Source organism: Peromyscus leucopus, chromosome 1 (assembly GCF_004664715.2).
Source record: "Peromyscus leucopus breed LL Stock chromosome 1, UCI_PerLeu_2.1, whole genome shotgun sequence".
Lineage (NCBI taxonomy): Eukaryota > Metazoa > Chordata > Mammalia > Rodentia > Cricetidae > Peromyscus > Peromyscus leucopus.
The window spans coordinates 99150787-99292300 of record NC_051063.1 but is presented as its reverse complement, the minus strand read 5'-3'; the positions used below and the strand labels follow the sequence as shown (position 1 = coordinate 99292300).

The 141514-nt window shown below is 45.4% G+C and overlaps 6 protein-coding genes across 7 annotated transcripts in view; 2 read left to right on the top strand and 4 right to left on the bottom strand.

Moving 5' to 3' along the window:
* Dnhd1 (dynein heavy chain domain 1) overlaps positions 1-56410 on the top strand; it is a 75801-nt gene extending 19391 nt beyond the window's left edge. Inside the window, 35 exon segments of the mRNA XM_037211850.1 lie at positions 1-94; positions 5251-5408; positions 6346-6523; positions 6526-6828; positions 8410-8537; positions 8624-8822; positions 9204-9298; positions 9872-10079; positions 20025-20150; positions 20495-20592; positions 20702-23591; positions 23792-23957; positions 24115-24307; positions 24673-24958; positions 29714-30376; positions 30379-31318; positions 31501-31709; positions 31906-32110; positions 32186-32288; positions 45026-45175; positions 45408-45590; positions 45719-46150; positions 46349-46814; positions 48990-49280; positions 49503-49655; positions 49843-50021; positions 50144-51109; positions 51303-51345; positions 51348-51488; positions 51703-51816; positions 51904-52102; positions 52911-53002; positions 53168-53317; positions 53503-54311; positions 54447-56410. The exon segment at positions 1-94 is cut by the window's left edge and continues 150 nt beyond it. Of these exon segments, the coding sequence (XP_037067745.1) occupies positions 1-94; positions 5251-5408; positions 6346-6523; positions 6526-6828; positions 8410-8537; positions 8624-8822; positions 9204-9298; positions 9872-10079; positions 20025-20150; positions 20495-20592; positions 20702-23591; positions 23792-23957; positions 24115-24307; positions 24673-24958; positions 29714-30376; positions 30379-31318; positions 31501-31709; positions 31906-32110; positions 32186-32288; positions 45026-45175; positions 45408-45590; positions 45719-46150; positions 46349-46814; positions 48990-49280; positions 49503-49655; positions 49843-50021; positions 50144-51109; positions 51303-51345; positions 51348-51488; positions 51703-51816; positions 51904-52102; positions 52911-53002; positions 53168-53317; positions 53503-54311; positions 54447-54797 (11961 nt within the window). The 3' untranslated portion in view covers positions 54798-56410.
* A 7728-nt stretch (positions 56411-64138) lies between these two features.
* Positions 64139-73074, bottom strand: Rrp8 (ribosomal RNA processing 8). The gene is given in 8 exon segments (XM_028858196.2): positions 64139-69678; positions 69881-69977; positions 70056-70162; positions 70304-70433; positions 70538-70781; positions 70784-70990; positions 71254-71608; positions 72823-73074. Coding segments are annotated over 8 exon segments (1512 nt in total). The 3' UTR covers positions 64139-69558.
* Positions 73075-73116: 42 nt separating this feature from the next.
* Positions 73117-79435, top strand: Ilk (integrin linked kinase). Of its 2 annotated transcripts, XM_028858199.2 has the most exons (13): positions 73117-73226; positions 73615-73751; positions 76694-76859; positions 77025-77120; positions 77296-77392; positions 77486-77569; positions 77669-77754; positions 77896-78005; positions 78104-78231; positions 78309-78430; positions 78513-78612; positions 78724-78854; positions 79026-79435. In XM_028858199.2, the coding sequence occupies exons 2-13, from the start codon at positions 73663-73665 to the stop codon at positions 79173-79175; spliced, it is 1359 nt and encodes a 452-aa protein (XP_028714032.1). In that variant the 5' UTR covers positions 73117-73226; positions 73615-73662; the 3' UTR covers positions 79176-79435. The 2 variants fall into 2 exon arrangements, with proteins under 2 accessions (XP_028714032.1, XP_037067765.1); XM_037211870.1 differs by lacking the exon at positions 73117-73226 and having other exon boundaries at positions 73708-73770; positions 79026-79433.
* Positions 79404-80704, bottom strand: Taf10 (TATA-box binding protein associated factor 10). Its single transcript, XM_028858200.2, has 5 exons — positions 80439-80704; positions 80187-80341; positions 79949-80013; positions 79741-79855; positions 79404-79574 (listed from the first exon to the last, which is right to left on the bottom strand). The coding sequence occupies exons 1-5, from the start codon at positions 80668-80670 to the stop codon at positions 79485-79487; spliced, it is 657 nt and encodes a 218-aa protein (XP_028714033.1). The 5' UTR covers positions 80671-80704; the 3' UTR covers positions 79404-79484.
* Positions 80705-81160: 456 nt separating this feature from the next.
* On the bottom strand, positions 81161-88167 carry Tpp1 (tripeptidyl peptidase 1). Its single transcript, XM_028858157.2, has 13 exons — positions 88067-88167; positions 87881-87952; positions 87472-87611; positions 85993-86143; positions 85678-85805; positions 85356-85534; positions 85044-85242; positions 84699-84887; positions 84396-84465; positions 83881-84001; positions 83601-83759; positions 83298-83423; positions 81161-83123 (listed from the first exon to the last, which is right to left on the bottom strand). Exons 1-13 carry the CDS (start codon positions 88147-88149, stop codon positions 82983-82985), a joined length of 1758 nt encoding a protein of 585 aa, XP_028713990.1. The 5' UTR covers positions 88150-88167; the 3' UTR covers positions 81161-82982.
* On the bottom strand, positions 85422-122354 carry Dchs1 (dachsous cadherin-related 1). The gene is given in 29 exon segments (XM_028858156.2): positions 85422-85534; positions 85678-85805; positions 85993-86143; positions 87472-87611; positions 87881-87952; positions 88067-91973; positions 92317-92455; positions 92807-93090; positions 93174-93304; positions 93500-93654; positions 93743-93940; positions 93942-93955; positions 94111-94224; positions 94344-95222; positions 96244-96453; positions 96941-97066; positions 97189-97428; positions 97519-98380; positions 98563-98720; positions 98824-98920; positions 99140-99333; positions 99538-99984; positions 99987-100562; positions 101028-101264; positions 101399-101630; positions 101723-101911; positions 106671-107824; positions 107827-108568; positions 122086-122354. Coding segments are annotated over 23 exon segments (9876 nt in total). The 5' UTR covers positions 108455-108568; positions 122086-122354; the 3' UTR covers positions 85422-85534; positions 85678-85805; positions 85993-86143; positions 87472-87611; positions 87881-87952; positions 88067-89361.
* Between the last annotated feature and the right edge of the window lie 19160 nt (positions 122355-141514).

Here is a 141514-nt window from a genome sequence, read left to right as displayed (position 1 = left end):
GTTTGGCAGAAACGTGTCTCCAATATGCCTGTCCAGTTGCTGACGAAAGGCAAGTTGCTGCTCCTGAGTGGCCACAACGTTCAAGCAGAGTTGGGTGAGTGCTTCTTGTCTTCCCTACATCTTCCTTACATCCATGCACACAGGTTACCTTGGGACTAGAATGTCCTCCAGGGACCTTTGGTTTCGGCCCTTCTTTGGACCTTTGGAGCCTTCCGAAACTCTAGCTCTCAGCCCCTTCTCTTTGCCATCAAAGGTATGGTCACAGAGGTCAGCCTCTGTTTGGATTCATTCATTCCCTGTATTCATTAGGAATCACATTCCTGTTGATGAAAACTTTTCTATTCTTGTTTTTAAAAAAGATCAAACCAAATATGATTAAGAAGCTTAGCCTGTACTTGGTTTTCTTCATAGAGATTCTTGGGAAGCTAGGGTGCACCTTTCTTGAATGGAATAGTGCTAAATTTCTACCACTATTTGCATGTGTGAAAAGTTACTCTTTTCTTGCCTCACTCTGAAGTCCTAACCCCTGTGGACAGTGGCAAAAGAACACACTCTTCCCAGTTGATGAGGGCTCTTCTCATCTAAAGCAGCCACTCTGGTCCAGTAAGGTCTATTCTGAATACTTGGTTAGCTCAGAATTCTTAACACCACTGATTTTTATGTTCAAGTATTCTCTGCTCCATTTTGCTTCCACAGTACACTGGCACTGGGAAAGCCCACTGGGTTGGACATTGTCTGCAGAGAGTGTAATACCCCCTTACCTGGTCCTACCCTTCTTGATATTGATGATTCTGGTGCTCCTGTATCCCAGGCTGGTATAGCTGGGGCGTGGCCTGTGCCCATTTTTCCTTTTCTATTTAAATGTATTTTAATTGTGTGTGTGTGTGTGTGTGTGTGTGTGTGTGTGTGTGTGTGTGTGTCTGCATGTGCATGTGGAACAGGTGCCAGTGGAGGCTAGAAGAGGGCATGGGATCCCCTGGAGCTAGAGTCATACCCAATATGGGTGCTGGGAACCAAACTTCCATCCTCTACAAGAACAAGTTCCCTTAACCTTTGAGCCATCTCTTCAGCCTTCACCTTTTCTGAGTCAGCACTACCATGACTCTTATTGCTGTGGCAGACCTTTAGGAGTTTAATGAGTTCCTCTTCTTGTTTCTTAGGCTTACTACTTGTCTTAGGCTGACCACTCCCATGTTATTTACCTTAGGACTCCTTACTTCCAACTCAAAAACTGCATCCAGGTCCAGTGGGATCAATGTCCTGCTATCTTTGGTATTTCCTCCATTTGGGACCAGAGGGACTTGTAAATATTGCCTTTGGCTCCTTTCTGCCACAACACAGCACACTGCAATATTTACTATACAGTGACTGTTCACTATCAGCACAAGGAACCATTTAAGAAGGCCTTTTCCCAAAGTTCCATATAAAAAGTAGGACATAAGAGCACACTACTACCGGCTGCAGGAATATATTATAAGAACTCAGCTGATTTTGGCAAAGCCACTACCTAAAGGGATCAAGGAATTACATCAGAGGAAGCTAAATCTCAGGGAGTATTTAGTGCTATTTGGCTTGTTATATTTAAGCTGTCTTCTTCTATGAATATCATGTGTGCCTTCGTAGTTTTCCCAATTGATTTTTCCCTAGGAATTGCTAACAGTGTGGACTGATCACTCTTTGGACATATATTTGAGATATTTTGAGAAGAGCCTCAGGAAAAGCTTCATTCTGCCAGACCCACCTGTTTCCCCCTTTTAGCACTGGAATCAGATATCTCCCCTAGCCACATTCAAGGACTAACAGAAATAACAGTCCAGACCACCACATAATAGTCTCCCGAATTAATGTAAATTTCACACGGAGACACCACCTAGGTCAGATAGGCCTTAAGTAATAGCTTTGCACAATTTATGCTCAGACCCTTGCTGTGGGATGGTCTATATGTCAAATTGCTCTGATTGGTCAATAAATAAAACACTGATTGGCCAGTGGCTAGGCAGGAAGTATAGGTGGTACTAACAGAGAGGAGAAAAGAAAGAACAGGAAGGCAGAAGGAGTCACTGCCAGCCACCGCCAGGACAAGCAGCATGTGAAGATGCCAGTAAGCCACGAGCCACGTGGCAGGGTATAGATTTATGGAAATGGATTAATTTAAGCTATAAGAACAGTTAGCAAGAAGCCTGCCACAGCCATACAGTTTGTAACCAATATAAGCCTCTGTGTTTACTTGGTTGGGTCTGAGCGGCTGTGGGACTGGCGGGTGACAGAGATTTGTCCTGACTGTGGGCAAGGCAGGAAAACTCTAGCTACAGACCCTTCTTTCTTATACAGCCTTACTAACATTATAGACTCTTAACCTCTTACTTAACCACTTCTAGGAATATAGGCTGAGCATATAAATTCCCTTTTCTTGCTATACTAACTGATCATTAGCTCTCAGTTGACCTCCTCCTTTACTACTCCCTTTTTGGGTTGTAAAAGAAAACCTGATGGTCACTCCCTGAGGAAAATTCTTACCTGCCTTTATGACTCTGTAGGAATTCAAGCCTGGTAACCTGGCTGAAGGAAGAGGATTGCTATTGCTTGGGTTTATAACTGAATACCCTAGAGAACTTGAGGATGGAGAACTGAGAGGGAGAAGGAAGATTTTGACTAGAGAACCTGAGGACAAGGTGGAAGATGAGGAACAGCCAGATGGGGAAGTACTAGATGGGTAAGAACAAGATGAGAAGAACCTAGATGAGGCAGAATTAAGATGACAGAATTAAGATAGAACTTAAAGAGGATAGCAGATAAAGGTAGAGAGAAATCAGGTAAGAAAGGAGTTGGGCATGAAAACAGAACTGAAGTTGTGAAGATAGGATTTTATCCCAGAGGAATAAAGTAGATGGATAAAGAGCTTGGTGTGCTTAGATTCTTTTCCCGAAAATTCATTCTCACCATTCATAGCTTCTCTTCTGGGCCCCTGGGAAGAATATTATTAAGGTTGGTCCTTTAATAACACTATTCTGTTTCCTCTTCAGCCCATCTTATTTTCTTCCTCTTGTCACTTTTTTTTGGGGGGGAGACAGGGTTTCTCTGTGTAGCCCTGGCTGTCCTGAAACTTGTTCTGTAGACCAGGCTGGCCCCAAACTCAGAGATCTGCCTGCCTCTGCTGGCCAGTTCTGGGATTAAAGATGTGAGCCACCACCCAGCCTTCTTATCATTTCTTACCCTACAACCTCTTTTTTGTCATCTCCCCTTTTCTCTCTCTTCCTTCCTGTGGGAAGAATGGCTCATGCTATCATGTACTAGCTAAGTGCCTGGACTATGAGCTGGCCTTAGAAAGGCTTATGGTAGGATAGATTAGGAAGCCATTGGTTTCTTTTCTTAGGAGAAATGGAAGTTGTTTTGATTCTCACACAGTCCCAACCATAGTACCTATTGCTATTGCTAAGACTGAATATTAGACTCATCACACACACACACACACACACACACACACACACACACACACACACACACACACCCCACAGGCCTGCTTTCTTTATGAAGGTAAGAGCCTTGACTCTGGGGACTAGAGAGAGATTGCTTTGTTTGAAAGCACCCTGCCTGCCTCAGCTTTGGGCTTTTGCTCCTCACCAGGTTTCTTATAGGCCACTGAAGCTTCCAGCTCTTGGGCAGGGGTTCATTCTGGCAAGGCAGGAACAAGATGACGTGATTGGTTTGCTTTCTTTGTGATCTTGTTTTGGGCAGGTCTTTCCCTGGCTGTGCCCCAGGAGTCTGTTTTCTTTCTAGTTTGTAAAATCCAGGATCCACTGGTCTCTTCAGTTCAGAGGTAGTGTCCTATCTCTGTTCCTCACTTGCTTTGTGATGTAAGACCACATGGTTTCAGTTTCTTTGTAACTTAGATATGCTAAAATGTGTCACTCAAGGTTATAGGAAGGAAAACAAAATAAGTTTGGTTTCGGGTTTGGGGTTTTTTTGTTTGTTTGTTTGGTTGGTTGGTTCGTTGGTTTTTTTTTTTTTTGGCTTTATTTTTGAATTACTTGTAGAAATGGCTGACGTAGGCAATGATGTTTTTCATTTCCTCTTGTTTTCTCCGTCTGCTTCAGTCTTCTTGCTGATCATATTTTATTACTTTATTTGCTAACTCTGCTTCTTTTCTTTCCAAACTCCTTTGAACAGAGAAGGGCATTAAATATACCACACCCAACCCATCGCCAAGACTTTTCCTTTCTTCTCCCTTTTACTGTCTCTCAAATCAGTTTCTCAATCCATCTCCATCCAGCTCATGGTCCCAAGGAGCCCTAATACTTATGACATCACTGCTTCTTCACACCATGGGGTGTCACTGTTGCACTCCTGCCTAATCCTCCTGGTCCCAAAGCAGCACCATTCAGTGGCCTAGCCATCATCACCAAGAGAGATGCTCTGTTCAGCATAGGTGTCCTTCAGTAGATTTTATCAGTTTCGTCTTTTGGTGCCTAATTCTCTGGAATACTCTTTCCAAGTCTCTGAAAGTGCCATATGCAGTGGATCTCAATTGTTTTGCCTCCAAACTCACTATTCTACCTACCACTTGCATAGTCACTAATAGGGGTTAGGTGTGTTTACTTTTATATAATATTATGCAGTATATAAAATAAAATATAACTATAATATTATTTTTGATATATGTGTATATCACAGACTACATTTATACATGTCTAACTCTATATTATGTTTGTAATCTGATTACATGAATTGCTTTTCTTTAATCTGCAAAAGCAAAAGGCGAGCTGGGCTTGGTGGCACATGCTAGTAAGACCCTGCATCCAAACAAAACAAAACAACCTCCCCCAAAAACAAACAAAAACCCAAAAAGATAAAAAACAAACAAACAAAAACAAAACAGATAAAGGCAGCTTTACCCCTCTTCTTGGTATCTCTTCTGAAAGAAGAAAGACTCTGAAACACAAAGACCTGCTATTCATGAGTGTGTACTCCATGTTCATGCTTGGAGCATTGTACTACTCATACATTCATTTCAATGTCCAACTCTGCAGAGACCTCCTTAAGCCTTCTCAGGGTCCCCTTCCCTTCACTATGCTGGACTAGGGGCTCCAGGCAACTCAGTGATTTATCATACTGTGAGAACCTCTTGTGACTGTCCCTTTATTCTCATGTGTTCTCTGTTGTCATATTATGAGGAAACTTCCTTTTTGCCCATTTGCTCTTGTATACTAATTCTTATATACTTATTTTTCATGCATCCCCTCTTGTTTCAAGAATCCAAGTTAGACAACTTGAGGAAGAACATTCTTGCACAGGTACAAAGTGAATGCTGGAGCCGTAATCAGCAGCTGATGACAGAGTTGACAGATTTCTTGCGGGTCTTCCAAACTATCAACTCAGACATCCATGCCATTGCACAATGCTCCCAAAAGGTGAGGTCTCCTCATCCTTTCTTCCTTGTATATCCAGGGCCCTGCCTGCTTCAGGGCTCAGCACACTCTCTTTAGATTTCTGTTGAGCTTTATGGGGTTTGATGATCTTAAACTATGCATGTATATATGCTTATATATGTTATCTGTTCTTACTGATTCTTGCCCTGTTTGTGTAGTGTTCTGCTTACTCATGTCAGGACCAGACCCTGAAGAAACAAGATAGAGTCTTGCTTTAAGACAATGTTCTCAACCTGTGGGGTGAGACCACTTTGAGCATCCAACAACCCTTTCATGGGGGTTGCCTAAGATCATTAGAAAAGGGGGCTGGAGAGATGGGTCAGTGGTTAGGAGCACTGACTGTTCTTCAAGAAGACCCAGGTCCAGTTCCTAGCAACCACATGGCAGCTCACACCTGTTTATAATTCCAGTTCCAGGGGACCTAACACCCATGGCAAAAGACTGATGTACATAAAATAAAAATAAATAATTTTTTAAAAAAAAAGATCATTAGAAAACACAGACATTTACATTGTGATTCATAACAGTAGCAAAATTACAGTTATGAAGTAGCAATGAAATAAGTTTATGGTTGGGGTCACCACCACATGAGGAACTGTATTTAAGAGTCTCAGCATTAGGAAGGCTGAGAACCACTGCTTTAAAGAGGTATGGTTCTGTTTCTTGTGACAGTAGGTAATTTAGAGATATGTTGTCCTGTCATCAGGTCTGGGAGATTAAAAACTAGACCAGTTTTAAGACCTGAGTCAAAAAGGAATCTGATCCTAGGTAACTCCTCTATCTCAAATGGTTTAAATGCTGAAGCTGGCTCTGGAGCCTCCAGATGCCCACTCTGGAAGATGGGATTGCCTCTTGAGGGTGAGTTCAAAGAGGTAGGCAGGTTTTTCGGGGTACTGGTCTCATGCTGTAATCTCTGCAGTTGAATGAAGCCAATGAGCAATACAGCCAGCTGGAGGAGCGAGTGGAATATGTCCGATCACTCCATGACCTCATCCGCAACCACTGTTTCATTGCTGAGAATGAGACTCTAGACATATCGGTGAGAGAACAATTCAAGGAATCATTCATCCCTTTTGGTCTCCCTTCTCTATAACCACATCTCACTGTCTTCTGCTTGCCCCACAGCTTCTGGATATATGGGAGGCATTTCAGTTTGAGAGAAGCCAGGCTTCAGAATTCCTGCTTAGTAAGCGACATGCCATTGTGCCCAAGCTGCAGCAGCTGATGGCAGCAGCATTGGCAGAGTTGGAAGGCCTGTTGGCAAAGGCACTGTCTGGCCCCTTCATGGATCCTTCACAAGACCAGAGGAGCACTGAGCACCAGCTTACTGCCTTGGAGCACCAGTTCTTGAACACATACAACAACTTCAATGAACTACGCTATGCTTACACCACCTTCACTGGTACTGGTCTTCACCTTCTCCTCTTTCACCCTATGATGAACCCTCCAACTAAGATAAGGGTTGGGACTCCAGGTCTTGTGCCCTCTGTGATCCTAAGCAAGCCTTGGGAATCAATACCTCCACTAGTCTCTTATAAACAAACATGCAGGACAAAAGCCTCATTTGTTGTAGGACTCAGGTATTAGTGGATACAGGAAGTTCACAGTCTGGTAGAGAAAACAAACAGCTGAATGTTTCATTAGATTTTGATGGGGCCCAGGGTAAATGCTGATTAGGGAGAAATGTATACACTCATTATAAAACTTAGCACTGGTCAGTGTTGTCATATTCCAAGCAGCAGGTCATAGAAAAGAATAGCCAAGATCTTGATGTGGTAAGCACTGCCTCCAGCCAATGTATCAAGAAAAAAGACTGGTGAGGGCCTCACTATCCCACAGGAGCCAACCAGGACAGAGCTACTTGTCTGAGATCAGTCTTCCTCTGCAGGAGTGCAGCTAGGCTACCTCCCTTCTGCTTGTAACTACATGGGCTCTTTTCTCATACACAGTCACTTAACTCTTGGAAGGGCACAGTGTGAGTTGCTCCTTGGTAAGCTACCAACTGGGCCTTACCAAGTTGGCCAGGTGAAATGAGAAATGCTTTAGAACCATCCTTCATCAGGAATTTCTCTGTCTCTTTTTTAAGTACTGGGAAGCCTGCAGCCCATATCCTAACATGTCAACCGTAGACTTGACCCTTCCTGTTAGGAGTTTGAATTATTGACAAAAAATCAGGGCAGAGGAGTCAGGCCAAGTGGTGCTAGGCCCAGAGAACTGCATAGCAGTGTGTTTACTTCCTTCTTCTGTCCCAGCTTTTGTAAAAATAATCTAGTCCTTTAGATCTTCTTGATTTAATAATCATCCTCAGTTTCTGAGAGTTCATTCACTTACTCATTCATTCAACACTTACTTGCCATGTACTGGACTCAAAGTACATCAATGAACAAATGGCGAATCATCTTCTGTAATGGACCCAATATTGTGGTTGGAGAAGAAAGACGATAAATAATAATTATAAAACATTACTAAATTATGTAGCATATTAGAAAATGATAGGTAATGTAGAGAAAACATAGCAGAACAAGAGTGTCAGGAAATGCCAATGAGTGGAGAACAATGCTTTATGGGATAGATACTATTTGAACAAGGACTTGGGGTTGGAGGTGGTGAAGGTGTGAATGGTAGTTCTCCATGGCAAGAGGTTTCTCATAAAGAATGAACTGCAGGTCAAAGGCCCTGGGCAGAAGGCGGTGTGCCTGGGATATCTGAGCTACAGTCAAGTCCACTGTGACTGGAATTGAGTGGGTGAGCTAGAGACTAATAGAAGAGAAGCTCTTTTATTTTGCCACTATGGTATTTGCCCAGGAATCCTCTCTTTGAAATAATTGCTCTTTGCATGGCCCTACCTCCACTGCTGAACTGAGAGATTTACATAGGCACCACACCATCTTTTTTTTTTTACTTTTACTTTTGTTCATTAAGGGCTCTTCACTGGCCCATTATTCCCTCAATAACCCAAGTCTCAGCCAGCCTTATTCCACAGGGGATGAGAGTTCTATGTCCCCACCCGCTTCTGGGAACCGGCCTATTATACAGCAGCAGCGCATCTGGAGGCTCTACCGAATGATCTCTGAAAACTTCAGTGAGTGGAAGTGCATGGCTTTTACCAAGGTACTTCCAGGAGCTCTCACCTGGGGCAGAAGTCTACCAGGTGGAGGTGGGTGGGTCAGTTTGACCGTGAACTCTTCTCTGTGCAGTTCAGCCTTCTTATGGCCTGGGAGAAGACAGAAGCCTGGCTGACAGAGGCTGCACGGCTCAGCGCCACCCTGGGGATGCACAATCCAGTGCTACAACGCTGCATGCGCATGCTAGAGGAGTTTCGAAGCTACCTGCCCTTGCTCACTAAGCTGGGAAGCCTCCAGTTTCAGAACTTTAATTGCCAATCCCTCTTGAGAGGTGTGTTTGGTTAGAAACAGGGGAGAAGGATGGGAAAGACACAGTGTTTAGAGCAATTCCCCTGCTGCTCCTGCTGGAAACCTTGTGTCCCCTTTCCCACATAAGCTAAACTCACTTCACTCAGGAGGAACACATTTTTATGCTCCCTCATTACAAGACAGGGTCCTCTCAACTGATGGGATTGGACTCAGGCTGGAGTCTCAGATCTGGGGGTTGAGTTGTGTCTGGACCTTGGGTTCTGGGTTCTTGGCTTTGTGTTGTACTCTTGATCTTGCACTGCAGTCCAAGCTGGTCTGGGATCAGGGTAGAAGTGAGCTGTAGGATATGAGCTCCATTCAGCCATATGCTAGATGTTATTCTGACTTACCTGTTCTATTTCAGTGTTAGGGCTGGGCAGTCTCCAAAGCTTGGACCTTCTCACACTGGGCCAGCTGCTCAACTGTCCACTGCTGGAATTTTCAGACCGAATCAATCAGGTGGGGCCCACAGGAGGAGGGGCCTGGTTGCAGCCACTATTTGTAATAAAGCCAGTCAAGGCCTAGCAGTCCCTTGGACTATGGGGACAGTAGTGGTTGGCATGTAGGTAGAGGGAAGTTGGGACTGATGACCTTCCTGGAGGGTAGGAAGAGTCTCCATCTACAGATGAGGATCTGATAGGCAGTTGTAGACTTTTATCTGACCAAATGCTTACCTTAGTGGAAGGAAGTGAATGGTAGCCTCAAAGCTGTGGAGACATAGACGAACAGATATCTGCCAACATTTACTTTATCCCTAAAGGACATATTGGCTCTAGGATATTGCCTACTCAGTGGGATCCATCCAGGAGCTTGCTCAGTGGAGGCAGCAGTCCTGGGTCAAGCATTAATAGTTTGATGCTGCTGCAGCCAGCACATCCCTGAAGCCTGATGGTTCTACTCCTCCTTCATATCTGAGACTGCCACAGGCCAGGCCCTTGAGTTTTGCCTCAGACCCAAACTCAAGTCCTAGTTTCAAGGCTATCTTTCCTGAGCCACTAGCTAGTTCTGGTTTCTGAGACATACCTTTTCCAGGTCTGGCAGTATGATAAAGAACGAATTCATGCCCAAGAGAGCCTACAGCAGATGCAGCAGTACTGGGAGGGGCGCCAGCTGCGCCTGCTCAACTTCATCCTGCATGTGCCCTACAAGCCTCCAACCTCAGAGCGGTCCAAAAGGCAGGCATTCCGAAACCCCCGGTGGGAGTTAGTGGGCAAGGATAGTGGCACCTTCCTCCTCTCAGGTGAGTCTCAGCCTTTGTGATCCAGCAAATGTCTCCAGCTAAAGGCTCTTCTCATTTACCAATTTTGTCAAATATGGCTCCTGTAGTCAGGCCCCAATTCTTAAGGATAACTTAAGGCATCCATGTGCTGAGACAGTATCTTCCATGCTCTCTTAATGTCTTAATCTTTCCAGGAACTCTTTTTTTAATTAATTAATTTTTTTCCAGCCAGATCAGTTTCCTCTCCCTCCCTCCTCTCCTTTCAGTCCCTCCCCTAGTCCCACCCCACTCACTCCTCTTCCTTTCTCTTCAGAAAAAGGCAGGCCTCCCATGTATATAAGTCAGCCATGGCATATCAAGTTGTGGTAAGACTAGGTACCTCCTTTCCTATTGAGGCTGAACAAGGCAACCCAGTAGAAGGAAAGGGTCCCCAAAGCATGTAACAGAGTCAGAAACAGCCCCTGCTCCCACGGTTAGGAGTTCCACAAGAAGACGAAGTCGCACAACTGGAGCATATATGCAGAGGGCCTAGGTCAGTCCCATGCAGGCTCTCTGGTTGGTGGTTCAGTCTCTGTGAGCCCCTAGGAGCCCAGGTTAGAAGATTCTGTGGAGGGTTTTTTTTTGTTTTGTTTTGTTTTGTTTTTTGTTTTTTGTTTTTGTTTTTGTTTTGTGATGTCCTTGGTTCCTCTAACTCCCATAATCCTTCCTCTCCCCTTCCACAAGATTCCCCCAAGCTCCATGTAATGTTTGGCTGTGGGTATCTGTATCTGTTTCCATCAGTTGCTGCATGAAGCCTCTCTGATGATAACTGGGCTACAATTTATTAGTATAGCAAAATATCATTAGAAATCACTTCACTGACTTTTTTTTCTTTCTTTCTTTTTTTTTTTTGCCAGTCACATTTGGTTCTATCCTAGGTCTCTGGGCTGTCCAGCCTCTGGGTCCTGGCCCTCCAGACAGTGTCAGAGGTGGGCTTTCTCTTAAGGTATGGGTCTCAAGCTGGACCAGTCATTGGTTGGCCACTCTTATAATTTATGTGCCACCTTTACCCCAGCACATCTTGAAGTCAGGGCAAATTGTAGGTCAAAGGTTATGTGGCTGGGTTCAGGTCCCAATTCCTCCACTGGAAGTCTTGCTTGGTTACAGGAGATGTCCAGTTCAGGCTCTGTATCCCCCATTGCTAGCAATCTTAGCTAGGGTCACCCTCATAGATTCCTGGGAGTTTCCAATGCACTGGGTTTCTAGCTCATCCAAGAGATGCCCCTGATTTCAGTTGTCTCATCCAATGATCTCTTCCTCCATCCTCCCTGTGGGGGATCTACCCATTTCTCTGTGGGAGACCCACTCCCACATTTTCCCCAGGGTACTCTTGAGGAGAGAGTAGTGAGACATAGATAGAAGGATAGAGGGGAGAGAAATAGGTAGAAACACAGGATAGCCTCGGGAGGGCCTGGATAATTATACACCGGCCCCTTCTGTCCCTTCTAAAGGGCTTTTTATAGGAATGCCAAGGGGTGGAGCAAAAGACCTCCCCTTAGCACAGCCAAGTGCAGACCCTTTCCAATCACCTGGTAGCCATACACATGGTCAAGCAATTTTCTAATGCAGCCCTGCTGGTTAAAGCAAGCTCAGATCTTACTAGGAAACTTTGTGGGCCCCCACACCTCCCCACACCTGATCCCTCCTGTTCCCATCCTCCCCATCTAGACCCCTCTTCTATCCACCATGATGTCTATTCTATTTCCCCTTCACAGTGAGATTTATGTGTCTCCTCCCCATCCCCCAGAACTGTCCTTGTTACCTAGTCTCTTTGGGTCTATGGATTGTAGCATGGTTATCCTTTACTTTACAGCTAATATCCACTTATAAGTGAGTACATACCATGTTTGTCTTTCTGAGTTTGGGTTACCTCACTCAGGATGATCTTTTCTAGTTCTATTCATTTACCTGCAAATTTCATGATGTCATTGTTTTTTAACAGTTGAGTAGTACTCCATTGTGTAAATGTACCACATTTTCTTTATCCATTCTTCAGTTGTGGGGCATCTAGGTTGTTTTCAGTTTCTGACTATTATAAATAGAGCAGCAATGAACATGGATAAAGTTGAATGAATAGAGCTTCTATGAACATAGTTGAGCAACTGCTCCTGTCATATGGTAGACATCCTGGTATATACCCAGAAGTGCTATAACTGGGTCCTGAGGTAGACCCATTCCCAATTTTTCTGAGAAACCACCATATTGATTTCCAGAGTGACTGTACAAGTTTTCACTCAAACCAGCAATGGAGAAGTGGTCCCCTTTGCTCCACATCCTCACCAGAATAAGCTGGTATTTTTGTTCTTAGACATTCTGACAGATGTAAGATGGAATATCAGAGTTGTTTTGATTTGCAGTACCCTGATGGCTAAGGATGCTGAATATTTCCTTACATGTTTTTCAGCCATTTGAGATTCCTCTGTTGAGAATTCTCTGTTTAGATCTGTAGCCCATTTTTAAATTGTATTATTTGGTCTATTGATAATCTAGTTTCTTGAGTTCTTTATATATTTTGGTAGTCAGCTCTCTGTCAGATGTAGGGTTAGTGAAGATCTTTTCTCATTCTGTAGGCTGCTATTTTGTCCATTTGACAGTGTCCTTCACCTTAAAGCAGCTTTTCAGTTTCAAGAGGTTCTGTTTATTGTCGATTTCAGTGTCTGTGATATTGGTGTTATATTCAGGAAGTAGTATCCTGTACCATTGTGTTCAAGGCTAGTTTCCACTTTCTCTTCTTTTAGGTTCAGTGTTTTATGTTGAAGTCTTTGATCTACTTGGACTTGAGTTTTGTGCAGGGTGATAGATATGGATCTATTTGCAATCTTCTACCTGCTGACATCCAGTTAGACCAGCACCATTTGTTGAAGATGCTTTCTCTTATCCATTGTATTTCTGGCTTCTTTATCATAAATCAGGTGTCCATATTATGTTGATTTATGTCTGGGTTTTCAATTCAGTTCCATTGATCACCCTGTCTGTTTTTATGCCAATATCATGTTTTTTTTTTTAATTACTATGACTCTATAGTACAGCTTGAAATCAGGGATGGTGATACCTCCAGAAGTTCTTTTACTGTACAGGATTGTTTTAGCTATCCTGGGTTTTTGTTTTTCTATATGAGGTTGAGTATTGTCCTATCAAAGTCTGTAAAGAATTTTGTTGAAAGTTTGATGGGAATTGTGTTGAATCTGTAGATTGCTTTTGGTAAGATGGCCATTTTTACAATGTTAATCCTACCAATCCATGAGCTTGGAAAATTTTTCTATCTTCTGATGTTTTCTTCAAAAACTTGAAGTTCTTCCCATACATGTCTTTTACTTGTTTGGTTAGAGTTACACCAAGATATTTTATATATTTGTGGCTATTGTGAAAGGTGTTGTTTCCCTAAATTCATTCTCAGACCATTTGTCATTTGTATATAGGAGGGCTACTGATTTTTTTTTTTTTAGCTTATTTCGTATCCAGCCACTTAGCTGAAAGTGTTTATCAGCTGTAGGAGTTCCCTGGTGGAATTTTTAGGCTCACTAATGTATACTATCATATCGTCTGCAAATAGTGATACTTCAACTTCTTCTTTTCCAATCTGTATTCCCTTGATCTCCTTTAGTTGTCATATTGCTCTACTTAAGGCTTCAAGTACTATATTGGGTAGATATGGAGAGAGTGGACAACATGTCTTGTCCCTGATTTTAGTGGAATTGCTTTAAGTTTCTCTCTATTTAATTTGATGTTGGCTATTGGCTTGCTGTATTTTGCCTTTATTATGTTTAGGTATGTCCCTTGTATCCCTGTTCTCTCCAAGACTTTTATCATGAAGGGGTGTTGGATTTATATATATATATATATATATATATATATATATATATATATATATATATAATTTTACAATACCATTCAGTTCTACATATCAGCCATGGGTTCCCCTATTCTCCCCCCTCCCACCCCCTCCCCCTACCCCCAGCCTACCCCCCATTCCCACCTCCTCCAGGACAAGTCCTCCCCGAGGACTGCGATCAACCTGGTAGACTCAGTCCAGGCAGGTCCAGTCCCTTCCTCCCAGACTGAGCCAAATGTCCCTGTATAAGCTCCAGGTTTCAAACAGCCAACTCATGCAATGAGCACAGGACTTGGTCCCACTGCCTAGTTGCCTCCCAAACTGATCAAGCCAATCAACTGTCTCACCTATTCAGAGGGCCTGATCCAGCTGGGGGCCCCTCAGCCTTTGGTTCATAGTTCATGTGTTTCCTTTCATTTGGCTATTTTTTTCAATAATTGAGTAAAACTGAAATTTATTATAAGCCACAGTCGTCCTAGGGACCTCCATGCTATATATATAGCCTCTATGGTTCTATGTGTTGTGGTCTGATTGTTCTTTATTTTATATCTAGAATCCACCTATGAGTAGTACATACCATGACTGTCTTTCTGGGTTTGGGTTACCTCACTCAGGATGATTTTTTTCTAGTTCCATCCATTTGCCTGCAAATTTCATGCTTTCATTGTTTTTCTCTGCTGAGTAGTACTCCATTGTGTATATGTACCACATTTTTTTCATCCATTCTTCCGTTGATGGGCATCTTTGTCAAAGGCTTTTTGGGCATCTAATGAGATGATCATGTCATTTTTGTTTGTTTGTTTCAGTTTGTTTATATGGTGGGTTACATTGAGAGATTTTTGTATGTTGAACTTCACCCCTGCATTTCTGGGATGAAGACTACTTGATCATGGTGATTATATGTTCTTGGATTCTGTTTTTGAGCATTTTTGCATCTATGTTTATGTGGGAAATTGGTCTGTAATTCTCTTTCTTTTTTTCTTGAGTCTTTGTGTGGTTTGGGTATCACTGTGGCCTCATAAAGTGAATTTGGTAATGTTCCTTCTGTTTCTATTTTGTGGAATAATTTGAGGAGTATGTAAAAGAAAAAACAACCAGGCAGTGGTAGCACATGCCTTTAATCCCAGCATAAGCAGGCAAATCTCTGTGAGTTTGAGGCCAGGCTGGTCTACAGATCAAGTTCCAGGACAGCCAGAGCTACACAGAGAAACCCTGTCTTGGGGAAAAAAAAAAGAAAAAAAAAAGAAAAAAAAAAAGAAAAACACAGATTCTTTGTGGATATTTCTCTCTACTTGTCAATGCTCTGTCCTCTGGATTTTACCCTGCTGATGTTATGTTTTATCTACTCATCCATTCATTCTTTCCCCCACTAGTTGACAGAAGAGGACTCTGTTTGGTCCCTGAGCCTTGGGCCAAGCATGACTTCAGCTTTATTTGCCCTTCTTGGGGCACAGGTTGTTAATATGGCTATGCTTCTCTTGATAGTTGACTGCACAGGGGTGCAGACATGCATAACCCTTGTGGCAGTTGACTGCACAGGGGTGCAGACATGCATAGCACTTGTGGCAGTTGTACTTCTCGGTGAACTCAACAAGAGCATACCTCAATAATGCCACCACGTAAGCACAGCACCAGGTGCAGGATGTACTCTTTCTGGATGGTGTGGTCAGGCAAGGTGTGGCCATCCTCCATCTACTTGTCAGTGACATCAGCCACTGCTGGTGGGATGCCTTCCTTGTCTTCGATATTGGCCTTGACATTCTCCATGGTGTCATTGGGCTCAATCTTGAGGGTGATAGTCTTGCCCATCAGGGTTTTCACGAAGATATGTATGTCTGTTGGTTGGCCACCTCATTGAAAGACAAAGAGCCATTCTTTCTTTTATTCTTTTGTTAAATTCATGGACCTCTTTTGTGCCAAACACAAGGCACTCTGAGATTGATATAGCCCTATATCCCTCAAACTTACAGCCTAATGAGAAACTGACAGTACCATTTACTTACTTATTTATTTATTTATTTATTTATTTATTTATTTATTTATTTATTGAGACAGGATTTCTTTATGTAGCTTTGGCTGTCCTAGAACTAGCTCTCTATGTAGACCTGGTCTCAAACTCACAGAGATTTGCTGGCCTCTGCCTCCCTAATGCTGGGATTAAAGATGTGTGCCACCACTGGCCAGCCAATAACATACATTTAAATGTATGGTAGACTACCATATTGAGGACAGTAGGTAAGTGAAGACTAGCTCAGAGAACTAGGGTTATTAAGAGAACTACCACTTTAGACAGTGGACCCAGGCTAACCTTTGAAGAAGTAAGTTTGTCAGACTTGCAAGGTAAGAAAAATATTCTACATAGGGAACAGCACTTTTACAACCTAGAGGAGGAAAGGGTTTATTTGGCTTATAGGTAACAGTCCACCATCGTGGGAAGCCAAGGCTGAAATTCAAGGCAGGCATCTGGAGACAGGAACTGAAGCAAAGACCACAGAGGAATGATTGCTACTAGGTTGCTTCCTCTGGCTTACTCACAGTTACCTCTCTTATATAGCCAAGGCCCACCTGCCTAGGTATGGTTCAGCTTACAGTGGGCTGGGCCCTCCTACATCAATTGATAATCAAGAAAATGTTCACAGATGTACCCACAGATGAAGTTAGTTTCTCTCTCTCTCTCTCTCTCTCTCTCTCTCTCTCTCTCTCTCTCTCTCTCTTTTTTATTATATATGCAGTGTTCTGCCTGCATGTGTCCCTGCAGGCCAGAAGAGGGCACCAGATCTCATTACAGATGGTTGTGAGCCACCATGTGGTTGCTGGGAATTGAACTCCGGACCTCTGGAAGAGCAGTCAGTACTCTTAATCACTGAGCCATCTCTCCAGCCCATGAAGTTAGTTTCTTAATTAAAGTTCCTTCTTCCCAGATGTGTCTAGTTGAGATCTAACTTGAAGCTAACTATGACAAAAAGCATCTAAGAGAATGTGTTGGGAATTACTGGTAGATGAGAAATTCTCTTATCCAACATAACTGGTGTCAGTGAATCAAAGAGATTAGTTAAATATGTAGTCATGATAGGTGGGTAAGTAGGTAGCTAGGACTTCAGATTTTTTATTTTAGCCAAAATATTTGCTAACATTTTATTCTAAGAACAAGAGCTTTTTATTTCTTTTTTTAAGATTTATTTTTTATGTATCCAGTATTCTGCCTGCATGTATGCCTGCACGCCAGAAGAGGGTGCCAGATCTCATTACAGATGGTTGTGAGCCACCATGTGGTTGCTGGGAATTGAATGCAGGACTTCTGGAAGATCAGCCAGTGTTCTTAACCTCTGAGCCATCTCTCCAGCCCAACAAGAGCTTTTTATAAGCTCACCTTTACCTTCTATAGTTTCCATAAAAACGGCAACTCTTTTCTCACACATATTCCAGTAGTTACTGCTCTTTTAGATTAGATTATATAATTAAAATTGTGACATAACTCATACAAATAGGTTTTCAAGCATACTTGCATTTAATCAGGTAAACAATTTAACTTGGATCAAAAATGTTGGAATATTCTAAATAATAGCTTGATGTTTATGTGATTCTGTTGAATTTTGATCATTAGACAGTACCATTGTAGTGGTTTGATTTGCAATGTCTCCCATATACTAATGTATTGAGGGTTTGATTGACAGTTGATGGGCTTTGGGGAAGTGATTCTAAGGCTTTACTCTTGATGGGATTCATAGTGCAATTGAATTGTTGGGTGGAAGAAAGTAGGAGATAAGGCCTAATTGGAGAAAATAGTTCACTAGGGATATGTCCTTGAGAGCTGTATCTAGGTTTGGCGCTTACCATTTTCCCTTTTCTCTGCTTCTTGGTATGATGTAAACTGCTGTGTTTATCCTCCCCACCATGATTGGCAAAACCTCTGAGACTATGCACTAAATTAAGTCTCTCCCTCCTTAGTTGTGTGTGCCAGGCAACTAATCATAGCAACAAAACTTCTGATTAATACAGTCCATATATCTATGATAGAAACTAGGAACATCCACTAGAGGACCTTCCAACTCACTGAGACTAGAACCCAAAGACTTCTTGGAACAGGAAATAGGCATGTGAAGTTAGAGAGATCAGATCATGCAAAAGAATTTATTCAGCAATATTTAAATCATGGAGAATGTTTTGTTGTAGGGAAGTGATGAGGTCACATTTTAGTTCAACAAAGATAATTGGGTAGCAAAGAATAGAGACTGGAAGATCAGTTAAGAGACAACTGGTGTAACTCAAGTGAAAAATAATAATGGCCTATACTAGAATGTTAGCAACAGAGAATGAGGAAAGTAGGTGCATTTGGGCTACTTATGAGTCTGTCTAGGCAAAATGTATATCTAGTGCAAATTTGTTGTAGAAGAGAAGATATGTCTCTTCTATTATAACAGGAATCTTTATCCTTACACATATCCATGTGAAGTATTTGGTTTGGAATACCTTTCCTATCTATTTTTACATGGAATTCTTATTCACACTTCTCTTATTTTGGACTAATCATTTTCAGTGTTGACTGAAACATATTAAGATCAGACATCTGTAGTTAATACTCACACCATGATTCAAAGGACATTCTCTTCCTACTTTTGACACGAGCACATTTTATGCTGATCTTTTTGTCTGTGTTTGACCCTGGTTCCACACTTTGTCAATCTGCTTCTTTGTTCTATTCTACCTTCCTGTATCATTCTTAGATTCCTCTGCTACTAAAATAATATTAAAAACTAGTGGAATACAAACTATGGATTTGTTTGTGAAGTTTGGTTCACCACCTCTAAGTATAACTTCAGGTACCAAGTGAACTCTTCCAATCTTCACTTGCGTTCACAGTTTTTATCTTATCCTTATCCTACTTTCTGTCCAACTTTCCCTCTGGCTCTAATTCAGGGGATTGTGTAGTTGACATTTCTTCCTACAGGTTTTCTCCTTTCTCTGTACTAGACATCTGCATCAGCTCTGGGTATCTTAATTTTTATGGTGGCCATACACCATGAAACTAGTGACTTCACTCACCTGAGTGAGCCCAAGATGACAAAAACTTATGTATTTAATTTATACCCCAGGAAGACATGTTTTTGTAGGGTTAGTGACACTACTAATCATTCATTCTCCCTTTTAAGTTCTTAGCAAAATTAAGAAGGATATATATGAAAAGGATAGTTCAACACCCAAAATATCCCCAAGAAAGTGTTCCTTTTAAATATATAATATGTTGGCAGACATAGCTAGATTAAGACTTCACACAACCTCTTTAAACCTTCCCAAGATCAGATGAGAATCTGAGGTCTTTGTGGGTATATAAAGAAAATGTGGCATCCAAGCTCTCAGGTAACTATAAGGATTTGTAGTCTGCTCCATGTTCCTTAGACAAGCACAACAGATGGGCCTTTATGCCTCCCTACCATTCAGTGGTCTTTTAAAGGAGGATAAAATAGAGGACCCAAACTATTCCAATATAGTTTTCTGTAGAGACACTCTGAGATGAAAGTATTGTGTATTTTCTTTCAAACATGGGTATTTAGAGAGTCCTACATCTATCCAAACCAATTTCTCTCAATTCTGTTGTTAACCTAGTTATCTATGCTGTAGCCAGGCCTGTCTCACAAATTATGGGACAACTCTTTAAGTGGCCCCAAGTAGCTAAGTGAAAGAAAATTTTGGTCTCAACTTTTCTACCAGGATCTATCCCAGTCATCTCAGAATGGGCATTCTTCCTGCATACATACTATGTAGGAACTTGGAGCCAAGAGGCCTTTTTCTAGGATGAAGCTCTGATGCATTAAAGAATGTCTGTAGGACTAGATAAGAATGACAATGTCTAACAGGAGAAGTCAGATGGTTTGGAGTCTACCCATAGTGCCTGTTTTAAGATCTCAGTTCTCTGCCATACCAACTCTATAGGCTGATGCAATATCTGAAGATTAAAAAAAAAAAAGGGTATTGAGGTAATTGCCTCCCCTGGAAGATCAAGATGTGCTCTTTCTTGCCCCAGCCCCTGGCCTTTGACTTACATAGAATAATACCAGCTTAGCTGAACTTTGACAGTGCATCTTTTTCTTCTTAAGACTTCAGCAGTCTGCAAGATGCCATCCAGAACAGTCTCCAAGCACTATTCAAGATCCTAGCCATCCAAAAATCAGGAGAGTTGCATAAAATAGCTTTAGAGTGGGTGACCATCATGTATGGCCTGGGTGAGTATAGGGCTCTAGTTGGATGGATGGATGGATGGATGGATGGATGGATGGATGGAACCTGATGTAGACTGAACCAGAGGTATGGGGGTGACATGTGGACATTGGATAGAAGATACAAAGGACAGAGTAAGGACTTCCCAGGCTCCTTCTTGGTTTGATGTGACAAAGTCTTTATTTCTAGTGAATGTTTTACTTCCTTTAATCAGGTCCCTGAGATCTGCTGAGCAGTATGTTTCTGTTGGGCTAGTGGGTCACTGGAGAGGTCAGGTGTATGCTGAACCCCCTTGGAGGTGTTAGAACTCTAGAATCTTCCTCATGTATTTTTCTAACTGCTTACACAGGTGCCCTACTGGAGGTATGGGTGGCTTTCCAACAGAAGTGGATTTTTCTAAATAAAGTTCTACATGAGATGAAGATCCAATTTCCTGGTGCTGAGCTGGTAGGGAAGGGTGTTAAAGAAGGTGGGCAAGAGCTCCTGAGTATCAGGGCTCTGAGTGGAAGAGTAGAGCTGTAACATTACCCCTCACTTATCACCTTTCTTACCACAGAATGCCCGTTTCAAGGTCATGGATGATCAGTATCGGACCCTAATGCGAATCTCTGTAGCTGACCCAATGGTTCTGTCACTTATAGTACCCAATGCCAAGAGGAGCCCTTACTTCCAAGGTCAGCATCTACAACAACTACTGAAGGCAGGATCTGTAGAGCTGGAGACCATTATCGTAGCTCTGGAGGATGTCCTCTATGGGGTATGTGCCCACTTCCCCCGCCTTTTCTTCCTCAGTGACAGTGAACTGGTGGCCCTCCTTGCTGCCCCTCTAGAGACCTGTGAGGCCCAGTCATGGGCACAGCGCTGCTTTCCTCACATTAAAGCTGTGAACTTCAGGTCCAACCCAACTGATGAGAAAAGCAAGAATAACAAGGAGTCAAGCTCAACTGCACAGATTCCAGAGGAGACGATTGCTGTGCTAGGGGCATATGGAGAGAAAGTGAAGCTTCAGGGTCCTCTTCCTCTGCATCCAGATCTTCCTAAGTGGCTGGCCTCTTTGGAGAAGTGTCTGCGTTTTGTAATAGTGAACCTGCTGCAGAACTGTGTGGCCACCCGCCTTGCTCAAGGCCCATCCCTAGTTAATGCATTGAAGGCACTGCCTCAACAAAGACAGGTGCCCATGCAACTACATGTCCAGCACTGGCTAGATGCGGTCCAGGTTTTTCCGTGGCAGTGCATACTGGTGGCAGAGGAGGTAGTGTGGTGTGCTGAGATGGAGGAGGCTCTGTTTGATAGGGGGACCATGCGCACGACTCGCATACATGTACACAAGCTGGAGGTACTGGTGCAATTTATACGTGCTCAGAGGAGCTCCCAGGGTGAGCAACCTCTGCCTTCTGTTCTCCAGACTAGCCTGTTCAGTATCCTGCTGGTCATGGCAGTGACTCATCGAGATATAGCACAACTCCTGGAGAAGCACCATGTCAGTGATCTCACAGACTTCCACTGGGTCCGCCAACTTAAGTATCGCCTGGGTTCATCTCACTTGAAGCCCAAAAGCCCCCTCCAGTGTCTTAAGACTATTGCATCTGCTGATCCCTCTCTGTCACCAGCTGTATGCTGGATAGATGTGCTTGGCCGGTCCTTCATATACAATTATGAGTACCTGGGGCCCAAACTGGGGCCTCTACCCAGCCTGATTCATGAGCGGCAAGTGTTACTTCTCTTATTGGCTCTGGAGGAGGTGGCCTGTGGGACCCTACTGGGCCGGAATGGTTTGGGCAAGACAGAAATGGTGAATAGCCTGGCATGGACCCTGGGCCGCCAGCTGGTAATGATGCCCTGCTTGCCCCAGATAGAGTTCCGATGTCTGAGCAATTACCTGAATGGTGCCCTTCAGGGTGGGGCCTGGCTGCTGTTGGAGAATGCTCATCAACTACCTCCTAGCTTGCTCTCTGCCTTGGGACAGCGTCTGGATGAACTACACCATCTTTATGCCCCACTGTACCAGAAAGCTTCCAAAAACATCAGTACCATAAACCCTACCAGGCCCCTATTCCTTGGTTCTGGATTCTTTGAGAAGCATCATGTATTCATGCGCCTTGGCTATGGCTGTTTCCTGACATTTCGTTCCCTGAGCCTTGATGTGCCTGCCAATCTGCACCTGCTCCTACGTCCTGTGGCATTGGCATTGCCTGACCTGCAGCGAGTGGCAGAACTTAACCTGCTGGGAGCAGGGGTGCGGGATGCCTCCCGAATGGCTGCTCGCCTATCCAAATTATTCTCCCTAGAGCGTGATCTAGTGTCTGGGACTTTGCCCTGCCGCTTGCCACTGCTCAAGCAGGTACTAGAAGACACAATACAGACACTAAATACAACTGAGGAGGAAAATGATTCCCAGCAGCCCGACAACTTAGCTGCCCCTGAGGAGGCTGCCCTACTGCATGCCCTGTTGCATTCACCACTGTTCAGCATCCTTGATGGGCTCCGCCTACAAAAGCTCCGAGAGCTGCTCTGTGGGATTTTCCCTAATGCTAGCCATGTGTTGGCAGAACCTGTGGCCCATAGACTGACAAGGTCAGTAGTGGTGGAAGAACTCCAGCAGGTAGGCCTGCTTCCCACTCCTAACACATTGATGTCACTGGAGCAGCTCAGTCAGGCCCTGAGCCGGGCTTCTGGTATTCTGCTCCTGGGCCCTGCGGGCAGTGGCAAGAGTACTTGTTGGAAGAGCTTACTTAAGATTCAGAATCGGCTGGCAGCTATGGAACAAACCTCAACCCAAGGTTTCCAGCCTGTGGAAATTGCCCACCTATATCCTAGTGTGCTCAGCTCCCAAGAATTCCTAGGGTGGTCAGAGGGTCCCTCCTGGCACTATGGCATCTTCCCCAAGCTTCTTCATGCTGCCTCTCACGGTAAGAGTGTGGACTCAGAAAAGCAGCCAGAGCAATTCACAGGGATTCAGCTATGGATAGTATGTGATGGGGCCCCTAATTCTACATGGTTAGACTCCATCACTTGCCTCCTAAGTGACCCTCCCCAGCTGAGTCTCCCTAATGGTCAACAGATAGCACGACCCCTGAGTACCTTTTTCTTGATAGAGGTGGCAGAGGCAGCAGGCATTTCTCCTACAGTGGTAGGCCGGTGTGCTCTAGTCTGGTGTTGTGGAGATCAGACTTGGCAACACATGCTTAATGTCTTGATGGCATCCCTGCCAAATGAATACCACCTGCAGCAAGAGACAATCATTGAGCTCAACCACATCGCTGAAGTACTGGTGCCTGCAGTGCTCCGATTCCTTACCCGCATAGGTGCCAGTTCTCTGCTACAGGTACATGGGCATCAGGCTGTTTGCCCAGGTGTGGCAGAAGTCACCAGCCTGGCTCTCATCTTGCGTGCTCTACTTGACCCCCATCTACGCTTATATGAAGACGAGAAGCCACATGACCAAGGTAGGGAGGTAGAAAGGTTGGCTTTTGAGAGAGCTGGGATCTTAAGGGTAACTGGGTTATACCTGAGCCAGAAGCATAGTTTCCTTGGTGAAGTTGGTTCAGGGAGCTAAAAGTGACAAGAAGTAATATAGCCAATCTCTGTTTTCCCCTCTGTCTTCTTTTTCTGTGGATTCCTATTCTGACCATGGTGACCATTGCAGAGGACTTTAGTGGCAGCGATCTTGCAACCCAAAGCTTCAAATCTTCAAAAAGCAGGAGCCAGTCTGACAGTGACAATGTGAATAAAAAGCAGAGGAGGCATTTGCTGGCTATCAGCAGCTTTCTTTTTGCCACAATCTGGGGCTTTGGAGCCCACCTTCCCTCCAGGTACCACAAGAATGGGAAGTATAGTGTACAAAAGAGCACAGGTAGACTGGTAATTAAAGTTCATGGGGCATTACAGTGGGGATATGGTGGAATATATGAATGTCATAGATGGAATTTTTATTATTATCTGACTCTTGCCTGTGTATCCTCTGAGTAGACACTGGCCTCTCTTTGATAACTTCATGAAGAATTCTATTAGTTCCTTGTCCAACTACCCTGAGCCACCTCCTTCAGCCTTGGTGTTTGATCTACATGTAAACCTTGAAGATGGAACACTGGTCCCCTTTACTGGCCATTACCTGAGCAGCTGTATCAAAGGAAATCTGGGTACTTTCCAGCCCTCTTCCCAGGTATGAAGACAGTGAGGAAATAGTTTGGGTTGAGACTTAAGGAGCTATGCTAGAGGGTAGCCCATCTTTGAGGTCCTCCTGAGGCCCACCTGTTCCCATACTCAGGTGTTTTCACAACTACAAGAATACATGCCGGGCGGTGGTGGCGCACGCCTTTAATCCCAGCACTCAGGCAGAGGCAGGTGGATCTCTGTGAGTTCGAGGCCAGCCTGGTCTACAGAGCGAGCTCCAGGAAAGGCACAGAGCTATACAGAGAAACCCTATCTCGAAAAACAAACAACAACAACAAAATACACAACACAATTTTCGGCTTGATTGCTGTCCTATCTGGAGCCAGCACAGTAAGTCCTGTTCCTATCCTGCAGACTGAACGGCTTTTGTATACGGTGGACCTGCTTCTATCAAATGGACATCCAGTGCTGCTTGCTGGAGAGATCGCCACAGGGAAGTCAGCTTTTGTGGAGGTGCTAGTGGAGCCAAATCACCCTTCCATTCACAGCCCCATTCACCCTGCTTTAAGTTCTGTGCACCTTCGTCACCTGCTGAGCAGAGGGGTCCATGGCCAAACACAAGCCGGCTTTTTTGGGTTTTACCAGGAATCCAAAGGCTCACTCCTTTTCCTGATGGAAGATCTGCATCTGGCTGCTTCTGGTGAGGAGATGGGAGGAGGAAATGAAGGGAAAGCTACTGTTACCTTACACTAAAATCCATGGCAATTTTCATTGATTCAAACATCTGCCTACAGATCAAACTTCAGTATTTTCTTTTAGTATTGTTGTCTAATTGTACATGTTCTCTTTGCTTTGACTTGTAATTTCTATCTCCAAATCAGACACCTTTCTTAAACATAAACCTATTTATCTAACTATCTGCTATACATTTCTAGCTGGATACCACCAGATCTAGCCCTGGTCTCACCATGCCCTTCCAAATTGCTTCTGTGTCTCTGAGTATCAGATACCACCATCCAACCAGTTGCTTAAGCTATAACTCTTTAAAAAAATTAACATTTAGTATGTGTGTGCATGCATGACACAGAGAATGTCAATGCCACACATATGGAGGTCAGAAGAGAAACTTGAGTCCTCTCCTACCATGTAGGGGCCAGGGATCGAACTCAGGTCACCAGGTTCAGTTGCAAGTGCCCTTACCCACTAATCCATCTCACTGGCCCCCAAAACAGTACTCATGTTGAAGTCTCTTTATCCTTGACTAATGTCTACTTCAATGTTTATCAATTCTGTCTCTTAAATATCATGGGAATCTTTGCACACACTTCTTAGTCTATACAATCATTACTTGGAATGTTGACAGCTCCACTGTGAAGCCTTTTTGTGACTAGGCATTCTCTGGCTTCTATAGTCTACTCTCATTGACTCAACAAGTAGCCCCTTGGAATGCTGTCCTTTCCTCCCTTGCCTTGGCTTATTTGGCAAAAATCCTATTTATTCTTTCCAAGTCATCAAAGACTGTAGAATCTCCAAGAAGCCTGAGCCCCCAGGCTGGGTTAGATATCCATCCTAAACTGTATACAGGTTAACAATTCATTTTATGATTGCATACACATTTGTCTTTTTGTCACATTCAGAGCTACATGACAGCATGAATCTGTCTCATTCATTTTAGTAGGCAGAATAGGAGCTAAATGCCCGATAAGCATTTATAGAAGAAGAGATAATAAAAGAAAAGGGAGGAAAATTGACTGAAAGTTTGAGATATTGAAATTTAAATTTCCAAAATGTGCTACCTCCAGATGGCAGGTTCTACATGTGGCATGAGAAAAAGCATGATTAAAGTTTAAATAGAAGTTGTTGGAGTCAAGGAAGTCAGTAGGCTGAAGTACTGGGTAGCTTGTTCAATCAGATATTGAAGTCTGTTATGGTATGTAGAAAACTTGTGCCAGTGTATTAATACTATTAAAAACTGAGAGGTAAAATGTATTGAATACTATGTCTTACATGCTTAATGTTTTTTTGTTTTGTTTGTTTGTTTATTTGTTATTTTTCTGTGTATGATTGTTTGCTTGCATGCATGTATGTATATGGACCACATGCATGCTTGGTGCCTGTAAAAGCTAGAAAGGAGCATCAGAGCCCCTGGAATTAGAGTTGCAGACTGTTGTGAGCTGCCATGTGAATGTCAGAAATAGAAACTGGGTCCTCTGGAAGAGCAGCCAGTACTCTTAAACATTGAGTCATCTCTCCAGCCCCAGGTGGGGATTTTTGTAAAATGATGATTTTTAAAGAGGAATAAGTTCAGAGTGGGGAGAGTGTTAGGGAGCTAGAGAGATAGCTCAGTGTTTAAGAGCTCCTGCTGCTCTTGCAGAGGACCCGAGTTCAGTCTCGGCACCCACACTGAGCAGCTCACAACCACCTCTAACTACAACTCCAGGAGAACTGATACTCTGTTCTGGCCTTTGGGGTGCTCATATTCACAGACACAGACACAGACAGACAAGTGCACATATGCACGCATGCACAAAACTTCAAAAAAAAAAGAAACAGATAAATTTTTATAACTTGCTTGAGACACCCTAGCTATTAAGTACCAAGATTAAAATTAAAATCCAATTCTATTTTGCTCGAAACCTGATAATTCTTTTCAACTATGTTTTGTCCGTTATGAATTTAAATAGTAATTAAGGTGTCAGTAGATAATAAAAGGAATAAAAGAAGATCTAGTAAGATAGATGAATACATAGATGATACATTTCAGCTAAGAAAACAAAAGTAGGAGGACCAAAAACATTGCAAAGAATATGAAAAGTGACAACTATTAGAGCTGCTAGTGTGAAAAAGTGTCTTTGGGCGACAGCCACCAATACATTTCCTACAAAATTTAAAGAATGACTACACGTTAAAAAAGAAAGATAGAAAAAAATGTGTCCCACTATCAAGAAGAAGCAAAGAGCTGGGCATGGTGGCACATGCCTGTAATTGCAGCCTTCAGGAAGCTGCAGCAGAAAGATAGGAATAACATGAGGTCATCCTGAGCTACACAGTAGCTACACCCTCAGAAAGAGGAGGGAGAAGGTAGATGGGAAGAGGAATTTAATAGAAACTGACCCTGGCATGACATACATGTTAGATTTAGCAGGAAAATACTTTAAAGCAACTATTAAAGTATTTAAGGGGCTGGAGAGATGGTTCAGCAGTTAAGATCACTTGCTGCTTTTCTAGAGGACTCAGGTTTAATTCCCAGCATCCATGTGGCAGCTCACAACTATCTGTAACTTCAGCTCCAGAGGGTCTGACAACCTCTTCTCACCTCTGAGTACCAAGCATGTATATGGTACACATATATATGCAGACAAAACATTCATACATGTAATATAAATAAATCTAAAATTGTATTCAAGGGTGCTTGAGAGATGACTCTATGGTTAAGAGCATTAGTTGCTCTTTCAGAGGACCTGAGTTAATTCCCAGCATTCACATGGCAGCTCACAACCACTTGTAACTCCAGTTCCAGGGAATCTGATGCCCTTTTCTGGCCTCTGTTAGAACCTGCACATACATGGCATATGTTCACACAAATATACACATAGACATAAATACATAAAATCTTAATAAGAAATGCTAAATGACTTTGTTCAGCAGAGTGGCCGTGGTAACAAGCGTTAAGAGCATCAAAAATAATGATTGTGGTTGCATATAAACAACTGTTGTTTTCTTTTTGTACTTTCCTAAAAAGATAGCTGGTAGTCAAAACAAATACAATGATGTTGTTAGTGTGGTTGAACGTGGGTAGAAGTAAAAGTGGGGAGAAATAAAAAATCCTATTACAATATTGTTGTTTTCTTGTATTTTCCTGAGGCAAAAATCAAACACCTGTCCCTAAATAAAGTACATGGATAAACACTGTTTGGAAAAGCCAAAGCCTAGGACTAACCTAAATGCCCCCTCCATGTGTTGTTGATGGATCTACAAATTGTGGCATTTTCATAATGGAATATTTTACTGATATATAAAAACATATGAATGTCAAATGCAGGCAAAGTGAAAGAAAACAGATATGATTAAGTAGCTACTATATGATTCTATTTATACAAACTTCTAGAAGAAGTATAGTTGACAGTGATAGAAATCAGTTCAGAGAGCAATGTATGCATGGTGGGAGAACGGAGTAACTGTAGAGGAACACACAGGAGCTTTCAGGGCTGATGAAATCTATAGCTTTAAAATGATGGTTTACAGAGGTGTCTACATTGTCAGAACTCCATGATACATACATTTAGACCTATTTTGTGTAAATCACTGTTTTTTCTTTTTGCTTTTAGATTAAGACATAAAATAATGGGTTTCACTATGGTATTTTCATGCATATGTGTCTTTATACTTCGTTCTCAACTCCCTTCCCACCTCCTTCCTCATTCTCCTTTTCTTTCTCTTGTAAATCACATCTTAAAGTCCTTTAAGATTTTATTTATTCACGCGTATGTATGTAGAGGTCAAAGAACAACTTTTAGGAACTGGGTCTCTTTTACCTTCTGAAGCAGCAGGATCTCTCTTGCTCCACTGCTGTGCGGTGTATTCTAGGCTAACTGGCCCACAGCTTCCCTGCAATTCTCCTGGCCCTACCTCCCATCTCTCAGTAGGTGTGCTGGGATTAAAAATATACCTGGCTGTTTTACATGGGTTCCAGGGATTGAATTCTAGTTGTCAGGCTTGTTTGGCTAGTACTCATACTCACTGAGTCATCTCCCTAGTCTTTTATTTATTTATTTTGTGGGGGGTGGGGTGGGGTGGGGAATGGGGTGGGTTCTCATGTAGTCCAGGTTGGTCCTGAAGCCACTATGTAGCCATTGGTGGCCTTGAACTCTTGATCCATCTGTCTGTATCTCCCAAGTGCTGGGATAATAGGTATGTACTACCATGACTGGATCAAAGCATAGGTATGATATAACTGGGCATTCTCTAATGGAGATGATTTGCACTTTCTTTTCTTTTTTCGTTTTCTTTTTGTTTTGTTTTGTTTTGTTTTTTCAAGACAGGGTTTCTCTGTGTAGTTTTGGTGTCTGTCCTGGATCTCGCTCTGTAGTTCAGGCTGGCCTTGAACTCACAGATCCACCTGGTTTTGCCTCCCGAGTGCTGGGATTAAAGGTGTGCGCCACCACCGCCTGGCTGATTTACACTTTCTAATTGAGATATGACTCATTTTCCAACCATCTCAGCGTACAAATCTTATCACAATATTCAATCCCTTCAGGCAATGAATAGGTAGGATCTAGGGGAGGAGAGAGAAGACATCACTTCATTTAGGAATGTGTGGAGAGAGAGCAACTTGCTCAGTGCCAAAACGTCAGATACCCAGAATTCCTTTAGAACTCTGTGTGCTGGAAAAAGAGGAAGCAGGGATTCATGTGAACTTGCACATGCTCTCAATGCTGGTCTTAATGTTTTACAGACCCAGAGAAGAGCTGCCAGCCAGTGCTAGAGACCCTGCGCCAGGCAATGGAAGGCACCATCTATGCCCGAAACACCTTAGAATTACAGACACTGCAGCACACAGTCAACTTCCTTGCCACTGCTACAGTACCAGGCTACTCTGAGCGCCCACTCTGTCCGCGTCTCTTCCGACTCTTCACAGTGCTAGCCCTGGACAACATGACCCAGGACACCCTTTTGAGCAGGCACGTACCTAGTATCCAAGCCTGGCTTGAGCGCTTCCCTTCTGTGGAGCGGGAGCAAACTCTGGCAAGAGCCCTTGTCAGGGCTTCAGTGGAGGCATGGGAGGCTGTGTGCAACTGCTTCATGCCTTCACCTCTCCGCCCACATTACCGATTTTCCCTGCATTCTGTGAGCCACATTCTGGGAAGCCTGCAGCTGCTGCCTACTAGAATGGGCTCACGAAGTTTTATAGATGTTTTTCATCACCAGGAGCACCTGCGCCGGGTGTCTGGCCTGCGTGGCACTCGTCTGACTATCATGATGTCTATGCGCATCATGGTGCGTCTTTGGTTACATGAGGCACAAAGAACATTTTGTGACCGGCTGGACAGTGAAAAGGAACGTTCCCATTGTGCTAAGCTGCTTCTAGAAGTAGCTCAGAGTGTCTTCTGTTGTGGGTCAGAGCTCAGCCCTTGGTCAAGGACTATGAGGAGGAGGTGGAGGAGGAGAAAGTACCTGAAGTAGAATCTGAAGGAGAAATAGCCCAGTGGGAGGACTTAAGCAACAGTGACAGTGAATCAGAGGACGAAGAAGATGCGTATGGCATTCAGGCCACCACAGGCTCATTACTCAGTGATAGCAGTGTAGCACCATTCTCCATAAGGTCAGTAAACAAGGAGAACACGGAAAGTGTAAGTCAGATGGCTGAGCAAGAGGAAGATATAAGGGATCCTAGTGGTAAGCTCCAGTCAGGAACACTCAAGAGTGAGTGGCAGACGGTATCCCAGATGGACTTAATTTTACCCTTGTTGATGCCTGTGCTGCTGCTCTATCCCCATGAGAAGCCCTCAGACCTGGTGTTCAGTCTGGAACTTACACTGGGATCTAACTTTGAGAGTACCAACTTGTACTTGGAACGGCAGTGGGAAAACCTGGAAAAGCAGCTGGCTGCCTCAGCTGTTCGATTGAAGCTGAACCCCCACCTTGCTCAATGCCACATGATGACCCAGCATGTGGCTCGCCTGGTCCGAGTTCTGGCTAGGCCGAGGCAGCATGGCCTACTGCTCTCAATGGCTCGGGGTACTGGGCGCCATACAGCCGTCAGCCTGGCTTCTAGCATTTGTCAGGCTCACTTCTTTCATTTGCCATCTGAGTCCGAAGAAGCTATCTTCCAATGTCTCCGAGATGCCAGCTGGTGTGCTGGAATATTAAACCAGCCAGTGGCTCTTCTGGTGCCTGAGAGTGTGAATGTTGCTATCCTTCACCGACTGGTGGCCCTGGCAACCTCAGGTAGCTTCCCTGATCAATACACAGAGGCAGATCTGGATAACATTGAAGAACATCTCCCCAAGGAGAACCTTGTGGTCAAACTTATCATTAAGAAGGATACAATATTGCATAGGTAAGGCCCAAAACCTGTCTATGTCAGCTCTGCTTTTACTCTTTCCTGGCCAAAAAGATGAGAAAAAGCAATAGGCTGCCATGAGAACTCTGAAGATGTGGGCTAAAGGGTCAGGGTTGAACAAGGGTCTGGATGTGTAAATAGGTCTAAAGGAAGATCACAGCTGAGTCCCTGACTTACAGGTTCTATCAGCAAGTGTGTAGCAACTTGCATATGTTCTTCTTGATGGGAGATGACCAAGCCCAAAAGCAGCTGCCCTCCACCCTTCTCCTGAGGCTCCTTCAACTGGCCACTGCCTGTGTTGACCGCTATGAACCCTGGGACCAAGCTTCCTTGGTCCGGATTGCCCAGTCCCACCTAGAGAATGTTCAGAATCTACCTCTTGATGATGGTGAGCCACTTTTCATTTGTTCCTTCCACTCATCTCAACCAGCTAGTGAGAGTTACTGCCCAGGGTGGTCTCTCTCATCCTCTTGATCTGATATCTCACTCTTCTCCCTCTCCTTGCTTTCTGACTAATATTTTCTGGTTCCCTTACTCTCTCATTCCCCTCCAATCCTACAAGGCCAAAACTATATCCATTGCAGGCTCCTTGAAGTGCCCAGATATCAAGACCTTAATTCCCAATGTGGCCAAAATCATGGCTCTCATCCATCTTTCATCTGCCTATTACCATCAGCACCTGTGCCCTGCATTGCCACTTGTCACCCCCAAGACATTCCTAGACTTCTTGGATATGTTCCTATTGCTCCAGCAGCAGATGATCCTGAAGATGAGAATGAGGGCCCGGCGGTAAGCATCCCATCCCTGCAGTTTGCTTCTGTCTGCTCTCTCTTGAGTCCACTCACTGGTATATTGTGTTTCTAGTATCCACTCTGCTCTGAAGACTCTAAGGCTGCTGGTTGAGAGGCAAAGCACCCAAACTAACCTGGTAACCGACCTGGAAAAGGAGCTAAAGGGCTCCTACAAGGTAAAGAGGGAGAAGACTGTGAGATTTACATGGTTGTGTCAAAACAAGAGAACAAAAAGGGAGGGACAGGGCAGAACCAGCCTAAGTGAATCTTGGTTCTTGTTTCTTTTAGTCTTCTTTTCCCTGGAGGATCTCTCTAATCCCTGATGTCTCTTCCATTAGAGCCCAGGGCCCAAAGTTTCCCAAGATACATACAGCTCAGACTAGATTGACATTTCTAATACAGAAATCTCAAGTGTCTGCCCCTGGGTGCCTTCAATGCCTTGATTCAGTACAGTTTGGTATGCCCCTGAGATCTCCACATTCCTTATCCTCTTCAGTAGAATTCATGACAGTCATCTGCTTTCCCCCTCCATATCACTTTGTTTGTACCTTTCTTCCAAAAAAGCACCAAATGTATAAGGCTATGGTGAACAATGGGAAAATGTGGATGAGTAATGGAAACGGGGAAATATACATTATAGCAAAGAAACAGAATCATATTTATTTATTTATTATTTATTCAAAATTTTTCATTTTACATACCAACCACAGCTCCCCCTCTGTTGCACAAAATCTAATAGGTCTTATAATTAAAAAAAAAAACCCAGAGTCAGATATTGGGGTAAATGCTGAAAAAACAGAGATACAAAGGAACAAGCCACTGCCACATCTCACCTCGCCAACTCCACGAATCATCTGATGTAATGCTCCTATCCCCCCTCCCCCGTGCCCATCTACTCCTCATAGGGGATAAGGCCTCCCTTGGGGAGTAAACACAGGCTGGCATACCAAGTTGGGGCAAGACCAAGTCCCTCCCCACTGCATCAAGGCTGAAAGGTATCCCATCATAGGAGATGGGCTCCAAAAAGCCAGTTCATGTAACCAAGATAAGTCCTGGTCCCATGGCCAGGGGCCCCACAAACAGATCAAGCCACACAACTGTCACCCACATTCAGGGGGCCTTGTTCAGTCCCATGCTGGTTCCCCAGCTGTGAGTCCAGAGTCCCTGAGCTCCCACTAGCTCAAGTCAGCTGTCTCTGTGTTATCCCCATCACAATCTTGATGCCGTCTTGCTCCTATAATCCATCCTCCCTCTCTTCAGCTGAACTCCAGGAGCTCAGCTCAGTGCTTGGCTATGGGTCTCTACATCTGCTTCCATTAGTTACTGGATGTAGGTTCTATAATGACAATTACAGTAGTCACCAATCTGATTACAGGGGAATACTAGTTCAGGCACCCTCTCTGCTGTTGCTAGGAGTCTTAGCTAGGGTCATCCTTGTGGGTTCCTGGGGATTTCCCTAGCACGGGTTTCTCCCTAAGCCCATAATGCTCTTCCATATCTCAGCTCGTTTCCACCCTTTCCACTCACAGCACTCTGTGAGTTCAGCCTCTCCTCTCCAAAGCCAAGCTACACAGAACCTGTCTCGCAGAATGATGACTGCTCTTCCACTATCCAGCATCAGCTCTCTTTTCAGCCTCTACATGCTCCCCCTCCCCTCTCCATCCTTCCCCCAACTCAGCCATCTCAATCCCTCATGATCCCATTCCTCCATCCCCTCCCCTCTATCCCCTCCTATTTTACCCAGGAGATCTTATTTCCCCTTTCTGGATGATCCATGTATGTTCCTCTCAGGGTCCTCCTTTTTACCTAGCTTCTCTGGGGTTGTGGATTGTAGTCTGGTTATCCTTTGCTTTGTGTCTAATATCCACTTGTGAATGAGTACAAACCATGTTTATCTTTCTGGATCTGGGTTACCTCACTCAGGATGATTTTTTTCTAGTTCCATGCATTTGCCTACAAATTTCATGATGACATTGTTTTTTTGCTGTTCAGTAATACTCCATTTTGTAAATGTACCAAATTTTCTTTATCCATTCTTCGGTTGAGGGACATCTAGGTTGTTTCCAGGTTCTGGCTATTATGAATAATGCTGCTATGAACATGGTTGTGCAAGTGTCCTTGTGGTATGGTTGAGCATCCTTTCGGTATATGCTTAAGAGTGGTATTGCTGGATCATGAGGTTGGTTGATTCCCAATTTTCTGAGAAACTACCAGCAGTGAGGAAGTATTCCCCTTACTCCACTTCCTCTCCAACATAAGCTATCATCAGTGTTTTTTATCTTAGCCATTCGGACAGGTATAAGATGGTATCTCAGAGTCGTTTTGATTTCTATTTCCCTAATGGCTAAGGATATTGAGCAGCTCCTTAAATGTCATTTGGCCATTTGAGATTCTTCTGTTGATAATTCTCTGTTTAGATCTGTACCCCATTTCTTAATTGTATTATTTGGTTTGTTGATGTCTAGTTTCTTCAGTTCTTTATATATATTGGAGATCACCCCTCTGTCAGATGTGGGGTTGGCAAAGATCTTTTCCCATTCTGTAGGCTGCTGTTTTGTCTTATTGACCATGTCCTTTGCCTTACAGAAACTTTTCAGGTTTCAAGAGGTCCCATTTATTAATTGTTGCTCTCAGTGTCTGTGCTACTGATGTTATATTTAGGAAGTGGTTTCCTGTGCCAATGTGTTCAAGGCTACTTCCCACTTTCTCTTCTATCAGGTATATGTTGATGTTTTTGACCTATTTGGACTTGAGTTTTGTGCATGGCGATAGATATGGATCTATTTACATTCTTCTACATGCCGCCATGCAGTTATGCCAGCACCATTTGTTGAAGATGCTTTCTTTTTTCCATTGTACAATTTTGGCTTCTTTGTCAAAAATTGGGTATTCACAGGTGTGTGGATTAATGCCAGGGTCTTCAATTAGATTCCCTTGATCCACATGTCTGTTCTTAGGCCAATATCAAACTGTTTTTATTACTATAGCTCTATAGTAGAGCTTGAAGTCAGGGATGGTGATGCCGCCGGAAGTTCCTTTATTGTACAGGATTGTTTTGGCTATTCTGTTTTTTGTTTTGTTTTGTTTTGTTTTTTTGTTTTTCCATATGAAGTTGAGTATTATTCTTTCCAGGTCTGTGAAGAATTGTGTTGGGATTTATTTATTTATTTATTTTTGGTTTTTCATCTTTGTTTTTGTTTATTTTTATAAAATCCCAACATAATAATATTATGTAGAACTGAATAGTATTGTGTTGGGATTTTGATGGGGATTGCATTGAATCTGGAGATTGCTTTTGGTAAGCTTGCCATTTTTTTTTTTTTTTTTTTTTTTTTACAATGTTGATCCTACCTATCTAAGAGCATGGGAGATCTTTTTCCATTTTCTGATATCCTCTTCAAAGACTTAAAGTTCTTGTCATACAGGTCTTTAACTTGATTGGTTAGAGTTACCCCAAGATATTTTATGTCATTTGTGGCTATTGTAAAGGGTGGTGTTTCTCTGATTTGTTTTTTATCATTTATCATTTGTATATAGGAGGGCTACTGATTTTTTTGAGTTAATCTTGTATCCTGCCACATTACTGAAGGAGTTTATCAGCTGTAGGAGTTCCCTGGTAGAATTTTGGGGGTCACTAATGTATACTATCATATCATCTGCAAATAGTGAAAGTTTGACTTCTTCCTTTCCAATTTGTATCCCCTTGATCTCCTTTTGTTGTCTTATTGCTATAGCTAGGACTTGGAGTACTATATCGAATAGATAGAGGGTATACAGCCTTGTCTTGTTCCTGATTTTAGTGTAATTGCTTTGAGTTTCTCTCCATTTAGTTTGATGTTGGCTGTTGGTTTGCTGTATATTACCTTTATTATGTTTATGTATGCTCCTTGTATCCCTGATCTCTCCAAGACCTATATCATGAAGGGGTGTTGGATTTTGTTGAAGGCTTTTTCAGCATCTAATGAGATGATCATGTGTTTTTTTCTTTCAGTTTGTTTATATGGTGGATTACATTGACAGATTTTCATATGTTGAACTATTACTGCATCTCTGGGATGAAGCCTGCTTAATTTGATCATGGTGGATGATTTTTTTTTTTTTGATGTGTTCTTGAGTTTGGTTTGCCAGTATTTTATTAAGTATTTTTGCATCAATGTTCATGAGGAAGATTGGTCTGTACTTCTCTTTCCTAGTTGCATCTTTGTGTGGTTTGGGTATCAGGGTAACTGTAGCTTCATAAAAAGAGTTTGGCAATGTTCCTTCTGTTTCTATTGTGTAGAACAATTTGAAGAGTATTGATGTTAGCTCTTCTTTGAAATTCTGGTAGAATTCTTCACTAAAACCATCTGGCCCTGGACTTTTTTTTTTTTTTTTTTTTTGGTTAGGAGACTTTTGATGACTGCTTCTATTTTCATAGGTGTTATGGATCTGTTTAAATTGTTTATCTGGTCTTGATTTAATTTGAGTATGTGATACCTATCCAGAAAACTGGCCGTTTCTGTTAAATTTTCCAACTTTGTGAAGTACAGATTTTCAAAGTATGCCCTGATGATTCTCTGGACTTCCTCAGTGTCTCTTTGTCTCCCCGCTTCATTTCTGATTTTGCTAATTTGGATATTCTTTCTCTGCCATTTGGTTAGTTTAGACAAGGGTTTGTCTATCTTGTTGATTTTCTCAAAGAACCAACCCTTTGTTTCATTGATTCTTTGTTTCTATTTTATTGATTTCAGCCCTCAATTTGATTATTTCCTGTTGTCTAATCCTCCTGGGTGAGTTTGCTTCTTTTTGTTCTAGAGCTCTCAGGTGTGCCGTTAATTCACTAGTATGAGATTTCTCCACTTTCTTTATGTAAGCACTTAGTGCTATGTACTTTCCTCTTAGCACTGCTTTCATAGTGTCCCATAAGTTTGGATATGTTGTTCACTCATTTTCAATGAATTATATGAAGTCTTTAATTTCTTTATTTCTTCCTTGATCCAGTGATGATTCAGTTGAACGTTGTTCAGTTTCCATGAGATTGTAGGCTTTCTGTGATTTGTGGTGTTGCTGAATTCTAACTTTAAGCCATGGTGATCCAATAAGGGACACATAGTTACTCCAATTTTTTTGCATCTGTTGATGTTTGCTTTGTCACCGATTAGGTGGTCAACTTTAGAGATGGTTCCATTGGGTGCTAAGAAGAAGGTATATTCTTTGGTGTTTGGGTGAAATGTTCTATAGATGTCTATTAAGTCCATTTGAGTCATAACAGCTGCTAGTTCCCTTATTTCCTTGTTAAGTTTCTGTCTGGCAGACCTCTCCAGTGCTGAGAGTGGGATGTTGAAGTCTCCACTATTAGTGTGTGGGATTTGATGTGCAATTTAAGCTTTAGTAATGTTTCTTTTACAAATGTAGGTGCCCTTGTATTTGGGGCATAGATGTTCAGAATTGAGACTTCATCTTGATGGATTTTTCCTGTGATGAATATGAAATGTCTGTCTCTGTTTCTTTTGACTAATTTTGGTTTGAAATCTACTTTGTTAGATATTAGAATAGCTACACCAGCTTGTTTCTTAGGTCCATTTGATTGGATAGTCTTTTCCCAACCCTTTACTTTAAGGTAATGTCTATCTTTGATGTCAAGGTGTGTTTCTTGTGTGCAGGAGCGGGATAGATCCTGTTTTTGTACCCATTCTGTTAGCCTATGTTTTTTTTAGGCAAATTGAGTCCATTGATATTAAGAGATATTAATGACCAGTAATTGTTAATTCCTGTTATTTTTGGGTTTATGTTTGTTGGTGGTAGTATGTGTGTGTTTCTCTTCTTTGGGATTTGCTGGTGTAAGGTTATCTATTGCCTGTGGTTTTGGGGGTGCAGCTAACTTCCTTGGGTGGGAATTTTCCTTCTAATACTGTAGATGAATTTCTAAATGGTCTTAATAAATAAAAAATACAGAGTCAAATACAGGGGTGAAAGCCTTAGCGATATCAGGGAAATAGGGAAAGCCACCAGCAAACCTTACCTCACCAACTCTGCAGCTTCCAAAGAGAGCTACTTGCTGTTTCCTTAGGCATATATGCTTTGCTGTTCTGCCATCTGATTTGCTCTCTGTCTAGCTACATCACTTCTTCTTCCTGACCAATTCTGTCACTTCCTGTCTGTACAGGCCTCCAGAACTCTATAGTTGGTATTGGGATTACAGGCCTGTGTCACCACGCTTGGCTCTGTTCCCCAGTGTGGCCTTGAACACACAGAGGTCCTGCCTGCTAAGTGATAGGATTAAGGTCGTGTGCTACCACTGTCCAACTTCTTTGTTTACTTAAAATAGCTTGATGTTTCCTCTGATCTCCAGGCAAACTTTATTTATTAAAGTACAAATAAAATATCACCACATTTCCATTTTTTTGTCTAATAAAAATTTTAAAAATAAAAAAGTTATAACTAATATAAGAAAAACTACATACAATAAGTACAATAACTATATACAATATATATAAGCAATAAATACATCAACAATGTCTAGTCCATTTGCATTTGACAAATTCAGAGAAAATATTCCATTTTCCATCCTATTTTGGTAAGTCAAAAAATGTACCTAATTCACTTTCTATCCTATCTTGTATTACCAACAGAAAATCATCTTATAATGTCTTTCAAACTTATATACTTAATACCTCTTAGTGAGTTTCTTTTCTGAATTTCTTAACAAGGAAAACTGTAACTATAACTGTCTAATCTTCAACTCCTTCAGAGACCCGAGAAGGAAATAATATTACCTAGTAAAATAGGAAGTACAAACAAGTGACTTCTAAAAAATAAGTTATGACAGAAACAGCCAGCTGCCTGGACAGTCACCTGAGATTTCTCTGCAACGTTGGGGCATCATCTTCAGCTTACAGGCTTAGCATATCTGACAGACTCATTTGTGAAGCAGGATGTATGCAAGGCCTACAGCTCGACCCCACATTTAGTGTGTGTATTCCATGTACCAGATAAAATTGAATTCTGCCAGTGTCATGTCATGATTCAGGATTTTAAATTCTGGAAATTGCTGGTGTTTTTGGAACTCAGCTGCCCATTCTTCTTAGCCTGTGGGTGGCTTCATCTTGGCATCCCATTCTCTGCATCCCATTCTTCTCCGTCTGTGGGTGGCTTCATCTCGGCATCCCCATTCTCTTCATCCCATTCTTCTCGGCTTGTGGGTGGCTTCATCTCCTTTATTAAATACCAGTCTACCATTGAGAAGCCAGACTCTGTCAGCCTAGTTACTCCTCCAAGAATTACTGTTCCACTGCACACCAGGAGCCATCCATCCACTGCTTGCTCAGCTGCCTTTGAAGAAAGGGGCACTGTACCTTTCTGGTTTGTAAAGCCACTTCAGCGATGGTACCATATTGTCCTGGCCTTAGAAAATGCCTATTGCCAAAGCTACAACCACACTTGTCTTGGCAAGGATCGGTTGGTAGTCCTTCGTTTTGTGTCCTATTTGTCCATTTTGTGCAGTTAGTGCTCTTAACCTCTGAGCCATCTCTCCAGCCCACTATTTGTCCATTTTGGATAACATACTGTCAGCAGTTGATGCAAGGGCAGTTTCTTGCCCAGTGGCTAACTTTTGCCACAGTGAAAGTTAACTCCATATGCAGTTTCTTCAATGCCCATATCTTCTCTGAAATAGATTGGTGCTGCCAGGAGCAGATGTGTCTCATAGTCATAAACAAAGAAAAAAATCTGTTAATAAAACATTGTAAATGCCATATTCTGTAGATCTCTGAAGGGTTTGAAGATGACCTGTCTATCTAAAATATATCTCATTGTAATGTCTAACTACTAACTTTCATTTCTTTATAACCTAATAGTTGGTAAATATAACATTCAAGGATTAGCAAATTGCATTACATTGTTAAATGAACTGTATAGGTTAGAAATATACATACAGTATTTGCTAACAAAATCAATCTCAAATTTGCATCAATATATATAATTTGTATACAATATACAAAAATCCAATCCAATGTAAAATATTCAAAACTAGTAGTTGTCTTTTAAAAGTAAATTCAATAATCTACATTTTTATCTGTATCATATCTATATCCTCTCTTTTTCCTTTTCAGAGTAGATTCAATAATCTACCCTTTATTCTATCATTTCTATTTTTTTTTCAGAGTAGATTCAATAATCTACCTCTTATCTCTAATACTTTTTGTCGGGCTGGATTGTGGGTAGGTATTGTTTAAATCTCTTTTTGTCATGGAATATCTTGTTTTCTCCATCTATGGTGATTGAAAGCTTTGCTGGGTATAGTAGTCTGGGCTGGCATCTGTGGTCTCTTAGTGTCTGCACAATGTCTGTCCAGGACCTTCTGGCTTTCAGAGTTCCTATTGAGAAGTCAGGTGTGATTCTGATAGGTCTGCCTTTATATGTTACTTGGCCTTATTCCTTTGCTGCTCTTAATATTCTTCCTTTATTCTGTCTGTTTAGTGTTTTGATTATTATGTGGCAAGGGGACTGCTGGGGGATGTCTTTCTATGTACTATGAATATATGTCATCCCCATTGGTTAATAAATAAGCTGCTTTGGCCTATGGCAAGGCAGCTTAGAGGCAGGCAGAAAATTTGAGAGAGACAGGAAGGAGAAAGGTGGAGTCTAGAGAGACGCCAGCCACAGCTGAAGGAACAACATGCCAGCAGACTGGTAAAGCCATGGAATACATGGCAAAACATAGATTAATAGAAATGGGTTAATTGAAGATATAATAGCTAGCTAGCAAGAGGCCTGCCATAGGCCATATAATTTGTAAATAACATAAGCCTCTGTGTGTTTACTGGGAACCACGTGGCTAAGGGATGTGGGCAGGAGACATTCATCCTGACTGTAGGGCCCGGCAGGACCAGAGAAACCTTCTGGCTACAAGGGGACTTTTTTTTTTTTTTTTTGTCAAGTCGATTTGGTGTTCTGTAAGCTTCTTGTACCTTCATAGGCATGTCCTTCTTTAGGTTGGGAAAGTTTTCATCTATGTTTTTGTTGAATATATTTTCTATGCCTTTGAGCTGGAATTCTCCTTCTTCTATCCCTATCATTCTTAAGTTTGGTCTTTTCATAATGTCCCAGATTTCCAAGATTTTTTTGTGTTATGAGTTTGTTGAATTTAACATACTTTGACCAGTGAATCTATTTCCTTTATTGTATCTTCGATGCCTGAGATTCTCTCTTCCATCTCTTGTATTCTGTTGGTCATGCTTGCATCTGTAGTACCTGTTCATTTACTCAGCTTTTTCTTTTCCAGAGTTCCCTCAGTTTGTGTTTTCTCATTGCCTCTATTTCAATTTTCAAGTCTTGAACTGTTTCCTTCACCTGTTTGTTTTTCCCCCCCCTTAACTTTCTTGGTCCATTTGATTGGATAAGGGATTTATTGATTTCTTCCATTTTTTTGTTTGTCTTTTCCTCCACATCTTTAAGGAAATTTTTCATTTCCTCTTTAAGGGCTTCTATTATCTTCAAAAAGTTCTTTTTAAGGTTATTTCCTTCTGCTTCCTCTGTGTTGGGATATTCAGGTCTTGCTGTTATAGAACCACAAGTTTCTGGTGGTGCCATACTGTTCTTTATGTTGTTGAGTGTATTCTTACACTGCCATCTACTCATCTCTTTCTCCAATCAGTACAGGTAGAGCCTATGCCTCTGGGAGTCCCTCTTCTTCCAAATGGTGCAGGTGGGGCCTGTGGGTCCACTGGTCGCTGGTGCCAAGGGGGATAGTTGGCAAGGGGGAGGTAGGATGCTGGTGTCTGGTCTCTGGGGCTGCAATGGGTGGGGGAGGGGCACGGTATGTGACCTGGAGTCTAGGGACTAGAGAACTGAGCTGTCCAGCCAGGAGCTCAGGGACTCACCTCTTCTTCCAATCCCAGAATCATATTAAAATCATATACTAGACATTGGTGTCCTGAATTTCTTTAGTTAGCCTCTGCTGCTGTATATTTCCCAGAACCATCTCCTTCCCTCCAGTTCTTTCAATATTTGTTCCACTTGCTCATCAGCCCTTTTCTTTCCACTTGAATGTTACCCCAAATGCAGTTCCTTTCTGGTCCAAACTCTAATCTTTTTTCATTGCTATGCAGAGCCAATCATTTTGAATAAATAAACCTCTCATATCTTGCTAAAACTAGTGGGGTGGGAGTTGTTACTCCTTCCCCAGCCAAATACTACATTTGAGGTGTTTTTACAAACTAGCCGGAAGTTTTGTTTTTAATACAATGGCTTTTGAAATAGCACTTTGTTTTAGTGTCTGTCATATAAGTCTTTGAAAAAGGTTCAGGACTGGCTTCTGAGAAGTGAATTAGTGTCCCATTCTCAATTAGATGATCTGCTAAACTTTCTAGTAAGCTTTCAGGCCTTGCAACTTCTCTTCATACCAGTGTGAGCAGGGCTATTTACCTATGTTACATAATTTCCACAGTGTTCTGTGTAAATTGTAGCCCTGGAGTTCTCAAGGTGCTGGTGCCCTCTTCCTATCCTGGTCAACCTATGATGACCAGGTTCAACCTCAAGACTCAGATGAGTTTCAAAATGGGGAATGGCTGTGGTAGAAAGTTCAAAGTAAATAGGAGTCTCCTTTCTTACCTTTCCTAAGTTCTAGTGTCTTGCCTTGGGTCCTATATTTTCTCAAGATAATTAATACCATGAATTATTTATCTGATCAAGGAGTCCTGCTATTCCTTGGTTCCTTATAAGGTGTGAACCTTATATAATATAGGAAGCTCCAAATATAGCTAAGAGATTTTCATACATCTCAGGGGTCCTTCAATTAGATCCCTTGGTCATTCACTAAATGGTCCTAATAAAGCATCCATCTAGTGTTTCCCATCCCCAAGAAATGTCACTACTATTCCCTTAATCATCTAAGCCAAATCCCCAGAATCATTCTGGTCTCCTCCAGTTTTTCCCTTTCTCATACTCAATTAGTCCATTTATTCATTGGTATTACCAACAAAATTAATTGAACTCTATAACTTTTGCCCAGGCCCTCAAAATTTATGTCTGTATTTGTGTTTATATCTACATCTAAATAGATGGATAGATTGGTGGGTAGATAAAAAGATAATACATTATTTGCACAGGAAGCAACTGTCCCTTTCTAATTTACTAATGAGAAAACAGAAATCCAAAGAGGCTAATGGACATAGTTTAGACTTGTCTAGGCAATTTTAAAGTTATTCATATTAAGACAGAGAAAGTCCAGAGTGTCCTAAGATATACCAAGAAGAGTTTTCCAGAGGGAAGGGAAGGAAGAACAGGAGAAGAAAGAGGATGAAGTCTCAGTATATAGCACAACATGTATAGAATGAGGTGGATGTTAAAAAACATTCCCTTAAAATGTAAACAACAGCCAGGCAGTGGTGGCACATGCCTTTAATCTCAGCACTTGGGAGGCAGAGGCAGGCAGATCTCTGTGAGTTTGAGGCCAGCCTGGGCTACAGAGTGAGTTCCAGGAAAGGCTCCAAAACTACACAGAGAAACCCTGTCTTGAAAAACAAACAAACAAAAAGTAAACAACAATGAAGTACAAAAAGGTATTTTCTGAGGTAATATTTGGACAGGTATAAAGTGAAGTGGAGAAGAAGAACATCTGGATTGAAGCATCAGTGTGAGTGAAGACACATAGACTAGAGAACATTCACTACACTAGAGGAACTCAAAGTCAGGAATGGCTGGAGAGTATGGTGCTCAGGGAAATAAAACAATGAACCTAGAAATATGAGTAGCCAAGAAGGTGAATGTTAAGACATAAAGACAATGAGATTCAGTTAAAGAAAACCAATTAGGATGCAGTGTGGTGAATGATTGGAGGAAGGGAATAAGGGCAGAACCAAGGTACCCCGTTAGAAAAGTAGTGTGCAGCTCAGGAGAGACTCTGAGTGTCAATGGGCATTGGGAATGGGGATAGAAATAAGAAACATTCAAGAGGTATAATGGGAAGATCTACAAAGAATGAGCTAGGTTTGAGGAAATAAAAGAGATGGAGCCAAGAGTAGCAAACAAGATATCCTCTGTGAGTAATATGAGTATATTCTGTCAAAGTTCTTTGAAAAAAGGACACAGAGGAGTAAGATTGCAAGACAACTAAGGAGTCATGAACACATTCATTTTAGGGACATTTAGAGTTGGAGAAGCCTATGAGAGGCTTAAGTAGATGGATACATAGTGCAAAGCTGGGGAAGGAATGTGGCTCTAGAGATATTTGTGGGTTTTTTTTTTAAAGATTTATTTATTTATTATGTATACAGTGTTCTGCCTACATGCATGCTTGCAGGCCAGAAGAGGGCACCAGATCTCATTACAGATGGTTGTGAGCCACCATGTAATTGTTGGGAATTGAACTCAGGACTTCTGGAAGAACAACCATTGCTCTTAACTGCTGAGCCACCTCTCCAGCCCCCGAGATTTGAGTTTTTAGAGTAATGCTATGGTATAGGAAAACACTATCCCACACAGTACAATCGATCAAGACCATGATATTAGAGGATGTGCAGAAGTGTAAGATGAGAAGAAATGGGGGCCTGAAAGCTTTTATTAAGGAAATAGTTTAGGGATCACTAAAGAGACAGAGAGATCCAGTGTCATGAAGGCCAGGGGAGGAGAAAGATTCCAGAGGCAGGGGCAGTACTCTCTGACAACTGTTGCTAAGAAGTCAGGAAGAGAAGATTTGTAGCAGAACAATTACACAAGCTTTGGAGTTACTTCTTTGGCAATAAGATGGCAGGAAAAGCAATCCCCTCACACATACACTTAAGGTTTCTGCTACTGGATGTATAAGTCACAGACCAGAGCAGAAGCTCTGTCTATGGCCTACTGGGAGTTTGACTAGGTCATGCTCATGATATCTCTGTGGGGGTGATCTAAAGCCCAGGGAATGGAGCTGCAAGGTCTGGACCTCTGTTCACAGAACATTGGTATGTATCAAAGCCAGCTCGATCAAGTCAAGCAGCTATACAAGCAGAAGATGGCAGAATGTCAACACCAGGAGAGCCTCATTGAGAATCTGGTCAGGCAGCAATGTACCCTACAGGCTCAACAGGAGGCTTTCCTGGAACAGGTAGGTTCTTCTTGCTACCAGCTCTGCTGGGGAGAGGACAACCACTCATAGGATACTCAGTGGACAGAATGGGGTGACTAATAGGGCTCTTGGCATGGAAGTCAAGGTTACAGGGTGGCTTGGGAATGGACCCTCATGAGGAACCTTAAGAGAGATGAATCCTCTTGGAAGCATCTCGAAGAATGAGCAGAACATCGCAGGATCTCTGCAGCATGCATCTGTCTTCATTTAGATGGGCAAGGCATTTCTAGGTCCTTTGAGCAAGCTGCAGGTGGCTGACTTTGAGGAGTTAAGAAGCTATCGAGCCCCACCAGAATCTGTAGTCCAGGTGACGGATGCATTGTGTGACCTGTTCCACCATGAGACAGGCTGGGCCAATGCCAAGCAGCTGTTATGTACCGAGGATTTTTATCAGGTAGGAAAAATAAGGTACCATAAAAGGAGAGTGGTCACATAAAGGGAGAATTGGGCAAGATTAGCCTATTGAGTCAAGGTAAAGAGCACCTATGTCTTCTCTTCTCCCCTTAACACGTGTCCTCCCAGGAGCTGGTATTCTTCCCCAAGGAGAAGCTGACTGACTCAGAGTTGATAAAGTTAAACCAAGCTCTGAAAGCTCCAGGTATGCGTGATGCAGCCTTGAGGTCAGTAAGCATCCCTGCAGCAAACCTGGCAGTCTGGCTCTTGGCTGTTCTGCGCTATGGGATAGCACAGCGCCGAGGATTGCCCACTGGCCTGCTACTGCGGCAGGTGGAGGCAACATTGGCTCGGGAGCAGGCCCGTCTAGGCCAGTTCCAGTTTCAGGCCCATGATCTGCTACAGCAAACTTTGTCTCTGACTAAGAAGCTAGAAGATGCCCACGCCTTTTATAGCCTCATCATGGAGAACCTCAATCAGGCACAATGTGGAAAGTATCACAAATGGCCCATGAAATCTGCACTGCTCACACCCATGCACATGTGGACCCAACAGCTCCAGGTAACAAGCCCCTCCCAGATGTCTCTCTCCCAGTTCATTTTACATCCCACCATGTGCCTTGCTTCCTGTCCTTCCATGCCCTTCTCCATATTTTCCTCTACATATTGCCTTGTTCCCCTTGGGTAACCTTCTGTCCACCCTTCCACATACCTCTCTACCTCACTGACTATTCATGCTTTGGTTCCCTCTCCACACCAGAAGTTGAAGGATCATTGCAAGACTGTGTTTGGAGATGCCCTCTTGTGTTCAGCTGCCATTGTCTACCTGGGTCCCTTCCCACCAGAGCGGCGCCACGAACTGTTGGAAAAGTGGCTGTCTCTGTGTCAGGGCTTTGAGGAAGCGCTGGAGCCAGATGATGTGGCACAGGCACTGAAGCAGAAACCTGCTAGGGAGCCACCAAAGGATCCTCCTGTGCCCACATGTACTCCCTTCAGAATTATGAAATTGCTGAGCTGTGAATCTGAACAACACCAGTGGGATCGAGACCGGAAGCCCCAAGCAAAGTCAGCCCGCTTCTTAGGCCTGCTACTACAAAGCCACATCTACTACAACAGCTGCCGTTGGCCTCTGCTGCTTGACCCCAGCAACCAGGCCCTCATCTGGTTGAATCCGCTACCCTTGAAACAGAACAAGTGGTTGGCACCACCTTCCAAAGAGAGCAGAGGTAGGCATGGATTAATGGCATGGGATAAAAGCTCCCCAACACTCTCAGCTTCCTATGGTCTGCCTTTTCATGGTGGAGATACTGAGTTTTTGTGGCTAACACATACCCTATTTAACCAGCCTGAACTATATTAATAAATTCATTCTCATTTACTGTTTTTGTCTGATTGGTTTTAGCTCATGTTACAATGGCCCTGATTTCCCACTTTTGTACTCAACAACATGGGAAATCTTGCTAACAAATAAAGTTTACAATTTTGGGTAATATTTATTACCCAAATTCATGAAACATTGAGAAATTCTTGGAAAATATTTTTATTGGCTATGTTTGAATCAGGGATCCATCTGAATAGAGTTCCTAGGAGAAGGAAATGAATCCATTTGTAAAAGAAAGATTTGGGGAGTTGAATAGATGAGAGGAAAACTGTTGCCTTATATGAACAGAGGTCTTTATAGAAATAATGAACTTCAGGACCTTGAAATGAGATCATTCTGCTCCTTAAATGAGTGAGGCCTAAGTCCTGTGACAGTCATCTTTTAAGAGACAGAGGACACATATACAGTCGGGAAGACCATATGAAGGAGGCAGTTATGGAGCCACAGCTGAGGAATACCTAAAATTGTACTCACCAGAGGATGGAAAGGGCAAAGACAGATCCCCTCTTGAGCGTTTGGAGGGGATAAAGCTTTGCTGGCACTTTGATTTCAGACATCTGGCCTCCACAACGGAGAGAACAGTAGTTTAAGCCACTAAGTTTGTGGGAACTTGCTATGGTCATCCTAGAAACTAATCCATACATCATAGTTGCAAGATGTCTACCACTCAGGTATCATGTCAAAGTTACTGCTGGCAATCTATGTCTCCTCTGTCAGGAGTGCTGGGCAGAATTTTGGTCCCCATGATTTTCTTTTTTCAAATGCTAGGAAAGCATTGTACTACCAGGCTACTTCTTCAGCCCTGACCTTTGTCTTCTGGTATGACTCCTATAATATTCAGGATAAGAAAATTTCAGATGCACCAAGGTTACTAATCAATGTGCCTTAAGAGAGCTATCATTCTGAATTATCTTGGTGAAGCTCAAGCTAATCATGAGCCCTTCAGAGCAGAAAAGAGAAAAGAATACAGAGATTAGAAGGTCAGGGACATTCACCAGACAGTTGCTGGCTTGGAGATGCATGGGGCTTACAGATCAGCTGTAGGAAGGAAATAATAGATCCTGTGAACACCCAGTCAGAGCCAGGCTCAGTGGTAGACACCTATAGGCTCAGGTACTCAACAAGCCACAGCATGAGGATGGCTTGAGCCCAACAGTTTGGGGACAGTTTGGGAAACACAATGAGATCCTATCTTTAAAAAAACCAACCAAACAACAAATAATCCACTAAACACGAAGGGCCTCCAGCCCTAGATGAGAAGAACTTTATCTAAGCCCAGTGTGTGGCTGAGCAGAGAATCTAGACAAGCTGTGCTGGACCACTAGCCTTCAGTACTTAGGGATAATAAATGGTGGCTTAAACTGCTGAATTTGCAGTAATTTGTTATAATGAATGCAACAAACTGTAGGCCTGGGCAGCATCCACTTGTAAGAGAACCTAGAGAGAAAACAAGTGCTTATCTCTTCTTGCAGGAGAAAAGGGATTGGGATGGCTGTACCCACACCACCTTTTGTAGTTTCCAGTACCCCAGCCATGACTTTTCTAGTGCAATAGTTTATAGCCCTTCACTTGTAAGCCACCTCTTCAGGCACCAATTTCCCTATCAGGGAGGACATTTCTTTTAGTTGTTACTGCCAGAATAACTTATGTTTAAAAAAAAGATGGGGGTGAGTATTGACTCTTCTACTCAATTCACAGAAAGGGAAGAAATGGAGTCAATTTCAGAGATGACTAGCTCCTTTCTTGGAATTTTAAAGTAATAATGAAAACCAGCATTTATTGTTTGCCGTGTGCTGGTCCATACTGTACATCATCACAATTAATATCCAGAGCAACCCTATGGGTTGTCACTAATATCAACTCAATTTTTTCAGATGGGAAAACTGAATCATAGACCTTAAGCAGCTTTTCTAAACTGTCTTGCTCTAGACCTCCACTCATGATCCCTCTCCTGGGTAACTAGAACTTAGAAAACAAGCTTCTCCTCTAAGAAACACTCGTTTTTATCTTTTCATCCCAGCAAAGCACCGTGTGACAAACCAAGACAGTGAGGATGAAACGGAAGATGAAGGTGATGATGACGATGATGCAGATAGAAATGAGGCCAATAACCAAACAAAAGAACAGAAAACAGAGGAAAACAAGAGCGAGGAGAAAGAGAAGGAGGAGCAAGAAACAGAGAAAGAAAAAAGTGAAACAGAGAGTTCTAACTCAAGTCCATCATCTGAGACTCAGTCTCCTCTTCTCCTTACTGTGCTCTCAGGTGCTGACCCAGAGTTGGGGCCTCAGCTATTGCAGGCAGCTGCCAATGGTGAGAACCACAACCCTCATTTTCTTCCCTAATTCTGTGGCCCCCACAATCTTTTCATACCCCAATCTGACCTTAGCTTTGATCCTACATCCTACCACATTGAAGAATCTAGATTGAGCTCTCTTATCAGCCAAGAGAGAGCTGCTGAGAAGCACATCTTGTGCAGGGACTGGGTGGCATGGGTGCTGGCAGTGTGGATAGTTGTTCTTACTTCCCTCATAGGCTTGCCTGTGCTCTTGACTAATATGGAGCTGAGCCTAGGGTGCCAAGAACTTCATGGGCTGCTATTGAGGGAGAATCTGAGTCCACCCCATGTGCAACCTGGCTTCTGTCTCTATCTGAGCACCACCCTTCCTATCCATGCTTTGGAACGAGGTGAGACCAGAGGGTAGGTTACTAGCATAGCTTTGTGGACATACTAGGCCCCCAGAATCATCCCTAAGAGGTCTTCATTCAACTAAGCCCAGAGCAGGCTCAGAACTGCAATGGAGAGCCAAATTCTCTGTCTACTCTACCCTTGACTCTGACATGGGTGAGTTTACATTTTCCATGTGACCCCAAGTACTAGGTCGTAAACTGCTGAAAGGGTTGAATGTTCTGGATCTGGGTCTGAACATGGAAATACTAGAAGAACAGATGCTGCATGAAATCTTGTGCAGAGAGCGTCCAGAGCTTGAGACCCGCTGGCAAGACCTCAAATTCAGAGCAGTGGATACCTATGAAGCTGTGGAGGCTGCTGAGGTACTTGGGGGCCCAGTCTGTGGGGTGGGATAAACATTGGAAGGGTTTAAGTATAGAGCTAGAGATGATGTTTGGGGACCATCACAAAGGTCCAGATCCATCAAACAGATTACCATATGCAGGAACGGTTGCTGATGATATTGCAACTTCAGAACCCAAAGCGTAAGAAACCGTCCAAGTTTATGAGAGAAATGGTGAGGACGCAGGCAAAGATATGTCAACTGAATGCTCAAAGGGAAGAGATAGAAGAGCAGAAGTTGGAGGAGATGGTACTCTGGGCACCTTACCGGCAGGTAGCTTGTCATGGAATGGCTGTGATAAAGGCCCTAAGTCCACTAGAGAACCTGCTGCCATTTTTCTTTATGAATTTAGAGAAGTGGTTGGCAGTCACCAGGCGGGCTCTAGACAGCATGAAACCACATGATAGCTATCATGGAGAGGACTTGGCCAGCCATATGCTGCAGTTGAAAATACATCTGACCCGCCAGTTGCTGAGCAGCACCTTGGCTGCCCTAGGCTTGACCCAAGCACCTTTGGTGGGTGCCTTGGGTGCTTTGGCCCTGCTGCAAGTGACAAAGAAGACACCAAAGCTAGAGAGGTTGGCACTGTGGCCTGGACTGTCAGCTTCTCCCAGCAGAGGCCATAACACACAGATTCCTGGTGTGGTTAGGCCAGCCTGGCTAGGCTTAAGAGCATGGCAAGAATGTGGGGCATTGGAGCTGCTGTCCCCATTTGCTGGGCTTCGTGCATCCCTGGCAGGCCACTCCATTGTGTGGCAGGATTACTTGTCACTATCATCCACCGTGCTGGGTCCTGCACCTGGTCCTAATTCTGAGCCACTTAGCCTCCTCCAGAAGCTGATTCTGTGGCGTGTACTGCGACCAGATTGCCTGGCAGGTGTCCTAGCAGACCTCACCACCAGCCTACTAGGTCGGCCCCTAGATGAAGACCTGGGTGCCCCTACCATGATCTTTGAACACTGTCAAGCTACTCAGCCCATCCTGATCGTCCTGCCACCACCTGGTCACCCTACAGCCACCTTGCATCCTGTGACTGTCATCCGGAAACTAGCTGCCAACCATGAAAAGGTTTGAATCTAGTCACTTGACACAGAGTGAACGGGCTTTTATGGGCTTGGATGGAGTGTGGGGGCCCTGTCTCTGCATCCTCATGGGTCTTTTTAACACAGGTACATTAGGGTTATTGTGACATAACTCTGAATCTATCAAGTCACCCCAAGAACACTTTGACTTACTCTGTCACCTTTCTAATGGTTCCTAGACACAGAAGCACCTGCATGTGATAGCACTAGGTTCTGAAGACTGGATCCTGTCTCAACTATAGTTAACACTCTACGCCAGGCTATGCTCCAGGGGCACTGGCTGGTGCTGGATAATTGTCATTTGATGCCCCATTGGCCAAGAGAACTGCTACAGCCCTTGTTGGGACTGCTAGATGGAGCCAAGGGTAAGTGTACTACTTCAGGATGGCTTTGAGGATCCTCCCCTACACTTTGTCCTGAGCTTGAATTCTAAGGCTTCATGGCTGATCTCCAAGTGTAAGAGATCCATTTGGCCTTGTGTCTGATTCCTGTTGTTCCAGTCTTGAAGATGATCTGTGGACTTGTGGGTCAGTCTATTTATTACCTGAGGATTTATTCCAGGCCCTTATCTAAACTTAGTGGCCTCAGACTCGGAACTGTTAGCTGAACAAGAAAGCAAGAATGTGTCTACTGTCCACAGAGATTTCCGTCTTTGGCTGATTGTATCTACTGAGGCCAGTGCTTCCTTGCCAGGTGAGGAGCATCCCTTTATGAGCTATTAAGTTCTAAGGACGGAGAGTGATTGTACTGTACTGACTCAGGACTCTGCTTCCTCCACAGGGGTGCTGACCCATCACTCCATGACTGTCTTCTGGGACCAGTCCTTAGAACTGGGCCGTATCTTGATCGACAGTGTGGATTCCCAGCAAGGACTCTGCAGGCAACCCCTCACCCAGACACTACCTTTGTTCCTCCTGCATGGTCTCCTACTACACAGACAGCTCTACGGGATAAAGCTGCAAGCACACAGGGGGCGCTGGTGAGGGATCCACCAGTCCTATTCAGTCACCCAGCAAACACTGAGTACCTTCTCCATATGCTTGGATGAGAAAACTGATCTTTGGAACCTCCAAAGAGTGAAGGCAAGGGGAAGGCAAGGAAGTCTTCTCCAAGGACTTTGTTTGCAATCTCACTTTGAACTGAACCTTAAAAGCAAAAGCTAGTTAGTTAGAAACAGGGCTTTTTGAAGCAGAGGGAAAGACTTCAGTGCAGCTGAGGTGGACATGATGGGGATGGAGTAGAGAAAAGTGAAGTTCATCACAAAGGGCTTTTAGGGCCATGGCAAGGGGCCTCGGGTCATTCTGCAGACATCAGGAAGCCGGGGGCGGGGGGGGGGACGTTAAATAGGAGAAGAAACTTGATTCTATCTGTCAAAAGCATCACCCAGGCTGCAATGTGAAGAATAGACAGAGGGGGTGGGCCTGGAGAAAAGAACACCTTTTAAGGAGGCTCTAAGGAAAAGATCATGATATGGGTGGTAAGGACTAGGGTGGTAGTCAGAATAGAGGTCAAGAATAAATATATGGTGAAGAATAAGGATGACTCCTAGACTTCTTCTTAGACAACTGGGTGGCTGGCAATACCTCTTAATAGGCTAAGAGGTGGAATAGGTTTTATAGGGGAAATGATTATTGCAATAGAAAGCAAGTTGTATTGGGGTGTAAAGTAGTAATGTCTAGTGAGTCCCCATAAGTGTAGAGCTCAGGAGAGAGGTTTGCACTGAAGAAAAGATGTAAGAGTCCTCAGTATATTGTTATTAAAACTGTGCTCTCTGTACCCCTACCCAGGAGTCAAATAACCTTGACCAACATTCTTCAGATCCAAGAGTATCTGAGGGCCAGTCTCAGTAACCCCAGTGCTGCCTTGCTAGACCTGGCTGGTGAGGTTCTCCTCCTGTCCTCCATATGGTGATTGGCCCCCAGAAGACCTGGAAAAGGGTGGTATGGAAGTCTGAAGGCCAGGACACATGTGATAGATAAACACACAATTTTGTTTTGAGGGGTGGTGGAAACTGGAAGAACTGAAGTTCTGATTTCATCTACAGCTTCAGTTTTCTATGGAGGTTCTTTGGAGGACCCAGAGGACAGAGAGGCCCTGATTAGCCTGACACGAGCCTGTCTGAATCCCAGGAGCATGAGCTGGGTCCAGCCACACACACCTCAGCATCTGCTGGCCACTCTGATGCCTAGCCCAGGTAAGCTTCAGGCAAATGTCCACCCTAGGATGGGGAAAAGTGCATTGTACTGCAGTCCTCACAGGAGTGTGGATAATATCCGTACCAATGAGAGGGCAATGTTGGTAATTATTGGGTCAGAGGAAGGCCTACTTCCTTGGCTCTGGTGGGGACAATCTGTTTTGTTTCTCATCTCCAATTCCAAGAGCTAGGGAAGCTAGATGCCATGACAGAGTGCAAGGCCCGGATGCGTCTACTGCCCACACCAGCTGAGCCTCGTGTTTGTGGACTGAATGAAGGGCCCAAGTCCTGGCTGTTGAGACGCCAGAGTCGTGCTCTCCTGAATGCGCTGCAGCAGTGTTCACCCACATGGGTTCCTTCAGCTGGCGGAGGAAGCGCCCTGCGCAAAGAAAGGCGACTTCGGCAACGCTTGGTGCAAGCCAAGAAGAGGCTGGTGGCACTTCAGGCTTTGCTAACCAACCGTACTCGATCAGGCCAGGGAGTCACCCCCTGGGCGGTGCTGGGGCCCACTGCCCACCGGCCTCTGGAGGGCTTCTTAGAGACGGAGGTGCTGGAACTGAGGCAGCTGGTGAGCATACTGCAGCGCGACCTTGACTGCTTATTGCAGCAGCTGAAGGGTGAGACCCCATGCACCTCCAGCCGCTGTGCAGCAGTGGCCCATGCTCTTTGGGCTGGACGCCTACCTCGGCCTTGGAGACCTCATGCACCTGCTGGGCCACAGCTACCCTGGCAATGGCTGCGACAACTGTCCCGCCGTGGGCACCTGTTGATTCGCTACCTGGACAGTGACACGAGCGAAAATGCCAATGAACCAGAGCGCATATTTCACCTGTCAGCTTTTCGCCACCCTCGTCGTCTATTGCTGGCACTGCGTTGGGAAGCTGTCCTGGAGTCCTCGGTGCCCAGTCCCAATCTTCCTGGTAACCAAGGCTCTGGCTCTGGCAGTCTCCCACCTAAACGTCAGGAGCTGAACAACCACCCTCTGCATATCCGGGTATCTTGACATCACCCTTTCTGCTCCCCATTCCACCTCCTCTAAGTATCTGATTATACCCCATCCTGTTGACCCTGACTCTGATCTGACTCTCATCTTCATAGCTTTGCCTAACTGTTTTCTGGCACCCCCCAGGTCGAGAATGGCCCAAATCCCAAAGTTCCTGAGATGGGACTGCTGCTGATCGGGTTACAGCTCCAGCATGCAGAGTGGGACCAGATGGATGGGGCCTTGCAGGACAGCTTTTCCAGTCAACCCAGCCCTCTGCCTCCTGTCAGCGTCAGCACACAAGCCCTTGGGGCCAAGGCTGCACCAGTCTCAGGTGGCCTGGGTGTGTACTCCTGTCCTGTATACATGACCGGACCCCTTGGCACCACTAAGCTGCACAGCAAGAACATCCTGATGCACCTGCCACTACCCACGAAGCTCAGCCCTGACACCTGTATCCAACGGAGAGTCCATGTGTGCAGCCCAACCTTATCCTGAGCCCCCACCAAAATAAAGCTATAGTGGTGTCAGGAATGACTTCTGGGATTTGGAAGAAGATTGCAGTATGCAGAGTACACAATGTGGCACATGGAGGGAAAAGGATGCTATTGATAGAGGAAGAAGGAGGACATGTACAAAATGAGGGGCAAAGGCTATGGGTACTCTGGGTACAGGGGCCTGCTTTTAGTGGTGTTTACAAGGGGATAGGGAAACCTAGCAGTAGCTAACACGGAATTCTGATTCCTTGCTCAGCTTTCTACTGTGGTCTCAGCACTTGCATTAATTATCTAGTGGGTAGTTTTAAATGAAGAACATTTAAATGTTATTATTTGAAAGTTGCTTAAGGCATTTAGTAGCATTATTGGAATGTCCCACTTCTGCCTTACCACATTCTCCAAATGAATCATATACCCAAAACAAAGGCCAATTCACGACCCCTCACTCGTTCAACAATAACCAACTGAGCAAGCACTTCTCCATAAGAAGTGTTCTTTCAGGCACCGATGAGGCTATTCAGGGTAAAACTCCTGCTTTCCTTGGGATCTATTTCCTGTCCCATGGAAGTTCTAGGAACATGTTATACCCTTCGAAAGCACCCTCCCCAAGGGCCTCCTTCTAGGCCATTCTTTTTAATGGTCCATTTATCCATTGTTGAAATTAGCACCTTCGTTATCCAGTCAGCTTTTCATAGTGCCACCAGGATTGGACTAAGCCTTCTGTGCATACACCCGTTTGGGGGACACATCATATCTAAACTTCACCATCCACAACGAGATCTCAAAAGGTCATGTTATTCTTATAATGCCAAATGCATATTACCGCGCCCCCCCCATTTCTGTTTTGAGACAGGTTCTTGCTGTGTTCCAGGTTGGCCTCAAACTTGTGATGCACCTGACTCAGCTCCCCAAAAGCTGAAATTAGAGGCCCAAACCACAATATCCAGCTAAAATGCATTTCTCAAAAATTCACAATTTCCTCAGACCTAAACTCTTAACTATAAACCCCCATAAAACTCAAGAAATATTCTAAAATATGACACACAGTAAACATTTCCATTCTAAGAGGGTGGAATAGATAGACACCAAAGAAAGGTTGGACCAGAGTAAGAGGGAAACCTAGCGGGACAAACATTTAGTCCTATAGCCCATTCCCAAAAGTACCCTGGGTATGTGGTAATATATGAGCTCAAATGTTCATGGATCCATCCCCACCACTAAAGCCTTACCATTTGCAGCCCACGTGGCTTCTCTAGACCTTGCTCCACTCACCAAGGCTTTCCATGGCAGATGTTCTATGTCCATGGCCTCTCTAACTTTCTGAAGTGTCCTCTGCAGCTCCACTCACTATTACAACTTTACACATTGTCAGAGATTTCCTGTGGGGATTCTGGTCCTACCATACATACATTGGCCTTTTAGACTCTCCTCTGAAATAGAGAGGGAAAGCCTATAATCACACAACTCTTACATTCTACATGCTTGAAACTCCAGCATCACGTGGGCAATGCCAAAGTCTGCTGCTAGCTCAAGCAGTAGCTACTCTTCAATGGCCTCTGAATACCTGGATGGATGAAAACAGGGGGGCACTTTCCTAAGTGAACAGTTCTCAAAGCAAAGTCTTTTGAATGAATTAAAAACCTTTATATCCATGTGCCTACCATGGGTGGCAGCTAGCCAACTCCTGAGAAACCCTCAGGTACTTTTCTGTTGTTCTGATGCCAAATATTTGGCTGTTTGGTTTGGGGGGTTATCTTATGTGCATGAGTGTTTTGCCTGCATGCATATATATATGCACTGCATGCATGCCTAGTCCTGTGAAGGTCAGAGAAGGTATCAGATTCTCTGAAACTAGTGTTATGGAAAGTTGTGAGCTACCATATGGATTCTAGGAATCAAACCCAGGTCATTTGCAATAGCAACAAGTGTTCTTAACTACTGAGTTGCTGCTTTAACCTCTTATCTTTTGAGACAGGGTTTCATATAGTCAGTCTGAACTTCAACTTGCTATATAGCTGAGGTTGACCTTGAATTCTTGATCCTCCTGCTTCCTAGCTACCAAGTGCTGGCTGGCATTGGTAGACATGCACAATCACATATAGTCTACTTAAGTTTTCTTTTCCTTTTTCTTTTTCTTTTTTTCTTTCTTTTTTTTTTTTCATGTCAGGTTTCTCTATGTAGACCTGGCTGTCCTGAAACTCACTTTTGTAGACATGGAGCTCACAGATATCTGTCTGCCTCTGCCTCCCAAGTGCTGGGATTAAAGGCATGAGTCAGTGGCTTACTTAGTTTCTTTTTAATGGCCCTAATCTCTTCAGCAACCACATTCCTCTTGGCTTCAACTTTAAAGTTTTTTGTTTTTGTTTTTGGTTTTTTTTTTTTCTGCTCTAAGTGAAAGATTTTAAAATTTTAACACCTTGCTTTTTGGAAACATTCTTGCTATAAAATTGACTAAAAGCAGCTAGCAATAACCATGCCCTTTTAATTCAGGCTGCCTTGAAATGTCCTCTGCTGTATTAACTAGTCTGAACCTTTAAATTCACCCTCATGCAAAGACTCAGGATACTACTAAAATCTAAACAAGTTCTTTATTGGGATTAAAAATGAATAGTCTGTAATCCAATTCCCCAAGAGAGATCTTCTTCTCATCTTTATTGTTTCCTATCAGCATTCTGGCCTTCTGCGTTCTCACCAGAATTGCCCATTAAGCATTTCTAACAACATTCTGGCACTTCTCTAGTTTGTAACTCTGCACTTTTCCAAATTCTCCCAAACCAATCCCAAAGAACCACAAAGTCAGGTTTAATCACAATAACAACCTTACTTCTCCAGGATAGATTTAGACTTTCTACCAACATGACAAGTATCTTAAAGAAACAACTTAAAGAAGGTGTTATCAGTTCATTGTTGCAGGAATCTCAATTAATAGTTGATGATTCATTGCTGTGCACCTGTGAAGAGACTGAGGCAGTGAGCATGAACTGGAGCAAAGTTGCTCACCTCATGATAGGAAGCTGAGAAGGACAGAGGAAAGAGCTGGAGACAAGATATGTTTTTCAAGGTTATATTACCAGTGACCTGCTTCCTTCAGTTATGCCCTAAAATCTAAAGTGCCAATCATTTCTCAAAATAACACCACCATTTGGGATCAGGACTTCAACATATTCAAACCATAATATATGGACTAAATGAACTATCTTTGGTAAAAGGAATTTTTAAAAATTTAATTTTGGAGCTGAAAATGTGACTCGGTAGTTTTTGCCTACATGCACAAAACGCTGAGTTTGATCTCAAGCACCTCATAAGACTGGGCATGGTGGTACACACCTATAATCTCAGCACTTGGGAGGTAGAGATCAGAAATTCTAAGTCATTCTCGGCTATACAGTGCGTTCAAGGTCAGAATGGGCTACAAGAGACTATGTTTCCAAATAAAATTTGTAAATAGAATTATCTACAAATCTGAGATTACATTTTATGTATATAAACAAATTATACTCTTGGTTATTTCTATTCCTGGTAAAAATACATACATACAAAGAAGAGACATTAAAACATTTTTTTTTCACAAATGTCACTATTTGCAGGAAGGACAAATCAGAAATAATTTGGAATAGTTACTAGACAGTGCACAAATATTATTTCTCTTCCCTTTGAGAATGGTTAGAGGTTTTTTTTGGGGGGGTTGTTTGCTTTTTACCATCTATGAAGCTATATTTCACACTGGTAATTGCTTTGGTCAGTTACATAGGAGCAGAAAGGATTGGCTTTGTTCCCTTTTCTTGCCTCAGTGACTACAAGAGCATATGTTGAGATACTGTCTCCATTAGTTGGGTCTCTGAGTGTGATCAGAGTCCCTCTCAAACTATATTGACAGGGAAAAAAATAACACTGGAGGTGAGATGGCTTAGTAGCTAAAGGCACCTGACTCTAAGACTGACAACCCAGGTTGAATCCTGATAACCACAAGATAGAAGAGATTCCCAACAAATGTCTCTAGTTTCCACACACACACCATGGCACACATGTAATACTGCTCCTTCCAAATGAAAGAAAAAAAAAGTAAAAAATAAAAGTCTTAATATTACCACATTGGCTTAAATCAATATTTTGGGCTTTTATTTCTTGAAAAGATGGCCCAGCCACTCCTTGTAAGTACAGTTTAAGCAATCACTAAATTGTGGTTTATTCACATTAATAAAAATTAATATAGTTGAGCTCGATACAGATGCATGTTAAGGGGTGAGTACAAAAAGCTAGACACATGGAAATGCTATTTAGATATGGAAGCTTAAGTGGTGAGACTATGTAGAAGACCAATGAAATAACACTGAGTAAGGATGGAAATTTTGTGGGAGCAAGAAAAGAAAGTTGCTACTTAGCCTCTCTGGGTCTGTGGATTGCAGAATGATTGTCCTTTGTTTAACAGCTAATGTCCACTTATAAGTGAGCACATACCATTTTGTCTTTTGGGGGCTGGGTTATCTCACTCAGGATATTTTCTAACCCCATCCATTTGCCTGCAAATTTCAGGTTGTCACTGTTTTTAACAGCTGAGTAGTACTCCTTTGTGTAAATATGCCACATTTTCTGTATCCATTCTTTGGTTGAGAGACATCTAGGTTGTTTCCAGTCCCTGGCTATTATGAATAAAGCGGCAATGAACATGGTTGAGCAAGTGTTGTTGTGGTAGGATGGAGCATTCTTTGGGTGTATGCCCAAGAATGGTATTGATGGGTCTTGAGATAGATCCATTCCCAATTTTCTCAGGAACCTCCATATTGTTTTCCATACTGGCTCTGCTAGTTTACACTCAGACCAGCAATGAAGTATTCTGCTTGCTCCACATCCTTACCAGCATGAGCTGTTACTTGTATTTTTGATTTTAGCCATTCTGAAAGGTGTAAGATGGAATTCAAAGTAGTTTTGATTTGCAGTCCCCTGATGGCTAAAGATGTTGAACATTTCCTTATGTGTTTTTCAGCCATTTGAGATTCCTCTATTGAGAATTCTGTTTAGATCTGCATTCCATTTTAATTGGATTATTTGGTTTATTGATCTAATTTCTCAAGTTCTTTATATATTTTGGATATTAGCTCTCTATCAGTTGTGGGGTTAGTGAAAACCTTTCTGTAGGCTGCTGTTCTGTCCTATTGACAGCATCCTTTGCCTTACAGAAGCTTTTCAGTTTCATGAGGCCCATTTATTGTTGATCCGAGTGACTGCTTGATTGGTGTTTTGTTCAGGAAGTTGTCTTCTGTGCCCATGCATCCAAGGCTATCCTCCACTTTCTCTTTTACCAGATTCAGTGTGTCTGGTTTTATGATAAGGTCTTTGATCCAATTGGACTTGAGTTTTGTGCAGGTTGATAGATATGGTTCTATTTGCAATCTTCTACATGCTAACATCCAGTTAGACCAGCACCACAGTGTATTTTATCTAATGTGTATTTCTGGCTTCTTTATCAAAAATCAGATGTGCATGGATGTGTGGATTTATGTCTGGGCCTTCTATTTGATTCCATTGATCAACCTGTTTTTATGCCAATACTGTGAGGTTTTTTTTTTTTTTAATTATTATTATAACCGTAGAGCTTAAAATCAGGGATGGTAATACCTCCAAAAGTTCTTTTATTATACAGGACTGTTTTGTTTTTGCTTTGTTTTTCGAGACACAGGGTTTCTCTGTGAATCAGTCTTGGTTATCCTGGAACTCACTCTGTAGACCAGGCTGGCCTTGAACTCAAAGAAATCCACCTGCCTCTGCTTGGGATTAAAGGCATACACAACTGCCTGGCTTATACAGGATTGTTTTAGTTTTTCTGGTTTTTTGTTTTTCCATATGAAGTTGAGTATTGTCCTTTAAAGGTCTCTAAAGACTTGTGTTAGAATTTTGATGGGAAATGTGCTGAATCTGTAGATTGCTTTGGTAAGATGATCATTTTTACTATGGTACATTTTCCTACCAATCCATGAGCATGGAAGATCTTTCCATCTTCTGATATCTTCTTCAATCTCTTTCTTCAAAAACTTGAAGTTTTTGTCATTTAAGTCTTTCACTTGCTTGGTTAGAGTTTGTTAGCATTTAGGCATGGGTACTGGCCTGCCCTTTGGGTCCTGACAGTACATATCCTCAGCTGCAGCCACTAAGAGCACCCTCTGTGCACATTCACTATGTTTCCTTATAAAAGGCGGGCCTTGCCCACATCTCATCTCGTTCTCTTTCTCTTCCTTTACTCTCATCCCCAAAGACCGGTCTCTGCTCCCTTCTCTGTCCCTTCTTTCCCCTCCCCTCAATAAACCTCCCACATGAGCTCTGTTGTATGGTGTGACTCCTCACCATTTTTTAAACACAACAGAGTTACCCCAAGATAGTTTATATTATTTGTCGCTATTGTGAAGGGTGTTGTTTCCCTGATTTCTTTCTCAATCTGTTTGTCATTTGTGTATAGGAGGGCTACTGATTTTTTTTTTATTTTTAGTTAATTTTGGGAGGATGCATGGATCGCCCAGGGAAAGGGAAATAAATAAAATAGATTTTACCAGTGGACTGGGAGAGGGTGGGGATGGAGGGAAAGAGTACTGGGAGAGATGACAGAATTGGGGGGATGTTGGGGGGCAATATAGAAACCTAGTGCAGGGAGAACTCCCTGGACTTTACAAGAGGGATCCAAGTGAAGTCTCTTAGTAATGGGAAATATGGAGCCCAAACTAGCCATCTTTTATAACCAAGCAAGGCTCATAGCATTAATCCAGGGATATCAACCCAGCCACAAAACCTTCGACCTACAATCTGTCCTTCCTGCAAGACATGCTGAGGCAATGGTGGCACAGACTGGCTAAACACTAGGCAGAGCCAGGGGAAGCCTAAAGAAGAGAGAGAGGAAGGATTGTAGGAGTCAGAGGGTTCAAGGGCACCAGGAGAACATGGGCCACAGAAACAACTAAGCAGGGCTCATAGTGGCTGAAAGAGTCTGACACAATAAGCAGAGACCCTGTATGTGTCTGAGCTAGGTCCTCTGCCTATATGTTATGGTTGGTTGTGTAGCTTGTTCTTATGGGACTTCCAACAATAGGAGTGTGTGTGTGTGTGTGTGTGTGTAGAGGTGGGGGGGCTGTCTCTGACTCCTTTGCCAGCATTTAGGACCCTTTTCCTCCTACTGGGTTGGGTTGTCCAGCCTTGATATGAAGGTTTGTGCCTAGTCTTTTTTTTTTTTTTTTGAAGATTTATTTATTTATTATGTACACAGAAGAGATTGCAGATCTTACTACAGATGGTTGTGAGCCACCATGTGGGTGCTGGGAATTGAACTCAGGACCTCTTGAAGAGCAGTCAGTGCTCTTAATCTCTGAGCCATCTCTCCAGTCCCGCCTAGTCTTACTGTATTTTATTAGGCCATGCTCGACAGATCCCTGGGAAGCCTGCTTTTTCCCCCCACTTTTTTTGAGGGGGGGAAATAGGTGGAGTTGATCTGGAGGGGAAACTGTGGTCAGAATGTAATGTGTGAGAGAAGAATAAAGGTTTAAAAAAAGTTCTAACACTCTAACCACACACACACACAAAAGCTACTTGTGTTTGGGAAGTGGCTTTAGGTGATAACAGCCTTTTGCTACATAATCTGGGTGATTATCTGTGGCTTTGTGATAAATCAGAGTTAAATATTGTTTTGTATACTTTTCTTTATAGGTGCTTTGTCCCTTCAACTCAAAGGGCTTTTAAGAGACTATTAGTTCTCACTTAAATGAAGCCTAAAGCAGGTAAATGACTCCAGTTTTGGTGATGCTTGGATTTAGGTACCTCTGCTCCAGTGCATCAAGTTGGGAAATGTGGAAACTTGGGAGACAGAGGTAGGCAGGTCTCTGTGAGTTTGAGGCCAGCCTGGTTTATAGATCAAGTTCCAAGACAGTCTCCAAAGCTACACAGAGAAACCCTGTCTTGAAAAAACCAAAGAGGGGTAAAAAGAAAAAAAAAATTAAGTCTGGAAGCAGCAGTTTCATTATCAACCAACCCTCTCACCTCCATTACCTGTTGATACACAACTCCATGGGAAGATGGGGAATATAGTATAGTTGACTTCCCAGGAGGAAAGTGAGTGTGAAGAGCACTGGTAGTTCTCCGTTATAACACCCATATACCTAAACCACCATGTATTGTGTCAAAGATATTTATGAGTACAGGGTCATAGAAGGAGGGGAACAGGAGGAAATTGTTTGGAGCCATATGGGCACAGTGACTGGTACTTCTCATCAGCACAAGGAAAGAACTGTCACCTGCTGCCTGCTCCACATTCCACTGTTTGACAGGACAAATGTGCATGGGTTCCCCATGGGCTCCTTGAAAGGTAAACAGTCTTGAGGTATGTTGGGACCTTCTCAGGGAAGGTGAGGCTCGTTAGCACTAGGTGGCAGTGGATACACTGTGCCCTAGTTTGCTGCCTGTTTGCTGTGGTAAAACTGACAAAACCAACTTGGAAAGAAAAGGGTTTATTACATCCTACAGGTTAGAATTTATCATCAAGGGAAGCGTGGGCAGGAGCTGGAAGCAGGAACCTGGAGGCAGGACTGAAGCAGAGGCCATAATGCTGCTTAACTAGTTTGCTTCCCCTGGTTTATTCAATGACTTTTCTTACAAAGCCCAGGCCCACCTGCCTATGAGTGGCAACGCCCAGTCTGGGTTGGGCACTCCACACATTCAACAGACATGCCTACAAGCCAATCTGATGGAGGCATCTTCTCAGCTGAGATGTTCTCCTTAAGTGACTCTAGTTTGTGTCTATTTGACAAAAACTAACCGACATACACTGTCAGGGTTAGGAGCTATGGATTTAAGGGACAGTTGGGTTATATATCATAAGGAATCAACCAAAGTCAGTTCCTGCACATGTCCCTTTGGGGAGCTCTGGGGACCTCAGCATCACACACAAAAGTTAACATTTATATATTTGTCTTGGAAAAACATATCAATGATGTATTAATTGAGTAAGTTTAATCTTCTCTGATATACCTCCCTCCATTCCAATCCCCAAACAAACAGAAAAGGTAAAGATTGAGTAAAAGAAGGGCTGGAGAGATAGCTCAGTGCTTAAGAGCACTAACTGCTCTTCCAGAGGACCTGGGTTCAATTCCCAGCACCCACATGGAAGCTCACAGCTGTCTGTAACTCCAGTTCCAGAGGACCTGCCACCCATGGCAAAACACCAATGCACATAAAAAATGAGTAAAAGATCACATTCCCCTTATCCGCTGAACTGAAGAGAAGTTTAGGCCCTAGGGGCTACTGATAAGTTACTGAAATGTGGGAAGTGGCAGAGAAGGAAAATGCATTTAAAGGGTTTTTTTTTTGGACTGGATTCAGTCATCATGGAGAACATAACATATTTATACCAGAGTACTAACAAGTGAACAGATCCTTGAAGTGAAGCCAAAGGGGGTAGGTGGGGAGTGCTGTGGCAATCAGAGAGACTTCCAAGCAGTCTAGTCAGTAAGGTGTCTCTGCCTAATTAAGAATGCATCTGTGACTATGAGAATCAGGACACCAAGAGAAGCACAAAGCCCTTACACTTGACACTTCTGAGCTCCTGAACTAAAGCCAAGTCATCAACCTTCAGGTTCCTTGTTATATTAGGAAAAAAAATTTAAGTGTTTAAAACATTTACTGGGAATTTTTTAGTTATAAATAATTGATAAAATATTTGTTTTCTGATGTGAGCATTATTTTTCTTCATTTAAAAGTAGGATAAGAGGTTGGAAAGATAGTAAGAGTGAGTACTTCTCCTGCAGAGGACTCAAGTTCAATTTTCCAAACCCTCATCAGGCAGCTCACAACTGCCTATAACTCCAGCTCCAAGAAATTCCATGTCTTTGGTCTCAGCCACTGTACTCACACATGCATAACCCCCATATATGTAGTTAAAAAATAAAAACAAATATTTAAAGTGGGACAATTAGAAAGTATATACTGGCAAGTGGTAAGATAAATGTTGAAGCATGCTACATGAAAGAGGACTTTGTGGTATGATGGACAGGAAGACATACGCAGGATGCATAATGACAATTGCTGTAACATGCTCGCATTCATTAGCTTTAGGGGTTTAGTTCTGTTTCAGAGTTCAATTTTCTCCTAAATGGCCAAACTTCTTGTATACTATGACTCCATCATCTTTAAAACCGGACCTTTCTAGGTAGGGAAAGAAGTGGGAGAAAATGGACACAGTTCATCTGCCTTTCACTTTCTTTGTATGAAAACATCACCCTGACTATCCATGACCTGCCTAGTGTACATTGCTGGAATAAGAGTTTAATTCTATGTCCAGAAAGAGAGCACCTGGGGAATTTCTTCCACAGGAAAGAAAAACATGTCACTGGTAAGAAGATCCAGAAGATGAAAATGAATTGAGGGAAAGAATATTTTAGGAAGATGGAGGGGGCATGTATAGATGTAGAGAGAGCTTGGAGTGCATGAGCAATGAATAGCAAGCTCCTGCTGGAGTACTGAGGGGAAGAGTGAGTTTTAAGATGCAGTTGGACTGCAGAACAATGCCTGGGTAAAATCACACAGGACCTGGGAAGGAGTCTGTCTTTTGTTTTCAAGCAATGAGAATTCATTGAAGGATTTTATGCAGAAAGGTGACATAATCTGATTTACATTTTCATAAAGATCACTTTGCAATATGGAAAATGAATTGCTTTGGGAAGCAAAGGCAATTAGATCCCTAAAGCAATCACTGCAGTAGCCAAAAAGTCCTACAACCAGGTGGCTAGTTAGAGAACTCACCTGGGAAAGATGATGACCTGGAAATGAAAGGCTCTAATTACTAGTTTCTGTGAAAAGCCAGAGAGCTTTGTGTGATTACGTAACTGGTGAGTGCTTGGAACTGAGCTGTCTCTGCCAAGATCACACTGTTTCTTTTGGAACTGTGTTCTCTCTTAGGACTGTTTTAAGGGAACAAAATCAGGAGCACAGGAATAATTGCAGAACACTACTTGGAGAGCTCTAAAAGGGATATTGAACATGACCCAGGTCTAGATTGATATCCATATCAACTTCATTCTTTTCCCCCACAGCCCTGAAAGAGTAAACTCTTTCTCTGCTGAGAAAGGCTGCAGCAAGCCTATAATTGTCTTCTATTTATTTATTAATTTGTTTACTTGTTTCATGAGTGTTTTGCCTGCATGTATGTCTGTGGACCATGTGGGAGCCTGGTGTGCCCAGATGCCAAAGTGGGCATTGGATCCCCTAGGGCTGGAGTCAGATGGTTATGAGCCACCTTGTGGGTGCTGGGAATCGAACCTGTATTCTTTTCAAGAGCAGGCAGAGCTCTCAACCACAGAAACATCTGTCCAGCCCCACTGTGATATTCTTAGTTAACTGACAGTCCTGTGATCAGCTCAAGAAGTAAACAATCTAAATTAGCATGCATAATTCTGTGTAATAAATAACTGGCCCCTGTGGTGGCTTTAAATCTTTCCTCCTCCCAGCTTTGCCTCACCTAAGTCAAGGAGGCTGCTTTAGGGAATGGAGGAGAGCTCCCTGCTCTCCACAACTCTTTCCCACCTTCAGACACAAGTACTGAGGAGGAGAGACAAGGAAAGCCTGCAAGTCTGGTTTGACTTGGTGGTTCTTTGACCTGGCAGGTCCCTGGTGGAAATTCAAAGGTGAAATTCCTGTTAGTCTCTGATGGATACTGCACTATTCTGGGTGGCCTTCTGAAATGGTTCCATCAGCCCAAATGGCTGACTCCTTGCTGCTTGTTATGAAGTCTCTTTATCTCTTCAAAATGGTCCCACAGGACAGGACTCAAGCCCATCTTACACTAACACAAGATGCATAGAAGATACTCATGTTCTATTGCCAGGGCACATTCTGGGAATGAAAGCTAGTGCCAAAGCAGCAGCACCCCACTACCACACCATCCAAACAGCCTCAGAGCTTTTTTCATGGCAGGAATAAGACCTTAGGCTCATCATTCCTCAGCAGTAGAAATAAATATCTCATGCTTCCCTAATGGTCTCAGTAGACCCTAGCTAGACTTGTGGTCAGTAGGCAGAAACTTGACCTTCTCCCCTTTCTTAGTAGTAGTAAAGGAAAGTAACAAGTTCCTGACACAACACTGTACCATGCTCCCATCCTCTTATGACTCAAACTTCATGTGTTATTAACACTGCCAATACTTCTACTCCATTTCCTTAGTTCAGCGTCTCACTATGTATCCCCTGGGTGGCCTGGAACTACGTAGACCAGGCTGGCCTCAAACTCAAGAGATCTTCCTGCTTCTGCCTCCCAAGTGCTGGGATTAAAGGCATGTGCCACCAACCATTATTCATTCTCCTCTATTCTCCTTGAAATGATCTTCATTTTCCTTTCCTCAAAATCCCAATCCTCTCTCCATTTTTACTTTCAATGAATAAATTTTGCTTCCTCCTTCAAGGAAAAAACCCAAAGCCACCAGAAAAGAATTTCTAGGGCCCTACTCAGATCTACAGAACCAGAAACTACAGGAGAGGGCTCGGGACACAGCATTATAATGAACCTTGCAGATGACTCCAGTCACTCTAAAGTTTGAAAGCCACTGTCTTTCACAGTTAACCCCTCCCATTACCACTCTTCTCCTTCCTTCAATCTCCTGTTCTTTAAGCTGGGTATGCTGCATGTGAGAGTGGATAGTGTGTGTGTGTGTGTGTGTGTGTGTGTGTGTGTATGTGCACGCGCGCGCGCGGGTAGGGGTGGGAGCCAAAGGATGACATCAAGTTTCCTGCTTTTATCATTCTCTACCTTATTCCTTTAAGACAACTTCTTACTGGGTCTGGTACTGACCACTGTTGAGGTAAGTTGGCTGGCCTACAAACCCCAATAGTCTGTCTCCACTAGCCCATCCCTCCGCAGCTTTGGAGCTATAGGCATGCATTTCTATGTAGTGCTAAGGATCTGAACTCAGGTCTCCATGCTTGCACAGCAGTGCTGTTAGCCACTGAGTCATCTCCCTGGATCCCAAATTCAACATTTTGAATGACCACACCAGCCTGTCCAGTTTATTGCAGATTTTTTTTCTCTCTCAAAAAAAACCTCAACATTACACCAACTCCATCTTGAGGTTCACCTGCTGGAATACCTTTCCCATCACTAGTTCACAGCACCCTTATGCAACCCAGACTTGGCTTCGGCAACACTCCTGTTGTCATCAAGTTCAGTTAAGTGGACTGTTAATTCCTTAAACACCCCCCACCACCACCACACACACACAAGTAAACAAACTCTGGAAACAGAGAGATAAATATGGCTTGAGAAGGCTGTAGTGAAATGTATAAACCATCCACAACACAGTACTTGTATACTAAAGAAACATTTTGCATACAGTATGTTGAGAATATACATGCTTCTGGGGAAGAGGCTTAAGCAGCTAAGGTATTTGGGAAGACGAGTAAACTTTGCTCGTGAGATGTGTGCTCAGCAGCAACACTGCACACAAAGCTGTATATTGTATATTGTATATTGTATATTGTATATTGTATATTGTTGGCCTCATAGTCTAACCTCCAAACATGCCTTTTGGCCTGTGTCTTCTTTCTTTAGGCCTGGGAGCATCTAATCAAATCAGAATCCTGAGACCTATTTGCTCCTAGAGGGAACCATGAGGTCTTATTTTTGTGAATGGGTAGAAGAGGCTGTATCTTTATACAGCATGCCATCCCAGCTCATCTTCCCAGCACTAGTTCAGGAACTTGAGTACTTTAGTTCCTGCCTGTAGCTTTCCTCTGACATGCAAGGTAGGTGCCATGGCCAGATCCTGCCAATGAGCAGCCCAATCAGTTGTTGCTTATGAACAGATGAAAGCTTCAAATGCATTAAGCCTCTAAATATCAAATAAGCCTGTATACGTGCCTATACCAAACTCTCCTAATCTTTCTCAGCCACAACTAAATTATTTACTCTTCAACCTCCAAGCCATCTTAGGGGTGATCGTTAAAGAACAGTAAGATTGACACATAACAGCCAAAGCTGATTTGTTCAGCGCCAGCTCTTTATGTTCCCAGCTCTTGCTGCAGCTTTCCTCAGTTGACCCATACAACATGCTGGAACACAAGAATTTTACATTTTTCAAATAAGAAATGGAATATTCAGAAATTAATAATTAAGCTGGGTATAGTGGCTCATGCCTGTAATCTCAATAATCAGGAGGCTAAGGCAGGAGAATTACCATTTGAGGTCAGCCTGGACTAGTGTGAGATGCTGTCTCAAAACAACAACAGAAAGAAAGAAATGAAATGATTCTCAGCTCCAAAAGAGAAAGAAATAACTCCCAGCCCCAGTAGGCACTAGCATTAGGGCCTGCCATGAGGCAAAAGCTATCTGTAGTCTTGAAGTTGAAGGAGCAGAAACTATGGATGAGCAGAGGCTACACAATACAGTCAAAGACGACACAGTGGAGTGCCCAGGCACCTTCTGAAAGATGAAGAGAAACCAAACCCAGAGATCTATCACTTCCAAGCCAACTAGTTTACATGATACCTGAAGTGACCCACAATTCCCAGAACATACCAATGCCCTCACAATAAACTCATTCTTGAGCCTGCCCAAGTTACTTCATGCTTTTTATAGCTGAGAGGGCTCTGTTAGAGCAGAGCTGAGCTGAATGAAGGCTTTACCAGCATTCTTGGTACAGAAGGAGTGTGGCACCAGGTCCTGGCTCAAAGCTTGGGTAAGTACAGTCTTCAGAGTTCTGAGTTTGGAGTCTGAGCCTTCCCCTTTTAACAGGTGTCCATTGGTTACCTGCGCTTGTAGAGACAGGGCTGAAGTTTCAGGCCTGAAAGTTGGGCTTTGGGTCCTACTCTAGGAGGCCCAGTCTTTTCAAAGTCAAACAAGAAGAAATGGCTGTTGGTCAGGTCCTAGGAAAAGAAAACATCAATGAGCTACAAATCCTCACCTCAACTTCACCTCTCTGTGTTTCCCCAGCTCAGGGAGCTTCCCACAGCTCCTCCCAGAGTTTTGCCTTGAAAAGCAAAAGGTCTATCTCTGTGGTTACAGCCTCGTTCCTGCACACCATTACCCAGAAAAGCACAAAAGGGCAGACTTCTTGGGGACCCTTACCTTGTAGATAACCTTAAAGCCAAGTTTGGTCACAGCCCCCAAAAACGTCCGAATATCCTCAAAGCGGCTGCTGACTTCAGCTACTTTGAGCAGACCCCTGGGAAAAGGAGGAAGTCATGAGTAAATATGTAGACACATGTATGCACACAAAAATTCATGTGTCCTAGGGACTCACCCTGGCTTCAGCACTCGATTTGCCTCCTCAAGGAAGTCCCTGATGTTAGTTCCCATTAGTGAAAGGCAAAACACAGCCACATCCACAGATTCATTGTCCAGAGGCACCTGATGATGAAGAAGAATGTTAGAGAGCACACAGTGTTGTAGGGGAAAATTCAGCACCAAATGCTTGAGTTGGATAAAAGGATGGGAAGACCAGGAGGAAGGGTTAGAGAAAGCAAAGGCCAGACACACAGAGGTGCTTACTTGGGCCATGTCACATACAGTGACCCTGGGGTCCAGAGAGGCCAAATCAAAACAGTGCACAGGGTTCCGAACACTTGAAGCTAGGCGGCAATCTCCGCAGCCAAAGTCAGCTACCACCAAGGATGCAGGCCTGGGAGTGGAAGGGGGGGGGGGTCACATACTGGTCTGGTCTAAGTCCTTGATCACCCACTTCACCCCTCACCTAGTCCACAGCCCCTCCCCTCCTCCTATTACTTCTGGCGGAGATCTTTGGCAATACGGTCCACTGGGTGCAGTGGCCATTTCTTCACTTGTTTCTGAAAGCCACGGTGATAGAGGAGAAAAGCCTCAGGGTCTTCCTGGAAGAGGCGTTGGGCAGCACTGCTGGGCCCTGAGTACAACTGTTCATTAAGGTATCGAAATCGGGCCCCATCCAGCCGTTGTGTCATGCGTGCTCGTAAGGCCCCAGCTCTAGTCTGCTGACTGTCTGACTTTGGGCAGGAGGCACCTCAGTCTCCTCTGTGGAGGCCTTGGCAGGAACCTGGTCTGGTGTCTGAAGTGGCCGAAATTTGTTTTTGTGTCTCCGCTTATTCTTCTGCCGGTTCCGCCACTGTTTGCGGCTCAGGGTATGCGAGGAGTTACAGGATGTGGACTCAGGGCTTGGCTTGGGTGGATCAACTGTAGCAGTACTTGTCCTTGAACTGTGAACTGCAAAGAGGGAGGTGAGAAGGCATCTGAGGCTTGATTTCCTAAATTCAGAGGCATGGCAAGTCATCCTGGCTATTCCCTTTTCCTTTAGATAGAGTCTGTGGCCTGAATAAAAGTGCCTTTTACCAGCCAGCCTATTGGTGTGTGTGTGTGTGTGTGTGTGTGTGTGTGTGTGTGTGTGTGTGTGTGAGAGAGATAATGAGAGACCTTTGTCATCTATGCAGTCAGCTCACACCCCACCCCAAATACATACACACTGGTACCTGTTTGATCAACACTGTCCAGTTGCTGGGATGAGTGTGAATGAGAATATTTCTGGCATTTCCTCTTTCCTTTTTCTTCTTCAGCAGAGATCCCACCAAGAGTTTGTCTGCAGCATTTCCTTTCTACTTCCTTGCTCTCAGAGTCACTGATAGATGGCAACTGTTTTTGACATTTCCTTTTTCTTTTCTCCCCTACTTCCTTCGAGGCATTAGCAAGTGAGGGCCTTTGGAGGTATTTGTTCTTCCTTCCTACCTCCTCCTCAGAATCACTGCCAGGTGGGCTGGGAGATTTCTGGGAAAGAGATGCTGCTTCCAGGGTCCGTAATGTGGCCAAGAGATGGCGGCGCTTGCGGCCCTGGAGGCAAACAAGGGATGAGAGTAGGTATGAGAATGGATGAGGCCTGGAGAATAAGAAAGGAGAGATGAGGACTTGGTTCAGATGCTGGTCATTCTCCCCAGCCAATTTAATGAGTTTGTTGTGAAGTCTGCCAACCCCAGAACTTTCAGGCTGCAATCCCAACCTCTTGGAAGCTGGAGAGTGGGAACATGCTTCTACCCTACTTTTTTAAATGTGTAGAGGATGGCTCTAAGGTGATGCTCCTTAGAGGACTGTGCTAAGGTCACAAACAACAGGACCAAGACAAGACTGCAGCTGATAGCATTCTAGGAGCACCAGAGAGGATTCTTGAAACAGGAAGGACAGTGTCATACCGGTCTGTTAAAGATGTTCCTAACTGCAGTACAGAGAATAGCCTGATAGGATGAAGCTGCACACAGACAGGACAGTGGCCTGCATTAGGAGGATGGGCTACAGAGCTGAAAGGAACACCCTGGACTGACTAAAGGTCAGGAACACCCTAACGAGGTACAGAAGTTCTCACATCTGATGAGGCTCAAGGGAAAAGACATGTTTTCTGGGAAGCTGATTTGTGGTTTAAGTCTTGTTGCTGGTCCTCTGCCAGACACTTACTTTGGAAGTTCTGAGTTCCTCGAACTCAGGACTTTGAATAGTGATTCTGATAACCCTGCCTGTCACCTACTTTGACTGTGTCCAATATACTTTTTAAAGAGCAACTAAAAACCTTTTCAAGGCTGTGGGTTCAGCTTAGTAGTGAATGCTTGTCTACCATTCTGAAACCCTGGAACTGATCTCCAGTATAAAGTGATGCCGGGTGAGAGAAAATGTGGAGAAACCACCACGCTGCTAACACAACTCCACTGACTCCCTTAGGGTACGAAAATTTAACGTTTCAAACCTTTCATTTACTCTGTGCTCGACCCTCCGAACCGCCATTTCTATCTGTATACACTCTAACCCGGTGTGTTAATGACCCCGGGCTTCTCCACGTTTTTCTACGTCTCAGGTACTCTCTTCTCCACACCAACTTCTCACCAACTATATTTTAAGGTCAGTTTTTTGGGGGGAGTTTCCAGATCTTCAAATAAGGGCTAACTCCCTCCATCCCGATCCACGACGGCACTGCAGGTTCTCCCCCTCCCCAGCACCACAGGGGCCGCTCAGGAAAGTTGGCTTCGCCGCCTCAAACAGCCCAGTCCCGGGCCGCTCACCTTGACTGGTGGGGCAGTCGCTGGCCGAGTCTGTGTTGTCGCGGGACGGAGGCCCAAGGCTGCTGGGGCCGCCTCGACCCATTCGGGCTCCTCGAACATGCCGGTGGAAGCAGGGTCGCCGGAGCCCACGCCGTGCCCACGTGCAGAGCCTGTCAGGGAATGCCAGTGCTGGAGCCAAACCAAATGCAGCCGGAAGCCACCGAGTGAAAGCCTGTGGTTGGATAGAGCGGCCGGCACGGAGCAGAGCACCATCGAGTGCAGCTGCTGGAGAGCTAGAGAGGCAGTAGGAGGTCGGAAGGGAGGGACGGCGGCCCGCGCTGGCCGGAGAGGGCCGGGGCGGGGCCGGGCGGCGGGCGCGGCCGGACGGGAGTTCCCCCGAGAAGGCGCCTGCGGCCCGAGTCCCGGTGAGTGCGGGTGGCTCCGCGCCCTGCTCCACGTTGGTCCTGCTAGCCCGTTTCTGTGATCTCTGCAGCAGTTCCGAGCTGGGAGCCGGGGCCGCCCGGGAAGGACCCCTGTCCCCTCCCCCGGGTGTTTGCAGCTTGTCCCCCTCCCCCTCAGCCGTGCTCGCGGGTCGGGACTCGGTGCCTACTGACACCGGCTCAGGAGATTAGCAAATTCCTCCCTACACTGCCAGACCCCGCTTGCCCTTCGCGCCCAGTGGTCGCCCCGCTCCCCGAAGTCCTTTACAACCACTGTCCCTCGCGCGACGCCTAGCCCCCGATCCCAGCATAGACACCTCTGTTCTGCAGGGAACAGAGCCAGGCTCATCCTCTTGATTCTGCTTTCCCCCAGTCCCCCAAGGCTTCCCCAGTCCCGGGGTCTCAGTGCCGGGACGCCGCTATGGACGACATTTTCACTCAGTGCCGGGAGGGCAACGCGGTGGCGGTGCGCTTGTGGCTGGACAACACAGAGAACGACCTCAATCAGGGGTGAGCTGAAGCGCTGGCTGTGAGTGAGAGGACGACTATCAGTCCACTCTCTGCTACTTGGGGCGCTTATGTCGGGCGGGGGCAGATCCAGTGTGTGGAGTAGTAAGCGCAGACTGTTGATGAGGGGGATCAACAGAGAGGAAGCTGTGCCTGAACTGAGTTTTTTACTAAGCTTCACAATTAGGAGTTCCGGGTTGCTTTGCAGCCTCTATGAACTCATGTCAAAAGCAGACCGGAGTGCCAGGAAATTGTCTGGAATTACATGTGGTTGGAGGATAGGTTTCTGTGCCCTAGAGCGTTGAATAGAAGTGGAAAAGGACAGATGTCTTTAAGCAAAGTTCTGAAGCTGTGTAGTGATGAGACTGCCCGTTTGTCAAATGTCGGCCTGGATGCAGTTGCCTTGAAGTGATATTTTTGGACTAATTCAGCGTTCACCCCCAAAAAAGGTGAACAGGTGAAAAGCTAGAAGTGGTGAGGACCCCCCCCCCCCTCCAGTCATAAGGATGAAGTAATTGAATTGGCTTGGGAACTGAGGGTAGTCAGAGATGACCTGGGGTGTGTGAGGTTTGGGCACTTGGATACTTGGAAGTTGCCAGTGTTCCATTCTGGATTGATTAGTTATGGTGACACTACAGCACCTGGGGAAGTTGGTCAGGTTGTTGGTTATGTAGATTTGACATTCAGGAGAGGTCTGACTGGGAGATCAAGATACCACAAATTATCATGAAAAATATAGTACTCCAGAAGAGTAAAAAACTAAGGCAGAGGATTAGAAGCCTGGCCGACTAACAGGGAGCAACCATCTGAAGGAAAAACCGGAAAATGGATTTAGAGAATGTTTTAATGAAAGCACAGTGGTCAACTGTAGCATAGGCTACTGAGAAGTTAAAGAACACGAATGAGTGTCTTAAGGTCTTCATTTAACTTACATTTAGGATATATTTGATCTTTGTGAATGCTATTGCAGAAAAGTAACAGGAAACTTCATTATACTGGGTTCCTTCAAATAAGGAACAGCACCTGTGGTGGGTGCTAGAGTCCTTAAATCAGACATAATCTATACTCTCGAGATGGCAGGCTTCTGACAGGGAGAAAAGTGAATGAGAAGTGAGGAAACAGAAAATATGAACACTTTCTAAAACTCTGGCTGATACAGGAAAGCAAGAAAAACATTGTTGGGGAAGTTTAGTAGGTAGTTTTACTTTGCTTTTAGAGACATGGTGTCATGTAGTTCAGAGTGCCTCCAGCTCTCCACCCTGCCGCCTCAGCCTCCTGAATGCTGGGTTTTTAGTTTGATGCCACCATGTGTGACTCTAAGAGTGTACTTCTTAGCTTGCAAAGGATCATGTTATCCCTGGCCAGGTTTCACCATTTCCCTTTATAGACGGTGTTATTTTTATGTCATATTCAAAGTTTTTGTTTCATTTTTTTCACATAACTTCTATGCTGTGGTAGACACTAAGCTCTACCATCTGTTTTGTTAGTAAGGAAATAGAAGTTTAGGCTGTTGTCCAGTGGGAGTGGCATTTTGGAAGATCCCTTGCTGTCAAAAGGTGAAAGGTTATCATTAGGGAAACCAGAAAGTTTGGTGGCTTTGCAGGGGACAGGGTGTGGTGTTAAAGGTGGTTAACTCCCTGCAGGCTTTCATGAGATATAAATCTAGGCCTTGGGTGACAGTGGGTAAAACCCTGTGCATTTATTTTTGTCCTTAAGCTTGTGCTTACTGAGGCCACAGACTGCTGGAGGCTATTAGGTCAGAACACATGAAAAGTCTGGGAGACAAGACCGATAGCAACGGATGTACTCACAGCCTGGGAAAGCTTTTGCTGATTGTGTTAGCAGATGAGGGCAAACCGGAGGAACAATTTTTTAAAGCTATATACCTCCTTCAGCTGTTGGGGGATTCTAAGTGACCAAGCCTGGATCAGCTCAAGGCCCCACCTCCAGCCCCCTCACAGGAAGTGACCACAGCACTAAGGCATCCGGAGGCTGCAGGCCTAGACCACAGACCGCCCCCTGTTCCGCCCCTTAGATCTGCATCCCTGGACTGGAGGGAATTTCCTTTTATGGCTCCAGGCTGTCAGTTTGGCCCATCCCATCCAATTGTTTTGTTTGTACACTTCTAAAATACATGTTCTTAGGGAATGAAAATACAAATTAGATGTAGTTTTTATTCTAAAGCTTCCATTTATGTTTTCTTTTATGTGTCCTGGGTTGGTAAGTAGGAAAATCCTGTTTTGTGTGGTTATCTGCCTCATCAGTAATCAAAAGCATGTTTCCTTGTCATTATATCCCTCCAAAACATTTTAATTCCATTCCATTTTTAGATGTTAGTTTCAATACCAGAGCCAAATGGTAAGTTTGTTCCCTCTCCTAAGTTATGGCCTGCCTTCTCCAATTTGTCCCTTTCCCCCATTAGCCTGCATAGAACATTAGCTGTCAGACTCTGTCCTCAAGCATATGATCTAACAGGCAAGACAGCTCACATTAACAGATTCTTACAATCCAGTCAGTGTAACTCTACTGTAAGGAGATGCACAGTGGAAACAAAGGATTATAGGTGTTGCTAAAGATGTGAGTTGGAGATAAGCTTAGCATGTGCTGAGTATGTACAAAGTCCTGGGTTTGATTCCTAGCACTGTCAAAAAGGGGAGGACAAGGAGGCAGAGGAAACCAGATGACCTCAGGAAGAGAAGAACTGCTAGGGAAGGGGGGGTTGTAGGAGGTGGTCATTAAAGGAACAAACCTTACAGTTGCTTGTTTGGTGTGAAGCTCAAGGGGACATCTGAATTGAACTTTGTGAATTGCTGACGAACTAAATTCTTTTCAGTGAATATAGAGAGAGGCAAGTCTTTTCAGGGAATATAGAGCGCGCCCCCCCCCCCCATCAAAGCCCTTGTTCCTCCCAACTCCAGCTTAGTGTCTATGCCTTTTTCTCAAAGGGATGATCATGGCTTCTCGCCCTTGCACTGGGCCTGCCGGGAAGGCCGCTCTGCGGTAGTTGAGATGCTGATCATGAGGGGAGCACGGATCAATGTCATGAATCGTGGGGATGATACCCCCCTGCATCTGGCAGCCAGTCATGGACACCGTGACATTGTACAGAAGGTATGGCAAACCCTTCACCACCCACAATCTCATACACACACAATGTGAAGTCAGTAACAGGAACTGTCATGGAGAATGTGTACTGTTCTCCCTTTCCTCATGCCTAGACACAAATATCTCATTTAGGACTGACTGTGCCTTTTTTCTTTCTTGGCCATGGCACAGCTGTTGCAATACAAGGCTGACATCAATGCAGTGAACGAGCATGGGAATGTGCCCCTTCACTATGCCTGTTTCTGGGGTCAAGACCAGGTGGCAGAGGTAAGTACTCAGACCCCAAGTCCTAGGATGAGTGGGAAACACATTGAGAATGGAACCATCAACCCATCCGGTCCTACTGTGTGACACTTATAGGACTGTGCACTGAATCTGTGTTCATGCTTACTTGTGACTGACAGTAACAGAGGTCCTCTGAATAATTTTCTTTTCTTTTCAGGACCTGGTGGCTAACGGAGCTCTTGTAAGCATCTGTAACAAGTATGGAGAGATGCCTGTTGACAAAGCCAAGGCACCCCTTAGAGAGCTTCTCCGAGGTCCACTCTCTTCCCCTAGCTGTGTTCTCTTGTCCCATCTTGTGTCTCTTCCCTTCATACCACAATTAAGGCTAAGACTGTTTTCCTCCCCAGAACGGGCAGAGAAGATGGGCCAGAATCTCAACCGTATTCCATACAAGGACACATTCTGGAAGGGGACCACTCGCACTCGGCCCCGTGAGTCACTACTGTGGGGGGAGGGGTTGTAATACAGGATCCTGGACTATTGGGGTGGGTTAGGGTGAAGCTGGGTACTTGACCTGCCCATATTCTCAGGAAATGGGACCCTGAACAAACACTCCGGTATTGACTTCAAACAACTCAACTTTCTGGCAAAGCTCAACGAGAATCATTCTGGAGAGGTGATCCCTGCCCTTCTTGCCCCTCCCTCTCTAACACTCACAAACTGCCAGTCTGTATCTCCATTAAGGTTTTCTTCCACTTAGTGGAAAAGAAATAGTATAGCCTGAGCTAATGCCTCCTAACCTCTACCTGTCCTTCAGCTATGGAAAGGCCGCTGGCAGGGCAATGACATTGTTGTGAAGGTGCTGAAGGTTCGAGACTGGAGTACAAGGAAAAGCAGGGACTTCAATGAGGAGTGTCCTAGGCTCAGGTGGGACAGCTAAAGTGGAAGCTGTTGTTTCTAAGGAACTCCGAATGGTACTGGAAAGGGTAATTCTGTTGGGTCTCACCACCTTCTCCCTCTCCCAGGATTTTCTCACATCCAAACGTGCTTCCAGTGCTAGGTGCTTGCCAGGCTCCACCAGCTCCCCATCCAACCCTTATCACACACTGGATGCCATATGGATCTCTCTACAATGTACTACATGAAGGCACCAGTAAGGATGCTGGCCTTGTTGGGGAGGGACTAGAATGGGTGGTAGACTCTAAATTATTGATTCTTGCTTCCTGTTAGATTTCGTCGTGGACCAGAGCCAAGCTGTAAAGTTTGCTTTGGACATGGCAAGAGGCATGGCTTTTCTCCACACACTAGAGCCTCTCATACCTCGACATGCACTAAACAGCCGTAGCGTAATGGTGAGGCCACATTCACTACTGGCTCCCAAAGCCCTTTGCTTGCCGACAATAGGACCCACCTTTTTGAACTTCTCTTCCTCAGATTGATGAAGACATGACTGCTCGAATCAGCATGGCTGATGTCAAGTTCTCTTTCCAGTGCCCTGGGCGCATGTATGCACCTGCCTGGGTGGCCCCGGAAGGTAGGTGAAGGCATCATGTTGGGAAATTGAGAAGAATCAGCTCAGTAACAGTAGAAGAGGCAGAGACAGGCCAGGCTAGGCAACTAGAATAGTAAGCCCTATTCCTTGCAGCCCTGCAGAAGAAGCCTGAAGACACAAACAGACGCTCAGCAGACATGTGGAGTTTTGCAGTGCTTCTGTGGGAACTGGTGACACGAGAGGTGCCTTTTGCTGACCTCTCTAATATGGAGATTGGAATGAAGGTGAGCACAGAACTGCAGATACTTGTGTAGGGGTAGTGGTGATGACAATCGCTGTGGTAAGCTCTTCTCACAATTTATACAGATAAATAGTAATCCCATTGGAGGGTCAAAACTTTTTACCAAATGATCAACTCAAAATCTAAAGCTCACCTTGTTCCTTATAATTTGCAGGTGGCACTGGAAGGCCTTCGGCCTACCATTCCACCAGGTATTTCCCCACACGTGTGTAAGCTCATGAAGATTTGCATGAACGAAGACCCTGCAAAGCGACCCAAGTTTGACATGATTGTGCCTATCCTGGAGAAGATGCAAGACAAGTAGGACTGGAAGGTCCTTGCTCAAACTCCAGAGGTGTCAAAACATGGTTGGGGGAGTGCACTTCCCCAAAGCTGAAGGCCTCTGGTTGCCTCCCCATCTCCAATTATGGTACTACCCCAGTTATGGGGCTCATCCCTGCTCCCATCCCTACCACTGTAGCCCCAAAAGGGGCTGGGCTCAGAGCTTTGTCACTTGCCACATGATGTCTCCCAACATGGGAGGGATAAGCCCTGCCTGTCACAATAAAGTTTATTATGAAAACAGGCTGGTGTGGGGACAGAGGAAAAGACAAATACGTCTGGGTTAGGTGGGTCAGGTGAAGTAGTGCGGCTTCTTCACATTGATACCATATTCGCTGAGGGCAGGGGTCAAGTCCTCCATGGTAAGGGTGTACTTGCGGTCCTATGGGAAGAGGGAAGACCACCATCTGAACACGGTAATCCCAGATTCCAGTCCCTTGTGGGTGACCCTGAGTAGGCCCAATACCTCCCCTAGGATGCTGCTTCCCCAAAGGGGTTTCAGGATAAGTTAATCCTGTACTGCTGTGGTAGGTGAGCCTCTTTCACACCTTGCTCTTGCTCCGGGAGCTGCCTGAGGCTGTGCCCTTCATTTTGCAGTGCTGGAGGGCATCGTTGGCAATATCTGAGATGAATTTCTGGGCAGCTAGTGAGATGAGCCGAATTCTAGAGAGGAAAGTGGGGAGGTGATAATGAAATACACAGTAAACTACACCCAGCATTCAACAGTCCAATGTGCCCTGCCCTGAGCTTACTCACATGCGTGGGTCTGAAGCTTCAAAGCCAGCACGATTCAGGTAATAACCAGTCACTGCATCTGGGATCTGAGAAATCAAATTAAACAGCGGTCAGTATTAGCCCTGACCCCTGATACGCTGGGTGGGAAGAAGGAATAAAAACAGCTAGCACTGTAGCAAAGAGGACGCTTGAAAGCACGAAGGTGTGGTTGATAGGCACGACAGCGAGCCCGATGGCCTTATTCAGGCGGGAAGCCCACCGTAGGAGTGTAATCCTCCAGCTGCATCAAGAAGTCCACAAGAGGCGTGCTGGACACTACGGGCTTCACTTCTCCGTTGGCCGCGCTCGGCAGGGCGTAAACCCCATTAGACATTGCCCCTTCAGGGGGAGCCGCGCCGCCCGCTGCCACCGAGGCTGAAGGAGAATCAACAACGGAGGTGAGAAGAGCAGGCTCCCCCGCCGCGGGGCCCAGTCCGAGACTGCCCCCTCCCTCACCCAGCCCGGCGCTCACCCGGCCCGCGCCGCTCCGCCGGCTCCCCGGCTCGCGCCGCCACGGGGCCCGTGCCCGTAGTGGCGGCTCCAGCCCCGGGTCCCCCTGCCGTCCCCGCAGGGCTGGCCTTGTTCTCCGCGGCTGTGCTGGCGGGCAGCGCTGCAGGAGCCGATACCGGGGGCGCCGGACCCGCGACCGAGGCGGCACCGGCCTGTGCCGCCTCGGGGTCCGCGCCGGAGCCGCTGCAGCTCATGGGGCTGGTGGGAGAGGCTGCGAACAGAGCCGCTTCCGCTTCCGCTCGCCCAGGCGCACGCCGCGTGACGTTACAGTTCCCGCCCACCACTCTAGGCGGGCCTGTGGCCGGCAGTTCCAAAGCCGCCGCAGCAGGCGACCTCTAGTTGACTGTGAGCGGACTAGGTGTAGCCTGCGAAGTGGAGGCGAGCTGTGAAAGGTTATGGCCGTCACCCCGCGGTTCAACCCACGCCAGAGTGGGGCCGCAGAGCATTCAGGACTGTGCACACTTCACTTGGGTGCAGACTTTGCTTGGGGACTCATCGGTCAGGCTTCTCTACTACCAGTCTTCTGACAATCTTTATTCTTTGTAGTGCCCTTACTCAGCCTTTTACGGGTTATAGTGAATTTGGTGAGTATCCCTCCCACCCACAACGGTCCTAGGAGTGTGCTGCTGTAAATGGAGAGAAAGGTGTTTCACCCTGAAGAAATAACATGCCACAGTCAGCAAGTGAAGCACATTTGCAATTCAGTCATTTATTTAATTCCTAATTGCCAGCTACTGGGCTGGAACCTAGGAATACAAAGTAGGATAAGATTCTGGTTCACTAGCAACACTGGTCTGGGAAAGAAAGGCAATCGAACTGGCAATTTCAATTCTGTATGGTGGTTTCCCAGCAACATGTAGGTACAACACAGTGAAGAATGAGAGCTAACATCAGCTACCTAATTCCAAGTGTCAGATATTATCAATGTTTATTCCCTGATTTTGAAGGCGGGTTTCGATGCTCCTGACTTTTACCCAGTAATCTTTGAAGAGTTTGTACAAGTAAATATGCTGTTTGATCTGGAAGATGACTTACCCCTGGGTAGGAAGTCAGGGATATTGAGGGGCTTTGGGAATGGCTCCCCGCCTGCGGTTTAGAGGAAAACAACATGGGCTCAAAGCTAATGCAGTAGCAGTAGAGATGAAGAGGTGTGTGTGTTTGAGGCAGAATCTCACTATGTACCCTGGCTTGCCTGGAACACTCTATGTGGACCAGGATGGCCTCAAACTCACAAAGACTTGCCTGCCTCTGCCTCCTGAGTGCCGGGATTAAAGGTGAGCATCACCACACCGGCTGATAAAGATGTATTCGAAAGGTAAAATCAGTAAACCTTGTTCATTGAAGTTAATAAGGAGGTGAAAAAAACGAGAGTTAAGGGTTATTGGGTTTTGGTTTGTTTGAAAGAGGCATTGTATTATATACCAAGAGATAAAATAGTTGAGGTTTGGGTAGGAGGGAGATGAAGTATTGAGGTATCTTCCATTTGAGGTATCTATCAATCACTGTGGGTATAGATGTCAGTGATTTGTTTGAGGGATGATGAATAAAATGATAAAAGCAAAAAACTAAGGCTAGAGCAATGAACAACACCTGAATTCCAGGAGTTAGTGGGAAAGGAGGCAAACTGGTGTGGTTAGGGTGGGTATACACTGGAAGCCAAGGAGAAAGAATGAATGGGAAACTGAAGGAAAGAGCAAACCCCAGGTTTACAGAAGCTAGATGTTTATGAATATCTAACAGCTGAAATAAAAACCAAGTATCGCTTTATCGTAGCCAAGAAGGGGAAAGTAAAATGTAAATTTAAAAAAATTACAAAAAAAAATGTTGAAGCAAAATTTAAAGGTGACATTCATTTGTAATGACCTATTTATTTTGTTGAGAATGTTGCCGATGAGAACATATTTAAAACACTTTGAGTTTACAGATTTTTAACTTTCTTTAGAATATGAGATTGTTGGCAACCTGTTCTTCAAAAAACAAAACAAACAAACAAACAAAACAAAACCATAAAACAAAGATTGAGAAGTGTATACTGCATAAAATGTCAGGGAGACCATTTCGCTTCAGTGCCAGGGGAAGAAAAACTAAACAATTAGTGCAAAGGTCTCATTAACAGTGAGTGCATTAGGAAGAAAACTTGAAGAGAAATAGAGCATACAGTCAGTGCAGAGGTGGTAAGCCCCAGATGGGCCTGATAGTATCAGTAATGGGAAGACAACATCCTCATCCTCTTTTCACGTCTCAAGTTGGAAAGAGGAAGAAGAGACAGGGAAGGGTGAGACAAAATGTGCTGGTTATAACATCTTGTTGAGTTAGGAGACCTGAGTTTGATGGAACACAATAGGGTTGGGAATCAAGTCCTGCTCGCAGCATTTGAGGATTAGGGAAAAGATGTCTGCAGGAGGCAAGAGTTAAGAGTTTAGCAGGGCTTCCATTGAGGCAGAATAGGGGACTAAGCCTTCTCCAGTAGCACATGGGACAGTTCTGCTTTCCCAGCAGGAAAGGGTCAAGGGTTGAGTAGAGTCTTCAGTAGGGCTGGGAAGTTGGGTGTTCCCCAACCTGTCACAGGATCCCAACCAGGACCAGAGCAGAAACCCTGACCCTCCACTTCTTCATTCAGACAGGACTCATGGCATCCATGGGTTACCTGGGAGGAGGTGGTAAACATCAGATCTGGGCCTGCTGGTACCAGTACTTCTAGACCGTACCTTATTTATATTCATATCACAGAGACAATCCCATATAGTAAAAGTGCCCCAAGTTCACATTAGCCCTTCCCATATCCTATGACAACATCCACCCTCTTTCCTCTAACACTTACATCAAAGAGGCCTGCCCCATGCTGTTTATAGAGCCTTGGATTGAGAAAGCCAAGAGGGGGGCGGCCATTGAGGATTCTGTGCTCATTTATCAAGGATAAAATTCCCCCAAACACTGGAGTAGAGGCCTGCAAGATGAAGATGCAAGAATAGGTCAGGGTTTCAGAGTGATTAGACTTTTGTGGAATGATTTTTGCAAAGATCAGAAGTCTCTAAGGAATCAGGGATTCTGGGTACAAGGTTTTGTAGGTAGAGGAATAAGGGTAGTTCCTGAGTAGAGGGTTTAGAGCCAAACTGATTCTCACCGAGGTTCCAGATACCCATGGAATGGGGACCCTGTTGCTGACTACCCAGTAGCCATCAGAAAGTGCAGCAACGTCTGGGTAGGCACGGCCACTAGCATTGAAGTAACTAGATGGTGGTAGATGAGAGCTGGACTTCAGGAACTGGGCCACTGCTTCCCCCTGAAGGACATTTTCTGAGTCTGAGTATTGGCCAGTAGCCTGTTCAGCAGGCTGCTGGACTGAGGATCACTTCCCCCACCCCGCTGCTATCCTCCGTATATCCACACGAACATGCACAAACCTGGTATGAAGGCTGTGGGAAAACATTGCTGAAGCCTCCACCACTGATGTAGTCAACTACTTCATTTGTGATTAAGAATGGATTCCTGAAGGAGGTGCCGCCTACTGTAGTGACATAGGGGCTAAAGAGAAGGCAGTATTCAGACAGTGGGTGACTCCAAAGATGGGTGGAGTGGGTGGGTATAGTCTGGGTCTTACTGGATAAGGGAATAAGACTGAAAACCTGCATACAGGGTTTATTGAGAGATTGAAAGCTCTCAAGACATGGCTTGAGTTGATTGTGCATACTTTTTTTCTACATGAAAAACAAAACAAAACAAAATCCTGCAACTAAAATGCCTAGAGACTAAGAAAGAGAAACATTGGTAGCCATGTTCTGCTCAGGAGTCTACTAGCCTGGGACACACATGAAGAAAAGAGGGAGTACAGCAATCAAGACAGGTAAAGCTGAAGGCTGATCCATAGCAGCACCTGGTGGGGTCAGAGTCACAAGTGAAAGGTTGGAGGGGTGCTTACCTAGAAGCAGGGAAGCTAGGGCGGAACTTGTGTCTTCCAGAGACAGACCAACACCCAGCTCCAGTGTCACCTAGGAGAGACATAGTAAATATTCAGATTAGTTGGTGAGAACTCAGGGTGTAGGCTCATATGCCAGAGAAGAAATGTAGGTGTCACCTTTTACTGTAGGTCAGAGTTTACAGGTCACATCAGTCCTTGTTAAGGCTCTGAGTTTTATTATGAGGCAGAAACCAGGCTGAAGTGTCAATTGGGGCAACATGTCCAGGTTGGGCAGGTGGGAAGTAGAAGTTTAGGGTGGGTTACCTGAGGCAAAAAGTAGGGTGAGACCCCGAGCAGCAGCCTTCATGAACTCAGTGTTGACTCTCTGCATGTAGACGTTGCTGAGAGAGTCTTCATCATCTCCATAACTCACAGTATGTATATTTGGCAAGGTTGACTCATTACTGAGAAGCAGGAGCCACTGCAAGAAGGGCTCCTGTGCCTCATGCCGGCCTGGATTGTTTTAAAAGAAGGGATACGGGTGGTCATTGAAGAGTTGCTAGACTCTCCCTTCAGTCTATGGCATCCCCTTGACAAAATGAGGCAGAGATCAACAGCCTACCCCAACCCACTTCTCCCACCACCCCTAACTAATTCTTTTAGCAATACCAGGGCTACTGTAGACCCAAGTGGAGATGTTGGCACCAGCACTCATCAGGTATTCCACATCTAGACTGGCCTCGATTCCAGCTCTGCCTCGCCCCTGTTTTCCAACCACTCTGGCTACTGATGCATGGTGTGCAAAATCGCCACCGAACAGGCGCATGAACTCATTCAGATCTGAGTTATGGAAATACTGTTCCAGGAACTGTGGAAACAGTCAAATCAGGGATCATGGATCAGAGAGTGAGGCCCAGCGTAGTAAGGCATTAAAGATATCTTGAGGAAGTTGTGAGGATTCCAGGGCTTCTCATAGCTCACCTGGGCACAGGCCTGGCTGTTGTTGGTGGTGCCAGAGCCCACATCTTGTGCTGTCAGGTTGTATCGCTGCCGGAGCACAGATGGCGTCACTCCCAGGTGCAGGCCAACAGTTCCTACCCCCTGTGGCTCTGGGCGTTGTCTCAGAGATGACGTGGGGGGAAAACGGTGCAGTCCCCCCACTGTGGAAAGGAGTCAGGCTTAAGGAGGACTTACAGACACTACCACTTACTTTGCTACTGCCAACACCCTATGCCTCTTGTGGCATCTACACTTCAGCCTCTAGATCTGCCTTCCCAACCTCCACCAACCCCATTGGGTTTACCAAAGTCCACATGAGGGGCCAAGGCCTGGGGGAGCTGGTAGGGATGTGGGGACCTTACAACATGGGTCTCCGAAGGTCCCCCCACATAGCGATGGAACTCAGCCCCAGGTAGCAGCAGCTCAGCCTGCCTGGAAGTCAGAAAACAGGAAGCATGGAGGGGAGCAGAAATGGCCCGAGCCCCACTTACTAGTCAGCCATCTCCCCATGCATTAGCTATACCCACAGGCTCTCAGCAAGCTTTCAACTTCCTCCTTTGGGAGTATTTTATCTCCTTGGTGGGGCAATTAACTCCATGGGGCAATCATTACTTCTCACCAGACACTTAACCAGCAGGTCACAAAGTCCCGTGTGGTCACTGAATGGCAGTTCCGGGCTCCAGCTGCCAAGAGCCATTTTTGGACGGTGCTCAGGGTCAGTGGTGCTGGTTGGACCAGCTCAGCTACATCCTGTAGGGTTAGGTACTTTCCTGCAGGGGTTCAGAAGAGGATCTTGTCTTGATTAGTGGCTCTTTTGGGTTGCCTGTTTGCACCTCAATCAGTAGACATCAAGACTTCCCAAGGAGGTTTGTGTAGGTGCTAGGCATATTGGGAATCTAAGGGAAGAAAAGGCTGGAGAGACTTGGAATGTCATTGCCAGGAAATATGCACAGCATGCACTGCCGTAGTCACACAAATTCAAGGAGGTTAATAAACTTTAAATGCCCCATTTTAAGCTTATCTTCAAAAAAATTGTTTCCAAACTTTTGGAGCCAATTATACAGAACCATCTAATTTAGCTCAGATCTTCATACTTGTTGACTTTAAACAACGTAATGGTGAGTCATTCTTCCCTGCATGCAAAGAGCTTCTTGGGTGATCTGAAGATGCCTCTCTTCCCCGCCTCCATTCTTTCTCTCTCTCTCTCTCTCTCTCTCTCTCTCTCTCTCTCTCTCTCTCTCTCTCTCTCACACACACACACACACACACACACACACACACACACACCCTTTCCTCACCATGCAGAACTTTAAGCAGGGAAAGGATTCAATCCAGCCTGGCCATCAGAGAGAATGCTCTGGAATAGTGTGAGGAGTGCTCTGGGGAGTGGGGTAGAGGAGAGGAAACTGCAAACCAGTCAGGGTGCTGGGCAGTAGTCCAGGAGAGAGAATAAACAACTGAGATGATGGCAAGAGGGATGGCCAGGCAAGATTAATCCAAAGACGATTTAGGAGTTGAACTAGCAACTTCAGGATTGGAAGAGAGGAGGGTGTAGGACTAGATACGACATCAGGGGAACGGCCATGATTTGATAATTATACATACTAAGTGCTATTTCTCCATTTGGTAGCTGATAAGTAGAAGTCAAAATTTTAATCTAGATCTGATTATAAAACGTGCTCTCAAACATATCTACCCCACCCCAACCCTCGTCTTACTGGAGGTTGAACCTATGGTTTTACACACACTAGGCTGAGTACCCTACCATTGAGTTACCTAAGCTCCCCCACCCCCAAAAAAAACCACTTAAAAAAATCTTGACAGTCTTGCTACACTGCTCAGGCAGGCCTTGGATTCAAAACCTTCCTGCTTTAGCCTGAGTAGCTAGGATTACTACCTCATGCCAGTAGGCCTAGATTTGTTGTTTTAAAACTGAAGAACTCAGATGTTAAATTCGGGGTATGTGTGTACGTGAATGTGGCAGTTACTGCCAATTCGTGTCATACTAGAAACATGACCCTACATGATCTGCACCAGCCAGTGCCTGCCTGTTCCTGCCTCCCACTTTCTGCCCCCACTTCTGATAGCTGATAAGCACCGTATTGAGGAGAGCTGGGGTCCGACACAGCCTGCACCAACTCCGAGAGTCTTTCCAGGTTCTGCTGTTTCAGAGCAAAAGTGAGACTCAGCTCTTCTTCAGGGTCCACGCGGCCCAGGGACACCCAGCCTGGGGGCAGCCTGCAGGACCAGGGATATGACTTGGTTAGGCCATAGATGGGGAATCCCAGGTCGTGGAGAGTTTGGGATTAAGAGCTGAGACTTTGGGTGGAATTCCAGATGCAGATAAGTTTCAGAGGCGGTTAAGGCAGGAGATTAAGTCTAAGGGGTGTCGGGTAAGGCTAGAGAGTGGGCACTAGGAGCAGTTGTAAGGGTGAGGAAAGCTAGGACCAGGTCGGTGACTGCAGAGAAGGGTAAGGGAAGGCACGGGCAGTTCGAAATCAACTCACATCCACCGCTGGTCCGGCTCAGGGCTATAAGTGCATTTGCCAGTGATGACGAGAACAAGGAGCCCTAGGAGGCTGCAGGGACGGCAGGTGGGTTCCATCAGGAGCTGAACCACCACTGTATTCCCTCCACATGTGACCCCTCTAACGTAATCCCCTTTGGCTACCCTCCCCACCTCAATTTCTCACCAGGTTTGGCGTCCCATTTTGGCTTTCGGCTGATCTGAAGTCATGTGACAAGTCACATGAGCACTGTCTGTCACCTCCTCCATCTCCCTGCCTAGTAACTAGTGACGTTGCTGACTCCTCCCTCCCAAATGAGCTGTTTTGAATGCAGTGGCTGCTATCAGACTACCTCCTCTATACTGTATTGAGCATCCAAGCCCAGGGCTCCTCACCTGATGCCCAAGTCTGTCTCTCCAGGAACCACAAAGGTGTGGGCTGTGAAGGTTCATAGGTGTGGGCTACTCCTGGCTGTACAGTATCAGAAAACTAAGCTCTCAGAGCTTAGGTTTCTTCATTTAAAATTCAGTGACTGTTACATAAAAGCAATCTAGCTCATACTTGAGAGTGAAAATGGACACTGAGATAAAGCAAGCAAATCGCGTAGCTGAGGCTGACCTGGCAAAGACTCAGCAAATGTGAGCTCTGATTAATGTGGACATTTCACGATTCCAAGGTAGGCGTGCATGGGCAGGGTTGAGGATCTCTTCACTTACCTGTTCTTGTAACCACCCCCATCTTTTTCTAGACCCTCGGGCTTAGAACCCTAGACTTCTCTCTGTTCAGCTAGTTTCCCCAGGAACCACTGCCCCTGAGTTCCTGCTCATGTCAGAGGGAAAAGCTTCGGAGAGACCAGGGCTAGGCTCCTGAGCTCCCAATGCCAGCCCTACTCCAGATGTCCTGGTGTGTTCCACCTCTTTGGGCCTCCTAAGGTACTATGTATGCCAGGTCTCCGCAGTACCATTCCAGGTGACTTCTGGTTACCCTGACAGAACAGAGCCGGAGGCTGGATACAAACTGCAGTTTATTAAGGCTCCAGAGTGAGAATTGGCACTTGTTCTGGGCAGGGGCAGGGGTGTCAGAGGAACCCAAAGAAGCTGGGCCCTAACAGGTTGGAGGGACCTCCCCCATTCCCCTACCCCCCAATAAATAAAGTCTCAGCTCCATTGCAGGGTGCTGGTGCAGGACAGGAAGTCTTGGCTGAAAAGAACCCAAGGCTGTTGCCTCATTCTTATTTCTCCCCACACTGGATCTGGCCACAGGTCAGTGACCAACAGCCCCTCTGTGGTCCTAGTGCCGAGGAGACTGGGGTGAAATGTGGGGCCTGACCCAACTAGAAGAGTTTCAGGTGGAGAGCTGGGGACTGGTGGTGGCCTCCCCATGGTCAGTCATGATCCGAGGCTGCCCAGGGCAGGCTGAGAATGGGGCCTGCTTTGGGGACACTGTACGTATCCCAGGTCGGGGCCCAGTTAGGGCCACAGCTAGATGCGCAGCTCTGTGTCATCAGGCGGCTCCAGGCCAGACTCTGTGCTGAGTGCTGAAGCTGAGGGGCCCTGGGCTACCCCGAAAGGTGAGACAACGGGGGAGCGAGCAGCCAAAGGAGACAGTGAGGGTGAGAAGCTGGGAGACATGGCAGCTGAGGACAGGGAGCCTTCATGGCTGATGGGGGAGCGGTGAGAGGCTGGTGGGAAGATGGCCCGGGCTGCAGCTGTGCTTGCAGGTTTCGGGGGAACAGACTTGGCTCCTGGGTGGGCCACAGCAGTGATGAGGGGTGGCGGGTCAATACGGGGAGCAGGAGGACATGGCCGAGCTTCATCCTTGAGCCGAGCTATCTCTGTGAAGACACTGGCCAGAGGCTGGAACTGAGGGCACCAGCTCAACAGGTAGTCCCAGTTATAGCTGCCACGGAGCTCTTCCTCACCAGCCACAATGGCTGTCAGTGCACCAGCTACACATGGCTTCCCATCTGCTGGGAAGCCATAGTCCCCAGTGGGTGCAGGGCTCAGGCCACAGCCCCCCAAGAAGGCTGTAGCAGTGGCTGGGGGCCCCTCCTCTCGGTACAGAGTGGCTCCTGCACCTGGCAGCAGCAACCCTGCCTTTCGGCCCTTATACCAGGTGTCAGGGGCAGGAGGCTCACAGGACGTGTCACTCAATCCATCTGCATCCTGCTGGATGCCTGAGTCAGGGCCTCGGGCAGCCAGGGAGGAGGCAACACTGGCCACACGGGGAAACTCATTGATCATGCGGATCTCGTCATCCTCTGCAGCCTCTGCTGAGCCTCGGCCACTTGAATGTGAAGGGTCCAGGGAGCCACCACGAGGGTAGGGCCCTCCAGCTCCTGGCCCACCATAGCTGGGGAGAGTCTGATGATACAGGTGTTCAGAGGGTGGTGGACTCGGGGGTTCCCGGCCCAGCTTCTGTAAAGAGCTACTGGCTATGGGTGCTGCTTGTGACATTGGGCCAGGGGCGGCCTCAGCCTTGCGGCTCCGTGCTCGAACAAGGCCCAGGACCAGAGCTGCCAGAGCAAGCACCACCACAACTCCCAAAGAGGCTGCCACGGCCCCTACCAATAGCAAATTGAGGTCAGGTGCCAGGCCCAGAGCAGTGTGGGTAATATCCACAGTCACAGGTACTGTGGCACTCCGGGATCCAGGCAGAGGCCCTCTTGCTACTACCTCCAGCCTTAACTCCCGAGGTGCTTCTCGTCGGGTCCGGCCACCACCCCCAGAGGTGGTTGTTCCACTTCCTGGTGCCCGACTGTCCACTCGCAGGTACAAAGCACCTGTCGTCTGGTTGATACCAAAATAAGGGGAAGAGGTAGCCAGCGAATAGAGCACCAGGCCATCGGCACCCCCATCCTCATCTGTGGCCTGCACATGACCCAGGCTGTGGCCACGCTGGGCACCTTCTGGCACTTGGAAGTGGAAAGTTGGAGCCAGGAATACAGGGTCATATTCATCTTCTCCAGTAACCAGCACTGACACAGTGACAGAGGCTGAGAGATTCCCAGCATCAGCAGCACCCACTAGCAGACGGAAGCTTCCTGTGTGCTCATAGTCAAAAGGCACCCGTGCCCGCAATTCCCCTGTTGAGCTGTTCAGTGAAAATGCTTCACGACCCTCAGGCCCTGGCACTGCCTCCAATAGGCTGTACTGAAGTCTACCAAAAGTCCCAGCATCCCCATCAATTGCATGTAGTGTGGTCACTAGAGTGCCTGGAGGCTGGTTCTCAGCAAGGCTAGTACTGAGCAGATTCAATGGGAAGGCTGGACCATGGTCATTCACATCCTGGACCTCAACTGTTACTGGTACCAAAGCAAAGTGTGTTCCAGCAGGATCAGCTGCCTGTACCACAAGCTGGTGTCGAGCCTGGGTTTCACAGTCCAGAGGGCGGGCCAGTCGCAAAGCACCCGAGTTCTCATCCAGCTCAAAGAGCCCCAAAGGGTCACCTGAGCTGAGGGTGAAATGCACAAGGCCATGAGGTCCAGGGTCAGCATCAGAGGCTTCCACATGCAATAGCTCAGCTCCAACAGGCATGTCCTCAGGTACTGTCACACGGTAGGATGCTTGGGTAAAGACAGGTGGGTTGTCATTGACATCCAGTACAGTGACAGTCACTGGCACGGCTGAACTGCGGGGTGGCTGTCCCCGATCAGCTGCAGCCACAGTTAGATTGTACTGTGCCAGGCTTTCAAAGTCTAGAGGCTCAAGCAACACTAGGCAGCCCAATGCCTGGGGACCTGGCCCAACACCCTCTCCCGCCTCAGCAAGCCGGGGTTCCAGCTGGAAGACTCGGCCCCGATTGCCACTGATGATGCTGTAGTCCACAGTGGCATGAGTGCGGCTTCCATCAGGATCTGTGGCCTCCAGGGTGAGCAGGGTGGAACCAGGGGGCAAATCTTCAGACACAGCAACACGGTAGTGTGGCAGTGTGAAGCTCGGGGCATGGTCATTCTGGTCCTGCAGCTGCACATGCACGGTGGCCCGTGCCACCCGGCCTGGAGCCCCATGGTCTCGTGCTTCCAGAACCACATCCACCACTCCTGGCCCCTCATGGCCCAAGGCCACTGCTCCTACTGTTGTGTACAGAGTTCCTGAGATGAGAAGGGTAGGGGAAGAAATAATCATTCAGTGATGTCACTGTGTCAACAAGAGCAATTCTCCAGAGTCTAGGCAACGGCTTTGGGAGTCAGACTCCTAGGAACAGCCTGTGTGCTGGGACAGTATGCATTGTCCTCAGGTATTCAAAGTTCAGGAAGCAGCTTCTAGATATACAGTCAGGAAGGACTTTTATTAAAGATAGGGGGCAGTGGATGTCCTCCCTGGGTCAGAGATCCAGGAGTCGAGATATGACGAAGTAGCAAATTTTAGGACTGAGTGCCAAATATAACCCAATAGAGTCAATGATAAAGGGATCAGATTCTGGGGAAGACTTACCATTGTTGGGGTCAACATTGAAGCCCTCAGCAGGGGAAGCCAGATGGTAGGAAACGTGACCATTGGCGCCAGAGTCTCTGTCAGTGGCAGAGACGGAGAGAATGGCACTGCCTGGCGGGGTGTGCTCCAACATCATTACCTGAAGAGTAACAGAAAGTATTCGAGGCCAAGCTTCCCAGCTGCCCTGCTGTCCCCCTTAGCCTATGAGCTGGAGGTCAGCCCTATGAACTACACTTGGCATCCAGCTAAGAACCATATTCCCCAGCATAGGAATAAGAACTGCCCACCTTCTCCCTTCTCATCACAGAATGCAGAACTTGGATGCAGTCCACAGGACGTGGGAAGCTGGCCTAAAATAGGACACTTCCCACCCATTCTTACATCAACCCCAACATCTAGCCCAGTCTAGCCACTTGTCTACCTCTGCTATATTGCTCCAACAGGAACAGTCCCAGGCCCGGGCATGGGGACATCCAGAAAGAGTTGGTACCTGGTAGAGGCTCTGTGAGAAGATAGGTGCATTGTCATTAACATCCTCCACGAGCACTGTGAGGTTGGCATGGCCCTCATGAGGTCCATCATGTGCCAGCAGCTGTAGGTGGTAGTGGTCACATTGCTCAAAGTCCAGGGGGCCCGTGAGGGAGACACGTCCTCCATAGCGGCCAATACTGAAGGGATCCTGAGGCCCAGATGGACTCAGCACATACCACAGCACTGGTCCAGAGTCCACATCATTTCCAGTTACCTGTGCGATCTCTGAGCCCAACAGTGCATCTGCAAAACACGAGGGAAAGGTGACTGCAGAGTTCTCCTCACTATGGGAGCCCTTTACACCTGTTGTTTTACTCAGCCCTCACCTTCTGACACTCGGAGCTCCCAGGGCTGGGGGATGGTGGGGCGATTGTCATTGGTATCGATGACCATCACTGTCAGGGTAGCTGAGCCCACCAGGGCTGGGCTTCCTCTGTCTGTGGCCATCAGTACCAGCCTAGATACAGAGCACAGTCAGGGAGCAGGGCCTAGAGATAGGAATGAACCCTGGGAAGGGCAAGGAGGATTCATGACAAAGCCTAGTTTGGGAGGAATTCAAGGTGTGCCCTGGGGAGTGAGAGAGATGCAAGACAGGGCTTGAATCCATACAGACTCAAGATGGGGTCTTGGACTCACAGGTGCCAGGTCTCACCGTGTTTCAGCCCAGATTTCCCGGTCCAGGATAGCTGTGGTAGTGATAGTGCCTGTAGCTGGGTCTACATGGAACAAGCCCCGTGCTGGCTGGGATGCAGCCAGACTGTAGGAGATCTGTCCTCCGGAGCCTTGATCCAGGTCATCTGCTTCCACCTAGTAAGTGGGGAAGATTGCTGACACGGGCGTGGCCACAAACAAGTCCGACCAGCCCTGTCCCTGATCTTCCCACCACACCCCACACCTGAAGCAGGGGCCCTTCCAAGGGTCGGGACTCTGGCAGGAAAGCCACATAGTGAGGCCGCAGGAAACGGGGAGCATTGTCATTGGCATCTTGAAGGGTCAGGGTCAGCACTGAGAAAGCAAAGGCTCCTCCACTCTCGGCTTGCAGTACCAGTCGTAGTCGTGGGCTTGTCTCAAAGTCAAGCCCCTCTGCGGAGCGGAACTGTGACGGCTCCTATGGGAGACAACCTGCGTCAGCCACAGCTCCTTTCTTTGCTCTGGAGCCTTCTTCTCTGAGGGCAACTCCTCCTCCCACCAAAAGCCGCTCTGGCCCAGAGAACCTACTCCTCCAGGAGCCTTTCTCCTTACAAAACTTTTCCTGTTCCTTACCTGTGTTAGGCTGGATGGAGAATATCCCTTTCTCATTCCCACTGAGAATGCTATAGGTGATTGGTCCATTTGAGCCCCCTGAATGGACAGCCTTTAGGGAGATGACGGGAGTTCCTGTAGGGAGGACAAGAGAGAGACGTGTGGCATTGGCTGGACTGTGGTCACTACATTGTCAGTGACTAACTCCAGTCCTTCCAGGGGCTCAAATCTGGGACACATAACTGGGCACCAACCTGGGGGTGCATTTTCACGGAGAACAGCCTCATTACTAGCTCGGGAAAAGCGAGGCCCACGCTCAGACTCTCCCTGTATTCCAACAATGACCACACCAGTGGCAGAGCGAGCTGGTCGGCCAAGGTCAGTGGCCACAATGAAGAGGACACGATCCCGAGGTCCCAGAGCTACAGGAGAGCGAGCCACACGGATTTCACCAGTGTAAGAGTCCACAGTGGTGCCAGGTGGTGGTGTGCCCGCCAGCCGGTATAGAATGGAGGCATTGGCACCAGCATCTCGATCTTCAGCTCGAAGTGTGGCTAGAGCCAGGGTTGGTGTACCGAGGCTAGGACCTGGGCGGGGTAGGCGGAGGCGCAGAGGACTGGTGGGGAAAGTCGGTGCGTGATCATTGACATCACGCACCGTGATAGTGATCGGTACGGTGGTGCTCAGGGGCCCAGCAGCTGCACCATCCACGGCATTCACAGAGAAGGCATAGCTGGCACAGTGTTCTCTGTCCAAGGCAGTAGCTGTGCGCAGCTCTCCAGAGGTAGGCTCCAGTAGGAAGGCCCCCGCGGTACCTGCACCCAGGTAGTACATCACACGACCATTGTCCCCATCATCAGGGTCATGAGCCTGTAGTTGCAGCAGTAGGGTCCCTGCAGGTGCATCCTCAGGTACCTCCACAGCATAAGCAGGCACAGGAAAGGCTGGAGCATGGTCATTGGCATCCAGCACTGTCACTGTCACAAGCAAGGTGGCACTGAGGGCTGGCTGGCCTCCATCCCTGGCCTCTATCTGCAGCTGGAATGATGGCTCTACCTCCCGGTCTAGTGGCCTCATGGTGCCAAACTCCCCAGAAGTGAGATCTAGGACAAAGGCTCCTGAAGGGTCTCCATCTGCAGAGAATATGCATACACAAACATGCACGTGTTAGCCCATGAGTAGGAGTAACTTGTAGGTAACAACAGGAATACAAGCTGTAGAAGAGAGCTGGGAGAAAGGCAAAGAAACACAAAGGCAAAGAGAAAAGAGAAACACCAAGGGCAAAGAGGAACACTATAAATCACACAGAGTGTGATCTTGGGACCCCTCAGTCCCCCAAGACCCTTTCAATATATATAATCAAAGTATTTTCCTAAAACATTATATGCCTTTCCATTCTCATTATCTCACAAATGTAAAGTGGGGTTTGTGGATGTTGTATGACATTCTCATTTGGTTAACAGAACAAGTATTTGTGTACTGTATTTTCCAGAATATTCTACGTTTTAAAAAAAAAGTTATTTTTTTCAGAGAGTCAATTTGCCCTGGTGACCTTTAGTTACATTTAAGATCATTGCAACTTCAATACTATTCAACAGTTTGTTTGAAATCTTAACATTTTCTTATGCCTATGGAGAAATAGCAAGCAATATCCTTAATCGTTTGTTCCTCTATGATATCTAATTTTTTGTAAGTTTTAATATGAAACACAGCAAACAGTTTTTTTTTTAACATACTACCTATGAACCCTTTGGGATTCTCAACACTTAAAAGCATACCTGGCTTAGTAGTATAATACCCACCACTCTGGAGCCTGAAATTGGACAATCATGAGTTCAAGACCAGCCTGGCAACATAGTTGAGACCCTATCACATAGAACAAAGTTTTAAGAGTCCCTGAGACCAAAAATGTTTGAAAACAACTAACTCTGTGGAGAGACAAGTAAAAGGAATAGGATAAAGACAACAGACATAGGGAAGGATAAAGAACTGGAGATGCTAGAAGAGGTAACTTAAATATACCTATTGGCTGCAAAGAAATAAATAGAAGAAGGGGAAAGAGACACAGAAACATTGTCATAAAATGACAAGAGCCAAGGAACAGCAAGAACCAGGCAAGTAGGTGCTGGCCTTGTGGCCCTGGACGCCTCTCACCTAGGATGCGGTACTGTAGCTTTCCATTGAGCCCCCTGTCTGGATCAGAGGCCCGTAGGGTGGTAAGGGTTTGGGGGTCCTGGCCTTCAGGCACTTCCAGGGAGAGGTGGGTGTTCCCAAAGGTTGGAGTATGGTCATTCTCATCTTCCACAGTCACTCGAACTATGGCATGAGTCATCAGGGGTGGCGAGCCCCTGTCCCGGGCATATACTGTGGAGAAACAAAATCAACAAGATCTACCCTATCTCATGCCATGGAGAAACCCATACACATGTTCACCAGGTACACATATAAAACAGAAAATGTGGGCATACATAACACACAGGTCAGAAAACTCTCTTTTCCTTTCTACATCCCATGCTGACTATATGCAACTAGCTTCAGTTAGTGGTAATGTGTCAGAAACAATAAATTAGGTATCAAAGCCTGAACTCAACTCTCTGCCCTGCCACTTCCAATCCCTGTTAGCTTGAGCAGGTCACTTAACCCCTCTGCTAATGCCAACATGCTCCTCTGCTAAATAATGGCTTCAGTATAATCAAAGGAGGTGTAAAGGGTGCAGTATGCACTGGAAAATTCGTGATGACAGGTTAGAAGTTAGTTCATCTTACACTCTACCTTGAAGCTCCCAAAACGTAACTGGAGCTGTGTTGTATATATACACTGCCTCTAGCTTTTGGCGGTCCTGTCAGTATACCTGTCAAGTTGATCTCCTCCTGCTCCTCCCGATCCAGGGCCCTCAGAGTCGTGAGAACTCCAGTGTTCGGGTCCAGAGAGAAGCTCTCGCCAGAGACACCCCCATAAGTCACTTGCCCATTGGCCCCTAAAGACATGCAGCATGGAGGATGATCAGACTGTAAGTATATCTTTTATTTCCTTGCTCGATTCCTCTAACAATTCACCCCCTACTCCATCCCTTCCATAATTTATTCCTACAGGTCTTACCAAGGTCAGGGTCAGTTGCCTTCAGAGTGAGCAGAGATGTGCCAGGCGGACTGTTCTCACGAAGGAGGATGCTGTACTCTTGCTGAGGGAAAGCGGGTGCCTCATCGTTGATGTCAACAACACTGACAGTCAGGAGTTGAGTGGATGAACGTGGCGGGGAGCCATGGTCCAAGGCCACCACTGTCAGTACGTGCTCAGCTCGTTGTTCTCGGTCCAGAGGCCGCACCACGGACAGCGCTCCTAGGCAGCAGTAAGGAGGTCGGTAGCCAACTTCAGCATTCCTTGCACTTGAGCACCCTCCACGCCTCCCACTCCAGGCCCAACTCTCACCAGTGGTAGCGTGTAGCCGGAAGTGGCCGTCCCCTCCAGCCGCAAGGCGATAGGACACGCGGGCAGCCTCCCCCAGGTCCGGGTCCCGAGCTACCACGTGCAGCGCCGCGGGTCCGGGCGGCTGATCCTCCGGGAGCCGCACCCGTGAAGGGGAGGCGAAGACTGGGGCGTTGTCGTTTTCATCCGTGACAAAGACGCGCGCCGAAACTCGCGCTGCCCGGCGGCGGCTGGCATTGGTTGGCCGGTCGGTGGCTTCAACCAGCAGCAGCAGCGCCGGCGTAGTCTCCCGATCCAAGCCGCGGGGAGCGCTGAGCGCCCCGGTGCGCGCGTCCAAGCGCAGGGCGGGCACCGGCGGCTCCTGCCTCAGCAGGCGGTATCGCACGTCGCTGTTGGGACCTGGGCCATCTGCGTCCGATGCACGGAAAGTGTACAGCGTGGCGCCGGGATCGGGGTTCTCGGGTAGCGCCAGTGCCAGGGGGTCGCGCGCGAAAGCGGGAGCGTGCTCGTTCTCGTCCTGCACACGCACCTGCACTTTCAACAGCCGCGCGCCTGCGCCTCCCGGCCCCTCGGCGCGCACCGTGAGCGAGCGCCAGGCCGGCCCGGCCTCGAAGTCCAAGGGACGCGCCAGGTACAGGCGACCAGACACCGAGTCCAGGGCGAAGGTACCCTCGGGGTCGGCGCCACCCACCAGAGTGTAGGTGAGTGCACCCACATTGACTGGCTCCTGCGGGGCCACCGAACCCAGTAGGGATCCAGGTCGAAGTCCTTCAGCTGCTGTCACCGTCAGGACTACAGGCACTGTTGCTCCAGGGTCAGGTTCAGTGAGATCCGGCGACTCCACCGCGCGGGTGGAGGGAAGCACCTATTGTGCACCAGAGCGGGAAAACTGAATCAGGAGGATCTGTGTAAAAGAGGGTCTGTGCTGGCTTCTTGGGTAGTAGGGAAAGTTAGTCAGAGTGGACTGACAAAGGGTCCAAGGATCTCAAGAAGCTGAATTTATAGGAGAGGACCCAGACCAGGGGACTTTAGGAATGGCAGCCATACCTGCACCAGCAGTTGCAGGCTGGCACTTCGAGGGGGGCTGCCTTGGTCGTGAGCGCTCAGAGTTAGCACATAGTGGGGCCGCTCCGCTCTAATCAGGGATGCTGCAGTGTGCAGTTCTCCTGTGTGAGGATGCAGAGAGAAGAGCTCCGAGCCAGGACCTGGGGACAAGCAGAGGAAGGATGAGGTTTTGGCAGCCAGAGCAAGGAAGGCCATGAGAGCGCTGATCACTACTCCCAGGCTCCCTCCTCCTCGCCCTCATACCAGTTAGGGTGTACAGGATGGTCCCGTTCTCCCCCTCATCTGGATCTTTGGCCTGCAGAGTGGTCACCAGTGTTCCTGGAGGCACGCGGTCTGGCACCTGTGGGGAACACAACTCACCTACAGTTGTCTCCTTCCACCGCTTAAAATAACCCAGAATTGGCTTTCATTCACCTATGTCTAGGAGGAACTGTCTTCCTTTTGTCTTAACACCTGTTCTAGGAGGGAGTCTCTCTTACCTATATGCACAGCTCAATCGGGAGGCCCCTCCCCATCTTTCTTACACCTCTTCAGAATGTGGTCCTGACACTTTCCTCACCTGTAGAGGGAGGCCCCCACCAGCAGCCCCTGAAGCCTGCAGGAAGGTGGGACTGTTGTCGTTGAGGTCGAGTACTGCAACATGCACAGTGCCGGTGGCACTGCGAGGCGGACTCCCCCCATCCTGCACGTGCACCAGGAGCTGGAAGCTGCTCTGCTGCTCTCGGTCCAGGGTTTGGAGTGTAGTTACCTCTCCTGGAAGTGAAGATGGAGATTGTGATGGGATGTTTAAGGATTCAGAGCCTGGGAACTACAGATAAGTAGTAGCTGGGGAATGTGGGCAAGTACCAGGGCCCAACTCCAGTCTGAATCCCCATGCTTATAGCTAAGATCTGGGCTGGAGATCTTGTCTGGGTATTTGCCAGTCTGGAGATGAGGTTGTGAGGTCTCAGTGCTTACCAGTCTGGGGGTGGATGCGGAAGGCCTTGCTGTCTTCTGACAGCTGCCGAAGGCTGTAGGTCAGACGTCCATTAGGTCCTGAGTCTCTGTCTGTGGCAAAGACTCGACCTACACTTGTCCCTGGGGGCTGATTCTCTGCTACAGCCAGGAAGGTGGGCTCTTCAGACAAGCGGGGACTGTGGTCATTTTGGTTGAGGATGCTGACCCTGACAGTGGCTGTGCCTGTCTGCTGCCCTAATTCAGCTTTGGAACCAGATACAGCCATCACCTTCAATGTGTATAACTCCTGGGACTCACGGTCCAGTGCTGCCCGTACCCACAGCCACCCACTCTGTGGCTCTAGGCCAAAGGGGTTATTGGCTCCATCTGCTGCAAGATGGTAAGTGACAGGGCTGCCATCTGGTGCCTGGGCCTGCACTTGCAAGATCTGAGTTCCAGTGGCAGTGCTGAGGGCAAGTCCACACGGTAGGTAGGGCTGTCAAACTGTGGAGCCAGCCCATGGATTCCCAAGTCCTGTATCACCACACGAAGTCGAAAGTGGCTGGTGCGTGGTGGGGAGCCTCCATCCCGGGCCTCCACCTCCAACTCATGGGCTGGTCTCCCTGGAGGCCCCAAAGGTCCCATAAGCCGGACATGGCCTGTGATAGGATCCACAGTAAACATTCCATCACCTCCGGCAAGTAGACTAAAGGTGACCCGACTATTAGCACCCGAGTCTGGGTCTAGAGCACGCAGTGTATAGATGGGAGCCCCTGGAGCGGTGTTTTGTGGTAGTAATACGGTGTCTTCAGGTGCAGGGAAGGCAGGAGAGTTGTCATTCACATCATCCAGCAGCACACGGACCCGAGCCACAGCAAAAGCTGGGGGGGTTCCACTGCCTGCTCGAACTTCTAGCTCTAAGACGGGTCCCAGAAGCTCCCGGTCCAGGGGCCGAAGTGTTTTTAATAGCCCTGAGGGTGAGTCTAGGGAGAAGAGCCCTCGGGGATCCCCACCTGATAGTGTGAGGGTCACAGGCCCTAAGCGACCTAGGGAGAAAGAGAGAAACATCAGGAAAGGGGTATGGGTCACCTATTAATCCCAAAAACAGTTCCCACATTTGTGCTTAACTCAGTATTAGGAAAGGGGCAGGCTTGATGCTGGGGGAGGAGCTTGGACCTGCCTCAACTAAATGTACCAAGTTCTGCTGACTCCCCATGGAAGACCTTTACCTTTTTGGAAGAGGGAATAGAGGGTGGGGAGGGAAGGCTGGGGGTGGGGGAGTGGGAGGAGGGAAGAGAGATGGATCTGTGGTTGGTATGTAAAATGAATAAAAAATTTAATAAAGAAAAAATATTTTTTAAAAAGGAAAGGGGCAGGTGTTGGCAGGGAAATTGGTTGGCATTAGGGTGATGTTCGTGTGCCATACTGTTTTGTATTAGAGCTCCCAGTGGTGTGCTGCTCTGAGGTCACCCTGAGATGGTACTGGAAGATAGTACTGGGATATCTGATACCTGGTGGGTTGTGTGCTTGGACTATGCCCACACTAGTGCCTGGTGCCACATCCTCTGGCACTGAAAAAACATACTGTAGTTGTTCAAATATAGGTGGTGTGGGGGTTCCAGGCACAATGCTGATGTTAACTCGGGCAATGGGTTCTGCTTTCAGGCCACCTCCATCCTGAGCTCCAATCTCCAGCTGCACCACAGAATTAACCCGTCTGGCCAAGGGCCAGGCTACTGTCAACAGCCCTGGAGAAGGAAGAGAAGCAAAAGTAGATGAGGGAAAGAATAGGGGAAGGTCCCGGAAAGAGGAGGCAATATATCATTTAGGCAGGTGCAATGAGGGGGCTGATAGCAGGTCCTGGTGATGGGAGGATTCTCACCTGAGTGTGCATCCAATGCAAAGAGTGGGGGACTATTGCCAGCCAGGATGTGGTAGGAGAGTCGCCCATGGGGTCCCTGGTCTGGGTCATGGGCATGCACTCTCAGCACAGCTGTGCCTGGTGTACTCTGAGCACTCAGACTGGCAGCATACTCCCGTGGATAAAACTGAGGTGGGTTGTCGTTCTCATCAGCCACAAACACCTTCACATACACTATGGACTTGAGGCCTCCCTGGTGGAACATGTAACCATCAGTCAATAGGCTGTGTCAAGCCTTGGTGAGAACTCTACCCCAGTATCCCTGGCCAAGGTCCATTTACTTACCCCATCAACAGCTGTCACTGTGAAGTCAAAGCTTGAAGGTCCCTGGTCACGGTCCAGGGTCCGAGTGGTACATACATCACCACTGTGGGCATCAATGCGGAATGGGGGAGATCCAGAAGCTCCAAGCCCAGCACCCAAGGAATAGGAGAGGAGGCCAAATGGACCACTGTCGGCATCTGTGGCTGTCACCTGGGGAGAGGCTAGGGTAAGTGATGCCCCCTCTTGCTGGTCAGAAAAGTCAGAGCTAAACCGAGAAAGCATTGCTGGTGCCCAAAGACCCTGAATGGTGTGCACACACAGAAGACCAGAACACAGACCAAAACCCAACCCCAGGCCAGAACCCACTACTTAGGTTCCTGGGAGGCTCTGGTTACAATTGTTTTTTTGTTAAATGGCAAATAAGACCCTGCCAAGGCTGAACCTTGGAAACAGCCCTTTACTGTGGCTGTGGGCCCAGATATCCCAGGAGACAGATTTTCTTCTGCATGAATCCCTGTGGGCAGCAGCACAGCTGCAATCATCAATATGTAACCTTGTTTGATGTGTGCTTGAAGGCACTTTAATATATAGTGTTGATTCATTAACATTGACTTCACAGACACAATACAGTAAAGATGCAGCCATGGTATACTTAGTTATTGTGACTCCTGTCTGACCAAAGCTTATCTAATGCATGCATGTATTTTATTCTGAAAGGCATAAAACTAGGCAGAGCTCTACCGTTCTACTTGGGGATTGTTTTACACAGCAAAATCGCTAATAGAAAGCACAAAAACAACAAAATAGAGCTCAGAAAGGACACCTGGTTACAGGACAAGAGCTGAGACAAGAAGAAAAATGTCACCTGTTTCAACCTCAAGCTGGGAACCTAGATATCAGGCAACTCATGGCTGCATGTGTCTAGGGTTACAAATAAATTTTACAGAGTAATGAACCTGCATATAACAAGGACCAACTACAAAGTAGAGTACCAAGGGCAGCAAACTCTAATTCCAGAGGATCACAGGAAACTACTATCCTCATAAAGTCTCCTAATCACCTCAAGCAGAGAATTGGTTGATGGATAGTTAGTAAGATTGATATTTTAAGTCTAATCTTGTGTGCAGGGAGTCTTGTTTTGTTCTGAGATAGAGATCTCACTATGCAGCTCAGGCTGGCCTTAAACTTATGATCCTCCTGCCTCACCCTCTTGAGTGCTAGGATTGCAAGTGTGCCACCAATCCCAGCTTACATGTCTAATCTGTACTGAGCATGTTCATTACACAGTTGAGTCTGATCACTACAGGGTCTGTTCTGAGGTTTCTGAATGTGTCTCACGCACTTTAGCCTAGGACAGGGCCAGGTACACAGTACATGCTCTGTGCATATTTGTGCATTGAGTGAATAGGCATCCAATCACCCTGCTTTGTAACAAAACTTTCTTTCACGCTCAGTTTTACACATTGAGTGCACACTAGTCCCTCCATAGTGGGTTAGCTGGTGGCTGACTACTGCAGGCTGTGACAAAGTGCTCTTTGTGGGTAGAGAGACCTCAGGGTCATGATATGCTGCAAGAGGAAGCTGCAGAGTTTCCCTTCTCGGCCAGAAAATGTGCTCAGAAAGAAAGCTGGCCAAGGATTTCTGATTGTTGCCCAGGCCCTTGACAGAAATGATCTGTGCCATTGTTTATCCTCCTGAGAGACATTAAGACCCTGCCATGGCTGAACCCTGGAAACAGCTCCTGCTCCAGCTCTTTATGGTGGCTGTGGGCCCGGATATCCCAGGAGACGGACTTCCCCCTTGCATCTCTCCCCATAGGCAGCAGCGCGGCTGCAGCTGCCTTCAGGAGCTGTTAAACACCTCTGCCCTCTGACTCTGTTGCAGGAAGAAAGCAATAAACAGTGGTCGGGGGAAGTTGTCAGGAAGTGACCCCCAAAAGGCGCAGGGGCCTTTGACTGGAAATGACCAAGGCAGAAGTGGATTTCCTGAGCCCCTGCTCAGAGGTTTCTCTGTAAACACAGACTGTTTTCAGCAGCTTCTTTCTCAGCTCTGTCTCCCATGCTGCATCAGCGCTGTTAGAAGCCTCATGCCTCTCCTCTTATCTACACTTGACCCCCAGCTCTCCTCAGATGCACTATTTCAAGGACAAAAGAAAGACCCTTTTCTATGAACTCTAACATTCCTACCAGACTCTGAACTTATGGTATCTTCCCATCCTGACATCCTTCCTCTGTACACCCCCATTCTGATTTCTTGCTACTATCATAATCTGCCTTTCGCCCCCACCGGTTCACCCTCACCACTGGCCCTTCTCCACTTACTGTGCTCTGACTGCTCTTATTCATCCTGTTCCCTGGGCTTTCTCCTTGGCCTTTTTTCACCCTACAAGGCCTCTTTCACTTTCCCAGCCTCAGGAACCATCTCTAGTAAGCTTTGAGCTTAGGGGACCATTCCCCTAGGCTGCAAACTGACATCCAGATGCCTGTTCAGCATCTCCACCTGGATGTCCCATGCTGATCTTAAATCTAAGCTGTCCAGTACTAAACCCATGATCCTTTCAAACTTGCTGACTCTTCCATCCACTCACTCAAGCCCAAAGTTAATTCTTCCCTTTCCTTTGCCGGGTGTATCAGTCAGCCAGGGACTCAGTAAGTCTTCATTACCCCCCTTATATTGAGTGTGTCTTGCCATCTGAGCCATTCTCCCTTGGCCTATTCTAATTCCTTTCTTATAGGTATCTGACCCTCCGACCCATACTCTAAATTAAGGATTCTCAACCTTGATACTTCTGACATTTTAGGCCAGATTATTTTTTTAAATCTGGAGACTATTGTATTCTTTATATCATGGTTTACAGCATCCTGGGCCTCAATCTCACTGGATACTGGGAGCATCTCATAACTTATAACAATACAAAATGTCTAACTATTGCTAAATATCTCCACTGGAAGGTAAAACTGCCCCCAGCTGTAAACCACTAGCCTATACTGACAGCCAGTTGAGACACAAATTTGATCATTTACTTCTGTACTTAAAAGAAAACTTCAATATTTTATATAGGAAAAACAAATTCCTTGGCTTGGTGTGGGCTCTTCACTGGCGGACCTTCTCACATAATCTCATCTTCTCATCTCACATTTCAAGCTCCAGCAATACTGAATGACTTGGAGCCCCTTAAACAAAGCAGGTTCTCTTAGTCCTCTGCACGTGTCACCTAGCTTGGAGCCTTTCACCTGTCTGATACCCTACAAAGTCCCTCTTATTATGTAGGTTTCAACTCAAAAGTCCTTGTGCTTTGGGGAAACATCCATACTGCCTATTACCCCATCATGGAAGTTTCCTTATTGCAATAAGCTGTTTCTTTGCAAATTAAGGCTTATTCAGTTCAGGTTTATTCATTACTATATTCTATATCCCTAATACAGTGACTAGCATATGTGGTGAATATTTAATAAATATACATTGAATAAATCAAGTGTTAAGACTTTGTAACAGTTATGAACTCCCAGTGGGCATTTTTATCTTTCCTTCATTGTTTCTAACAACAAAAACTCCAGGAAACCACCTGGAAAGTTGTTCTTGTGCTTCAGGGACTAGCAGGGAGAGGAGAAGTTTGGAAGCAATAATCCACTGGTCCTGGCCAAAAGAGTACACACACGTGAGAGTGGGTGGTAGGAGCCAGACAGCAGCAAGCAGGCAAACGTCCAGGATCTGGCCAGAAGGCAAGAGATCAGGCACTGGCCTGGAAGTCTGGGCCAGCAGACAGCCCTGAGAAGATACTCAGGGGTTTGCCATACATCAAGACTGGTCTCTTAAGTGACCTCCCTGCCCTCAGTCTTCTCTCCTACAGCTATAGTTTATGGTCATCTTGCCAAAAGACATTTTGGCCTTACTATGATTTTTAAGAAAAAGTCAAAGCCTGTGATCTAGCCTGTTAACTATTTTGTCTTCTTTCCCAACAAATCTTTTTCATCTATATAACTGAGGCCAGCCTGAACAATATAGTCTTACATCGTGATGTTTATTCAATAGCTTTCTGTAGGCTGGGTGTCTGTGTCCACAAATCACACAGTATTTATTTAGCAAAGTATCATTGGTTCTTCCAGGTCCCTCCACTGGGCTTCCAATGCACTTCATTCAGTTATTGGTGTATCTCCCTATCTAGACTGGGTCCTGCCTGAGAACAGGAATCTCTTCCTTGTTCTCTGCTCTAAGCACATCGCTGGGCTTATGGTGCTGAGGAATGATTTATCACTCACACATTGATCCATCTACCCTTCACCCTTAAAGCCAGTTAGCTACTTTAAAACAAAAAGCAAACAAATAATCTAATCATGCCCTTCCTGGCTCAAAGTGCAACGATTTCCTTTGTTTTCCAAGTAAAGTCCTAACACATGGTGGCCAAAGATTTCTGCAATATAGCCTCAGACTGTGTCCTTAGGTTCGTGTTCCCCCATCTCTCTCCTCTTCCCCTGAGAGGCCTTCTTTCTGTGTACATGGAGATCTTACTAGATTGTTCTTAGTATTTCACATCCTTGTCCTTGAGTCCTTATGTCCCATCAAGGCTCCCATGCGAGGGAAGGGATGGAGATTTCCTCCAGCAAAGCCTAACATTGGACTAAGCATAGAGGACACCATAAATGCTGACATAGCACTTGTGAAATAGGAGTCATATGGGTATACAAAAACTCCATCCCTGTAGCTTTGAGACTTTGCAGAAAGTTTCCTTACATAGGACACTTTTCTTCTATATCCCATCTTAATTTCCTCAACTGCCAAGATTACTGGGTTCAGCTCTTGCACCCTAATCTCATCATCTCATTACACCATCTGCAACCATCTTACGTTGGAGCTCACAGAACAGGACTGAACCCTCTGGCAACACTTGCAAAGCTAGGCCCCTGCTCCGAGGTCCTCTGTGGGCCTCAGACCTACTCTTGCCCACAGTTTGTGGGCAGGGCCTGCCTACCTGCAGGAAACACGTTCCAGGCTGGGTACCTTCTGGCAGTGAGGCATTGTAGAAAGTTCTTTGGAACTGGGGCTCATTGTCATTCACATCTTGTAAGGCCACACTAACTGTGGCAGAGGAGACTAAGGGGGGCAGGCCCCCATCCGTGGCCACCACAATAAGCTGTGGCTGAGGTTCTAGTTCATAGTCCAGTGTGGCAGCTGTGGTAATGATGCCTGAGGTGGGATCAATGGAAAACCAGTGAGTGTGAGTGCCAGGAGCCAGACTATAGGTGACCTGACCGTTGGTGCCTTGATCAGGATCCCGGGCAGTCACCCGTACCACGAAGCTGCCAGGCAATGCAACTTCAGGCAGAGGCTCAGGTCGGTAGAGCTGTCGGTCAAAAGCAGGTGCATTGTCATTGACATCAGTGACATGTAGCACAAAGGCAGCTTCGGCCCGTAGTGGGGGTGAGCCTGAGTCTGTGGCTGTAACTCGCAAGTTATAAACATCCCTCTCCTCCCGATCCAGCCTCCGAGCCACACACACCAGGTAGATGACACTGTCTTGGGTACTCAGGGCAAAGTGGCCCTCTCCACCCTCCAGGGACACATTGACGTGAGCAAAGTCGCCATCATCTGGATCTGACACAGAGATTCGAGCAACAAGCTGTCCAGGGGGGGCAGCCTCAGACACTCTGGGGGAGCCATCAGCACTCAGGAAGATGACAGTCATGGAGGGCTGATTGTCATTGGCATCTCGCACATGCACTGTCACAAAAGCTGAACCCAGCTCTGGGTGAGCCCCACCATCCCGTGCCTGTACCACCAGTTCATGGACTCGCCTCTGTTCAAAGTCCAATGGGCGCTCCAGCCTCAGAAGCCCTGTGTGTGAATCAATGGAGAAGGGTCCATCACCTTCACTCTGTCTCCTGTTGATCTCATAAGTCACAGCTCCATTGGCACCAGCATCAGCATCAGATGCAAACACTTGCAAGACAGGACTTCCAGGGGCCAGACTCTCAGATACCACAGCATGGTATCGGCTTTGATTGAAAGCTGGGGCATGGTCATTGATATCCAGCAGTGTCACATCCAGCAGGGCCTGGGCCCTCCGAGGGGGTGAGCCACCGTCGTAGGCCTCTAGCTGCAACATGTAGTGTGAGCGGTTCTCCGGTCCAGTTCTCCAGCAACAACCAGCTCAGGCACTGGAGCTCCATCAGGACCAGGACGCATCTCCAGCCTGAAGGTCTCTCCAGCCCCATCACCAGATAGTGCATAGCCTTGGGTTCCTAGGCGCCCAGCATCTGCATCACGAGCAGGCTCCAGTGGGTAGCGTGTACCAAGAGCTGTATGTTCAGGTATCTGCAGGGCAGCCCGAGCCTGAGGGAAAGCTGGTGCATGGTCATTGATGTCAGCCACTCGCACTGTAACTTCTACGGTGGCGCCATCAGGAGTGACTGCAGTGAAGCGGTAACGGTCTCTCCGCTCACGGTCCAGGACACGAGCTGTACGGACTACCCCACTGTGCTCATCAATAGCGAGGTCTGTGCCCACACCACTGCCTTCCTGGGCAGAGATGAAGTACATGGGAGGAGGCGCTGTGCCTGGTGGGAGCCCTGCACTAATGTCTCCAATCAGTGTGCCTGCTGGCTGTTCCTCATCTATCTGTAGGTCCAGGCTCCCGGCTTGACCCCAGGTTCCTGGCACTCCAGCCCCCAACAGCACCAGCAGTGGCAGCAGGAGAAGAGTCCTGAGGCTCTTCATGCCAGGGCAGGAGAGTGCAACACCCAGCTCCTTCTGCATGGCAGCTGCAGTCCAGCTGGAGCTCCAGCTCCAGATCAGACTCCTAGCCCAGCTTGATTTCAGGATTTGGATCGGATCCAACTTGGGCTCTAGCTGCAGTTCAGGCTCCCTGACCTAAGAGAAAAGCAGAGGGGAAAGGTCACTATAGGGGAAGGATTAAGAGGTCAGCGAGACTGGGAATCGGGCCACACCAAATCTCAGACATGTTCAGTAACAGCAGGGGCTCAAGCAACAGCTCATCCATTTCTAGTCCTTGGGAATCTGTACTTTTGGGATTCCCCGGAGTCTCCTCCAGTCTGCCCCCTGGCAAACCCCTGGACCTCATCTTTAAGCAGATTATTCCATCTCCTATTTTTCAGGTCTGAATGTCTACAAACTTTCTTTTTCTATTTCTAAATTTAAAACTCTTTTCTTACTTTTTTTTTTCACCCAGGACTAATACCCTTTTTCTAGCCTCAATAGCCAAGTTTGTGGTAACCATGCTTGAATTGTCAACCCTTTCCTCTCTGCTAGACTTTTACCAGTATTTAACCCTACTCCACTCTCTAATCTACAAGAGATGAGTACCAACACAAAAAAAAAAAAAAAAAAAGAAAGAAAGAAAGAAAGAAAGAAAGAAAGGAAAGAGGTCCTGGTTTCACAGAGTTTCTAACTAGGAGTTAAACAGTTAGTCACAAATATGATAGGGTTCTGAAGAAGCCTTGAAAGCATAAGAGGATGTAAGGGGCTTAACATATTCACAGGGAGCTATTCTGAGGAATTCAAGTCAAGAGCCAAATGATTAGTGTTTGGTGGGCAGAGGTGAGAGATATAGGAGAATAATTCTGGAAGAGTAAACAGAATTTGGAAGGGCTTAGAGTCCACACTAGAAGAAGAGCAGAGAATGTCTGGGTAGAGTTGGGAAGCATCATCTGTGAGGTGTAACTTTGGTGCAGAGAGTATATAAAGGGCAGGGACTCACACACAACACACTGAAGATTTTGACATTATCCTGAGTGCAAAAGGAAGCTATTGAAGCACTTCAACAAATGCCACAATGACTTACACACAAAAACAAGAACATGCAGATAGGGCAAGGAAGAGGGTCAGGTATGGCACTGTTTCCACGCTGATTTGGATGGGGGAAGGGACCGGGGTAGAATGGGCAGGGCTTGATGACTGTTTGAAGGCAGGGGATGAGGGAACAGAAATATCAAGGATGATGGGCAAATTTCTAGTGGAAATGACCAGCTGGACAAAGTGTCCTAGAAATAAAACCAGAGAAGGGTGGTGCTTCTCAGAACCCTCTAAAGAAACAAGGGTTTCAAACGTGGCTAAGGTTCAAGGAGAAGGAAGTCCTTTAGTGACTAGCAAGAGCCGATGAGTGGTGAGGTGGAGCAGAGGCTGATGGGAGGCAGCTGCAGGAGGGAAGGACGGCAGCCCCACGTTACCCCTCCCCGTAAGGCTGTTTCATTTGCCCTCTGTGTCACTTTCTGCCCCCCTCCCTCCATGCAGAGGCTTCTTTCTCTGTGACAGCTCTCCCACTGAGCCGGTCATATCTTCCTCCTACTGGATCATTCTGCATCACTGACGACTGAAGTCCACTCCTCAGGCTCCTTCAAAAGTTCTTTTCTCTGTCCTGCCCTTCAAAATCAGTGTCTTTCAGGACTCTGTCCTAGGCCATCTTTTGCCATCCTCATAGTCTGGCTGGGCATCTTTTCCCACTCCTATGCTTTTGATTCAACTATATCAATTATTTTTTCACATCTAATCTATTTGCCAGTAATTTCTCAATCTCCAGCACTGGAGATACTAGATACTAGGGATACCCCTAGCCAACAACTCAGTCTGATTTTTCACCTCTATTTTCTTTCCCATGAACAGTACCATCATCCATCCATGCCTCAAAGCCAAAAATCTAGAATCTCTCTTGGGTTTTTTGCTTATCTTCAATCTTAATCTCCACTTTGTTATTAAAACCCGGCCACTTCACCCAGGTAGGTATCAGTTCTAGCCTTTCTACACTGTTGCTATTCAAGCTTAAGCACTGTCATGCTCCTTTCCATTCCTTCAACAGCTCCTTTCTGGTCTCCCTGCTCCTTGGAGGGAGACTTGGACCCTCTTCTGATCTATCCCCACCTCATCAGAGAGATCTACACCACTTACCTAACCAGGTCTGTAAAGGGGTCTCACTGATTCCCCCATTCCTGACAGCAGAAAACTGCTGCCCTTCTACCTCAACAGACATGCAGACACACATGCACAGGCTTGTGGCTGAGGTTTCAAAGGGCCCTTGCTCTAGGCATAGAATTTCTGACCCATATCATGAAGTCCACTTTTCATTAGTGTCTTTGTGGTCTGAGCCCTGCCAGTCTCTCTTACATTCCCTACTTGTAGTTCCTCCCACCACACTTTTTCGTTCCCAAACTTTATGTTAATATGCTCCTCAAGTCTTTCTTGCTTTGTAAGTGGCATTTTCTCTTCCGAAGATACCTTCTAAAAAGCTTGTCCATGTGGCCACCTGTTACTAAAATTTCAAGATCCAGTTTAAACCTCTTATCTTCTGTGGGTTCTTTTTTGACATACCTATCCCTGCCCCATGCAATACTGTACTCTATTGGGCATCTACCACAAATAATAAGGTGCTCAACAGTACCGATGTGTTCATGTGTCTGTTTCTGCACTGGAGGTTCCTGAAGGATGGGACAGGTCTTGTCTCTGTTTTTTTGGGAATTAGTAGAGGTATAGCATGAGCAGGCAATTGGTGACACACACACACACACACACACACACACACACACACACACCACATTCAGAGAAATGCCTATAGGTGTGTGAACTCAGATGATATACATGACTATGGGAACCCATGACCCTGGAGTTCTACGGTCAGTCCTGTGGTTAAAGAAGTTTGTCCTCTGGTCTTTATGGATTTGCTCTCCTCTCTTCCTAATCCCTGGGGTCAGATGTGTTTGCATCTTATACTTGTAAATCCCATCTGCACAAGGCAATAAAAAGCAAGGGCTGGGTGTGGGGAGGCTGGAGAGATGGCTCTATGTGTAAAAGTACTTGTGGTATAAGCATTGCTCAAGCATGAGAAACTGAGTTCAGATTTCAGAACCCACCTAAAAAACTTTGAGAATCCACACATGGACCTGTAAGTCCTGCACCATGGGGAAGAGACAAGAGGGTCAGTGGGGCTTCTTGCCACTGACCCAGCTCCAGGCCCAGGGAAAGACTGTCTCAAAAGAACAAGAGGAAGGGTGACAGAGCATACAAGGGCAAGTGTGCCCGAACACACATGTGTACATATAACACACACACACACACACACACACACACACACACACACATTTTTTTTTAAAGAGCAAGACTTTAAATCCAACCTAAATGTTAATTTGTCTAACCTGTGAAATGGTTGGATCTAAGCCCAGAGGCTGGTGAAGGGTTAAGGGTTGGTTCTAGTCACCTCATCAGTCACTGGAGAGAAAGCAGTAAGTAGACCTTGTCGAGAAAGGGCCATGCACAATGAGGTCCATGTTCTCATCACACTTTACATTGCAATTATTTGCCTTTCTACCCAATTTGTACCGAGACTGAAGATTTTCTTACTCACATGTATGGGGAAGATGGCCATAGTACATGATCAACACATTTTCTGAATGAAAGGATGAATCAATAGTGGGAGGGAGATAAAAGTTCTGATGAGATAGCCTTGCAGGGGAAGGACCGAGGCCCAGGTGGAGCCCCTGTGTAAAAGCAGCCCCTTCTTCCAAACTACAGACTTCTATCTGCTCTTCTTACCTAACATAGGCCACTGCAGACTCCCACAGGGCACTCTCACACTGAATACACAAAGGCTCACACAGAGCACAGGCCTCCACACACACACTAGCACACTCAGAACAATGACAGACAAGCTCACACAGATCTTTTTCACAGTCAGGCTGCTCACATGTAGACAGGCACATTCAACATGCACTTGTATACAAAGACTTGCTTTAACACACAACCAGGTTACATACAAGACACTCCTTATCACATGTATTCAGAGACCCATTTTTCACACGTAGTGGTATATTAACACAGGCATATATAACTCACATACACAGAGAAAGCCACTTTTCCATGGATTTCACACAGAGAGACATATACACATCCTCAATATACACACAGGCATACTCACACACATATCCTTTCCTGCCCAGGCAAGCCTACTTCATACAGACTGACAAGGCAGGCACGCGCACACACACTTGCAGACCCACCCACACGCAGGCATGCTCTCACACATGCTGCCGGGGCACTCGTGGTCAACTCTGCGGCTGCAGCTGTGACCTCCAAATCCCTGGGGCCTCTGTCTGGACTCTGCCTCATCACTTCCTGCTCCACAGCTTCCAGTTCCAAACTCGAACTCCAGACTCTCTCTCGAGACCGTCTCATCCTTTCTCCAGCCTCTTCTCCGCACCATGCCTCCCATCTGTCCAGTGTTTCTCACTGCCTTTTCCCTAACACATGCTCCTCCTCCTGCTTCTCGTTTCTTTCCTTTCCAGGTCTGTCCCATCCATCTTGCCTCTTTCCCCAATCTGTCCTGCCTCCTGTCAAGCTCTGTCACCTCTCTTCTTCCCCCCAGTGCTGCCTTCCCACATGCCCTCACTTTGTCCTCAGTCCTGTTACTTGGTCCTGACTCCATCCCACTCTCCCCCTCTATCCCCACATCTGGGCCTCTGGAACCACAGCTGGTTCTCATTAAGAGGGGGAGGGGCAAGACTGTTCATTGGGGCCTGAAACGTGATGTCAATCCCCCCTTAGCTAGCAGAGCCCCCCTTCCTGTCCCCAGCTTGTATGTCTACAGAGCTGAGATCAACTAGAAACATGGGAGAGGAAAGAAAGGTGGGCTATGGGGAGGACCAGAGGGACCACAAGGGAAGGAAGAATCTCTCCAGGAGGAAGTATGGGAGTGGCCCAGAGGTACAGAAGGGGAAGCATGCTAGGGGAGCTGGCACTGCCTAAGCCTCCTCCCTCAACTTCCTGTCCCAGGGCCAGCGAGGGGCAGGACCAGAAAGACAACAGTGGTGAGGAGGGGGGCTATAAAACGGCAGCTGGGCTAGAAGTGGGAGAATAAGAGAATAGCCTCAGTGAGCAAAAGGAGATGTGGATCCAGGGCTAGGCCTAAGGAAAGGAGGGAGAGAGACAGGAGCTCTGGTGGGGAGGGTTGAAACAATCAAGCCTGCCTGGGGGGGGGGGGGGGGGGGACTACAGCAGAGGAAGGAGAGAGTGGAGGCAGGAACAGCCAGACCAGGGGGCTGTTGGGGAAGGAGCAGGAACCAAAGCTGGAGAAAGGGACCGGGAGAGAGGTGGTGGGAGGAGAAGAAGGCTGTGGGACCAGCTTTCTGGATGTCCACAAGACCGCCACCCCCCCAACCCCCCCACCCCCCGCAACTCCCAGTCCAGGGCAGTGGCCAGGGCACTGCCAAGGCCTGGCTCTGTCCTATAGAGGATGTGTTCCCAGGAGGCACTCCAGGGAGAGGCTGAGGAGAGAAAGAAAAGCAGAAGAGGGTCTGCTTCTGAGCTTTCTCTGTGTGCTGGGCCCCGTGCCAGGCAGTTCACAGACAGTATCTCATTTAATCATCATAACAACCCTGTGAGGAAGGAATCCCGGCTTCCAGTTTCCAGTGAGGAAATGGAGGCTCAGAGTAAAACGATTTTCCCAAGTTAATGTCCCCCTAATCTGATCTCAGGACTATGCACGCTCCATGTTGCCTGCAATTTAGAAGAGGCGAAACAGAGGAAAGCAGGGAAGCTGAGCGGAGCACCCGAGTAGAATGGTGAAAGCAGAGAGTAGGTATGAGGAGTCCCCAATAACACAGGTTAGTGGTGTGGGTCCTAAAAGGACATAGAGTGGAAGATGGGAGGAGGTGAAGTGAACAGGACTTGGCTGAGGACTCTGCAGGAAGGGTGAAGGAATGGAGGAGCTTGACACTCTCCTGGGGTTCTCACCAGGATATCAAAGTGGTCCTTATTAAGATACTGAAGACAGAAACCACTTGGGGAGTAGTTGTTGGGATCACCACATGGAGATGTCCCAGGCACAACTGGATCTTCAGGCCTGGCTTTAGGAAAGGCTTGGCTTAGAGATATGGATGGACAGATTGCAGAGTAACTGAAAACTGTGGGTGTGGAGATGCCAATCTGATAGTGTGTAGAGAGTGAGAAGAATCTAGGCCCAAGCTCTGTAAATAGTCACAAAGAAAGGGAAGCCGAGACCTTTCTTCTTCCTGGAGGCAGCATCTCAGGAATGAAGGAGGAAACTTCAAAAGGAAGGAAAGATCAACCATGCCCAATGCCATCAAGAGTTCACATGAGGTTGATAGACTGAGAAGCAGCCGTTGAATGTAGCGTTAAGGAGGCCACTGATGGTATTGGAAAGAACAGCATCAGGGGGGTGGTAAGGGGGCAAGGCTCCTGTAGTGGGAAACCAGAGAAAATGCACTGACTCATAACCAGGCACAGACCAGATTAGACTCAGCATGGATGAACCCATTAGTGCATGCTTACTGTCTTCCTACAACAAGGAGACAGTATGCCACAGGTGGCAGGGCAGGAGAGTGGCACAGACTCCAGCAACACAATGGGAAAGCTACTTATTAACCTTTCTTCTCTTTTTCAGACAGGGTTTCCTATGGCCCAGGCTGACCTTGAACTCACTATGCAGCCATGGCTGACTCTGAACTCCTGATCATCCTGCCTCAGCCTCCTGAGTGCTAAGATAATAAGGTTAAGCCATGTTGCCTGGAAAAATCTCTGTAAGCCTTCATTTCCTCCTCTGTAATATGTGCATCAAAGTGTCTACTTCAATCGGCTGATGCGAGTTAAATGAAATAATTCAAACTCTTAGCATTAAGGCTCACTATACTGCTTACTGGTACTGTAGTGCAATGCACACCTCAAACTCTGGGATAGGTGTTCTTCCACAGATGAGGAGTCTGGGGCTGGGATATGGGAGCACAGAGACATCTAGAAGGCAGATTTGATAGACACCAAAGCTTTTGCTAGCCCAGTTGCCTCTCTGGTGGAGGGCCTGGAAAGCCAAGATAAAGGCTTGTATAGCTGGTCAGGCACACAGCAGGGAAAGAGAATAGCCAACGTCCAAGAGAATCAATCTGTCACTGTGCTCAGAGTGGGCCAACAGAACGAAGAGATCAGTAATAAGGTAATCAACACCCGGGGTACAGAGGCACATGGGCGTCGGCTCACGCAGTAAGAGTGAAGAAGGAACCTGGCTGCCTGAGGCCTCTAGGAATGAAAAAAATAGGGAAGGAAGGAGAGGATGCAGGGCATGCATGCGATGCAATTCATGAAGAGGCAAAGATTTAAGGCCTACCGTGTGCCAAACTCACCAAACCCCAGAGACAGGGCAATAGCTCAGAGAGATCAAGTCTCTGTGTCCATAGTGCTCAAAGGTAAGGAGACCCGCAAACTGACCCCCTTGAGCTGGACTCCCAACTATCACGGTCCAAGTTGTAGAGACTAATGAAGTTAGAGATGGTAGAAAAGGTGGAGACAGAAACTCAGAAGATACGTTGAGGGCAGGGAAGCACATTATGAGAACCTAGATGTTAGATGCAAAATTATTTTACAAGGTCCTGTGGTCAAGACCCAACATGGGAAAAAGTGAAATACAATCAACTAAGTTAGTAGCTGAAAACTTAGCAATTTTCTTCCTGAACCTTCCAAACAACTTCAAGTGGATGTCATTACTCTCATTTTCACCTGAGAAAACGAAGCTCCAAGAAGTTTAGTTACCCATTAGAAGGCCTGAGGTATAGCTGTTTTCCTTTCTTTTCTCTTGTTCCTCCTCTTCTTCCTTCCTGACCAGCCACAAGGAAGCCAAGTTCTAGCCTCTGAGAGATAACAAGTTCCTTCTACTGAGTTGGGGGGGGGGCAGTTAGTTTTTACCAGGGAACACAGGGAACTGGAAGCCCTTCCTCAAGTGTCAGTGGTTGAAAATGCCCTGGTAACTCTCAGAGAGTTACACAGGCGACTGTAGACACTGGAACAAAAAGGCAGCAGAACGCTGATGAGAAACTGGACTCCAGCATCCGGAACTTCTGGGAGAGGCTTCTGCTAACAGGTTCCAACACCAGAGAGGGCAGAGTCCAGGCTGGTTGCTATTGCCACTGACAGGCAAGAACTGGGCAAGGAGGAGAGTACAGGAACCAGGGAACCTGGGACAGGAAGGAGCAGGGACTGGACTGTTGGGAGTTGAGCTCAGGGTGGGCAGGCACTGGAGGAGGGAACAGCTTAAGGCATCCCCTAAGGAAGGGGTCTGGCAGAGTGGAGGAAGATGAGACCTGTAGCGCCTGGTGGTCTGAGGATAGGTGTGGAAGTTAATCTTCATTGCCAACTTCACTAGATTTGGAATCACTTACAATGCAAACCTCTGGTCCGTCTTCAAAGGTGTTTTCAAAGAGATGTAACTGAGGTGGAAGCACCTACCCAAAGGTGGGTGCCATCAATCTATAGGTTTGGGTACCAGAGTGAGTAAAAAGAAGAAAGCGAGAGAAGCACCAGCATATCTCCTCTTTCTCCTCTTCCTCCCCCCCTCCTTGTCTTCTCTTCTTCCTGACTGTGGGTGCAATGTGACCAGCCACCTCATGTTCCTGCTATCATGCCTTCCACACCATGATGGACCATGCCCTCTAACTGTAAGCCACAATAAACCTTTCCTTTCTCACAAGTTTCTTTTGTTGTGTTATTCTGTCACAGAAATGAGAAAATCAACTAATATAGATCATAGCTTACAGACAAGGGTCTCCATGGACACAGGTTTGCTAACTCCCACTGCCTCTTAAATATCAGCTAAGTAAATGAAAGAAATAAAGCAGAGGAAGAAGATCCAGGAAAAGAGAAATTGGGGGGGGGGAAGGGAGGGCAGGGGCAGGAGAGATCCTGTGGTAAGAAAGGATACCCTGTGGGGAGGTAGCGGAAGTATCTCCAGCAACGTAAGGGGACCGTGTGAAAATGCCTCAATTGTATGGGCAGCTGAGGTGTCTTCAACAGTGAGAGAGTAAGGGATGTGCTCATGTATTCATTTGTTTGCTCATTGTCAGACCCGTGTAGGGAACCAAGGGTCACAAAGATGCATAACATGCAACCTTGACAGCAAGCAGCTTTGTTGGAGAAACAGAATAAGGATAAGGCAGAGACAAAGGAGAAATAAAATGAGCCCCTGGTAGAGTCAGAGACGGTCGTATTTGGGCCATAGTTGAGAGTGAGAAGGGACTAACCAGGAGGAAGGAATGAAGGGCCTTTTAAGTAATAAAGCAGGGTGTGCAAAGGTCCAGGGGCATGGAAGGATGCACTCTCTGTTGGGAACTACAAGGAACTCAACATCACTTGAGCTCAAAATGTGAGCACTAAGAGAAACAGGGCAGGCAATGAGCTAAGGAGGTTGTGGGGAGAGCTGATTATGATTCATAAACCTTATTTAAAAGTTGGGATTTCCTGCAAAGGGAACAGAAACACTAAAGCACAGCAAAATGGCTGGGTTTGCGTTTTTATTCGAGTCTTTCTTGCTGCAATGAGAGGCACAGATTGGAAGAGAGAAGGGCACCCATTAGGAGGTGCCTACAAAGGTTCAGATGGAAAGGCTGTGAGGCAAGGGCAAGCACAGAGGTGATGGAGGAAATGGGATGAGATGGCAAACTCTGCTGGAAAGGAGGCAGAATCAACAGGTTCCTGGTCTTACAGTCCATGGAGAAAGGGGTGGTTACAGCTAATGTCTGGGTGTAAAGATTGTGATTTGGGGAAGGGATGATAAACTCAAACTTGTATATGGTAAGGGGTCTGTGAGCTATACATTAAGATCAAGTATGTCTCAGGTACCCAAAGGTCACAGCCCAGAGGAGAGGTTATTTGGAACTCATCAGTCTATATATGAGAGCTAAAACCACGAAAACAAGTGATAGGTCATCAGAGGCTCATGTCACTGAGATAATCAGATCCAAGCCAGAACCTTAAGGAACAGCAGTACCTAGGGGCCATGCAAAGGACTTCAAAGGTGACCCAGGACAGCCAGGAGGAGTTCTGTGAGAGATGCACAGATCCCACTACACTGCCATCATTTGCTTTTTGCCTGTCTCACTGCATTAAAGTGTCACCCCGTTGTTGATGGTAGAAACGGCGATTCGACCATTGTATTCTCATCACCTAGCAGCCTGGCTAGCACATCGGTTCTCGTTTTCAAGTTAAGAGAATAAAGCAGTGACTCAGAAGCCAAAATCAAAAACAGCTCAGAGAGGAAAGAAAGCTCAACTATGTCAGCTCCTGCCAAGAGGTCAAGCTGCTGAAGACTTTCAAAAAAAATCTCCTTGATTTGGCAGGAGAGAGGTCACTTTCTCTTAGGGAGAAGAGTGTGACATTGTGGGAGCGGGAATAAATGAAGTGAGCACAACTTAGATGCAGAAGAGTCTCTCACAAAACCTGACTGAAGTAAACTGACGAAGCCTCTTAAGTACAGGGGCAGTACAGGGTTAAAGGAGGATACAGGCAGAATTCTGACAGTGTCCCCAAGAGGAATGGGAGCAAGGATGAAATCAGAGACAGAGGCAAGACAAATAATCAGTCAAGTTAAATCCCCATGGAGGAGTAAGGGATGGTATCCTAAATGCAGGTGGGGGAGGTGGGGGGGTTGGTCTTAAGTAGAAGAGACACCTACTCATTATTAGGGAAGGAAGGATAAAGGATTCAAGAGGATGCCAGTGAGGTGTGAAAAGGTAGAAAGCTGAGGGAATTAAAACTTTAGTTTCTTCAGTGAGTGAGCAAACCAAGATTTCTACCCGTCAGTCCTCCCTCTCTTCCAACACCCACATCGACCTTGTCAGCTTGCTGACCCCACTGTTTAAAGAGCAACCCCTGTCTCCTGCCTCTCCTCCAGTGCAGGCCAGCATGACCCCCTTCCTGGGTTTCTGCAATACCTCATGGCTATTCTCAGGCGCCTCCCCCAGTCACCGCAGATCTGCTGGAGTAGTGTTTCTAAAACAAAGCTGGCTACACCACTCCACAGCTTCAACTGATCTGATGGCTTTCCATTATTCTGGGGTCAAAATGAGCTTCCTGTGGCCATGGATCCCCTGAATGATCTCAGCTTCCTCTTGCCACTCCCATCTCTCTCCACTTCTTGCTGTAAGTGTCACAATCACTGGCTTGCTCTATCTCTCAGACACAAGATACACGAACTTTTAAATGCCATGTTCTTGGCTTGGAATATTCTCCACCCATTCTGCCTCATTTCCACTTCTCCTTTCCTTGATGGACTCCTGACGAATTCTCCAGTTTTAAGGCTTCTTCCAGAAAGCCTCTTCTGGATTTTCTATGCTGGCTTATGCTTTCTTGATGAGCACTGCTATGTTTTGACCACCCCCCCATGTGTTAGCTCCTGAGGGTAAGGAGCATGTCCATTTTGTTTACTTTTGAAAAAGCCCCCTCTACTACAATGCCTGGCAGAATAGATATTTTGTATGTATTTGCTAAATGAGCCAGTAGGTTAATTAGTCTATTGAAAACAATGGGGCGAGTGATTTGGGTGTGTAAAAAAAAAAAAAGTCTTTATAGAAGGTCCTACATGGGGATTTACAGAAATCAGAATTTCTAAATGTGCCACTTAGTGTAGCTGAGAAACCATTCTAGATAGGGTTGATAATTTACATGTGAGAAGGCTCAACGGCAGTGGAACAGAGTATCGAGGAGAATTTGAAGGGATGGTTCTGCCAATGAGCTTCACGGAGAACAAAAGCCAAGTAGGAGCTGATTAGGAAATAAGAGTTCAAGGGCAAGAGGTCAAGGGGAAAAGGTCATATTTAGTTAAAGTTGCAGTTTTCGAGACATGGGTTTCACAGGGGTCACCTAAGACCATTGAAAAACACAGATATTTACATTATGATTCATAACAGTGTTGAAATTACAGTTATGAAGTAGCAACAAAAATAATTTTATGCTTGGGGGTCACCACAACATGAGGAACTGTATTAAAGGGTCACAGCATTAGGGAGGTTGAGAATCATGGGGTTAAAGAGTAAACAAGAGAAAAGGTATCTGAAAGCTGTAGAGAGATGGGTGTTATGTGCAGTGAGGAACGTAGGAGTTTAGCCATGGGATCACACAGTTCAAATAGAGTGGTCCTGGGAGAAGAGAAGGTGCCAGGAGCTAAAAGAGGTAAAGGAGCTGTGAAGCTGGCATTTTGGGAGATACCTAGGACCCGGGTAGGATGTAGGGTCAGGGGAAAACCAGTCCAGCTCTCAGTGGCCAGGGAACAGAAGTTCTGGAGGTCTGAGGGTGAAGAACAATGGTGTGAGCCTTAGAAGTAAAGGGCTTCTTCGCAGTAACAAAACTACATTCTTCTTGTAATGTGGATGCATGGTCCACAACTGTCTCCTAGACGTGGTACAAGAGGCTGTGTGGCAAGGGCAGTTGCAATACAGCCTTCTGTTAGTTCCAGGTCTCTGAGACACCTGTAATACATGAGCAGGCTGAGGAAATACATAAAAATCCCTAAGATGTGTTGCCTGATAGTATTTCCAATGGACGTGAATTGGTCTGAGAGGTGTTGGCAGGACCATTGTCTCCCGTGGCATGAGTTGGCTGTGACAATGACTGCTCAGGTATCCTGGCTGTAACATTTCTGTTCTATGCACACTGTACCAAGAACTTCTTCCACAGGTACATTCTGGCTTGACACCTAGAGTGGGTGTAAATTGGTTCTGTCAGAGCATCTTAGGGATGTCCGGTGGCTGTGAGTGCATGAGAATGTATGTTGCCTGGGACTGAGTCCCTGTGGGGTTGAGTAGGGCTATGATTGTGTCCCCTGTGGGTATTTGAAGAGTTGACATAAGCGACAATATTTTTCTGGCCTATGACCTGTGGCTGTGGGCCCAGCCCATGCACACTGAGTTCATTGTGCCTTTGAGTTCTCTCTCCCCACCCCCTCCACGTGGGACCTAGGCTTGCAGTGACCTCTCTCTGTCCCCTGACCAGGACTCTGATTAAAGCATCCTGGACACAGACTCCCAGGCTCTGGCACCAGGATGCACTCAGAACACCAGTTTGGGTGACCCACCGCCACTTCAGGCTTCCTCCTCTCTCTTCTGCTTCTCTACTTCTGCCCCCTCAGTTTCTTTGTCTGTGTCTTCGTGTCTCTGTCACACACCCATCCCTGCATTCTGACATATGGCTCCAATAGAGCCAGGTAAAACGCACACAAACACACACCCTCACAAGGACCCGCTAGTCCTCACACACGCTCATTCTGACCCACACCCCCTCCAAGTGACACGCACATGCACACACAACCCGCGCGGGGACACTCACTGACTCACACTCGCTGCACACACACAGCCCAGACCTCACCCCTACCCCACCCCCCGCGCACACTCAAGCACTGCCACACACTCCCACTCGATGACACCCGCACACAAAGACCCCCCGGCCCTGCCCCCAAGCTCACGTTCACGCTCGCCCTCTCCCGCAGGCCCCGGCCCCCCCTCCCCCATTGTCTCGGCTCAGAACAAAGCCCCCGGCTCCGCCGCCGCCACCGCCGCAGTCGGGGAGGCCGACCAACTCCGCGGGTGCGGCCGGACGGGCCGGGCACTGACCTCCGCCCGGTGCGGGCTCTCTCGCCCAGTGCTGGGGCGCCGTCCGGCCGCGGTCAGCCCCCGGGGCAGCGCCCGCCTGCGCGGGGCCTGGGGCCACGCATCGTCCGCCCTTGGTTGGCTCGGGCTCACAGTGCCCTCGGCGCGGCCCGCCGTCCGTTTGCGCTCGCTTCCGCCGTCGGTCTATCTGTCCCTCTGTCCGCCACCGCCGCAGGGGCGCCGCCTCCTGCACAGCCACCCCGCGGAGGATGCAAGATGCGCCGCCGCGGCCCGAGCCCCCTCCCCTCCCCTCCCCTCCCCTCCCCTCCCTCCGCGCGGTTACCCGAGCCCCCGCCCTCCGCCGAGCCCCCGCCCCGCCCCCACCCGCTCCGCCGCGGTCCCCGCGCCTCCCGCCCGCCCTCCGCCCCTCCACTTCCCGGCCCCAGGCCCCGGCGCCGGATCCCGCCCCAGAGCCGCGCCGTCCCTTCTCCCCGCCACTAACGCGCCAGATCCTCTTGTCCCGTCCGGTCCCCTTCATCCCCCTCGGCTTTCCTTTCTCCATTCTGTACTGGTCGTCGCGTCTTCCATCCCTACTCCGCCATGGTCTGCTTCTGCCCCACTGCCCTGTTCTGTCTCGCCCCTTCACACCTTTCTTTGCCCTCTTCTCCCTTCCTTCTGCTCAGTGCTTTCTGTCTCCAGACTCCCTCCTCCATCAAATTCTCCCCATTTTCTTACGCTGTCCGTCTGTCCGCCAGTCTTCTCGGCAACCTTTCTCCACACCCCTTTTCCTGGGTCTTTCTTTTGTCCATCACTGGTGCTCTTGACTCACACCTTTCCCGTCCCTTCATCGCCCTGTCCTTTCCTCTTCCCTTCCGTCCATCTTAATGTCCCCATTCTTTTCTGCTACTCACTTACTACCCTGTGCTAGTTATCCCTTTCCACATATCAGCCCTGGCTTCTTATTCCTTATTTTCTCGTCTGTCCCAAATTTGAATTTAGAGACTGAGAGGTATTGAATCATAGAGTTTAGTTAGGGGCTGGTGGTGGTCTGAGAGTATATTCCCCAGAAAAGTAAAATGAGAAACTGGGTAGGAAGGTGACAAAGGTCTAGAGGGACCAATTTGGGAGGAAGGGTGTGTGTGTGTGTGTGTGTGTGTGTGTGTGTGTGTGTGTGTGTGTGTGTGTGTGAAGTCAGTCAAGTGGATGATAGTAAGCAACCTGGAAGCTTTAATGCCTTGTCTCAGGTCCTTAGGACTATGAGCGACTGCGATTGTGAGGGGAGAAAGGCTTTCTGGCAGATACAAGTGGCACAGGGAAACCAGGAACTTCTCGAGAGAGAGGACAAAGGGTCTCTCAAGCAAAAGGAGAGAGTATGATCGTGGAAGAGTGGTAGGAGAGGCTGAGATCCTCGATGGCATCTGTGGTTCAGGCTTGGGCAGCCCGGTGGGTGGTGGTGAGCAGGAGTTCCTGAAAGGGATTGATTGGTCTGGGAAGATGATGACTTTGGATTTGGGGCTGCTGACTTTGAAGTGCATGTTGGGTAGGTAGATCTGCAGTTTGGAAGAGCGGTCTGGGCTGGGCATAAATATTTGGGAGTCATCTGCAAATACCGTATAAGTTTGAATATAGGGTGAGGTTTTTGCTTTTTTGTTTTTCCAAAATCATCTGTCAGGAAAGAGGGAGTAACCTTATATTTGAGTCCTTGCAAAGTCTCTCATATTACAGGGTTTGCTCTCATTTACTTTATTTTGAACAACAAACCACTGGATAGGGCAGTATGGTATGGTGACTAAGCTTGTGGACTCTGGAGCCAGACTGCCTGGCTCGGAGTCCAGACTGCCGTTTTCAAGCTGTATGCCTTCAGGAAAGTTGGTTAACATGTTTCTGCCTCAGTTTTCTCATCTATGAACTGGGTGTAAGAATTAAATTATTTAATATAGATAAAGCACTACTTACCTGGTATTTAGAAAGTGCCCAATAAATGGTAAGTAATCCTGCTGTCAGGACAAGACCTATTAACCTGAAATGTCCTCAACAACCTTATTTTGGATTCTTGTAGAGGTCATTTGTCACAGAATCCCTAGCTAAAGAAATTTAATACAGTATGATAACTATTCCTAGTGGTATGACCTCACAACTGCATGTGTTAGATGACTCTAAATATACTTTTTAATGATTGCTTTAAAAAGCCATAATGTTGTACTTGGGAGTGGCATCTAGGATGCTCAAAATGTTCTGTTTATTGACTGAGTGACATTCCATGAATGTTTCACTTGAAGACAATGCATTGAGCTTAATGCTTGACTTTTACCCTTTCTGCATAAATGTTATACTTTAATTAAAAAGTTAACAATTTAAAGCATGACTTTAAAATGTAGTACGTCAAGTGACTCTATGAATCTACTCTTACAGGATGCATGCTAAAAACTGACTGCCTGAGTGTGATGCAAATGAGACTTGTGACTGGGATAAAGTTTCCAATGACCACATCATTTGTGGATTAAAACTGTGCTGTGTTCTTCCCCAAACCCTTCACTTAGACTGAAGAGAAGGTCTTCTATTCTGGGGAAATGTGAAAGACAACTAAAAAAGTGACCTTAACAATGAGGAAGTCACTGCTTTTGAGGAATATGCTAAGTGTATTAAAATTGTCAATACCTTAAGAGGATGGAGAAAGGCAGCACTTACAAATCAATGTTATTTTATTTGATATATGAATTTAAAAGTATGTATAATTAAGTCTGTCAGGTAATAGGTGTAGAATTTTCCTTCATCCTCGTCTTTACAGGAATTAAGTTTCTTCTTTTAAAAAGATTTTTACTTTTATTATTTTTAATGACTTGTGTGTGTTTGAGGGTGTGTCTGTGCATGAGTGCAGTGCCTGAGAAGGTCGGAGGCATTGGATACCTCTGTATTCAGGTTCACAGGTCTTGTCCTGACAGCAAGAACTGTAGTTAACAGGTGGTTGGGAGCCACTTGAAATGGGTGCTGGGAACTGAACTCTGTGAGAGCATTATGTGCTTTTAACTGCTGAGCCAGCTTTCCTGCCCCTGGAGTTTTTGGGGGATAGGGGGGCTTGGCTTCAGGGAAGAAGAGAGATGGGGCAGAGGAAGTGGGTGACAGGAATTTTAGGAAGCAAGGTTAATTTTTCAAGTTGGAAAATCTACATCTGTTTGCATTCTTGCTTTCATTATTAATTACAGCCCCTGGAGGCTAGGCAAAAAGATTGCCATTAGTTTAAGGTCAGCCTGGATTACAGAATGAAACCTTATTGAATGGGGGGGAGGAAGGAGGAAGAGGAAGAAGAGGAAGAAGAAGAAGAAGAAGAAGAAGAAGAAGAAGAAGAAGAAGAAGAAGAAGAAGAAGAAGAAAAGGGAGAAGGAAAGGGAGAAGGAAAGAAAGAAGAAAGGAAAGAAAGAAAAAGGATAGAATGGAAGGAAAGAAGAAAGGAAGACATTTTTAGGTTGGCAAAAAAAAATCTTTCTCATGGGATAATGTGGGGCTAACCTTTGGTTTTGGTTTCCTCATATGGTAAATGTGGCAGAAGGTGAGTGAAGCCAAGGGACCCATTAAGGTTGCTTAAACAGAGTATGTACATCAGAAACGGGAAAGGACCTTGTACAGATCCTGAGACTCTCCAACATGCAAAGGTTGAGAAGAAGGGCTTGGGAGGTGGCTTGCTTAGTGGTTAAGAGCACTTGCTACTCATCCAGAGGACCAGAGTTCAGTTCCCAGCACCCACATTGGATGGCTCATAGGAACTATAGTTACACCTTCAGCAGATCTGACTCCCTCTCCTGGCCTCTGCAAACATCTGCATACACTTGGTGCTTGCAAGTGATCCCCTTTCTAGATTCATATCACACACACACACACACACACACACACACACACACACACACACACACAGACACACACACAGACACACACAGAGTTAGGGGAAGAAGTTGAGGAAGGTTTGTAGGAAGAGGTAACATGATATGTTTTGTTATGGTGAGTTTAAGATACTTGTGAAGTATTTAATGGAAAAGGTCTAAAAGATGCTTGTGTGTAAACTTTATATTCTAGAAAGGATCTGAGCTGAAGGCACATAATTTAGAGCCACTAGGATATAGTTGGTAGGTGGAGCAATGAGAACTAAATTGTTCACTTAGCTAAAGTGACTAGTGGTTAGAGTGTCTGACCATCTTTAAGGCATGCATTACAAAAGAAGAGTCATGGAGGAGATTGAGAAGAGCTACAAAGCAAAACAAATCAAGAGAGCATATATTTTACTGGAAGCCAAGGAAAGAAACATCTACTAGAATGAGCATTGTCAACAGCATAAAAATACCACAGTAAGATGCATCCGACAACTCTCTTATAGAGGAATCTGGGATAGCTGATGACCTTAGTAATTATAGGAGAGGATGTGAAGATGACAAGCCACTGTAATTTAAGGATGGAGTGGAGGTAAAACAGTAGTGACTGTGCATGAGAGTATAAAGTTAGTTGTGTATGGGATGCATATGCTTCTAATCCTAGAACTCAGGAAGGAGATTGAGACCCGAGGATCATGAGTTTGAGGTCAGCCTAGACTGAGGATCTGTCTCAAAGACTAAGGGTTTGGGATGCAGCATGTCTCAGTGGTAGAGTGCTTGACTTGCATGTCCTTATATTTGATCTTCAACAGTATCCTCCCTGCACCCCCCACTCTCTTGTAAATAGTTAATTGCATGTTCAAGAAACCCAGTTTGCATTAGCTTAGGAAATAAGGTAACTAAACCTAGATTCCAGAGCCTGAAAATGAAATGTTACTGAGACTTTGTGTCTAGTTCATGTTTTTCATTTCATTTCATTTTACTTGTCTGCTTCATTTTTCTTTTACAGATTTTTTTGTTATACAAACTTTTTATTCTGGAGTAATTTTAGACTTACAGAAAAGTTGCAAACATAGTACTGGGTTTCTGTATACTCTTCACCCAACTTCCTCTAATTAACATCGGCTAACACTGGTACATTGTCATTAACTCGAACGCCAGACTTTGTTCTGATTTCACCAGTTTTTCCACTAATGACTTTTTTCTATCCGAGGATTCAATTTAGAATACCACATTGCATATAGTCATCATGTTCAGTTTCCTCTGGTCTATGACTCTCTCTCTCTCTCTCTCTCTCTCTCTCTCTCTCTCTCTCTCTCTCTCTCTCTCTCTCTCAAATGTCCTTGACAGTTCCAAAAATTGCTTTGATATTTTTGTAGAATTTCCCTCAACTTAAATGTTTTTCTTAGGATTAGACTATGGGGAGAGAATACCACAGAGATGAAGGCCCCTTCTTACTACATTCTACCAGGAGGTATGTGATATCAACACATTTTCTCTGCTGACTGCCTTGGTCCCTGGATTAAAGTAGTATTTGCCAGATCCCAGAAAGAAGATTGAAAAATTATGGTCAAAGAGTCACCCATGACAACAAGGAAAGTTTGGTTTTTTACTGAAAAGATTCGTTCTTGACTTTAAAACCACTTTGGGAAGATGGGGGTGGTGCAGATGTGTGCCAAGTGAAGGTATGGGGCACAGTGTGTGTGTGTGTGTGTAGACATTAGATGAGACAGAAATTGCAGCCATTGGACTTTATCTGTCTCTCTCACTGGGAAGAGTTTGGATTTTGTGGGAAATGGGGCATAAGGGAGATAATATTCTCTAAATCTTGAGGAAAGTTTTGAAGGAACAAAACAGTTTTTAAAAAAGAGGGATGACTCACAGCCTTACAGACCTGAAGGACCAGGGAGTTGATGCTGGTGAGAGAAGAGAGACTATAGTTCACTCCCTTGAATTCTCCAATGATGAAGATGGAAGGTCATTTCATGACCTCACCGGGGATAGGAGAGGCATGTGCAATAAGATGGCAGATTCACAAAGGTTGAGTTTTGACGACTGAGAAGTAGTTGTCTTTACTCAGGCTTTGAGAACTATAGGTCCTTTTTTTTTTTTTTTTTTTTTTTTTTTTTTTTTTTTTTTTTTTTTTAATCTCAAGAGGTGTGGAGGAAGGTGCAGAAATGGGGTACTTGAGCAAAGTCAAGACTTTTACCAGGAAGTGGAGGCTGAGGGGTATAAAACTGAGCTGTTAAGACTTTGCCACCATGAAATGGAGGTTTCAGAACAGGCCATATTGTGGGGTGATTCCACGATGTAAAGGGCTAGTTGTCAGGAAAGTAGTTGAGGGAGAAGGAGAATCAGAGCGGATATGACCAAATGGGAGAGGAAAGATGACAAGAAGGCCTGCCTTGTGCACAAGTATCCAGAACAACAGGGCTGCAGGCAGTTCTCATGGCCTGTCTTACTCATTTGTTCTTTCTTAGGGAGAAGGAGGCACTAGCTTAGAATCTGTGCCTTCATCCCCATTCAAAACATTTCAGAAGGAGTCACAAGTCATCAGTCTCAGTGAAGTCCAGGCCTGGAGGAAGTGAGCAGTATTGGAAAACAGCCCAAGTCCAGCACTGCTTAAGTTGAAGTTTTTCAAGAGTAAGAATGTTTTCCAGGCTTTGAAGGCATTCAGCTCCTTATAGAGACTCTAGGGACAAAGAAAGGAAGCTCCTGATTCTCTCCCACAGAGCTAAAGCCAGAGAAAGCAGGACGTGAGATCTAGAACACAGGTGGAGAGCTTAATTGTGGAGACCGGGGAAACCTCCTGTCCTCTGGGATGGAAAGTAAGGATAGCCAGTTCTGTGAATTTTAGCTCACAGAGTGGCCAGTTTGTTAGAAATGGCCAATTTTTTTCAATTTACCAAAAATTTTATTTCTCTTAATTATGTGTAAAATTTACAACAATTTGTATGTTTTGGTTTATTTAAGCAAATTTTGAAGATTTCCACTTAGTATTGGTGTCCTTTTAAGTTTAAGTTTAATTTAATTTAGTTTTATTTTTTAACTTATTTGCAGCTGTTTTACTGAAGTCATTTCGCTACAGCTGGCCAAGTTTCAGTGTACTCTAAGTTTTTCCTTACTTTGCAATGGTAACTTTTGGGAATGGGGTTTTCTTGTGTAGTTTACTCCAGAGTTGTTGTGCAATCACTCAAGTGTAGAGCATTTTATAAAGCACAGGGGCGAGGGCTCTTCTAAAATACTTCCAATACAATAATTTGTTTTTTCATTACTTTGTGTATATATAATATATATAGAGATTATATATATAATATAATAATCTCTCTCTATATTATATATATATATATATATACACATATATACATTGAGATAAAGTCTTGCTTGTTTTGTAGCCTAGGTTGGGCTTGAACTTGTGATTCCCCTGCCTCAGTCTGACAAGTGCTGGGATTACAGACATGTACCCCCATGCTGGATGAATGCACACTTTTAATAGATGTGGGCTGGGGAGATAAGTCACACACTGAAATGTTTGCCCTGCAAGCATGAGTTTCATCTCCAGAACCCATGTGTATATATAAAAGCTGGGTCTGTTGGCTTCTTTGTGGCATCCTAGTGCTAGGGTGACAGGAATCCCTAGGGCTTGTTGGCTGGCTAGTCTCTCTAGACTACTTGGTTAGCTCCAGGCCAGTGAGAGACACTATCTTAAAAAAAAAAGTGTACACACACACACACACACACACACACACACACAAGGGCTGGAGAGATAGCTCAACAATTAAGAGCACGTGCTGCCTTTCCGGAGGACCAGGGTTCAAATCCTAGCACCCACATGGTTTATAACTTCAGTTCTGGGGGAATCTGACTCCCTCTTCTGTCCTCTGTGCGTACTGCATGCACATGGTGCAGAGGGCAAAACATCAACACACATAAAAATAAATCTTTAAAAAAAAAAAGGAAAGTGGATGGCATATGAGGAACAACACCTGAGTTTGTCTGCTGGCCTTCACACACAGATGCACACAAGTGCACCTATATACACATGGATGTGCTCACACAATTACACACAAACATTTTAGTAGATGTGTAGATATGATCTAAAAACTAAATTTATTCTATTTCTGTGGGCTTGTTTGTAAACAGTATAATTAATATTTACTAGAGAATGGGATGGAATTAGTGATATACATTCTGTTATAGACTCATTAGTTCAAAATAACCATTTTAAGATATAATAGCCACTGATAAATGGATTTTCTGCTCTATCCATCTTTCATGTGGGTATTGGGGATTCGAACTCATGTCTTCATGCTTGCTCATCAAGCATTTTACCAACTGAGTCATCTCCTCAGACTAGATTTTACTTTTTTCTGCTTATATCATCTATATTTCTTCCATGCTGTCTGCTTATTTGCTCCCTTAGCACATAATTAGTTATTAAAGCTCCCAGTCTGATAATTTAAAAAAATCTATGTCATATTTATGCTTGATTATGTCTTTTAGGCCATTAAAAAAAACGCCTTTTATCATGCCTTGTAATATTTTGTTAAAGCCGCCATGGTGTATCGATATAAGGAACTAAGGTGACCTTTTTGTATGTGTGTGTGTGAGGTTTTTAATGCATATTTGGGGAGGACTTAGAAATGTTTACTGTTTTCTGTGGCTGTGGTGATGAGATTAAACTCCCCCCCCCCTTATTTTTGTCTTCTCTGTTGTGGGGGTTTTCCTAGCGATGCCTTCTTAAATAGGGTCAAAGGCTCACAGTTCTTTTAATCCTAAATTCCTGACATTAAACAGGAGCCCTGTTAATAAATATGAAGAGGGTGTGTGAAGGGCAAGGAAATGCCCTGTTGTCTGATAATTATGTCAGTCTTTTAGAGAGCCTGTGTTCCTGGGCTGTGACAGTTACCGTTGTATATCAGCTCCATTCATAACCCTCACATCTTAGACAGATAGGCAAGCTAAATAGAACTAAAAGTGGATGTTTCTCTTCCTCCACGTTGGCTGGGATTCAGTACAACCCAAGTGGACCAGCCACTGCTAAAGCAGTTTCCTATGAGGTCAGGGGCTTTGTGAGAACAGAGGGTTGAGTGGATTTTAGATTCATTGCTTTTCTTGTCCCCCTACTGGAAGCAGGAGGAAATTTTTTATTTTTTTATTATTTATTTTTTTTAGTTCATGGTGAGAGAGCCTGTGAGAACCCCAGTTCTTACCAGATAAGCAACTGGTTTGTCAGGGTATATGTCTATTTAAATCATTTGCCCATTTTTAAATTGGGTTGTATTTTTTATTGTTGAGTTGTAGGCATTATCTATATTCTTTGTTGTTGAGACAGAGACCCTCAACTTAAGGGTCCTCCTACCGCCATTTCCCAAGTACTAAAATTACAGATGTACATGCCTGATTAATGCACTGCGAGGGACTAAACTCAGGATTTCTACATGTTAGCACGCCACCAACTGGGCTAAACCTCCAACCCAAGAATTAAACAACAACAAAAAAAATTCTCCACATAACTTTCCCATCAGATGTGATTTGCAAGTATTGCATTTTGGTGTATTATCTTTTTTTTTCTTACTGATGTACACTTAAGAGCAAAAATATTTAATATGATAAAGTTCAGTTTATCTAATTTTTCTTTTGTTGCTTGAGCTTTTGAGGTCATATCTAAGATACTGTTGTCTAATACAAGATTAAGATTTACTTTCATGATCCCTCCCCCCCCCAGTTTTAATAATTAAAAAAAAATTGTAGCTGTTTGTTTCGTTTTTTATTCTTTGACAGCATCATACCCTCTATATAACCATCTTTAGCTACTACCTTCTTTCACCTCTCTCCCCTTTTCCCTCCCACTGAAATTCTTCTTTCCCCAAGTCCCCTTCCTATGTTCACGTCACCTTTTGGGTGTGACCCACTGAGTTTAATTAGGGTTGCTTACATGAGTACAGGTGGGAGGCTGTTTACTGGCACATGGGGAATTCTTCAATGGTTACACCACTGAAGAAAAATGACACCTTCTCCACTAGCAACCATTAACTACCATTAGACCTTCAGGGAGGGGGCGGGACCTCATGCAATGCTGATGGGCCTAAATACTGTGCAGGTCAGGTATCCACTGCTGCAATCTGTTTACCTTACGTCCAAAAGACTATTAATTTGCTCTCCACCCCCTGCCTCTGACATTGCGTCTGCTCCTTCCTCCTTGATGTGCCCTGAGCCTTGCAGGAGCTGATATAGATGGCACATTAACTAGTAACTTCAGCTCCTACATTCAGATCAGTGATCTACTTGAACTAATGTATGTTTATATGTGTTGTTAGGTAAGGGCCTGCCATGGTTTGAACGAGTGTCTCCCAAAGGTACACAGGTGAAGGGTTGGTTCCTATGATAATGGTATTGGGAGGTGCTGAGGATCATTGAGATGTCAGGGCCTACTGAGAAGTCTTTAACTCACCAAGGGCATACTTTCAAAGGGGATTGTGGAACCCTGCTGTGCTACTTAGGTTTCTGTCAGCTTGAGACAAGTTAGGGTCCTAGGAGAAGAGGGAACCTCAACTGAGAAAAGGCCTCTATCAGATTGACCTGTAGACAAGTCTATGGGACATTTTCTTGGTTACTGGTCGATGTGGGAGGGCTCAGCCCACTGTGGGCGATGCCATCCCTGAGCAGGTGGTAGTGGATTGTTTAAGAAAGCAGGCAGAGCAAGTCATGTAGAGAAAACCAGTAAGCAGCACTCCTCCATGACTTCTGCTCCAGTTCCTGCCTCCAAGTTCCTGCCCCTATATCCCTTCTTGATGGATTGTGAATTGAAAGCTGAAATAAGCCTTTTACTCCCCAAGTTGCTTTTGGTCATGGTCCCTATCACAGCAATAGAAAGAAAACTGAGACACCCGCTCAGCCCTTCTCTCTCTGTTCTGGTTGGAGAAACATTTTGCTCCAATCCTTGCTCACTACTATTGCCCTCCATGCCATGAGTTGATACAATCAGGAATAGTCTTTACCAAACCTGCATTATGCAGTTTGAATGTTAAATCTACCAAACTGTGAACTAAAGAAAAAGTTTCTCTTTGTAAAATTGTCTCAGGTAGTTTACTGCAGTAACGTGAAACTGACTAACACACGATCTAGCGTTACTCTTCTGCATGTGGATATCTAGGCCTCTGTCTTATTTAGGGTTTCTATTGCCTGTGGCAAAATATCATGCCCAAAGAACAAGTTGGGGAGCAAAGGGTTTATTAGGCTTTCACTTCAGTATTGCTGAATCACAGAAGGAAGTCAGAACAGGAACTCAAAACAGGGTAGGATCCCAGAAGCAAGAGCTGAAATAGAGGTCATGGAGAGGAGCTGCTTACTGGCTTTCGTCCTCTGGCTTCCTCAGCCCACCTTCTTATAGAACTCTGGACCAACAGCCCAGGATGGCACCACCCACCATGGGCTGGGCCCTCACTGAATGAGACAATGCCTTACAGTTGGATCTCATCGAGGCATTTCCTCAACTGAGGCTCCTTCCTCTGATGATTCTAACTTGTGTCAAGTTGACACACAAAATCAGGGCCATTTGTTGACAAAGCTACTCTTTTAAATTTTCTTGTATATTTGTCAAAAATTAATTGGTGGGCTAGGTGTGATGGCATATGCCTTTACTTTCAGTACTTGAGGCAGGTGAATCTCAGTGAGTTCAAGGTCAGCCTGGTTTACCCAGTGAACTACATTCCCTGTCTCAAAAAAAAAAAAAAAATGATAGTAAAGGTAAGATTTTATTTTTCTACTCTGGGTTCTATTCCATAAAAATGCATCTTTCTTTATGCTAGTATTACACAGTTTTTATTACTCTGTAGTAAGTTTTCAAATCGGGAATTATAAGTCTTCCAACTTCATTTTCCTTTTTAAGGAATATTTTGGTTCTTTCAAGTCCCTTGACTTCCAGCTGAATTGACTTTTTGGTTTGACATTTTGTGTGTGCAAGCATGCAGCTGTGATTTTGATAAGAAGATGATGAAATCTGTAAGCCAGTTTGAGGGGTACTGAAATCTTAATCATGCTAAGTCTGTTAATCCACAGCATGTGATGTCTTTCCATTTCTTTAGTCGTCTTAAAATTTCTCTAAAAAATGCTTTGTAGTTCTTGCTGTGTAAGTTTTTCTTTTTTTGTTAAATGTTTTTATAAGCTTATTGATCAATGCTATTGCAAGTAGAATTGTTTGATTTCCTTTTTGAGTTACCTCTGTATAGAAATAAAATAGATTTTTATATATAGGTAAGTTTTAAGTACCAATATGGTATGCTATAACCTTGATTTTTATGATGTGTGTATGCACTTAGGATTTTTAAAATACACATGATCATGTCAAGTGCATAGTGTAATTTATCTCTTCATTAAAATATTTATTATTTTATGTGTATGAGTTTTTTGCTTGTATGCATGTATATGCACCACATGCATGCCTAGTGCTGGCTGGCAAAGGTCAGAAGAGGGTATTGGTTCCCCTGGGACTGGAGTCAAAGACATCTGTGAGCCACTATATGGGTACTGAGAATTGAATGCTGGTCTTCTGCAAGTGCGGAAGATGTCTTTCATTTATTTTTTATTTTTCTTGCCTAACTGCCCTAATGGAACCTCTAGTCTAGCATAGTCTTACATAGAAGTAGCAATGATGAACATTCTTGTTTTGTTCAAGATTTTAGGGGATAGTGTCCTGTCCTTCAACATTAAGTATGACATTAGGGGTAGCTATTATTTCAGACATGCTTCTATATAAATATTTTCATTAATGTTTTGAAAATTCCACACAGTGCACTTTGATTATGTTTATCCTCCTTCCTCCTCCCAGATCCACTCTCACCTCTCTCTCTCTCTCTCTCTCTCTCTCTCTCTCTCTCTCTCTCTCTCTCTTTCTCTCTCTCCCTCACTCCCCGCTCGCTCTCTCTCTTTCTCTCTCATCATTTAGTCCAATTTGTAGTTTCCCGTACACTCCTGGGTGTGGACCTATACATTGACGAATGGTTGACCTACCAGGGGTCACACCCTTAAAGAAGACTGACTCTCCATCCTCCGGGAGCCATCAAGTGTCCAAAGCTCTCCAGAGATGAGGTCTCATGACCTCATGTTAGAATGTTGACTGGCTTGATCCTGTACAGGCATCATAGCTGTGTGAGTTCATGAGTGCAGTGGTCCTATCATGTCTAGATGACACTGTTTTGCTCTAGTACTCCCTGACCTCTGACTCTTAACAATCTTTCCACTTCCCCTTCATGATGGTCTCCAAGCCCTGGGCAGGGGTGTGATATAGACAGACATACTTCCTTTTTATTTTTCTCTGTGTAGTCCTGGCTGTCCTGGAAGTCACTATGTAGACCAGCTAGCCTAGAACCTGCAGAGATCCACCTGCCTCTGCCTCCCAAGTGCTGGGATAAATGGCATGTGCCACCATGCCCAGCATAAACATGCCTCTTAATAGATTAGAAAATTTGCATTTAAAGCCAGGCGGTGGTAGCCCACGTCTTTAATCCCAGCACTTGGAAGGCAGAGTCAGGCGGATCTCTGTGAGTTTGAGGCTAGCCTGGGCTACAGAGTGAATTCCAGGAAAAGGCACAAAGCTACACGGAGAAACCCTGTCTCAAAAATACCAAAAAAAAAAAAAAAAAAAAAAAAGAAAGGAAAAAAAAAAGAAAAGAAAATTTGCATTTATTCCCAATTTCAAAAAATACAAAAGATTTTGTGAAATTCTTTTTGTCTGCATGGTGTGGTTTCAGTCTTTTTTTTTTTTTTTTAATGTGGTAAACGAATATATTAGTTGGTGTTAAGATAACAAATCTGGCCGGGCGGTGGTGGTGCACGCCTTTAATCCCAGCACTCGGGAGGCAGAGGCAGGCGGATCTCTGTGAGTTCAAGGCCAGCCTGGTCTATCAAGTGAGTTCCAGGAAAGGCACAAAGCTACACAGAGAAACCCTGTCTCAAAAAACCAAAAAAAAAAAAAAAAAAAAAGATAATCTGTCGGGCGATGGTGGTGCACGCCTTTAATTCCAGCACTTGGGAGGCAGAGGCAGGTGGATCTTTGTGAGTTTGAGGCCAGCCTGGTCTACAGTGCAAGATCCAAGAAAGACACAAAGCTACACAGAGAAATCCTGTCTTGAAAAACAAACAAACAAACAAAAAATTAAAAAAAAAATTTGCCGGGCGGTGGTGGTGCACACCTTTAATCCCAGCACTTGGGAGGCAGAGGCAGGCGGATCTCTGTGAGTTCGAGGCCAACCTGGACTACAGAGGAATTCCAGGAAAGGCACAAAGCTACACAGAGAAATCCTGTCTCAAAAGAACCCCTTCCACCAAAAAAGATAACAAATCCACCTTGCATATATATATATGTATATATATATATGTATATATATATGTATTTCTTTCTATAGCTGTAGGATTTGCTAGCACTTTGTTGGATAGTTTTTTCCTATTGTTAAGATTATTTTTGTTATCTTGAGATGTCTTTGTGTAGTTTTAGTGTAAGCAAGCAATATTTGCCTCACAGAAAAAGTTGGCTCACTTTAACTATTTTTAATTCACAGATATATTTATAAGCTCAACTAGAGGGTATTTCTATTTATTGCAGGCACCTGAATCCCAAGTGTCTGAACTATATAACACATACAGAATGACAGCAGAGTTTGACTAAATCAATATAACCTATCTAATATAAATTAAAGCTATATTGAGTTGAACTGAAACTATTTGAAAAGCTGAAAAAAGACAATCTAATAACTATTAAACTGTTTTATGCCACTCAGTTACTTTGAACTTTATACATTTCTGATAGAAGTAATTTTTGGGTAAACTGATAGTTTTAACAAATTGGACGTTGGTTTCAAAAGCAAACTTTAAAAAGTTGATAATTTTGCAAAATTTGGTGAATTTGCCTGGAGGTACCTTGATCAGTGGATGAACTGTGTTTAACAAATACATTTCTAAACTAACTGATGAATTCTGAGGAGCATATTATGGCCAAGAGAGTAGAAATTAAGAAGACTTTGTCTGCTGGGTGTGGTGGCATATGGCTGTAATCCATCACTCAGGAGGCTAGAGCAGGAAAATGATTAATTTCATGCTAGATTGGGCTATATAATGAGTTTGAAGCTAGTCTGGGCAACATGATGAGATCTTGTCTTACACACACACACACACACACACACACACACACACACACACAAACACACACGCACCCCTCTCCTGGAGTCTCTATTATTTAACAGCGAATGCCCAAATTTCTATGTCTAATGGCCAAAGATAATCGTTAAACCAGTGTTCTAAATCCTGTCCAACTTTAGTTCTGAGAATACAAAAATGAACTAGTGTCTGCACCCAATGCATTTGATGACACACAAAGCTGACACTTTTATACTCTCTTCCAGATTCTGAGACACCAGCACATAAGCTGTGGTCCCTCTTTTGATTATCTTAATAGGGCTCTTCTTTCCTTTTGTTATTTCAGCTCTATCCTAGATCCCCACTTCCTTCTTCTTGACATTTTCAGTCTGCAAAATCTCACCTAGTCAAATTCCATTCAGTTTCCATTTCATGTGCATGACTTTCTAAGTTGCCTGCTCATGTATACCCTCTGAGCTCCAGGAAAGCAATCAGTGAGTGCCTCCCTCTACAGGAATATGCCTACAACAAAGTTTACCACATCACAATAATCTCAGATCTGCTTCTGCTCTACTAGGCCTTGTTTGTGACTAGAAACTTCTAGCCAACTGTATAAGCAGAAACCCATTGTCATGCTTGACTTAAAACTGTAGGCAAAGAGGACCTTGAAAAAATAGGAGGAGGGGAAAGTATGATCAGAATAAATTGTATGAAAACCTTATTTTCAATAAACATATAAAAATAACCAGCAAAACCCCCCCAAATGAAGTTTTCTGTTCACTTCATGTAATCACATACAATATCAGCCTTTTCTTTAGTTGTCTGATCCTTCATCTTCTCCATTTCCCCTCTCTCTCTGGCCTAGCCTAGATCCAACAACTTCTTTTGGATTCCTCAACTAGCCTCCTATTTGATAATTTTGCTTCTTGTCTTGCCCATTTAACCCATCATCCAGTCTGATGCAAGAATAATCTTTCTAAAATGTAAATCTGATTCCTTTTCTCTCCATTTAATCTGATTCTTTTTCTCTTCACTTAAAAATCCTTTAGTGGCTTCCTCTAGTTTTCAGGATTCTATCCAAGCACTTTATCATGTCCTACAGGATCCTTTGTAACCAAATCTTGCCTGGCTTTCCTGCTTCATTTCCTGCACTTTTTTCCTGAAGTATAAAATCCCAGCTGTACAAAATTACTTATTTGGAATTTCCAAACCATTCTATGCTGTTTCATAATTCAGTGCCTTTATACTTTCAGATCTTGGTGCCTGGAATTTTGATTTCTCTTCCCCATTCTGGTTTTTTGTTTTGTTTTGAGACAGAGTCTTACTATACGCCCTTGACAGGCTTGGAATTTGCATAGACCAGGCTGGCCTGGAATACATAAGAGATTTGCCTGCTTCTGCCTCCCCAGTGCTGGGATTAAAGGTGTGCGCCACCATGCCTGCCTCTCCCTGATTCTTAATGAATATCTATTCACTGAGATCCAGCACTTGAGTTATTTCTTCTGAGTTCTACTTTGACCTCCTTCTTTCTTGATCCTTCAAGTATGCCTCATGTGTAACCACTATGTGACTACGTTGTCCTTCTTTGTTTATGAGGTGTCTTTTCAGTGAGCTATTGGACCTCTAAAGGTTTATCTCTGTATGCTCTATCGTAGCAGTAGTTTGAAGGGTTATGTTTGATAAATTTATTTGGTAATTTTTTTGAGTATCTCCTGTGTAAACAGAAGTGACTGTGTTAAGTACTGTAAGGAGTCTTGAAGGTTCCCTTTTGTGTCTTAATTTCTCAGTCTCCTCCACAGGTTCTGTATCCTGTCTGTCCTCCCAGTGTCTGACCTCAACCTCCTTTCCTTCTGCATGTGTGCTCTGAGTCACTCCATCCATTTCCTTAACTTTAATTGCTGACAACTCCCAAATCTGTTCTCCCAGCAAAGACCTCATTCTCCAGCTCCAGATGGTCCTAGGCATCTCAAAAGTCAGCACGTACAAAATTGAACTCTTTTCCCTTTCTTTCATTCTTCATGGGATAAAAGGAGAAGAAAAACTGTAGCAAAGTTTTGGAAACCATTGTAAAGAAAAAAATGTTAGAAATTAAGCCAGAACAATGCCATTAAGCTTTCAGTACTATCATGAGGGACCAGTTTTATATTTTCATCTCGAAACGAATACCAGTAAAACCCCTTTCACAGTGTGTTCTCATACTGGGTAAATAGTGGATTACCAAGATATATGTGGAGCTACAGTATAAACAAAACTTACTTTGACAGAGAAGTCTCTCTCTTGTGTGTGTGTGTTTCTCTGTTGTGTGTGTGTGTGTGTGTGTGTGTGTCTGTGTGTGTATAATATACAACATATAACTTGTAAGAACTAAAATGTTACTTTTATATTGAACAGATACATTATGGAGAAGAATGCAAAATCTCAGGAAAGTTTAAACTCCTTTCCTCAAAATGTAAGCACACAGACCACTTCTAAGATTAAAGCATCTTGGACTTAACTACTGAGTTTATGCCGAAGAGTCAGAGGACAGCTGCACTATGCCCATGCATTTAAAAGCATACAGAAGGGAGCCTTCAGGGCACAGACATTATCCAGGGTGAACAATGGGGAATCAGCTTTGCAGGAAGTTCTTTTTTTTTCTGATGAAGTAGGAGGAAACAGGGGAAGGGAGGAGTTCATAAGTACAAACTCTTAGATCCAGGCTGAAGAAGTCTGTAAAACACATTGATTCATTCAATAGACATTTGATGCCAATTTTGTCTCATGTTCTTTACTGGGTGGTGGGAGAAATGAATTAGATATGTTTTCTCCCCTTGAGGAACTCACTATTTAGTGATGGGTTCTAAATAACAGAATTATTCAGTCACTATGATAAAAGATGTACAGGGTGAAATTGGACCACTGGAAAAGAAAGTAAAGGAAATGATTTCATTTGTAGTACTATCAGGGCTGGAGATGTAGTTCAGTGCTAGAGTATTTGCCAGTATCAGTACTAATATGTGCAAGAGACTGAGTCCAATCCTGAGTTTAAAATACATAGGAATATATATAATTAAGGATGTAAAAGATCTATATATAAACTACAGCACCGATAAAAGACATCGAAAATGACACAGATAAGTGAAACAATGCCTTGTGTCCATGGACTGGAAGAATTAAAATTATTGATCTATAGAGTCCATGCAATCCCTATCAAAATTCCAATGGCTTTGAAATAGAAAGACAAAGTTTATAACATAAAAGATACCATATAGCAAAATAATGTCATAAAGAAAAAAAGCTAGGGGCATCATCTTCTCAGACTGCAGGCTATATTACAAAGCTATAGTAACTAAACTGGCATAATAACAGATACATAGCCCAATAGCACAGGATAGAGAGCCCAGAAATAAATGCATGTATGTATAGTTTTTGTGTGTGTGTGTCAAATTTGCCTGGAGTGTACAATGGGGAAAGGAAAGTCTCTTCAATAAATGTTGCTGGGAAACCATATATCCTCGAGGGAAAGAAAAAAAAAATGAACCCTTGTTTTATACCAGACTCAAAATAAACTAACTTGATTTTGTCATCCCCCCTTCTGTTGCTAGGGATTAAAACTGGGGACTCATACTTGTTAGGTACATGCTTTACCCCATGCTAAATTCTGAACCCTACACAAAATTAGCAGAAAATGTATTTAAGATAAATGAAAATCTCAGAAGGATGGGGGCCCTAGTCCTAAGAAGACCAGTAAAACACCTAGAAGAAAACACAAGGATAAGCTTCTCCACATTGACCTAGGCAATACATTTTGGACAAAACACCAAAGAATAGGAAAAAAATAAGCCAATTGGATGATATTGAACCAAAAGGTTTCTAAATATAAAAAAAGCAATCACAACATGAAAAGGTAGCCTGCTGGAGGCAGAGAATATTTGCCATCCAAATATCTGATAAGGGACTAAATTTTAAAATTAAGGGACCTCACATAACTCAGCAAACAAAACAAAATAGCTTGACTAAAACAAGAGCAAAAGACATTTCAAAGACAAGCATATAGCCAGGAAGCATAAAAAAAAGTGTTAAACATCATTAGCTGCTGGTGAAGATTGTCTCAGTACTCTGGGCTGCTACACAGAGAGATCTTGTCTCAACAACAGCATCATCACTGATTATCAGTTTGACAACTTCAGTTTGATTCCCCAAACCGACATAAAAGATGGAAGGAAAGAATCACCTCCAAAAAGTTGTCTCTGACCTCCACATGTGTGCCATAGCACATGCATACACATCTCTCTCACACACACAGTAATAAAATTAAGAGAACAAAACAAACAAACAAAACCCTGATGACCTTATGCTAGCCCCCTTACTTCTGTACCCCAGTGTCCTTCTTTCAGTCAGTACTTCTAAAAATGGGGAAGGAGGAACAGTGTAAAATTATGTGGAAACTTCTGGAAAGCCTTTGCTCTCACGGAAGGAAC

What these genes read in the sequence shown, in the direction of transcription:
- Ilk (XM_028858199.2), top strand. Translation starts at nt 73,663, where the DNA reads ATGGACGACATTTTCACTCAGTGCCGGGAGGGCAACGCGGTGGCGGTG. An exon ending in ACCGTGACATTGTACAGAAG is followed by an intron (nt 76,860 to 77,024) that starts GTATGGCAAACC and finishes GCCATGGCACAG; the next exon opens with CTGTTGCAATACAAGGCTGA. An exon ending in GACCACTCGCACTCGGCCCC is followed by an intron (nt 77,570 to 77,668) that starts GTGAGTCACTAC and finishes CCATATTCTCAG; the next exon opens with GAAATGGGACCCTGAACAAA.
- Taf10 (XM_028858200.2), bottom strand. Translation starts at nt 80,670, where the DNA reads ATGAGCTGCAGCGGCTCCGGCGCGGACCCCGAGGCGGCACAGGCCGGT. An exon ending in GAAGCTTCAGACCCACGCAT is followed by an intron (nt 79,856 to 79,948) that starts GTGAGTAAGCTC and finishes TTTCCTCTCTAG; the next exon opens with AATTCGGCTCATCTCACTAG. An exon ending in GCTCCCGGAGCAAGAGCAAG is followed by an intron (nt 79,575 to 79,740) that starts GTGTGAAAGAGG and finishes CTCTTCCCATAG; the next exon opens with GACCGCAAGTACACCCTTAC.
- Tpp1 (XM_028858157.2), bottom strand. Translation starts at nt 88,149, where the DNA reads ATGGAGGAGGTGACAGACAGTGCTCATGTGACTTGTCACATGACTTCA. An exon ending in ACCTGCTGGTTAAGTGTCTG is followed by an intron (nt 85,806 to 85,992) that starts GTGAGAAGTAAT and finishes TCTGACTTCCAG; the next exon opens with GCAGGCTGAGCTGCTGCTAC. An exon ending in CACCCTACTTTTTGCCTCAG is followed by an intron (nt 84,466 to 84,698) that starts GTAACCCACCCT and finishes TGTCTCTCCTAG; the next exon opens with GTGACACTGGAGCTGGGTGT.